Raw genomic sequence first — 144,179 nt, 5'->3', positions numbered from 1 at the left:
AGGCGGCCGCCTGTGCCGCCTTATGGACGCGCCGGCCCTGTGTGTGAGAGGCGGGGCTTCATTGGGGGGCAGGGCCTGTGCCGGGGAGCCTGTCAGTGCTGAACTGCACTGTCCTGCATTCCCTCGGGCTGTCACACACTGTTACAGCCCGAGGGAATATAATCTAAACACATGGCCAGCAGGTTGCTAGCATTTGAGGGGGCTCAAGGGGGGGCACAACATGATGTAGGGGGGGCCATGGCCCCCTCTGGCCCCCCCCTAGCGACGCCACTGTATTAAACACATGGCTAGTCTACAGCTAGGAGGAGCATAGCAAAGTCTCCCTCTTTGCTATGCTTCTCCTAGCTGTAAATACCTTCATATAACTGTTCAATCTCCATTGTATAATTTAATGTTTCTGACCAATATTTCATGTACAGTTATTAATATTTTGGGTGATAGAATTTGGTTGGTAAATTTTCCAATTATATTCAACACATGACGAGTCTTCCCCCCGCCCCCCTGTCTCCCTCTTTGCTATGCTTCTCCTGGCTGTAAATACCTTCATAAAACTGTTCAATCTCCATCTCTGTTCTTCAGTCCTCACTTCACATTCAAACTCAGTGAAGCTCTGCATTTTTTCTCACCACTTCTCAGAATCTAGAGCTGGTCTCGGCGGCAGGGTGCGGGGTGGTGGAGGAATAGATGGAAGTAAAAAAATCCAAACAAATTAGATAAACCATTTTATACCTATCATTAGTGTTCGAATGGTCTGGTGTATGATTATACACTGCCTGGCCAAAAAAGAAGTCGCCATCTGGATTTAACTAAGCAAATAGGTAAGAGCCTCCTATTGGATAGTTACTGCATGGACGATTATAGTTCAGCTGGCAACAAGTTATTTAACCCCAACTGATTCAATGAGTAGCTTCTCATTTCTTAAACAACCATGTCGAAAGACACATCCCGTGGTCATGGAAAAGATGTTAGTCTGTTTGAGAAGAGTCAAATCATTGGCATGCATCAAGCAGAGAAAACATCTAAGGAGATTGCAGAAACTACTAAAATTGGGTTAAGAACTGTCCAACGCATTATTAAAAACGGGAAGGATAGTGGGGAACCATCGTCTTCGAGGAAGAAATGTAGTCGGAAAAAAAATCCTGATTGATGGGGATCGGCAATCCCTTAAACGTTTGGTGAAATCAAATCGTAGAAAAACAACAGTGAAACTCAGGTCCATGTTTATTAGTGAAAGTGCATTTCCACACGCACAATGCGAAGGGAACTCAATGGATTGGGACTGAACAGCTATGTAGCCTTAAGAAAACCACTAATCAGTGAGGCTAATTATCACAGGTTATGTCAGATAGCCTAAAAAATAAAAAACAGGGTTATTCTCTGGTCTAAAGGATACATTATTGCATCAAGGAAGTTAAAATGCCAAGCCAAGATGAAACCATGAATTTGAGAATTTTTCCAATTTTACTATTTTGGTCTAACTTGTGATATTCCACAATCCACAGTTTTATGAAAAAAAAAATGCAATAATGGAAATAGGACAGTTGGCCAATATTATAAAATGATGACTGCTTATTTTTCATTTTCAAGAGCTGCCTGCCATATTCAGACACACAGTGTAATCACCTGACATATCTCACTGTGATGTCAGCCAGTGACATCATTATTACCTGTACAAACCCCATGCATGTTACCATCTGCACAGAGCTCAGATAGGCTTGTAATAGTGACCTGTGTTTGGCACTGTTCCTAACTGAAGTGACCATTTATTGATTTATTGACTGATTATGGACGGTGGGCAAAGGAGAAGAAGCCAAAGAGTCCGTAATAGACAGGAGGAAGCAGCTTCCCGATCAAGTAAGTGATAGCTCCACATTTGCACTATTCTTACACAGACACCAAATACACTACAAACAAAGCATACTATTCTTACACAGACACCAAATACACTACAAACAAAGCATACTATTCTTACACAGACACCAAATACACTACAAACAAAGCATACAAGCATTACACAGGCTCGCTTGAACACACCACACGGTATCATAATCACCAGACACATTTCATGTAAAAGGAACACAGGTGCTATAACTCTCTCCTATAGAGAACATTCTTAAGAGCACTACGAAGAAGACATGCAAAACCTTTGAACAATATTTCAGGAGAATGTGTTTCAGACTGATGTTAAACTCCGTGAAGTACATCCACACTTGTTTTCTCCCCTCAGAAAAGGTCATAAAATACCAATAAATAGAATATGCTCTTGAAAGTTAAGAAAAAAACAACTGACATAACTCCAAAACAATCTTGTCCCCTTTTAACCACAGCACAATCTTAAATTCATTAAAAATCCAACATTGTGCTGTGCTATAACAAAAATCTGAGGCTTTAAGATCAAATGTCATAACATGTCCTGTTTTCAAGTCATCAGCACATTGTAGGTCCATAGGATTGACATGGTTTGGCAGTAACTCTTTGATTATACTTTTTTCATTAGGGTCTCGGGGAAGGCAAGCTAATCAAAGAACAAACAGATCTCGAACGCCATTGGCAAGGCAAGAAACAAGGAGGGGTCGGAGAAGCCGGAGTCCTCATGTCCCGGAAAGACGCCCCACCAGAAATAACAGACAAAGTCAGGGAATAGGACGGGAACGCAGAGAAAGGCAAGAAAATTCCCCAACACAGGGAACTGAAAGAGTAACAGACAGAGCAAGAAGATGGTATTTAAGGACTCGCAGGCGCAGAGACAGATCGGAAAGTGAAGGAGAAGATAGGCAAAGACCAGGGAGAAGCAGATCTCCCTTAAATCGTGATGATGTGCCACCTCCTCCTATCAATTATATTGCTGGTGTACAGGACAATATAGGAAACCAGCCGGCTGAGAATAATGAAGAAAATCGCCAGCCTGTGCCTGTTCAAGAACCTTCTCAACCTGCTAATGCTCAAGATGTGGATAACAATGAGCCTCCTCTTGCTCAAAATGAGGACCCTCCCCAACGTAGTCAACAAAATGAGGACCCTCCTCAACATATTCCACAGGAAGCCCAGGGAGATGAGGACCAGGATGAATGCAGCATTTGCTTGAGTGCGTTTGACCCTGGAGAGGAAATCATGCTGTTGCACTGTGGTCACAAATTTCATATTGAGTGCATTCAGATGTGGCTGCAGGGACATTGCACCTGTCCCATGTGCAGGGCAGTAGTTATAATGTAAATGAAGTTCAGCAAAATGGCTGCTGGATCTGACTTCAACTTGCAAAAAAGGTATGGACCTTCTAGAATTATTCCTATACACTATTTACCTTCCAGAGGAAATAGAGAGAGTTATTGAAATAAATAAATCCATCATGATTTTATATAGGTTAATATATTACATGTTAAAAGGTATAGTGTTTGTCCACTTAGTTTAGTTTATTCAAATAATCCTAACCATTAAATATCAGATTGTGTTCCATTCTCAGTTCATACCGATATGGCTGGAGGAGATTTTAACCTATTTCAACTGCAGAGTGGAAATAATTATGGATTTCAAGCTGCAATAAAGGTATGTACCTCTAGAATTATACTATACCCTAAAGGAGAGACAGGGGCGTGGGTTGGAGAGAGATATAATTTCATAATTAAAGGACCACTATAGTGTCAGTCTCAGGGCCCCCCTCCCGCTGGGCTGAAAGGGTTAAAATCCATTCAGCCACTTACCTTTATCCAGCGCCGGGCTCCCTCGGCGCTGGTGACCTCTTCTCCCCCTACGACCAGTGGTGTATTTAGGATTTGGGCTGCCCTAGGCAGGACGGTGCTTGGGCACCCCCCCAATTTAAATTTCCCCACCCCTTCCTGTCAAGGCCGCACTTTGACAGACGCTCACTCACTGAAAGACGCACACTCACTGACAGACACATACATTCATTGACAGACACATGCTCTCATATAAACTGACATACAATGACATACACACACTATTACTTGGAAACACACTGACAGACGCACACACTGACAGACGCACGCACTCACTGACCGACACATACTCACTCACTGACCCACACAAACACATTCACTCACAGACACACACTGACAGCCAGACATACACACTGGCATACACATACTGACAGCCAGACACACAATCACTCAGATACACACTGACAGACATACATACACAATCACTCACATACAAACTGATAGACATACACACACTGACAGCCAGACACGCCACACTTACTCAGATATACACTGACAGACATACATACACAATCACTCAGATACACAGACAGCCAGACACACAGATGACATCATATTCCAGCTCCCGGCATCACTTTGCGGCGCGCGAGGGAGCTGAGCAGAGAGCTCACTAATCAGTGCTCCATCACCAGCGCCACCCGCAAGGATTCTTAGTTAGCTGCCTGCGTGCCAGGATTGTTTGTTAGCCGCCAGGCTAACAAGGTATTTGCCTGGATATTTGGGGGCGGAGTTTTTTGCCGCCCCCTTGAAATTGCCACCCAAGCAAAATGCCTAGTTTGCCTCGCAACTAATACGTCCCTGCCTCCCGAGTGGAGCCGAATGCGCATGCCCGGGCTGAGCCGCGCACGCATTCAAACTACCCATAGGAAAGCATTTCTCAATACTTTACTATGGACGTTCTGCGTGCTCAATGCGATTTTAGCTTTCAGCGTTGCAGAAGCGCCTTAGCAGCTGTCAGGAAGAGAGCCACTAGAGGCTGGATTAACCCTGCAATGTAAACATAGCAGTTTCTCTGAAACTGCTATGTTTACAGCTGCAGGGTTAAAACCTGGGGAACCTTGCACCCAGACCACTTCATTGAGCTGAAGTGGTCTGGGTGACTATAGTGGTCCTTTAATAACTAAAGTCTCAGACAGAACGCATTATTACTAAAACCGAAAAGAACATTCATTTCCCCATACACAAAGCAATCAGAAAATGTCACTTTTATATAATTATAGGATTCAGATTAAGTTAGAAAGCCATAATGTCTGTCCACTCAGTTTAGTTTATTCAAATAATCATTTAATTAAATATTTCATTCCATTTCATTCTCGTGGCTGCAGGAGAGTTTCATCTATCCCAACCGCAGAGCTGAAATAATTCTGGATTTCAAGCTGCAATAAAGGTATGTACCTCTAGAATTAGACTATACCTAAAGGAGAGACGGGGGGTGGGAGAGATATAATTTCATAATTAATAACTAGAGTCTCGGACTAGGACGCGTTATTCTCAAAACTGATAAGAACATAAATTCCCCCATACACAAAGCAATAATAAAATGTTACTTTTATATAAAAATAGGATTCAGGTTAAATTAGAAAGCTTTAATGTCTGTCCACTCAGTTTAGTTTATTCAAATAATCATTTAATTAAATATTTCATTCATAGGCGTGCACACGGGGTGTGCTGGGTGTGCATGGGCACACCCTAATCCCTGCGGCACGCCTGTGAGTCCTGCAGGAACGCGTGGGAACAATGTTCCCACTGTTCCTGCAGGCACTCTGCCGTCCCCAAATGCCCTCCTCATTCCCCCCGAGTTCCCCCTGCCATGGCTGGGGGGGCAAGAAGTAATGGACCCCCCCCCCCTTGCCGGTCTCCATCTCAGCTGCGGCGAGGGAGCTGTGTGCTCTCTGCTCCCTCTCGCCGCGCGCCGTTTGCTGATGCTGGAAACCGGAATATGACGTCATATTCCGTCTCCCAGCTACAGCAGACAGCCCGCTCGGCGAGAGGGAGCAGAGAGCACACAGCTCCCTCGCCGCGGCTGAGATGGAGACCGGCACCCGACCCACTGGACCCCAGGGACATGTCCACGCCAAGCTCTCCAAGTAGGGAGGCTGGGTGGACAATTTCTAATTGAAAAACAATAATTTGTGAGTGTCTGTGTGTGTGTCTGAGTATTTCTGTGTGTGTGTGTGTGTGAGTATTTGAGTGTGTGTGTGTGTCTGTAAGTGTGTGTGTGTATATGTGTCTGTGAATGTATGTGTGAGTGTGTGTGTGTCTGTAAGTGTGTGTGTTAGTGTGTGTGTCTGGGAGTGTATGTGTGTGTGTCTGTGAGTGTACGTGTGTGTGTCTGTGAATGTATGTGTGTGTGTGTGTGTATGTGGGTCTGTCTGTAAGTGTGTGTGTGTCAGAGTATGTGTGTGTCTGTGAGTGTGTGTGTGTGTGTGTGTCTGTGAGTGTATGTGTGTGTACGCATATATATATATATATGTGTGTGTCAGTGTGTGTGTGTGCACGTATATATACACAAGTGTATTTTTTTTGGGGGGGGGTGGGAGTCTTGGGAGAGTTCTTACACTTTATTCCCCAGGACTTGACCGCTGCTGGCAGATGAGATCTCCGGATCTCCCCTGTCGGCTCATGCAGAGCCGGCGCTATTTGAGTGCCGGCTCTGCTCTAAGCCTCCATGGGCCGGCGGGGAGATCAAAGATCTACCTCACCGGCCGAAAGCAGCATGGAGGGAGGCAGGAGAGGACCCTAGAACTCTAGACAGAAGCTCTGCCAGGTTCCTCTCGCGAGATCTGAGCGTTGCCGTGGCAACGCTCAGATCTCACGAGAGTTAACTCTAGCCCCGCAGGCTAGAGTTCCCTCTCCACTGGACCACCAGGCATGGCACATGGCAGCAAGGATCTCCCCTCCCAACATAAGGTAAGAAGGGAGGGGGATATTTACTAATCTGCCTCCACCTTCAGAATCCCTCCAAACATACAGCACACACACACATAAAGCACCCTCACACACACAGCACACAAACAGCACCCACACACATAGCACACATACAGCACCCTCTCACACATGCACCACAAACACAGCACACGTACAGCACCCTCACACACACACAGAACCCTCATAAACACACACACACAGCACCCTTACAAACACACAACACCCTCACACACAGCACACTAACAGCACCCTCACACAAACAGCACACTCACGAATACACAACACAAACAGCACCCTCACACACACAGAACCCTCACACAGCACACTAACAGAACCCTAACACACATACACAAACACCAGTGCCTCACACACAGCACACTAACAACACCCTCACCCACATAGCACACTACCAGCACACACACAAACAGCAGTGTATGTGTGTGTGTGTATGTATATATATATATATACATATATATATATATATATATATGTGTATATATATATATATATATATATATATATATATATACATACATACATACATACATGCAGCGTGTGTTTGTGCTTTAGGGTGCACACCCTAATGCAATAGACTGCGCACACCTATGATTTCATTCCATTTTATTCTTGTGGCTGCAGGAGAGTTTCATCTATCCCAACTCCAGAGCTGAAATAATTCTGGATTTCAAGCTGCAATAAAGGTATGTACCTCTAGAATTGTACTATACCCTAAAGGATAGACAGGGGCGTGGGTGGGAGAGAGATATAATTTCAGAATTAAAGGACCACTATAGTGTCAGGAAAACAAACTTGTTTTCCTGACACTATATAATCCTTAGGTCCCGCCCCCCCCCTCCCCCCCACCCTCAGCGCCCCCCTCCCGTTGGGCTGAAGGGAATAAAATCCCTTCTGCCACTTACCTTAATCCAGCGCCGGACTCTCTCGGCGTTGGTGACCTCTCCTCCGACATCAGCTCCCGGGTGGAGCCGAATGCGCATGCGCGGGCTGAGCCGCACATGCATTGAAACCGCCCATAGGAAAGCATTTCTCAATGCTTTCCTATGGACGTTCTGCGTGCTCAACGCGATTTTAGCATTAAGCGTCGCAGAAGCGCCTTAGCAGCTGTCAGGAAGACAGTCACTAGAGGCTGGATTAACCCTGTAATGTAAACATAGCAGTTTCTCTGAAACTGCTATGTCTACAGCTGCAGGGTTAAAACCTGGGGGACCTGGCACCCATACCACTTCATTGAGCTCAAGTATTCTGGGTGACTATAGTGGTCCTTTAATAACTAAAGTCTCAGACCAGAATGCATTATTACTAAAACCGAAAAGAACATTAATTTCCCCATACACAAAGCAATCAGAAAATGTCACTTTTATATAATTATAGGATTCAGATTAAGTTAGAAAGCCATAATGTCTGTCCACTCAATTTAGTTTATTCAAATAATCATTTAATTAAATATTGCATTCCATTTCATTCTCGTGGCTGCAGGAGAGTTCCTTAAATCCCAACCGCAGAGTGGAAATTAGTATGGATTTCAAGTTGCAATAAAGGTATGTACCTCTAGAATTATACTATACCCTAAACGAGAGACATGGGCGTGGGTGGGAGAGAGATATAATTTCATAATTAATAACTAGAGTCTCGGAGTAGGACGCGTTATTCTCAAAACTGATAAGAACAAAAATCCCCCCATACACAAAGCAATAATAAAATGTTACTTTTATATAAAAAATATGATTCAGATTAAATTAGAAAGCTATAATGTCTGTCCACTCAGTTCAGTTCATTCAAATAATCATTTAATTAAATATTTCATTCCATTTCATTTTCGTGGCTGCAGGAGAGTTCCATCTATCCCAAATCCAGAGCTGAAATAATTATGGATTTCAAGCTGCAATAAAGGTATGTACCTCTAGAATTATACTATACCCTAAAGGAGAGACAGGGGCGTGGGTTGGAGAGAGATATAATTTCATAATTAAAGCACCACTATAGTGTCAGTCTCAGGGCCCCCCTCCCGCTGGGCTGAAGGGGTTAAAATCCATTCAGCCACTTACCTTTATCGGCGCTCCACTCGGCGCTGGTGACCTCTTCTCCCCCTTCGACCAGTGGTGTATTTAGGATTTGGGCTGCCCTAGGCAGGACGGTGCTTGGGCACTCCCTCCCCAATTTAAATTTCCCCACCCCTTCCTGTCAAGGCCGCACTTTGACAGACGCTCACTCACTGACAGACGCATACACCCATTGACAGACACACACTCTCATATAAACTGACATACAATGACATACACACACACACTATTACTTGGACACACACTGGCAGACGCACACACACTGACAGACGCACGCACTCACTGACCGACACATACTCACTCACTGACCCACACAAACACATTCACTCACAGACACACACTGACAGCCAGACATACACAGTGACATACACACACTGACAGCTAGACACACAATCACTCAGATACACACTGACAGACATACACACTGACAGACATACACACACTGACAGCCAGACAAACACAATCACTCAGATACACACTGACAGACATACATACACAATCACTCACATACACACTGACAGACATACACACTTACGTACACACACTGACAGCCAGACAAACACAATCACTCAGATACACACTGACAGCCAGACACACACAATCACTCAGATACACACTGACAGACATACATACACAATCACTCAGATACACAGACAGCCAGACACACATATGACATCATATTGCAGCTCCCGGCATCACTCTGCGGCGCGCGAGGGAACTGAGCAGAGAGCTCACTAATCAGTGCTCCATCGCCATCGCGCCCGCAAGGATTCTGAGTTAGCCACCCACCTGCCTGGATTGTTTGTTAGCCGTCAGGCTAACAAGGTATTTGCCTGGGCATTTGGGGGTGGAGTTTTTTGCCGCCCCCTTGAATTTGCCACCCAAGGAAAATGCCTTGTTTGCCTCGCGGCTAATACGTCCCTGCCTACGACGTCAGCTCCCGAGTGGAGCCGAATGCGCATGCGCGGGCTGAGCCGCGCACGCATTCAAACCACCCATAGGAAAGCATTTCTCAATGCTTTCCTTTGGACGTTCTGCGTGCTCAATGCGATTTTAGCATTAAGCGTTGCAGAAGCGCCTTAGCAGCTGTCAGGAAGACAGTCACTAGAGGCTGGATTAACCCTGCAATGTAAACATAGCAGTTTCTCTGAAACTGCTATGTTTACAGCTGCAGGGTTAAAACCTGGGGAACCTGGCACCCAGACCACTTCATTGAGCTGAAGTGGTCTGGGTGACTATAGCGGTCCTTTAATAACTAAAGTCTCAGACTAGAACGCATTATTACTAAAACCGAAAAGAACATTAATTTCCCCATCTCAAAGCAATCAGAAAATTTTACTTTTATATAATTATAGGATTCAGATTAAATTAGAAAGCCATAATGTCTGTCCACTCAGTTTAGTTTATTCAAATAATCATTTAATTAAATATTGCATTCCATTTCATTCTCGTGGCTGCAGGAGAGTTCCATAAATCCCAACCGCAGAGCTGAAATAATTCTGGATTTCAAGCTGCAATAAAGGTATGTACATCTAGAATTATACTATATCCTAAAGGAGAGACGGGGGGTGGGAGAGATATAATTTCATAATTAATAACTAGAGTCTCGGACTAGGACGCGTTATTCTCAAAACTGATAAGAACATAAATTCCCCCATACACAAAGCAATCAGAAAATGTCACTTGTATATAATAATTCAGGTTGAATTAGAAAGCTATAATGTCTGTCCAGTAAGTTTAGTTTATTCAAATAATAATTTAATTAAATATTCCATTAGATTTTATTCTCATGGCTGCAGGAGAGTTCCATCTATCCCAACCGCAGAGCTGGAATAATTATGGATCTCAAGCTGCAATAAAGGTATGTACCTCTAGAATTATACTATATCCTAAAGGAGAGACAGGGGCGTGGGTGGGAGAGAGATATAATTTCAGAATAAAAGGGCCACTATAGTGTCAGGAAAAGAAACTTGTTTTCCTTACACTATATAACCCTTAGGTCTTTCCACCCTCAGGGCCCCCGTCCTGCTGGGCTGAAGGGATTAAAATCCCTTCAGCCACTTACCTTCTTCCAGCGCCGGGTTACCTCGTCGCTGGTGACCTCTCCTCCCCCTATGACGTCAGCACCCGAGTGTAGCCGAATGCACGCATTCAAACCTTCCATAGGAAACCATTTCTCAATGCTTTCCTATGGACGTTCTGCGTACTCAATGCGATTTTCTCATTAAGCGCCGCAGAAACACCTCTAGCGTTTTTTTTAGGAAGACAGTCAGTAGAGGCTGGATTAACCCTGCAATGTAAACACAGCAGTTTCTCTGAAATTGCTATGTTTTCTGCTGCAGGGTTAAAACCTGGGGGACATGGCACGAAGACCACTTCATTGAGCTGAAGTAGTCTGGGTGACTACAGTGGTCCTTTAATAACTAAAGTCTCAGACTAGAACGCATTTCTACTAGCATATGTCAATTAAGAATCTATCATTGATTAATTAACATTTACCAAACTTTACCAAAATTCTCTAATAAGACATTCAGGTGTTAACAAAACAAATTGCTTTCTCAACATTTCTCAATGTCAAAAAAACATTTTCTACTATTTGATTTCAGACAGCTACAAAATGGCAGTAACACAGTTTTTCTTAATTGTGAACTGCAGTGTGTGTAATACAATAATATTAATATTTTCTATCGTAATATGTCTGACACACCTGTGCCACCTAAGTCCTCCCTGCAGCCTCTTCTCACAGACATTCCTCCTCTTACAATAAGGGGGATTGACGTCATCGAGAGAGAACTTGTTCTCTGCAGCGGATAGAAAGGATAGTTTAGCCGTTAGTTCTTAAACAGTGTTTTTTGGTTGGAGTACCCTGTTAACATATTGTGTTTTTATTCTCATTTAATTTATTGATTTCCTGTTTCTTTTAGGATCTATCCCATGTGCACAGTTACATCATGCAACAGCGGCAAAACAAGATACGTTACAGGAGAAAATGATGTATATTAACATTGTATTACCGTATTTATCGGCGTATAACACACACTTTTTCTCCCTGAAAATAGGGGGAAAATCATGGGTGCGTATTATAAGCCGATATCCCATATTTACTTACCTGTCTTGAAGCGTGGGCCGGTGTTCAGCGCGCACCGCGGTACTGGAACTTAAATTTCAGGTTCCGGTTTCCGGCGGGACTGAAAGGAAGTGTGCACACTATTGTGTGCACACTTCCTTTCAGTCCCGCCGGTACTGGAAGTGTGCACACTTCTTTTCAGTCCCGCCGGAAACCGGAAGCTGAAATTTAAGTTCCAGTACCGCGGTGCGCGCTGTGAAGCCGGCCCACGCTTCAAGACAGGTAAGTAATTATGGGACAAGAGGGAAAGTGCACTAGGGGACACTATGGGAGGGGGAGGGGACACTATGGAAGGGGGGGAAAGAATACTATGGAAAGGGGGGAACACTATGGGAGGGGGGCAAGAATACTATGGGGGGGAAGAATACTATGGAAAGGGGGGGACACTATGGGGGGGGGGAGAATACCATGGAAAGGGGGGGAACACTATGGGATGAGGGGGGGACACTATGGGAGGGGGGGAAAATACTATGGGAGGGGAGAGAATACTATGGGAGGGGGGGAGAATACTATGGGAGGGGGTGAGAATACTATGGAAAGGGGGAGGAACACTATGGGATGAGGGGGGAACACTATGGGAGGGGAGAATACTATGGGAGGGGGGTAGAATACTATGGGAGGGGGGGAGAATACTATGGGGGGAGAATACTATGGGAGGGGGTGGAGAATACTATGGGAGGGGGTGGAGAATACTATGGAAAGGGGGGGAATACTATGGGATGTGGGGGAACACTATGGGATGTGGGGGGGGAATACTATGGGAGGGGTGGAAATTTCCTGGAATTTCCTTCTGAAAATGAGGTGCGTGTTATACGCAGATAAATACGGTACTTGTAAAAATTACTCACGTATTTTATCAAAGTATCGTTTTGTATTAAAATAAAAAAAATAAAAAAAACATATACCGGATATTATGCTATGTATTATTATTGTACAGTACATAAAAGACCATTCCATGCTCCAATTCGTTACAATTTACTGAAGTGTTGATGGTGCACTGTAAGAGCAGTCCCCATTTTATTTCTCAGGGGATTCAAATAATTTGTCAAAATACAGAACACTCCCTGCGCTATAAAGCTCAGCCTATCTGCAGCTCGCAACAGCATGCAGAACTTTCACTTTATCCATGTTACTGTTCAAGTTTATAAACCAATGACAAGCTTTGCTCAAATGCTGCAATGATTTTGTTAAGCTAGGTTAGTGCGTTTTGAGTTTCCATGCACAGCACAGGTATAATGCAAAGCTATACACTGAGGAAGACAAAACAAGTGGGATATAGAGTGAGAGAGCTCAGTGGGGTGACAGAGCAGGAGGAGTGAAATGGAAAGAGAGGGGTGTTTGGAGAGTAACAAATGTGGCAATTGGTAGACATGAATAAGGGGCAAAAAATATATAATTTTTTGCAGTAAAAAGTTTTGTTTTTTTTTCTAAAAAGATTTACAATAGAGGCAACAAAACACTAGAATGTGTGGCAATTCCATACAGTAATTGAAAATGGTGCATTGCAAAAACAAAGGCAAGAATAATAATATCAGTTACTTTTGAATATCATAAAGTTAGAGAGAAAATGATCTCTTATCCCTGCAGTTTGGGCAAAATCCTGGATTTGGATATGCAAGACTTTGGTCGCCGTTGTATATTCGTGTGGCCATTTTTTGGGGTCTACGAATGGATCGCCGTTATTGATGTTATTACTATGATGTTTTTAATTATGTTGTAATTGTGTTCTTTCCCTACTTCATGATCTGTCTGGGGAATGAATTCTATGGTTGGTCACTGGATTGTAAACCCAGAAGGCGTGACCTAATGGCTACCTATCATAGTCGCCATATATGATGCTGGCAGCCATTACCCTGGTGGGAGTCTGATTTCATACACACCTGATTTAGTTCAACCCATGTGTGGAATCCATGTGTACATTGATTGGTGGGGTTTATAAGTTTGAATTGTGGGGACTGTATCCAGCTCTACCTTGAAAAAGTCCTGAGGACGAAACCGGTCGGACACATTTGGAGCCTTCAGAATTTTCCACTCACTCCATTTGGATCATCTACATCCAGAACTCACTCTTCTATTACTCCTTGGGATCCGGAACCTTGGTGTTTCTAGGAGCTGACTGAGAACATCTTGGAGTCCCTCTGTGGCAGGTCTTTTGACCTACTGATGTGCCTTTCTGGCCACTATTAGTGGCGGATTGTTTGTGAGTGCAATAATTACCTTATCTTTTGTTATTGCATCTTATGGCTTTACACTATGTTTTGTTTTATATTTATGTTTTTAAAGTGATTAAATGCTGGAATTACTATTTCCTAACTGGAGTACTACCAGTATATTTCGGGAGACCTGTAACCAGTGTATGTATATTAATCGATTGGTGATCTTCACATATGTTTACATAGCACACCACACCATTCCTTTTGGGTTTGTTTTTTTATGGATTTGGATATACCTGGAAAAGCCTTAGTCAAAGTGCATTCATTTTTTTAGATTCGTAAAATTGACAACAGAACCATTTACTCAAAGATGAAGATCGGTTTAAACCCCTGCCTCCACAATTTTTTCAAATCTCTGGGTCGCATACCTGGTGGGAATAACCTATTGAGTCCAGTGGCGTCTCCAGGATTCATACTTAGGGGGGGCACATAAGGGGCCAGAGACAAAATAAGGGGGGCACATACATACACACACAGAGGGCTCGTCAAATTCCAGGTGCCAGGTCGCCATGACGACTAGACATTTCACCCTGGCACCTTGCATTTGTCAGCCCTTTGCTAAGCCGCGCAGGAAACATTAGAGCCGGCCGCCGCAGGGAGCATGGAGATGGTGCGTGAGGGAGCAGTAACCTTCCTGAAGTTCCTCTCTGCTCCCTTGTGCGCTGTTTAGTAACATGCCGTCACTCCGCCCCCAGCATCACTTCAGAGAGCGCGCAGAGGAGCAGAGAGAAACTGCAGGAAGACTGGGAGTAGACACACTGGACGCCAGGGAAAGATCCACTCAGCTCTCCCAAAGGCTGGGTGGATTTAAATTGAAACAAAAATATAAAATTGTGATTGTGTGAGAAAATATGTGTGTGTGTGTGCTGGAAGGGCCTGTAAAGTGTGTGCATGTGTGCATTATATGTGTATTGGGGTTGCACTGTGTGCTTATTAAGGAGTTGTTGTAGTTGTTGTTATTATATATATATTTAAAGGACCACTATAGTGCCAGGAAAACAAACTCGTTTTCCTGACACTATAGGGTCTTTAGGTCCCCCCCACCCTCAGGGTTCAAATTCCGCTGGGCTGAAGGGGTTAGAAACACTTACCTTTCTCCAGCGCTGGGCTCCCTCGGCGCTGGGAACTCTCTTCCTTCTGCCCATGTCAGCGCCAAATGCGCATTGTGGGGATATTTATGGGATAATAATTGTAAACAGAGAGAATTGCCCACGATTTCAATTCTCAGATCCCTAAGAACGTTTATCGTGTTAAATGAAAATGTAAAACCATATACCGGTAATTAAAAATCACAAATTGTTATAAAAATAGATATTTATTTCTTAACAATTTAAATAATAATGATGAGTAATATGCATGATAATAATCAATGGAATTTTAGTATAACATGAATATGCAATACAATATGGCAATAATAATTAATATGCAGTATAAAAACAATATGCAATACAATAGGCAATTTACTTCCTGGTTAGTACAGCATAGACTCCATTAGCTGTCAAGACTGATTTACGACCCTTTCTTTACAGCTAAGGAAACAAAGTTTTAAGGAGACAGAGCATTCCTTAGAGCTGCAGTAAAGCTTTCTGGCAGAAGTAACCCTTTCAATGCTGGTTAAACCTCTTCTAGGAATTTAAGATTTACTCCTATGTAATATTAAATAAATAACATTTAACCAGTCATCAACCATTTCCTTGATTTTATCCAATGAGAGAAATCTGCTATGTTATATTAGCTGATATTTTATTAATTTGTCTAAACAGATATTTTATCTTATTTTAGAGCCAATCAATACAGCTGGATAAATGGTCATGATATGCTAACGTGATATTAATCACACAAATACATTAATGATTATATTGATCCCAGCTGCAGATGGGATGCTATAACCATATATATATTCTTTAATAATTACGATTTCTAAATATGAAATCAAACATGATTTATCCAGTCATATATCATGCTATTAATTTTAATTAATTTTAATTAATTAATTAAATGTCTGTATATTTACCAGTTAAGTAGATATTTTCTCATCAGATATCCTCAGGTAGTTAAATGTCATAGATCTCTTTCTCTGCATGGAGTGTGAGAGTTTCTTGGTTACTCTGGTCGCCCGATTCTGCCTGGATCTCTCTGAATCTCCCGAGAGTGTTGTAATGTCTCTCTCTTCAATCTTTGAATCTCCTGAATTTTGAATTCCTGAATCTCTTCCCTTGTCTTAACTTTTTAAAGGGAAAAATTCCTTAGGTGATAGCCAATCACAAATGTGGGGTGTGGTTGCCTTCTAGGTAACCAATTTTATATTCAGACTCTAGATGGCAGTATTGTTCCACTAGACATACCTATCCAGGAAAGAGTTAACTTTTCCTGGTGGCTATTTTTGACGTCATTTACGTTATCTTTATGGTGGCTATAACTCATTTTTTTTCTGTCAGATCAAGAGAATTTCTTCAGACTATGCGTCTGCAAATTCTGCTATAATTCCTAAAATTGATAGTTTGTGAACTAAGTTTCACCTTAAACTATAATGGGACGTTGTACAATATCGAAAGTAAAATTTAATTATTTAATCCTCTGTCACCTAAGTCTGGGAATAGAATTTATTATATTCCATTAGTAATTAGACAGTCTGTCTACCCCCATTCTCAATGTCTTATCTATTTGGTTTGTTTATATACACATTCCATTCAGCTCTGGCTAAACGGTCAGCAATAGAGAAAGGAAAGAAATGTTGTGTCTTTGTTAACTTGAAGATACAAAATGGAGTCTGGTCTGTTCATTTTGACTTCAGAATATACACTTTGTATTTCTATCATAGCAGAAAATGTCTGCCGATATAAATACCCTGACAGCATGCTGGGCAAGACCCGCGGGCACATTCAAACCGCCAATAGGAAAGGATTTCTCAATGCTTTCCTATGGATGTCAGCGTCTTCTCACTGTGATTTTCACAGTGAGAAGAGCGGAAGCGCCTCTAGCGACTGTCTGAGACAGCCACTAGAGGCTGGATTAACCCTAGTGTAAACATAGCAGTTTCTCTGAAACTGCTATGTTTACAGCTGCAGGGTTAACACTAGAGTGGCCTGGCACCCAGACCACTTCATTGAGATGAAGTGGTGACGTTGTCTGCGTGCCTATAGTGGTCCTTTAATTAATATATATATCTATATATGAGATATGGTGTGTAATGGGGTAAAGCATGTATGTCTGTATGCATGTGTTTGTGGGGCTAAAGGTATTTGGGTGAAGAGATGATGTGTGAGGTGTGCACTGTGTGTGTATGCAAAGGTGTACTCTGTGTTGGTGGGAGTGTACTGTATGTGGGGGGGGGTTTCACTGTCTGTGAGGGTGTACTGTGTTCAGGGGGTGTAGAGAGTGGGACAGTGAACAGCTTTACAATTTTTACTTTAATAGTTGTTTACAAAAAAAAAAAAAAGAATACTGTATTCCCCTTTCCCTCATCTTACCTTGCAGGGAGGGGTGTCACAATCAGATCAATGGTGGTTGAGAAGGCTGCCTATCCATCGGGTACAGGGGGGGTCACGAGATGAGAGTTCTGTCTCTTGGAGCTCAAGCACTTACAGAGACTGACCCATACAAACCCACAAACTGACCCATACACATACACAGACAGACCCATACACAGACATACCCATACACAGACATACACATACACACACACTCTGCCCCCCACACACAGACTGTTCCCTTACACAGACTAACCCATACATACACAGACTGATGCCCCACACCCATATACAGACTGACCCATACACTCACAGACTGACCCATACATACACAGACTGACCTCCCCCCCCCCCCACACCCATACACTCACTGGCTGACCCATACACTCACAGACTGGCTCCCCCACACACAGACTGACCCCCCCTACACACAGACTTACCCCCCCACACATACACTAACTGACTGACCCATACACTCACAGGATGACCCCCTACACACAGACTGACCCCCCTACACACAGACTGACCCATACATGCACAGACTGATCCATACACACACAGACTGACCCCCCCTACACACAGACTGATCCATACACACTGACTGATCCATACGTACACAGACTGACCCCCCTACACACAGACTGACCTATACACACACACATACTGACCCCCCTACACACAGACTGACCCATACATACACAGACTAATCTATACACACACAGACTGACCCATACATACACAGACTGATCCATACATACACAGACTGACCCATACATACACAGACTGACCCATACACACAGACTGATCCATACACACAGACTGATCCATACATACACAGACTGACCCATACATACAGACTGATCCATACACACACAGACTGATCCATACATAGACAGACTGATCCATACATACACAGACTGATCCATACACACACAGACTGATCCATACACACATAGACTGATCCATACACACATAGACTGATCCATACACACAGACTGACCCACTCCCCACCCCACAGTCTGAGTAACACTTACCAGCAGCTGCCTGGATGCCTCTGTGCAGATCTTCTACCTCGTCTCTCCCCTGCGCTGCTCCCTGTGATCCTGGAGGAAGTCCTCCCAGCACACAGCGCCCCCTCTGGCCGCAGGCAGGAAAAGTCCACCAGTTACAGTGCTGCTGCAGCGTGAGAAGGGAGACGCTGAGCTCCCGACTTTAATTTGAATTGGGGGGGGCACAAGGGGGGGCACTGCGTAATGTAGGGGGGGCATGGCCCCCTCTGCCCCCCCCCCCCCCTAGTGACGCCACTGCTGTTACACCAGATATGAGTTACACTGGTGTGACACTGTGCCCTGGCAGGCCCTGAAACGCACACGCGTGAAGGAAACTGACTGCTATTATTTCACAGTCAAATTTCTAGTTTTTTTTTTTTTTTTTTTTAATGTACACTACTGTTACACCAGATATGAGTTGCACTGGTGTGACACTGTGCCCTGGCAGGTCCTGAAACGCACACGTGTGAAGGAAACTGACTGCTATTATTTCACAGTCAAAAAAGTGTTGTTTTTTTTAAATGTACACTACTGTTACACCAGATATGATTTGCACTAGCGTGACACTGTGCCCTGGCAGACCCTGAAACCCACACGTGTGAAGGAAACTGACTGCTATTATTTCACAGTCAAATTTCTAGTTTTTTTTTTTTAATGTACACTACTATTACACCAGATATGAGTTGCACTGGTGTGACACTGTGCCCTGGCAGGCCCTGAAACGCACACATGTAAAGGAAACTGACTGCTATTATTTCACAGTCAAATTTCTATTTTTTTTTTAATGTACACTACTGTTACACCAGATATGAGTTGCACTGGTGTGACACTGTGCCCTGGCAGGCCCTGAAACGCACACGTGTGAAGGAAACTGACTGCTGTTATATTACAGTCAAAAAAGTTTTTTGTTTTTTTAAATGCAAGCTATTGTGACACCAGATATGAGTGGTGGCACTGGGCAAGTTGGCACAGTATACGCTGTGAGCCTGACACACACGCTGGCAGGCAGGCAACTGCAATTAGATTACACAGGACTGTAGTGGACACTGAATACCCTAGCCTAGCTATCAATTTCCCTATCTAATCAGCAGCAGCTACACTTTCCCTCCTCTCACTAAGCATGCAGCTTCAGAATGATTCACTATTAATGACTAACCAAATGGCAAAGCATTCATCTTTTTTCATTTACAAACTGTTCCCTTTTTCTGGTCACAGCAGAAAGATCCCTCCACCACATGCATTTCCTGTAGCATCTCACACTTAAAGGCACTTTCTAAGAATCAAAACCACTACATCCTAGTGTACGGATTCTAGTACATAGACCCTGCCCTGTAGTCTGACCAGTGTAAACATTGCCGTTTGTGAGAAATTTCAGTTTTTAAATTTGTTAGACAGAATGTCTCTGGGGATTGTTAGTCAGACAACTATTAAAAGCACTTCCTCATGAAATTATTTAAAGTCTTCACTTTGCCAGCATTTGATTCACTGCTTTTCTTTAATAAGAATGTAGTAGGACCTGAGATCATTCCAGTCCCAGAAGAGGTAGAGTAGGTTCTGCCAAAATGGGCTACATTGGCGTTGTTCAATGTGTGATCATATACTGTAACTAAACCCCCATTGTTTTTTGCCTAGGTTAAAAAAAATATATTACATTCTGTGAGCTTTGAAATTGCTGTTTAGTGAATGAGTGAGTGTGCTTGATCTTGTATGATATGAATAGCCATAATCTAAAGTTCAGGAATACAAACATTTAAAAATTAATGTTTGACTCTTCTTTAACTCACAGGTAATGGTGATACTGCTTTTTATAGTACCCTAACTATGGTATATTAATATCTGCTCTGCATACTATCAGGGCCGGACTGGCCCACTGGGATACCGGGAAATTTCCCGGTGGGCCGTCGGCACAGGGAGAACTTGATTGGCGGCCGCAGGGGAAGCTCTTCTGGGCCGGCGGCCGGTGGGGGAGCAGGCTGTTCTGGGGGAGCAGGCTGTTCTGTCTCTGCTCCCCCTCCCTCGCGCGCAGCTTAATGAGACCGGAGCCGGAATATGACGGTCTCCGGTCTCTTTCTAGCCCGCGAGGGAGGGGGAGCAGAGACAGAACAGCCTGCTCCCCCAGAACAGCCTGCTCCCCCACCGGCGGCCGGCCCAGAAGAGCTTCCCCTGCGGCCGCCAATCAAGTTCTCCCTGCGGCCGCCAGCACAGCAGTCTGCCCACCCACAGGTACCAAAAAGTATGTATGTCAGTGTGTGTGTGTGTGTGTCTGTCATGCTGTGTGTCTGTCTGTGTCATGCTGTGTGTCTGTCTGTGTCATGCGGTGTGTCTGTCTGTGTCATGCAGTGTGTCTGTCTGTGTCATGCTGTGTGTCTGTCTGTGTCATGCTGTGTGTCTGTCTGTGTCATGCTGTGTGTGTGTGTCTGTCTGTGTCATGCTGTGTGTCTGTATCATGGTGTGTGTGTCTGTCATGGTGTGTGTGTGTGTGTGTGTGTGTCAGTCGTGGTGTCTGTGTGTGTTTTTAAAAATAATGTTTTACTCACCTTTTTTTTTTCCAACGTCGTGCTGGTCTCTGCCTCTATGACTGAGATCATCAAGCTTGATGATCTCAGCCAATCCGCACCGACACAGGAAGCGCCTCTAGTGACCGTCTGAGGTGTCTGTCAGAGGTGTCACTAGGAAGCAATGTAAACACTGCCTTTTCTCTGCAAAGTCAGTGTTTACATTCAAAAGCCTGCAGGGACAGGCTATAGACAACAGAAACACTACATTAAGCTGTGTGTGTGTGCGCCTGCTAGTGAGCTTGCTTGCTTGCGTGTGTGTGTGTGTGTGTGTGCCTGCTAGTGAGTGAGCTTGGGTTTTTATGTCAATGAGCTTATGTATATTAGTGAAATTGTTTGTCTATGAGGCTGTGTATCAATGAGCTTGTGTGTGTCAGTGAGATTGTCTGTGTCTGCATGTGAGTATGCTTACTGTATAATTAAATGTTTTACTCTGAAAGGACCAATATATTATATTAGAAAAAGCTATATATATATATATATATATATATATATATATATATATATATATAACATAACTCTATTATCTGGGGTGGCAAGACATAGCCTTACATATTACATGCGACAATATATGGCGCAATGACTTATGGGGCTGGCATAGATTTTTTTTTTCCAGGGCTGCTTTGTATCCCCAGTCCGGCCCTGCATACTATACCTACAGAGCCAGCATCTTGTCTGAGGCGGCCACACACTGTGAGAGCTTTGCGTTGTAGGCTCTGAAAGCTATTTTACAGCGGTTTACGAAGGCTCCCTTAACCATGTCAGTTTCCCGCAAAACCCAGACTGGATCCAGACTCTGGCTCCCCTGGCATAACATTGCCATTTGTGGAAAATGTCAATGCACTACTCTGGCAAATTCCAAGGCTTGCCCACAGTCTCTTCTGAGGACGACTGCGTAGAAGACAACACGGCACTTCATCCACCATAACGAGTTAGTGCAAATAGCAGATAACCAAAAGCAGATATTGAAACTTTAGGAAGAACAGGTTGAAAGCTGACATGGCAGTACCCACCCTACCAAGTTGCATTGCTGTGGATAGGATATAGGTATTTATAGAGTGGTATAGACTAGACTTGGGCATTTCAGAACTTTTCGTTTCGTACGAATGTATTCGTACGAAAAATAAAGTAGTTTAGTCAGAACCGAAATTCGTCAATTCTTTCATTCGTTTTCGTACGATATTCGTTACTATTTTCGTTTCGGATAAACTCGTTCGTTCATTCGGCTTGTTCATTTAATTGAACCAAATGAATTCATTCATATTCATAACACTATGTTCCCTAATCCCTAAATACCGAATAGCTTCAACCGAACTCAGTAAAACCATTCGTTTCAAATGTTGAACATTTCTCTAACAACATGGCATTGAATGCTGTATTTCGTAATTTCGTTTAATTTACGCCTAAAACTCCCGAATGTTCAAATGTACGAACGCTGCCATTCGCATGAAAATGAATTGGCTCTATTAGTAAACTACCGAACACCACTTACTATAGTCATTCGCATGGCGAATGACATTGCAAATGCAATGCATTGCTTTGCTTTTGCTTAGTTTTTCTTTTCAACGTGTATTTTATTGAGATTTTCAGTAGGGGGGTACAGAAGGGAAGAAGGAGGAAAAAAGGGGAACATACATTTCTCTAACAACATGGCATTGAATGCTGTATTTCGTAATTTCGTTTAATTTACGCCTAAAACTCCCGAATGTTCAAATGTACGAACGCTGCCATTCGCATGAAAATGAATTGGCTCTATTAGTAAACTACCGAACACCACTTACTATAGTCATTCGCATGGCGAATGACATTGCAAATGCAATGCATTGCTTTGCTTTTGCTTAGTTTTTTTTTTTCAACTTGTATTTTATCTAGATTTTCAGTAGGGGGGTACAGAAGGGAAGAAGGAGGAAAAAAGGGGAACATACATCAAATATATAATCCAGTACAGCATATACATCCAGTGTGATTGCGCAAGGAAACATATTCACAAAAACATAAGTTTACGGCTTTAGGTTCACAAGATCCTACCCTGTCAACTTTGTAATGGTTACAGATTATAGATTAGTTACACAACATGAGTGACTGACTACATATATATACCATGGAGGACACCATAGACATTTAGATGATCAGAGGATTATGTGGTTAGGTGGTGAGATGGGTGGACGAAGATTAGTAAAATTTTTGGAAGCGTTATGCGTTCAGGAAATAGAGACCGGTAACGGCCGGGGATGATATTCTGGTGTTTGCCGTCATCAACACTACGGCATATACTGAGTTAAGTTACTGAATTAAGCTCTACTAACTCTGTGTCGTTGGTTATATTATATTCTTTCAATATTGATTGTTAATGATTGTTAATAACCTGCATCAGTAATGCTTCATTGCTTAGCATAGGGATACCTACATCTTACTGTGTCAATAGGTCATCTAGTTCAACTATAGGGGTGTACTGTCTAGTGTCTAGGTTTTTTTTGGCTTCAGACATGAGTCATGCTTCCCTGACAGGTGGTACTGGCAACACAGTATCATTTTAGCAGAGAGTGGGAAAGTAGGAGCCAATTAAATGGGCTTTTACATACTGCCAGACAAAACTGTAAAAAATAAAAGTATCAACTTCAATGCAAAATCTATCCAGATTTTCTATAGGCCAGCCATTCAGCCATTTTGGAGCTCAGCCAGCCCACTACCCTGTGTCAGCCATTTTAGTCATTTTTATTGGGACCTTGCCAGAAGTGGTCATGTCCTCCTCCAGCTCCTCTAGTGATTCAGCCATGGATATAGTGGAGGGGGGCATTGGCCCTTCTGGCCAAGATCAAGGAGAAGCAAGTGGGAGAAGCAAGAAGAAGCAGAGAGAGCCAAGGATTTTAAAAGTAGCATGTCCTGGGAGGAAGAGTAAATATGCTGACAGCTTTGGTGCAGAGGAGAATAAAGTACTGGTAAACAAGCTTTGCCAGTACTACCAATGTATGTTTGGGGGAGCAGCCAAAAATACTTCTAGAGCAACAAAAAACAAAATGTGGAGGAAGATTGCGGCATCGGTGAACACTGTTGGAGGGAACAACCGCACCCAGGAGGTGGTGAAGAAACGGTAAGTGCACTTATATTCCTAAAAAATAATTTTCTTTGTGCCATGTTTTTTAAAACTTTTTTTTTCCTCCATGTGCTTTTGCTACACCCCCACCCCCACCAGTGGCAGCTATGCTTTTAAGTCTTTTAAAAGTGAGGGTTGGGTCACTTAAGCACATAGAGGGAAAAAAACATGAAAATGTTAGTACTCAGTCAGTGCAGGGATAATGGGAATGGTAGTACTTAGTCAGTGCAGGGATAATGGGAATGGTAGTACTTAAGTCAGTGCAGGGATAATGAGAATGACAGCACACAAAGTACTACCATTCTCATTATCCCTGCACTGACAGTCAGACTCAGCATACATCAAACATAAACACTTCCAAAAATCAGCCAAATCCCCCCAGTGGATCAAAAGTTAGCTGGAAGTCCTTTATGACCGACCGCAAGCACAATTTCCTGCCCAAAACAGTTCCATAGATTTGGGCTGTGCGGTCGGTCAATTTCATGCGAAAAAACGACTAAGTCCCATTTCGAACGGGACTTAGTCTCTGGAGCTGCAAGTTCCGTATGGGAGAAGGTAAGGGTCAGCGGTGTTCGGCAGAATGTGTAGCCGATTTTAGTTCCACAGAATCTTTAGCATACACCGCTGACCGCATTTGAGGAAACCAAGATGGCCGCCGCCACGTGCAATTAACCTGCAGTAACCTCACAGCCTGGGAGGTAAATTGCCTGCACACTTTAACTTCTGGGTGGTCCGCCTGTGTGGTACTTGGTTCAGTAAGCCCTATTTACTGAACCAAGTGGGAGAAAGCCAGGGGCAAGTTATTTTACAGGTCTGGGGACATAGTCTTAAAGGGACATTGTTCAGCAAAGTCACAATATGTCCCCCAGACGGTTCTTAAAGGGCCATACACACCCAATAAAAGTCCATAAGTTTTCAGGGGCACAATCTTCCAGGGGCCATAGTCATGAGGAAGGAGGCTGGCAAATAGGCTTCTACACAATCCAGGGAAGCAGGGCAATTTATCATTTAAAGGGCCAGTTACAAATAGCAATTTGTAACAGTATGACTTAGTGCAGGGATAATGAGAATGACAGCACACAAAGTACTAACATTCTCATTATCCCTGCACTGACTGAGTACTACCATCGTCAATATCCCTGCACTGACTGAGTACTACCATCCTCATTATCCCTGCACTGACAGTCAGTGCAGGAATAAATGAGAATGACAGAACGCAGTCAGTGCAGGGATAATGAGAATGACAGCACACAAAGTACTACCATTCTCATTATCCCTGCACTGACAGTCAGTGCAGGGATAATGAAAATGGTAGTACTCACTCAGTCAGTGCAGGGATAATGGGAATGGTAGTACTTAGTCAGTGCAGGGATAATGAGAATTACAGCACACAAAGTACTACCATTCTCATTATCCCTGCACTGACTGCGTTCTGTCATTCTCATTTATTCCTGCACTGACTGTCAGTGCAGGGATAATGAGGATGGTAGTACTCAGTCAGTGCAGGGATAATGAGGATGGTAGTACTCAGTCAGTGCAGGGATAATGAGAATGGTAGTACTCAGTCAGTGTAGGGATAATGAGAATGGTAGTACTCAGTCAGTGTAGGGATAATGAGAATGGTAGTACTTTGTGTGCTGCCATTCTCATTATCCCTGCACTGACTAAGTACTACCATTCCCATTATCCCTGCACTGACTGAGTACTACCATTTTCATTATCCATGCACTGACTGTCAGTGCAGGGATAATGAGAATGATAGTACTTTGTGTTCCTTCATTCTCATTATCCATGCACTGACTGTCAGTGCAGGGATAATGAGAATGGTAGTACTTTGTGTGCTGTCATTCTCATTATCCCTGCACTGACTTAAGTACTACCATTCTCATTATCCCTGCACTGACTGCGTTCTGTCATTCTCATTTATTCCTGCACTGACTGTCAGTGCAGGGATAATGAGGATGGTAGTACTTAGTCAGTGCAGGGATAATGAGGATGGTAGTACTTTGTGTGCTGCCATTCTCATTATCCCTGCACTGACTAAGTACTACCATTCCCATTATCCCTGCACTGACTGAGTACTACCATTTTCATTATCCATGCACTGACTGTCAGTGCAGGGATAATGAGAATGATAGTACTTTGTGTTCCTTCATTCTCATTATCCATGCACTGACTGTCAGTGCAGGGATAATGAGAATGGTAGTACTTTGTGTGCTGTCATTCTCATTATCCCTGCACTGACTTAAGTACTACCATTCTCATTATCCCTGCACTGACTGCGTTCTGTCATTCTCATTTATTCCTGCACTGACTGTCAGTGCAGGGATAATGAGGATGGTAGTACTTAGTCAGTGCAGGGATAATGAGGATGGTAGTACTTAGTCAGTGCAGGGATAATGAGAATGGTAGTACTGACAGTCAGTGCAGGGATAATGAAAATGGTAGTACTCACTCAGTCAGTGCAGGGATAATGGGAATGGTAGTACTTAGTCAGTGCAGGGATAATGGGAATGGTAGTACTTAAGTCAGTGCAGGGATAATGAGAATGACAGCACACAAAGTACTACCATTCTCATTATCCCTGCACTGACAGTCAGACTCAGCATACATCAAACATAAACACTTCCAAAAATCAGCCAAATCCCCCCAGTGGATCAAAAGTTAGCTGGAAGTCCTTTATGACCGACCGCAAGCACAATTTCCTGCCCAAAACAGTTCCATAGATTTGGGCTGTGCGGTCGGTCAATTTCATGCGAAAAAACGACTAAGTCCCATTTCGAACGGGACTTAGTCTCTGGAGCTGCAAGTTCAGTATGGGAGAAGGTAAGGGTCAGCGGTGTTCGGCAGAATGTGTAGCCGATTTCAGTTCCACAGAATCTTTAGCATACACCGCTGACCGCATTCGAGGAAACCAAGATGGCCGCCGCCACGTGCAATTAACCTGCAGTAACCTCACAGCCTGGGAGGTAAATTGCCTGCACACTTTAGCTTCTGGGTGGTCTGCCTGTGTAATACTTGGTTCAGTAAGCCCTATTTACTGAACCAAGTGGGGGAAAGCCAGGGGCAAGTTATTTTACAGGTCTGGGGACATAGTCTTAAAGGGACATTGTTCAGCAAAGTCACAATATGTACCCCAGACGGTTCTTAAAGGGCCATACACACCCAATAAAAGTCCATAAGTTTTCAGGGGCACAATCTTCCAGGGGCCATAGTCATGAGGAAGGAGGCTGGCAAATAGGCTTCTACACAATCCAGGGAAGCAGGGCAATTTATCATTTAAAGGGCCAGTTACAAATAGCAATTTGTAACAGTATGACTTAGTGCAGGGATAATGAGAATGACAGCACACAAAGTACTAACATTCTCATTATCCCTGCACTGACTGAGTACTACCATCGTCAATATCCCTGCACTGACTGAGTACTACCATCCTCATTATCCCTGCACTGACAGTCAGTGCAGGAATAAATGAGAATGACAGAACGCAGTCAGTGCAGGGATAATGAGAATGACAGCACACAAAGTACTACCATTCTCATTATCCCTGCACTGACAGTCAGTGCAGGGATAATGAAAATGGTAGTACTCACTCAGTCAGTGCAGGGATAATGGGAATGGTAGTACTTAGTCAGTGCAGGGATAATGAGAATTACAGCACACAAAGTACTACCATTCTCATTATCCCTGCACTGACTGCGTTCTGTCATTCTCATTTATTCCTGCACTGACTGTCAGTGCAGGGATAATGAGGATGGTAGTACTCAGTCAGTGCAGGGATATTGACGATGGTAGTACTCAGTCAGTGCAGGGATAATGAGAATGTTAGTACTTTGTGTGCTGTCATTCTCATTATCCCTGCACTAAGTCATACTGTTACAAATTGCTATTTGTAACTGGCCCTTTAAATGATAAATTGCCCTGCTTCCCTGGATTGTGTAGAAGCCTATTTGCCAGCCTCCTTCCTCATGACTATGGCCCCTGGAAGATTGTGCCCCTGAAAACTTATGGACTTTTATTGGGTGTGTATGGCCCTTTAAGAACCGTCTGGGGGACATATTGTGACTTTGCTGAACAATGTCCCTTTAAGACTATGTCCCCAGACCTGTAAAATAACTTGCCCCTGGCTTTCCCCCACTTGGTTCAGTAAATAGGGCTTACTGAACCAAGTATTACACAGGCAGACCACCCAGAAGCTAAAGTGTGCAGGCAATTTACCTCCCAGGCTGTGAGGTTACTGCAGGTTAATTGCACGTGGCGGCGGCCATCTTGGTTTCCTCGAATGCGGTCAGCGGTGTATGCTAAAGATTCTGTGGAACTGAAATCGGCTACACATTCTGCCGAACACCGCTGACCCTTACCTTCTCCCATACTGAACTTGCAGCTCCAGAGACTAAGTCCCGTTCGAAATGGGACTTAGTCGTTTTTTCGCATGAAATTGACCGACCGCACAGCCCAAATCTATGGAACTGTTTTGGGCAGGAAATTGTGCTTGCGGTCGGTCATAAAGGACTTCCAGCTAACTTTTGATCCACTGGGGGGATTTGGCTGATTTTTGGAAGTGTTTATGTTTGATGTATGCTGAGTCTGACTGTCAGTGCAGGGATAATGAGAATGGTAGTACTTTGTGTGCTGTCATTCTCATTATCCCTGCACTGACTTAAGTACTACCATTCCCATTATCCCTGCACTGACTAAGTACTACCATTCCCATTATCCCTGCACTGACTGAGTGAGTACTACCATTTTCATTATCCCTGCACTGACTGTCAGTACTACCATTCTCATTATCCCTGCACTGACTAAGTACTACCATCCTCATTATCCCTGCACTGACTAAGTACTACCATCCTCATTATCCCTGCACTGACAGTCAGTGCAGGAATAAATGAGAATGACAGAACGCAGTCAGTGCAGGGATAATGAGAATGGTAGTACTTAAGTCAGTGCAGGGATAATGAGAATGACAGCACACAAAGTACTACCATTCTCATTATCCCTGCACTGACAGTCAGTGCATGGATAATGAGAATGAAGGAACACAAAGTACTATCATTCTCATTATCCCTGCACTGACAGTCAGTGCATGGATAATGAAAATGGTAGTACTCAGTCAGTGCAGGGATAATGGGAATGGTAGTACTTAGTCAGTGCAGGGATAATGAGAATGGCAGCACACAAAGTACTACCATCCTCATTATCCCTGCACTGACTAAGTACTACCATCCTCATTATCCCTGCACTGACAGTCAGTGCAGGAATAAATGAGAATGACAGAACGCAGTCAGTGCAGGGATAATGAGAATGGTAGTACTTAAGTCAGTGCAGGGATAATGAGAATGACAGCACACAAAGTACTACCATTCTCATTATCCCTGCACTGACAGTCAGTGCATGGATAATGAGAATGAAGGAACACAAAGTACTATCATTCTCATTATCCCTGCACTGACAGTCAGTGCATGGATAATGAAAATGGTAGTACTCAGTCAGTGCAGGGATAATGGGAATGGTAGTACTTAGTCAGTGCAGGGATAATGAGAATGGCAGCACACAAAGTACTACCATTCTCATTATCCCTACACTGACTGAGTACTACCATTCTCATTATCCCTACACTGACTGAGTACTACCATTCTCATTATCCCTGCACTGACTGAGTACTACCATCCTCATTATCCCTGCACTGACTGAGTACTACCATCCTCATTATCCCTGCACTGACAGTCAGTGCAGGAATAAATGAGAATGACAGAACGCAGTCAGTGCAGGGATAATGAGAATGGTAGTACTTTGTGTGCTGTAATTCTCATTATCCCTGCACTGACTAAGTACTACCATTCCCATTATCCCTGCACTGACTGAGTGAGTACTACCATTTTCATTATCCCTGCACTGACTGTCAGTGCAGGGATAATGAGAATGGTAGTACTTTGTGTGCTGTCATTCTCATTATCCCTGCACTGACTGCGTTCTGTCATTCTCATTTATTCCTGCACTGACTGTCAGTGCAGGGATAATGAGGATGGTAGTACTCAGTCAGTGCAGGGATATTGACGATGGTAGTACTCAGTCAGTGCAGGGATAATGAGAATGTTAGTACTTTGTGTGCTGTCATTCTCATTATCCCTGCACTAAGTCATACTGTTACAAATTGCTATTTGTAACTGGCCCTTTAAATGATAAATTGCCCTGCTTCCCTGGATTGTGTAGAAGCCTATTTGCCAGCCTCCTTCCTCATGACTATGGCCCCTGGAAGATTGTGCCCCTGAAAACTTATGGACTTTTATTGGGTGTGTATGGCCCTTTAAGAACCGTCTGGGGGACATATTGTGACTTTGCTGAACAATGTCCCTTTAAGACTATGTCCCCAGACCTGTAAAATAACTTGCCCCTGGCTTTCTCCCACTTGGTTCAGTAAATAGGGCTTACTGAACCAAGTACCACACAGGCGGACCACCCAGAAGTTAAAGTGTGCAGGCAATTTACCTCCCAGGCTGTGAGGTTACTGCAGGTTAATTGCACGTGGCGGCGGCCATCTTGGTTTCCTCAAATGCGGTCAGCGGTGTATGCTAAAGATTCTGTGGAACTAAAATCGGCTACACATTCTGCCGAACACCGCTGACCCTTACCTTCTCCCATACGGAACTTGCAGCTCCAGAGACTAAGTCCCGTTCGAAATGGGACTTAGTCGTTTTTTCGCATGAAATTGACCGACCGCACAGCCCAAATCTATGGAACTGTTTTGGGCAGGAAATTGTGCTTGCGGTCGGTCATAAAGGACTTCCAGCTAACTTTTGATCCACTGGGGGGATTTGGCTGATTTTTGGAAGTGTTTATGTTTGATGTATGCTGAGTCTGACTGTCAGTGCAGGGATAATGAGAATGGTAGTACTTTGTGTGCTGTCATTCTCATTATCCCTGCACTGACTTAAGTACTACCATTCCCATTATCCCTGCACTGACTAAGTACTACCATTCCCATTATCCCTGCACTGACTGAGTACTAACATTTTCATGTTTTTTTCCCTCTATGTGCTTAAGTGACCCAACCCTCACTTTTAAAAGACTTAAAAGCATAGCTGCCACTGGTGGGGGTGGGGGTGTAGCAAAAGCACATGGAGGAAAAAAAAAGATTTAAAAAACATGGCACAAAGAAAATTATTTTTTAGGAATATAAGTGCACTTACCGTTTCTTCACCACCTCCTGGGTGCGGTTGTTCCCTCCAACAGTGTTCACCGATGCCGCAATCTTCCTCCACATTTTGTTTTTTGTTGCTCTAGAAGTATTTTTGGCTGCTCCCCCAAACATACATTGGTAGTACTGGCAAAGCTTGTTTACCAGTACTTTATTCTCCTCTGCACCAAAGCTGTCAGCATATTTACTCTTCCTCCCAGGACATGCTACTTTTAAAATCCTTGGCTCTCTCTGCTTCTTCTTGCTTCTCCCACTTGCTTCTCCTTGATCTTGGCCAGAAGGGCCAATGCCCCCCTCCACTATATCCATGGCTGAATCACTAGAGGAGCTGGAGGAGGACATGACCACTTCTGGCAAGGTCCCAATAAAAATGACTAAAATGGCTGACACAGGGTAGTGGGCTGGCTGAGCTCCAAAATGGCTGAATGGCTGGCCTATAGAAAATCTGGATAGATTTTGCATTGAAGTTGATACTTTTATTTTTTACAGTTTTGTCTGGCAGTATGTAAAAGCCCATTTAATTGGCTCCTACTTTCCCACTCTCTGCTAAAATGATACTGTGTTGCCAGTACCACCTGTCAGGGAAGCATGACTCATGTCTGAAGCCAAAAAAAACCTAGACACTAGACAGTACACCCCTATAGTTGAACTAGATGACCTATTGACACAGTAAGATGTAGGTATCCCTATGCTAAGCAATGAAGCATTACTGATGCAGGTTATTAACAATCATTAACAATCAATATTGAAAGAATATAATATAACCAACGACACAGAGTTAGTAGAGCTTAATTCAGTAACTTAACTCAGTATATGCCGTAGTGTTGATGACGGCAAACACCAGAATATCATCCCCGGCCGTTACCGGTCTCTATTTCCTGAACGCATAACGCTTCCAAAAATTTTACTAATCTTCGTCCACCCATCTCACCACCTAACCACATAATCCTCTGATCATCTAAATGTCTATGGTGTCCTCCATGGTATATATATGTAGTCAGTCACTCATGTTGTGTAACTAATCTATAATCTGTAACCATTACAAAGTTGACAGGGTAGGATCTTGTGAACCTAAAGCCGTAAACTTATGTTTTTGTGAATATGTTTCCTTGCGCAATCACACTGGATGTATATGCTGTACTGGATTATATATTTGATGTATGTTCCCCTTTTTTCCTCCTTCTTCCCTTCTGTACCCCCCTACTGAAAATCTAGATAAAATACAAGTTGAAAAAAAAAAACTAAGCAAAAGCAAAGCAATGCATTGCATTTGCAATGTCATTCGCCATGCGAATGACTATAGTAAGTGGTGTTCGGTAGTTTACTAATAGAGCCAATTCATTTTCATGCGAATGGCAGCGTTCGTACATTTGAACATTCGGGAGTTTTAGGCGTAAATTAAACGAAATTACGAAATACACTACAGCATTCAATGCCATGTTGTTAGAGAAATGTATGTTCCCCTTTTTTCCTCCTTCTTCCCTTCTGTACCCCCCTACTGAAAATCTCAATAAAATACACGTTGAAAAGAAAAACTAAGCAAAAGCAAAGCAATGCATTGCATTTGCAATGTCATTCGCCATGCGAATGACTATAGTAAGTGGTGTTCGGTAGTTTACTAATAGAGCCAATTCATTTTCATGCGAATGGCAGCGTTCGTACATTTGAACATTCGGGAGTTTTAGGCGTAAATTAAACGAAATTACGAAATACAGCATTCAATGCCATGTTGTTAGAGAAATGTATGTTCCCCTTTTTTCCTCCTTCTTCCCTTCTGTACCCCCCTACTGAAAATCTCAATAAAATACACGTTGAAAAAAAAAACTAAGCAAAAGCAAAGCAATGCATTGCATTGGCAATGTCATTCGCCATGCGAATGACTATAGTAAGTGGTGTTCGGTAGTTTACTAATAGAGCCAATTCATTTTCATGCGAATGGCAGCGTTCGTACATTTGAACATTCGGGAGTTTTAGGCGTAAATTAAACGAAATTACGAAATACAGCATTCAATGCCATGTTGTTAGAGAAATGTTCAACATTTGAAACGAATGGTTTTACTGAGTTCGGTTGAAGCTATTCGGTATTTAGGGATTAGGGAACATAGTGTTATGAATATGAATGAATTCATTTGGTTCAATTAAATGAACAAGCCGAATGAACGAACGAGTTTATCCGAAACGAAAATAGTAACGAATATCGTACGAAAACGAATGAAAGAATTGACGAATTTCGGTTCTGACTAAACTACTTTATTTTTCGTACGAATACATTCGTACGAAACGAAAAGTTCTGAAATGCCCAAGTCTATTAATAACTATATAAAGACCAATAGCTGCCACAACAAAGTTTGGCTCGATAACATACCGAAGAGCCAAATGTTAAGACTCAGAAGGAACTGCTCTGAGACACCGATTTTTAATAAACAAGCACATGCGCTAAAGAAAAGATTTATACAAAAAGGATACAAGGACACTAAAGTAGAAGAGACTATTAAAGAGACTTTGGTTTTAAATAGGAAAGAATTGGTGCACAAAAAGAAGAAAGACGCTAAACAAGAGTTCAAACTACCTATCGTAATGGATTTTAACAATAAAAACAAACAACTTAGATATATTTTAAATAAACACTGGCACCTTTTAAAAGAAGATGAGATATTAGGTAAAATTATATCTGACAAACCAAAAATAATCTTTAGAGGTGCCCCCAACCTAAAAATGCATATAACAAAAAATTTTACAAAAACAGACACAAAGAAAACAGATAATTTCATGACAGCAAGAAAAGGCTTTTTTAAATGTAATTGTTGTATAGCATGCAAGAAAACCAGGATAACACCCAAAGTAACCACCGATTTTAAGTCCAGTAATACTGGAAAAACTTACAACATTAAAAACATTATCACCTGCAATAGTAAAAATGTAATTTACCTGTTAGAATGCCCATGTGGGCTTCAATACATCGGTAGAACTATCAGACCTCTCAAAGTCAGAATAGCAGAACATTGCCGTAATATTGAAAAGGGCTTTGCCAACCACGCTGTCTCCTCCCACTTTTGCATGCACAACAATAACCCCAAATTACTTACTTTCACGGGTATTGCAACTGTTAACAAACACTGGAGAGGCGGCGATAACATTAAACAGATTGGCAAGATGGAGATGAAGTGGGTATACTATTTAGATACCCTGCACCCAAAAGGATTAAATATTGAATTTGATTTATATAATTTTTTATAAATCTTTTATAACTTCTACCTATTCCATTTTTATTATCCCTCTCTTTTTTCACTGCAAGTCATTTTTTACTCTAAGTCATTTAATCCCTTTTCCAATCATCTACTTTTTATCTATATTATTATTATTAACAATCCGTTTTTTATATATATATCCATTTTTTTATATATATATTAATTATTTACATCCAATTTTATACTTGTGCTCTTTTTAGCCTCCACCCTTTTTGTTTAATATATCTCCACCGCTCTTATTACAACATATCCATTTGCACTGTATATACGCTGCTATATTGTCCTTTTGATTATGGATATATGTTAAAAATGCCAGATTCTATTGCTAATAACCCCATTATATTTACTACTTATTTATATAATTTTATCCAATAGATATCTGAGCAAAGTGGTATGTTTATACATGATTCTCCCTAGACCATGTTTTTTGAATATGCTCCATATTGTTTTTATGTTAAAGTATGCCACAGGTTAACATATTTATACTGATTCCGTTTTTCTCTATTATCCCCCTATGTTTATATGTGGGAGATATAGGTCTTTTTACCCTTGGAACGCAACGCACGCCCTTTTTTCGTTGCGTGCGTTCCAAACAGAAGTCATGTGATCGCAAAGACTCTGACCACCCGCATCACTTCCGGTTGTGACGCGTGCGGTCCACAATGGAACGCAAATCAAAGCCAGCATCTATGGACTACATCACTTCCGGTACGCACCACGAGACCGGAAGAAAGACCCACCAGGTAGCGTTCTGCAATCAACTCACCCATATTTATACAGGACAGCGAGGAAACCACCCCACACTTTTGATAAAGCCTCTGGAGAGGCGAAACGCGTCAAGTGGGACCCCCTTATACTTTGGACATTTGTACCTATACTTTTATATGTGATATTTGATAATAAATAGTCTATTTTATACTTTTAGACATTTATTCTTTTATTATTTTATATATTATTCCTCTATGTCCTGTTCAACTACCTGGTGCCATCATATCCTTAGGTGGGGATAGTACCACCCATGCTGTGATAACTAGAGCAAGTCTTGCTCTAAAAATTGTAAGTACATTACTTTATCTTATCACCCTGATTTTATAGTACTTACTACACTATCAGAGCGTCTCTTTCTCTTTCATCCCCATTGTGCATTTGGAGGACCAGTACCATCTTCACCACCTTACATCCTTAGACGGGGATTATACCGTCCACGCTGAAAAAAGTAGAGCTCTTATATAGCTCTAATGTATGTGAGTGTTTTTCCTACAGTTACCTAGCACAAATATTTGCACTGTTATATACTGTATTGCACTATTATTTTTTTCTGTTTTATTATTCCGAGGTATTTTACCAACTTTTCCTCGCAGAGGTGTATGTACGTATAATATTTGGGCGCAGTATACGCCATATCCTATATTTTCTGTTTCACCAATACACAAGGTTTGGGAATCCTTGTATTGTATACAGCAGCCCCCATTGTTATCTTACGGTATAGTGAGCGCCTATAAACCCTGTTTTTTCATTAACCTCGTGTGGGACCTACCACACAAAACTGAACCCTCAGCCAAACCCGATTACTAAATTACCCAAAGGGTAGCAGAACTATAATTTTCTGGTTTCTAAACGAATGGACACAGTTCCCCAATTGATATACCTAACACTGACTCTGTTTGGGGATCATGTCCCTTTGTCCTAAAGGTTATTCTGTGGTGTCCTACTACTGTAGACACTCTCACACTGTGTAAACTGTACTCGGGGCATTCAGCCCATGCTATAGTTCTCCAACAATGTTCTGGACATGGACAAAACTGAGTGTGACTTGCCAGCGCAGCCAGTGTTTGGACACACTTAGTGACATACTCTTGCTAAGTGTGATGAAATTAGGGCATTTGTCCTGTAGAGTGTTTAAAAAATTTTTTAAATTTGACCTTGCTAGCTGTAACTGTGAAAGACGCCTCCAAACACGAACAAGGATCACCGACATATCCACAGACGGGGATTGTACCGTCCAGGTACATAAATCTGGAGCTGAATATAAGCTCCAGAAAATTATAAGTGCATTCAGTGTTCTCTACATTTACCAGGAATTTAAAATATACTACACTCTATTACATTCTCTACTGTTATCCCCTATTTTGCCTCTGATCTGAGAAATTTTTTATCAGCGCTGCTTCCCTGCACCTCCTTTGCATTTAGTCATTGGTGTTGACATAACACACTTTCTGGTCTCGCCACTCCTATTGGACTGTTCTGCCATCAGTCCAGCCATGGCCAGCACCCACTGTACCACAATGAAGCCGGGATGGTGGTTAAATATGTAAATAATACGCCGAAAACGCTTTTGACAGAGTCAGGTGGGACTTTCTTGATGCAGCATTATTTTCATTTGGCCTTACGGGGGATATTAGACGCTTTATTATGCCTTTATATTCTTTCCCCATGGCTAGGGTGGTAGGAGGTGGGTTTTCATCGGAGTGGTTCCAAGTAAATAATGGCACCAGACAGGGCTGCCCATTATCTCCCTCACTTGCAATAGCGATTAGAGCAACTGAACAAATTAAAGGCCTGCATATTTTTGAGGATAGCATTAAGCTAACAATGTATGCAGATGATATAGTCCTTACTCTTAGTGACCCAGTTAACTCTCTGAGACAACTTATTCCTGGTAGCGGTGCCATTTAACTTAACTCAGCAGGCGGTGGAGGGGCTAAAAAAGGACTTTGGGTTCGTTATTTCTAAATCATTTAACTGTCTGGGCATCGAAATAGCAGAAGACCCCTTTAAAATAATGGAACTTAACTTTTTATCATTAGTTAAAGAAACAAGCAGAAAGTTAAGGAAATGGAGAAACCTGGCGATTTCTTGGTGGGGGAGGATAAATACGGTAAAATCTTATATCCTTCCTAATTGGATCTATTTGTTCCGTATGGTTCCTTTAGCATGCCCAGACAGCTGGCTCCAGATTGCACAGACTCTTATCAACAAGTTTCTATGTGTCAGGGTACCTGAGGTCTCTACCTTTGAGAAGGGTAGAGACTTAGTTGTTTACCCCTCTAGACACGCCATATCTGCCGTTCCTCGCGGTCCTTCCAGTCATTCTAACGCTGGCCGCAAGGGATCCGCTTCCTTTTCTAACACAACGCTCGATACGTGACGTCTTCACGCTATCCCGAGCGACCTGCCACTCTATTGGCTTTATCCTATCAGCACCCAGCTGAGGCGTGTCTACTCTCCGGACTCAGGGTATTTAAGCTTGCTTCTCTCGTCAGCTCATTGCCCTGTCGTGGTTCTAGCTTGTCTAGTCACTCAGTGCTCTTGTATTCTAGTATTCTCTTTGGTTTTGACCCGGCTTGTTGTACTATTCTGCTTATCTCTGTTATCCCTCTGACCCGGCTTGTCTCTCGCTTACCTGTCTTCTCGTTCCCTCGACCTCGGCTTGTCTCTGACTATTCTCTGTTACTCTATGTACGTTAGTCCGGCCATTCTAAGGCCCGGTATACGTACCTTTCTACTGTTTGTACTCTGCGTGTTGGATCCCTGTCCCGATCCTGACACTATGGCAGGGTAAACAACCACGAATTAACCAAAAAAGACTGGCACTTAAAGTTAAGATGGGAGGATTGGGATTACCTCTCTTAAAAGATTACCAACAAGCTCCTAGCTTGTCATATGCTTTTATCACGCAATCAGAACTTGTTAAACAGCAAGCTTGGTATAAAATTTAACACTCTATGACTCCATTTTTGATTCACAACAAAGATATCGGTTTGCTATATTGGCAAGTTAGAAGAGATCAGAGGTGTGTTCCCAATGTGAAAACTGAAAGTAAAAAATTGCAAGATATATGGAAGCAGTGGAATTTTTTTTAAGAAAAACCAAAAAATTCATACTAGGTTGATCCAATGTCTTTCCCTAAATTATATTGACGCTAACATAGAGGATATAGTCCTAAAAAATTGGAAGGAGAGGGGCATCTCCATAATAGGAAACCTGATGAGGGATAACAATATTAAAGACTTCCATACATTGAACATGGAATATAGCTTAGGCTAAAATTAGGTTTTCAATTACTTAAGAATCAAAGGGTTTTTGATTAAATATCTTGCTCCAAACTCAGAAAGGGTGAAGGCTTTGGGACATTTTATGGAAAGAACATCTCTAAAGAGGCTGTGGTCAGTATAAAGTCTCGAACTGCTGGTATTTAGTTCCAGCTAGATTGTCTAAATTTTTTCCAGACAGCATTCAAACTTGTTGAAGATGTGGGGACCGGACAGGGGACTACTTACATATGTGGTGGAATTGCCCACCGATTTATAATTTTTGGAACATGATTAATAATAAGCTGTTAACTCTGACAAACAAGGTTGGTTGTTTCTCTCCAGATATCTTTTTATTACAAATTAAGGTAAAAAACTGTTGTTTGGTTTTGATACCCCTCTAGTAATACACTTACTGTTGGCCACAAAAATATCTATAGCGAGGAACTGGAAAGAGCCTAATACTCCAATATGGCTCACAGTGAAACAGCCTAAATTCCAATTAAAAATGGAAAGAGGTATATCAAAACAAACATACATGAAATGGAACTCCTGGTTACAGCAGATGGAAACCCTATAGGACCATAAAAGCCCCTGGCTTCCTTTGGTATTATTTTTCTTTTATTATATATATATATATATTTTTTTTTTGTGTGGGTCCAACAGGGGTCTGCCTGATTGCTAGTGCTCTCTCTCCCCCGGGTCTCTCTCTCTCAGAAGGAACCTGAAGAAAGGAAGAGGAAAAATAGGTTTTATATTCTGTATATAAATAGCTTAACTTTAAGGATTCTATATGGCTTTTTATTTGTTTGTATTTGTTTGTGACGTACATAACTTATGTTGGTCTGTTTGTCATTGTTCTTTATAATATTATATATTTATTAGGTGTAACCCTGTATACTTGTCTTGTATAGAGTGTTATGCTGTTTCTTTGTGTACAGGGGACTTTAAGATGAATTGCTTGATAAGAGCATAGCCTAATGGAGCATCAGGTGATAGGACCACTATAGGCACCCAGACCACTTCAGCTTAATGAAGTGGTATGGGTGCCAGGTCTATCTAGGATTAACCCTTTCTGCTGTAAACATAGCAGTTTCATAGAAACTGCTATGTTTACCTATGGGTTAATCCAGCCTCTAGTGGCTGTCTCATTGACAGCCGCTAGAGGCGCTTCTGCGCTTCTTACTGTGATTTTCACAGTGAAAAGACGCCAGCGTCCATAGGAAAGCAACACACACTTCAGCAACACAAAATTCCATACCACTGGTGCCCCCCCCCACACACTCCTTGTGCAGCAGGGTGAGACAACCCACCAAATTCATGAAGCACAGGACGGAGCGGAACTATTACAGGCCTTGGGCCTATCCCGGGAATCACCCCCTCCAGCGGGCCCCCGAGCCCCCACTACACCAGCCCACAGCTGGGACCCGGTGAATAGTTCTCCATTCATACCTCAAAACAACACACCGGTCACCTACGCAGTGGTCACCACCTAAGCGGAACTGAGGCGCTCGTGCTTCAGCCCCGTCATCACCGCCACTTCACTATGCCGGACGATTGCACCCGCCCTCTATGGATGTCCTGTGGCCCCCGGGAACCGGACAACCATCACATCACCCCCCGAAACGGACTCCTGCTCCCTCCGGACGTAAGAGGAACTAACTGACTCCGGAGCTTAGTCTCCCTCGTGGACAGTTACTCACTATGCTCTAGTCTAACCCAACCTCCGACACTATCCCTCAGATGACATCGACACTTAAGGACAACACTTGTTTTTCCGTTACAGTTGAAAGTAACACATAGTTTATCATTAATTACGTTACCATTTTATTTAAGTCTGTTATGTATTGCACCCGGAGCCAAAATCCTACAGGCTGCCAGCAGACACACTCTTGTATGACGCTTTATCCTAAAACATGTTTATACACATCAGATATAACAACACAGCTCGTGACATGTCGCCAATAGAATACCTATCACGGTATGTATTGTGGTGGAATCTCGGTAAAAATAAATTTAGTAGGCCGAGATTACCACGTGGCATGTGTACGTGCATATGCTGACGTATCGATCAGTTGGTTGCACGAGGCAAGATACGATCAATAGTGTACGGAGCATGTGCAAGAATACAGGATATAGTATTCCCCTCCTCCATTGTGCTGGACAGGCCATGCGGTCAAGCAGGAAGTTAATTCTTATTTGTATTGATTGGTCAAGAGAATGTGCGGGTGGAGCTTAATATGGGAGGAGTTATGTGCCTATATAAGGAGCCTGCACTATTGTCCGGGGCTCAGAACTTGCTGTATTTTGGTGACATTAGTCCCTCTGAGTCCCGATCGGTGATCCAATAAAGAATCTCTTCCTTCCTGAAGAAACCTGTGTCCATCTCTCTGTGCTTGGCTTCCGTCAGTTTCTCCGGTATCATTTGGTGCATTGGCCGGGAAGCTCATCGTTCAACGGTAGCTGAGAGGCAGAGGCGTGAGACGGTCTATCTTTGCCAACGTTCTCTACGGCTGCACCCCTGAACTTCTGCGTGGACCTCCCTTCGTCTCGGCGCCACTGGTCTGTTGTCCAGGAGATCATCGGCCTCTACGTAAGAAGTGCTGGGGTGTCCCCGTCGATGAGTGTGAACTCAGGTTCAGGAACGAGGAGGTAAGACGACTGCTGTTTTAGACGGCAGACCCACTAGGGGTATACCGATTGTGCGGTAGGCCCAAAAGGGGTTTAAATCTGTGTATGGAATCTGCCCCCTCTGTCGGAGGGAAGGAGCGAAGGCGCACCGCTCAATCGAACGCTCTTTAGTAAGACCGTTTGATTTGGTTAGTCAGGCGGGGTTCTGGTGTAAATAGCCCTAGCCGGACACTGGTGTCTTGTCTAGACTAGCGTTCTAGGGTGTATATTACGTTCGCTAGGTCGGAGGGACCGGGAGACTAAGCGGCGCCTGTGTAAATTCGGTTCGCTAGCTCTCAACCTATCTTGGCTAAGTGGGAAGGCGTGTAAATTTGGAACCCACTAGATTTTTGATAGTAATCGACTAAGAGGCGCCTGTGTAAATTCGGTCCTCTAGCTCGCTATATGTGGTGCTTGGGCAGTGTGGCTAACCAAAACGGGTGTACATAGTTTTAGGTAGTCCATTCAAGGTACTGGCCAATAGTTTAGTTGGGAATTGTAAATGTGTTAAAGATTGTTAGTAAAGTGTATATCTTGTTAGATAGCGCGAGCTCAGCCGTCTAGCGAGAGTGTTAATAGTGTGTTGCTGTATCATAGTGCGCGGTACCATAACCCTGTATATTTACTGACACTGTATATAAGTACTAATCATTGTCGTCTATTGCATGTTTAACACCATAACCACTAATAATTGTATTGTGACCTTAAATTGTGCTTTGACCTATGCTAACCGTACTGTAACCGCTATTTGTAAAAGACGATGTTACTGGGGTGTGTTATAGACGGGTAATTCATATATAGAGAATTATAGCATGGGTGACTGTATAGTTTCGCCAAAGGGCATAATATTGCTTATCTCGTGACTGGTGTAACAGCTGTGTGTGCACCGGAATTCCCTGAGTGTTTATTGTGTTATTGTGTACGTTTCACTTGGTAACCGTACCACGTGGTGCTGTTGCCAGAGGAAACGGGTGTGACTGTTGAATAGAACGTGTGCATAGTATTCGTTGTCAACGACGTTCCATTGATAAGTATGGGCGCGTCGGAGTCAACGATTCCGGATCCCTTAGGTTGTATGGTAAAGAATTTTAAAAAGGGATTCAAAACATGTGATTTTGGGGTTAAAATGTCTCCTGTACGTTTGGTTACTTTGTGCACTAGGGAGTGGCCTACTAGTTTGGATCCAACCCTGATACAGCGTGTACACGTGGCTGTGTCAGGTAGGCCTGAACTTTACGGACAGTTTCCATATATTGATTGTTGGAGACAGGCCGTAAACGACTCGCCAAAATGGATTCAGATATGCCACGAGGAGTAATGTCGCCTCATGGTGGCCAGGACTTGTTTGTCCACTAGGACTGGTGTTAGGCCCATTTTGGACACGCCCCCTGAGTCCGAGATCCCTTTGCCGCCCCCTTACTTCCCTACAGGAAGAGGTAACGCGAATGCAGGAAGTTCTATACCCCTCCCCTCATTGCCCTCATCCACTTCCGCTTCCTCCTCTAGTACAGAATCCACCCCCCCTCGTATTAAACCTCCCCTTCCGGAACCAGAACCAACCCCCGTTAGATCTAAATATCCTGATTTGGCGCCACTTCAAACTTCCGGTCAAGCTTCTTCTAGCTCGGCTGGGAGTATTCTATTTACCAGCTTTTCCCAAAATCAAGCTCCCACATCCTCATGCCCTATTTCCCCCCGACTGGAACCCATAACTGACGCCCCTCCACGTAGCCCCATACTAACCCGACAACTGACCGGTACCCAACAATTAAAACATTATCAGATGCCTCTTCGTCTGAATCCTGGGTCAGCCTATATCGATGCCGCAGGTCAAATGGCACATGCTGACCCAGTCTTCGTATATGTCCCGTTCACGACTACCGATCTCTTGAATTGGAAGACCCACAATTCCTCGTACACTGAGAAACCACAAGCTATGACCGATCTGTTCACCTCGATAGTTCAGACACATAACCCGACATGGGCTGATTGCCAGCAGTTATTAATGACATTATTTAATAATGAGGAAAGGACAAGGATTAATCAAGCGGCCATTAAAGCGCTAGAGGATAGAGCCCGTGCTTTGAATCAAGCCAATCCGTCAGCATGGGCCGCAACACATTATCCTAATACCGATCCCGACTGGAATGTAAATGGCGCAGATATGGTTCAACTCAGAGCCTATAGAGACGCTATAATTGCTGGCATGAAAGCCGGAGGAAAGAAAGCCATTAATATGTCGAAGACAGTTGAGGTGATTCAGAAAAAGTGATGAAGCGCCCAGTGTCTTTTATGACCGATTATTGGAGGCATACCGCTTGTATACCCCCTTTAATCCGGAAGACGCTGATAATTCCCGAATGGTAAACTCCGCCTTTGTCAGCCAAGCTTACGGAGATATTAAGCGCAAGCTACAGAAATTAGAAGGGTTTGCAGGTATGTCTATCACCCAACTAATGGAGGTAGCGAATAAAGTGTACATGAACAGGGAAACAGAAAGTAAGAAAGAGGAAGAGCGCAAGATGCGTAAAAAGGCAGATATGCTAGCGGTAGCGATCGCAGGCGTAGATAGACGGGGCCCAGATAGAGGCGATAGTAGATGGAATAGGGAGCCTTTGAGTAGGAATCAGTGCGCGTATTGCAAGGAAGAAGGGCATTGGAGGAACGAGTGTCCGCAAAGAGAGCAGTACGAGAGAGACCAACCCAGGGCAGGTAACGGAAACTTTAGAGGCAGAGCGAGAAGTAGAGGAGGCCCCGGAGGGAGTAATGGTAATAGAGGGAGCAATGGGAACAGAGGAAGTGTAAGGGAAGATAGGTACTATCCAGCAGCGCAAAGGTCCCGCGATAGAGAAGGTAGGGACTTTGTAGGATTGGCTGACACGGTCATGGAGGACTATTGATACCGACCGGGCTCCATCCCCCTTAGTCGAGCGGAGCCTATGGTCGATGTATCAATAGGGGGAAAAAGGAGTGCGTTCATGATCGACACTGGTGCTGAACATTCGGTGGTGACTAATCTAGTTGCTCCTCCATCTGGAAGAACTATTACTGTAATAGGAGCAACTGGGAGAAGTGCTGCAAAACCGGTTCTTAAAAGTCGACTCTGTACATTGGGAGGCCACGTAGTAAAACATCAATTCCTTTATATGCCTGAATGTCCAGTCCAATTGCTGGGACGTGATATGCTATCTAAGTTACAAGCGCAGATTACGTTCCTACCAAATGGAACAACATCCTTAAAGTTTAATGGACCTTCAGGTATTATGACATTATCCGTACCTAAGGAAGAAGAGTGGCGACTTTATACAGCGTTGACTAGCCAAAACCCTAGGAGTGATGAACCCTTATTCAACATACCAGGAGTTTGGGCAGAGAACAACCCACCAGGACTGGCCCGCAATATTCCACCTATTAAAATCGAACTAAAACTTGGGGTTTATCCAGTAAGCCTAAGACAATATCACATCCCGCAGAAGGCTAAGAAGAACATCCAATCTTATCTGGATAAGTTCATACGGTATGGTATCCTAAAATTCTGTACTTCCCCCTGGAACACCCCATTGCTGCCTGTTCAAAAGCCCGGTACAGATGAGTATCGACCTGTACAGGACTTGAGAGCAGTCAATGATGCGGTTGTTAGTATACATCCAGTTGTGCCCAATCCATATAACCTGCTTGCTTTAATTCCGGGCGGGGCTACCTACTTTACAGTCTTAGATCTCAAAAATGCCTTCTTTTGCCTCCGAATTGCCGCAGAAAGTCAATGTATCTTCGCTTTCCAATGGGAAAACGCTGTGACGGGCTCAAAACGCCAAATGACCTGGACAAGACTGCCCCAAGGGTTTAAAAATTCACCTACCCTATTTGGTTCAGCTCTAAGTCAAGATCTATTGGATTTCGAGTCTATCCCAGGAGAGTGTGTATTGTTACAATATGTAGATGACTTGTTGATAGCAGCAGTTACAAAGGAAATATGTCAGCAAGCAACGCACGATCTGCTACACATTCTCTGGAAGGCAGGATACAAGGTGTCTAGAAAGAAGGCTCAGTTGTGTTTGCCAACTGTCAAATATCTGGGATTCCATATCTCTGAAGGTCAAAGAATTATGGGGCCAGAGAGAAAAGAAGCTGTGTGCCAAATACCGATACCCAAGAATAGAAGACAAGTGCGAGAATTCTTGGGGGCAGCAGGCTTCTGTAGGATATGGATTCCCAGCTACGCGATACTGGCAAAACCTCTGTATGCAGCTATCAAAGGTACAGAGCACGACCCCTTCTTATGGACTCAAGAACAGCAAACAGCATTTGAAGATGTGAAGAATCAAAGGGTTTTTGATTAAATATCTTGCTCCAAACTCAGAAAGGGTGAAGGCTTTGGGACATTTTATGGAAAGAACATCTCTAAAGAGGCTGTGGTCAGTATAAAGTCTCGAACTGCTGGTATTTAGTTCCAGCTAGATTGTCTAAATTTTTTCCAGACAGCATTCAAACTTGTTGGAGATGTGGGGACCGGACAGGGGACTACTTACATATGTGGTGGAATTGCCCACCGATTTATAATTTTTGGAACATGATTAATAATAAGCTGTTAACTCTGACAAACAAGGTTGGTTGTTTCTCTCCAGATATCTTTTTATTACAAATTAAGGTAAAAAACAGTTGTTTGGTTTTGATACCCCTCTAGTAATACACTTACTGTTGGCCACAAAAATATCTATAGCGAGGAACTGGAAAGAGCCTAATACTCCAATATGGCTCACAGTGAAACAGCCTAAATTCCAATTAAAAATGGAAAGAGGTATATCAAAACAAACATACATGAAATGGAACTCCTGGTTACAGCAGATGGAAACCCTATAGGACCATAAAAGCCCCTGGCTTCCTTTGGTATTATTTTTCTTTTATTATATATATATATATATATTTTTTTTGTGTGGGTCCAACAGGGGTCTGCCTGATTGCTAGTGCTCTCTCTCCCGGGTCTCTCTCTCTCAGAAGGAACCTGAAGAAAGGAAGAGGAAAAATAGGTTTTATATTCTGTATATAAATAGCTTAACTTTAAGGATTCTATATGGCTTTTTATTTGTTTGTGACGTACATAACTTATGTTGGTCTGTTTGTCATTGTTCTTTATAATATTATATATTTATTAGGTGTAACCCTGTATACTTGTCTTGTATAGAGTGTTATGCTGTTTCTTTGTGTACAGGGGACTTTAAGATGAATTGCTTGATAAGAGCATAGCCTAATGGAGCATCAGGTGATAGGACCACTATAGGCACCCAGACCACTTCAGCTTAATGAAGTGGTATGGGTGCCAGGTCCATCTAGGATTAACCCTTTCTGCTGTAAACATAGCAGTTTCATAGAAACTGCTATGTTTACCTATGGGTTAATCCAGCCTCTAGTGGCTGTCTCATTGACAGCCGCTAGAGGCGCTTCTGCGCTTCTTACTGTGATTTTCACAGTGAAAAGACGCCAGCGTCCATAGGAAAGCAACACACACTTCAGCAACACAAAATTCCATACCACTGGTGCCCCCCCCCACACACTCCTTGTGCAGCAGGGTGAGACAACCCACCAAATTCATGAAGCACAGGACGGAGCGGAACTATTACAGGCCTTGGGCCTATCCCGGGAATCACCCCCTCCAGCGGGCCCCCGAGCCCCCACTACACCAGCCCACAGCTGGGACCCGGTGAATAGTTCTCCATTCATACCTCAAAACAACACACCGGTCACCTACGCAGTGGTCACCACCTAAGCGGAACTGAGGCGCTCGTGCTTCAGCCCCGTCATCACCGCCACTTCACTATGCCGGACGATTGCACCCGCCCTCTCTGGATGTCCTGTGGCCCCCGGGAACCGGACAACCATCACATCACCCCCCGAAACGGACTCCTGCTCCCTCCGGACGTAAGAGGAACTAACTGACTCCGGAGCTTAGTCTCCCTCGTGGACAGTTACTCACTATGCTCTAGTCTAACCCAACCTCCGACACTATCCCTCAGATGACATCGACACTTAAGGACAACACTTGTTTTTCCGTTACAGTTGAAAGTAACACATAGTTTATCATTAATTACGTTACCATTTTATTTAAGTCTGTTATGTATTGCACCCGGAGCCAAAATCCTACAGGCTGCCAGCAGACACACTCTTGTATGACGCTTTATCCTAAAACATGTTCATACACATCAGATATAACAACACAGCTCGTGACATGTCGCCAATAGAATACCTATCACGGTATGTATTGTGGTGGAATCTCGGTAAAAATAAATTTAGTAGGCCGAGATTACCACGTGGCATGTGTACGTGCATATGCTGACGTATCGATCAGTTGGTTGCACGAGGCAAGATACGATCAATAGTGTACGGAGCATGTGCAAGAATACAGGATATAGTATTCCCCTCCTCCATTGTGCTGGACAGGCCATGCGGTCAAGCAGGAAGTTAATTCTTATTTGTATTGATTGGTCAAGAGAATGTGCGGGTGGAGCTTAATATGGGAGGAGTTATGTGCCTATATAAGGAGCCTGCACTATTGTCCGGGGCTCAGAACTTGCTGTATTTTGGTGACATTAGTCCCTCTGAGTCCCGATCGGTGATCCAATAAAGAATCTCTTCCTTCCTGAATAAACCTGTGTCCATCTCTCTGTGCTTGGCTTCCGTCAGTTTCTCCGGTATCATTTGGTGCATTGGCCGGGAAGCTCATCGTTCAACGGTAGCTGAGAGGCAGAGGCGTGAGACGGTCTATCTTTGCCAACGTTCTCTACGGCTGCACCCCTGAACTTCTGCGTGGACCTCCCTTCGTCTCGGCGCCACTGGTCTGTTGTCCAGGAGATCATCGGCCTCTACGTAAGAAGTGCTGGGGTGTCCCCGTCGATGAGTGTGAACTCAGGTTCAGGAACGAGGAGGTAAGACGACTGCTGTTTTAGACGGCAGACCCACTAGGGGTATACCGATTGTGCGGTAGGCCCAAAAGGGGTTTAAATCTGTGTATGGAATCTGCCCCCTCTGTCGGAGGGAAGGAGCGAAGGCGCACCGCTCAATCGAACGCGCTTTAGTAAGACCGTTTGATTTGGTTAGTCAGGCGGGGTTCTGGTGTAAATAGCCCTAGCCGGACACCGGTGTCTTGTCTAGACTAGCGTTCTAGGGTGTATATTACGTTCGCTAGGTCGGAGGGACCGGGAGACTAAGCGGCGCCTGTGTAAATTCGGTTCGCTAGCTCTCAACCTATCTTGGCTAAGTGGGAAGGCGTGTAAATTTGGAACCCACTAGATTTTTGATAGTAATCGACTAAGAGGCGCCTGTGTAAATTCGGTCCTCTAGCTCGCTATATGTGGTGCTTGGGCAGTGTGGCTAACCAAAACGGGTGTACATAGTTTTAGGTAGTCCATTCAAGGTACTGGCCAATAGTTTAGTTGGGAATTGTAAATGTGTTAAAGATTGTTAGTAAAGTGTATATCTTGTTAGATAGCGCGAGCTCAGCCGTCTAGCGAGAGTGTTAATAGTGTGTTGCTGTATCATAGTGCGCGGTACCATAACCCTGTATATTTACTGACACTGTATATAAGTACTAATCATTGTCGTCTATTGCATGTTTAACACCATAACCACTAATAATTGTATTGTGACCTTAAATTGTGCTTTGACCTATGCTAACCGTACTGTAACCGCTATTTGTAAAAGACGATGTTACTGGGGTGTGTTATAGACGGGTAATTCATATATAGAGAATTATAGCATGGGTGACTGTATAGTTTCGCCAAAGGGCATAATATTGATTATCTCGTGACTGGTGTAACAGCTGTGTGTGCACGGGAATTCCCTGAGTGTTTATTGTGTTATTGTGTACGTTTCACTTGGTAACCGTACCACGTGGTGCTGTTGCCAGAGGAAACGGGTGTGACTGTTGAATAGAACGTGTGCATAGTATTCGTTGTCAACGACGTTCCATTGATAAGTATGGGCGCGTCGGAGTCAACGATTCCGGATCCCTTAGGTTGTATGGTAAAGAATTTTAAAAAGGGATTCAAAACATGTGATTTTGGGGTTAAAATGTCTCCTGTACGTTTGGTTACTTTGTGCACTAGGGAGTGGCCTACTAGTTTGGATCCAACCCTGATACAGCGTGTACACGTGGCTGTGTCAGGTAGGCCTGAACTTTACGGACAGTTTCCATATATTGATTGTTGGAGACAGGCCGTAAACGACTCGCCAAAATGGATTCAGATATGCCACGAGGAGTAATGTCGCCTCATGGTGGCCAGGACTTGTTTGTCCACTAGGACTGGTGTTAGGCCCATTTTGGACACGCCCCCTGAGTCCGAGATCCCTTTGCCGCCCCCTTACTTCCCTACAGGAAGAGGTAACGCGAATGCAGGAAGTTCTATACCCCTCCCCTCATTGCCCTCATCCACTTCCGCTTCCTCCTCTAGTACAGAATCCACCCCCCCTCGTATTAAACCTCCCCTTCCGGAACCAGAACCAACCCCCGTTAGATCTAAATATCCTGATTTGGCGCCACTTCAAACTTCCGGTCAAGCTTCTTCTAGCTCGGCTGGGAGTATTCTATTTACCAGCTTTTCCCAAAATCAAGCTCCCACATCCTCATGCCCTATTTCCCCCCGACTGGAACCCATAACTGACGCCCCTCCACGTAGCCCCATACTAACCCGACAACTGACCGGTACCCAACAATTAAAACATTATCAGATGCCTCTTCGTCTGAATCCTGGGTCAGCCTATATCGATGCCGCAGGTCAAATGGCACATGCTGACCCAGTCTTCGTATATGTCCCGTTCACGACTACCGATCTCTTGAATTGGAAGACCCACAATTCCTCGTACACTGAGAAACCACAAGCTATGACCGATCTGTTCACCTCGATAGTTCAGACACATAACCCGACATGGGCTGATTGCCAGCAGTTATTAATGACATTATTTAATAATGAGGAAAGGACAAGGATTAATCAAGCGGCCATTAAAGCGCTAGAGGATAGAGCCCGTGCTTTGAATCAAGCCAATCCGTCAGCATGGGCCGCAACACATTATCCTAATACCGATCCCGACTGGAATGTAAATGGCGCAGATATGGTTCAACTCAGAGCCTATAGAGACGCTATAATTGCTGGCATGAAAGCCGGAGGAAAGAAAGCCATTAATATGTCGAAGACAGTTGAGGTGATTCAGAAAAAGTGATGAAGCGCCCAGTGTCTTTTATGACCGATTATTGGAGGCATACCGCTTGTATACCCCCTTTAATCCGGAAGACGCTGATAATTCCCGAATGGTAAACTCCGCCTTTGTCAGCCAAGCTTACGGAGATATTAAGCGCAAGCTACAGAAATTAGAAGGGTTTGCAGGTATGTCTATCACCCAACTAATGGAGGTAGCGAATAAAGTGTACATGAACAGGGAAACAGAAAGTAAGAAAGAGGAAGAGCGCAAGATGCGTAAAAAGGCAGATATGCTAGCGGTAGCGATCGCAGGCGTAGATAGACGGGGCCCAGATAGAGGCGATAGTAGATGGAATAGGGAGCCTTTGAGTAGGAATCAGTGCGCGTATTGCAAGGAAGAAGGGCATTGGAGGAACGAGTGTCCGCAAAGAGAGCAGTACGAGAGAGACCAACCCAGGGCAGGTAACGGAAACTTTAGAGGCAGAGCGAGAAGTAGAGGAGGCCCCGGAGGGAGTAATGGTAATAGAGGGAGCAATGGGAACAGAGGAAGTGTAAGGGAAGATAGGTACTATCCAGCAGCGCAAAGGTCCCGCGATAGAGAAGGTAGGGACTTTGTAGGATTGGCTGACACGGTCATGGAGGACTATTGATACCGACCGGGCTCCATCCCCCTTAGTCGAGCGGAGCCTATGGTCGATGTATCAATAGGGGGAAAAAGGAGTGCGTTCATGATCGACACTGGTGCTGAACATTCGGTGGTGACTAATCTAGTTGCTCCTCCATCTGGAAGAACTATTACTGTAATAGGAGCAACTGGGAGAAGTGCTGCAAAACCGGTTCTTAAAAGTCGACTCTGTACATTGGGAGGCCACGTAGTAAAACATCAATTCCTTTATATGCCTGAATGTCCAGTCCAATTGCTGGGACGTGATATGCTATCTAAGTTACAAGCGCAGATTACGTTCCTACCAAATGGAACAACATCCTTAAAGTTTAATGGACCTTCAGGTATTATGACATTATCCGTACCTAAGGAAGAAGAGTGGCGACTTTATACAGCGTTGACTAGCCAAAACCCTAGGAGTGATGAACCCTTATTCAACATACCAGGAGTTTGGGCAGAGAACAACCCACCAGGACTGGCCCGCAATATTCCACCTATTAAAATCGAACTAAAACTTGGGGTTTATCCAGTAAGCCTAAGACAATATCACATCCCGCAGAAGGCTAAGAAGAACATCCAATCTTATCTGGATAAGTTCATACGGTATGGTATCCTAAAATTCTGTACTTCCCCCTGGAACACCCCATTGCTGCCTGTTCAAAAGCCCGGTACAGATGAGTATCGACCTGTACAGGACTTGAGAGCAGTCAATGATGCGGTTGTTAGTATACATCCAGTTGTGCCCAATCCATATAACCTGCTTGCTTTAATTCCGGGCGGGGCTACCTACTTTACAGTCTTAGATCTCAAAGATGCCTTCTTTTGCCTCCGAATTGCCGCAGAAAGTCAATGTATCTTCGCTTTCCAATGGGAAAACGCTGTGACGGGCTCAAAACGCCAAATGACCTGGACAAGACTGCCCCAAGGGTTTAAAAATTCACCTACCCTATTTGGTTCAGCTCTAAGTCAAGATCTATTGGATTTCGAGTCTATCCCAGGAGAGTGTGTATTGTTACAATATGTAGATGACTTGTTGATAGCAGCAGTTACAAAGGAAATATGTCAGCAAGCAACGCACGATCTGCTACACATTCTCTGGAAGGCAGGATACAAGGTGTCTAGAAAGAAGGCTCAGTTGTGTTTGCCAACTGTCAAATATCTGGGATTCCATATCTCTGAAGGTCAAAGAATTATGGGGCCAGAGAGAAAAGAAGCTGTGTGCCAAATACCGATACCCAAGAATAGAAGACAAGTGCGAGAATTCTTGGGGGCAGCAGGCTTCTGTAGGATATGGATTCCCAGCTACGCGATACTGGCAAAACCTCTGTATGCAGCTATCAAAGGTACAGAGCACGACCCCTTCTTATGGACTCAAGAACAGCAAACAGCATTTGAAGATGTGAAGAAGGCTTTGATGAGTGCCCCAGCATTAGGTCTACCCGATCACACATGACCATTCTACCTGTATGTACATGAGCAAAGAAGAATGGCTGTGGGAGTATTGACACAGTACTTGGGATCATGGCAAAGACCTGTTGCCTACATGTCTAAGCAACTGGATGCAGTGGCCAGCGGACTTCCACCTTGTCTAAGAGCCGTAGCTGCAGCCGCCCTGCTAGTAGCTGAAGCCGATAAACTCACTCTGGGTCAAGAACTTTATGTACGAGTCCCACATGCAGTACAGACGTTGTTGGATTACAAAGGAAATCATTGGTTTAGTAATAGCCGTATGACCAAGTATCAAGCAATGTTGTGTGAAAACCCAAGAGTGCATTTAGAGACTGTAAATACCTTAAATCCAGCTACCCTTTTGCCACAACCTATTGAAAGTCAACATGATTGTTTGGAAGTGATGGATGAAGTATTTTCAAGTAGACCAGATCTTCGTGATTTTCCCATCCAGAACCCCGATGTTCAATATTACACCGACGGAAGTAGTTATGTGAAAGAAGGGATCCGCTATGCAGGATATGCAGTAACAACGATAGACAAGGTGATAGAAGCTCGGCCACTGGCAAAAGGAACATCAGCACAAAAGGCAGAATTGATAGCACTGACACAAGCGTTACAATTGGCTGAAGGTTTAAGAGTAAACATCTACACGGACTCCAAGTATGCGTTTTTAACCACTCATGCCCACGGAGCTTTGTATAAAGAAAGAGGACTATTGAATTCAGAAGGCAAAGAAATCAAGTACGCAGCTGAAATCCTACAACTATTGGAAGCAGTGTGGGAGCCGAAAGAAGTCGGTATTATACATTGTCGAGCGCATCTGAGAGGAGATGGTGATGTAACCAAAGGAAATCGGATGGCAGACAGTACAGCTAAGCGTGCCGCTGAATCGGGAAGACAGGAGTATGTGGGGCATATAGCTGCTCTTATACCAACTCCACTGTCTCAATGGACTCCAGTTTATACAGCTCAAGAAGAGGAGTGGTTAAAGACTGAACCTGGAAAGTATTTGGAGAACAAATGGTATCAGTTAGAAGATGGAAGAATAGTCATTCCAGCATCACTAGCGGTAGAAATTGTCCAGAACTATCACAACGGGACACATTCTGGGAGAGATAGTACAGAAGAATCTCTCAGAAAACATTTCTACATACCAAGATTGTCCAACTTGACTCAGGCCATTGTACGAAGATGTGTAACGTGTGCTAAAAATAATGCAAGGCAAGGACCAGTAAAGCCACCAGGAGTCCAGTTTATGGGGGGACTCCCCATGTCCGATTTACAAATTGACTATACAGTAATGCCTAAATCGGGTGGACATCGTTACCTACTGGTAGTTGTGTGCACCTATTCAGGCTGGGTAGAAGCATGTCCTACTCGTACAGAGAAAGCAGGAGAAGTTGTGAGATTTCTGCTACGAGAAATAATACCCCGATATGGACTACCCTGCTCTATAGGATCGGACAGTGGTCCAGCTTTTGTTCATCAGTGCCTACAACAACTGACTCATATGCTTGGTATAAAGTGCAGGCTTCATACGGCATATAGACCCCAGAGTTCTGGTAAGGTAGAGAGAATGAATAAAACTATTAAGAATCAGTTGGCTAAAATGTGTCAGGAAACCCAACTTAAGTGGAACGTTCTCTTACCCATAGCTCTATTGCGAATCCGCAGTACACCTACCAGAAGGATGGGCCTCTCTCCTTTTGAAATCATGTATGGGCGACCACCTCCCGTACTTGGTAACTTAAGGGGGGATTTGAGTCAGTTGGGAGAAGGAATTACCCGGCAGCAGGTTGTAGAGTTGGGTAAGACTATGGAGGAGGTACAGAAATGGGTACAAGATAGATTACCTGTGAATATTTATCCCCCAGTTCATAGTTACCATCCAGGAGACCAAGTGTGGATTAAAGAGTGGAATAATGTACCGTTAGGGCCCAAGTGGAGAGGTCCTTATGTTGTTCTTTTGTCTACCCCTACAGCGATAAAAGTAGCCGAAGTGACTCCGTGGATACATCACTCCAGGGTTAAACCAGCAGCAGTCGATTCTTGGCAAGCTACAGCAGATCCAGAGAATCCCTGCAAGATCCGGTTAAAGCGCACGACTCAGTCGGAGTGACGAGGAACCTTGTGGATTACAAATTTTATTGTTTCAGAGATTTGGTAAAGTGAGTGTTTAGACGGCCATAATAAAGCCTGTCCGCTCACCGACGTATAGTATATAAGCCAGGAAAAGTCTCGAAGGGACCCCTGTGAAGACGAGCAGAACTCCATTCCCTGCAGCCCTTACATCCTGGAAGCTGAGGTGCCTTCGCACGGACGAAGACTGAGGATGACGACGAAAGATGTATTCTTAATAATGTTTTTATATGTGTATTTTTAAAATTCAGGAAGGTAGAGGTACCGACACTCCTAGCTGTGAGGTATGCATTAAGACTACAAGAACAGGTAACCATATTTCCCAAACCCTAATTTGGCATTCACAATACGAGTGTAAAGGAGATGTATCAAGATGTAGATACCTAAATATAGAATATAGTGTGTGCCATTTAGGAGTAGGAGAACCTAAGTGCTTCAGTCCAGAGTATCAACCTCGTACAATTTGGTTGACTCTCAGGAATGGAGATCCTCAGGGGACCCTAATTAATAAGACGGTATTAGAATCCGTACATTCTTCGGGTGTTCTGCTATTTGATGCGTGTAAGGCGATATCAAGTGGTAGAAAGCCGTGGAATGTATGTGGGGATCTTAGATGGGAGAGGACGTATGGGTCTAACAATAAATATATTTGTCCCAGTAGTAAAAATAAATATGTGAGTCCTAGATGCCCAAATAGAGATTATAACTTTTGCCCATATTGGTCTTGTGTGGGGTGGGCAACTTGGGGACAGACAGTAGACAAGGACATGATTGTGACTAAGTTGCCTACCAGCCCATATTGTAAGTCTATGGAATGCAATCCAGTCCATATACTTATAAATAACCCCGACAAGTTCTTAGATAAATATGGTAATTTATTTGGGTTTCAAATATATGGGACGGGTTTAGATCCTGGGACAGTATTGTTTATAGGGATAGAGACTGATACGGTATCCTCCCAAACTCATCAAGTATACCATTCCTTTTATGAAGAGATGAGCATAGATAATAAGATTCCCCATAATGCTAAAAACCTGTTTATTGATTTAGCGGTAGTCTTAATGTTACCAACTGCTATGTGTGTGGAGGTACTAACATGGGAGACCAATGGCCTTGGGAAGCAAAGGAGGTAATGTTCTGAGGCAGTTGACCAATTAATATCTACACAAGCCGATTATCAGATGAGTGTTAGAGGTAAATCTGAGTGGAGATTAAAGACCTCCATCATAGGTTATGTTTGCATAGCAAGGAAAGCAATGATGTATAATACTTCTGTAGGAGAGTTAACTTGTCTAGGGCAAAAAGCTTATGATGATGATACAAAGAATACAACTTGGTGGTCGGCTTCAAATGTCTCAGAACCATCTAACCCGTTTGCTAGATACGCTAATTTAAAGGATGTGTGGTTTGACCTATCCATCACATCTACCTGGAGAGCCCCAGCAAATTTGTACTGGATCTGTGGTAAGAAAGCCTATTCGGAGTTGCCACAGGACTGGGAAGGGGCATGTGTGTTGGGTATGCTCAAACCATCCTTCTTCTTGTTACCTATCGAAACAGGTGAGACTTTAGGTGTTAAAGTGTATGATGTGAATCATAGGAAGAAAAGGGGACCCATAGAGATAGGCGCCTGGGAAGATAATGAATGGCCTCCCCAGCGTATTATAGATTACTATGGGCCAGCCACGTGGGCAGAGGACGGTACCTTTGGTTATAGAACCCCAATTTATATGCTCAACCGTATTATAAGATTACAGGCGGTGGTTGAGATCATTACTAACGAGACATCACAAGCGCTCAATCTTCTAGCGAAGCATAATACCAGGATGAGGACAGCAGTATACCAAAATAGATTAGCCTTGGATTACCTTTTGGCAGTAGAGGGAGGTGTATGTGGGAAGTTTAACCTGAGCAATTGCTGTCTTCAAATAGATGACGAAGGGCAAGCGATAGCTGAGCTTACTAGCCATATGGTTAAACTAGCGCATGTGCCTACTCAGGTATGGAAAGGGTATAATCCAAGCAGTTGGTTTGGTAGCTGGTATGAGTGGTTTGGAGGGCTTAAGGCAGTGGTAGGTGGAGTCCTACTGATTTTAATGTTGTGTCTACTCCTGCCGTGTCTTATACCCTTAGTAGTTAGGTCTGTGCAAAGCCTGATAGAAAATATAGCAGAGAGGAAGGCTGCTGCACAGATAATGGCAATTTATAAATATAAGGCTCTAGATCAGGGAGAACCAATGCAGGAAGATGAGTGTTGAAGATTCACATCATAAGATAAGTCTGGTCTGGTTCAAGGTAACTTGCGGTGTATGCAAACTAAGGTTAAGTGATGCCTCAAGTAATTGTGAAATATCAAGAGGCATCAAAGGGGGGAATGTGGTGGAATCTCGGTAAAAATAAATTTAGTAGGCCGAGATTACCACGTGGCATGTGTACGTGCATATGCTGACGTACAGGATATAGTATTCCTCTCCTCCATTGTGCTGGACAGGCCATGCGGTCAAGCAGGAAGTTAATTCTTATTTGTATTGATTGGTCAAGAGAATGTGCGGGTGGAGCTTAATATGGGAGGAGTTATGTGCCTATATAAGGAGCCTGCACTATTGTCCGGGGCTCAGAACTTGCTGTATTTTGGTGACATTAGTCCCTCTGAGTCCCGATCGGTGATCCAATAAAGAATCTCTTCCTTCCTGAAGAAACCTGTGTCCATCTCTCTGTGCTTGGCTTCCGTCAGTTTCTCCGGTATCAGTATAACAGAGGCACAACACTGTTATGGGCAAATGCAAATATTACAAGTTTTAGAATGAAATGTTGTATTTCTTAAACTGTGTACTTTGTCTTTAAGAGATATTGCAAACTGACAAGGTGTTAGAAATGGAACATATTGTTTTTCATAGATGTTTCTTTAAGCAATAACCTCGGTGCATAATATGTTTGCGCCATTTTGTCCCAGACGAATTACAATAACAATAATGCATAAACAAGCTTCAAGGCTATTCTACGACTCTTTCAGTACACAATATACTGTGGTAACCCAAAGTTAATGGAACTTCCCCAAATCCGGGAATCTCCCACGACTGTGCACTTACGTCTTAGTATAAACAACAGATAAGCTATTCAGACTTTAAGATGCCATCTTGAACTAAGTCAGGAAAATTTCCATGACGTATGCACCCTTTAGTTATTGCCTTGTATCTTTGCCAAATTAAGAGAGGTCCTAAATTGATTTAAAGTAGACAAGTTACTTTTTCATATATGAACTATGGTGACTCTAAAATGATGACACTTAAGGTATAAATAAGTGTACTTTTAAATGTTAAGACACAGAGGAGAGACTTGGAGACAGACGCTGCTCCATCTTAAAATGACTGAGAGGCTGACATGATGACATGTTCAGAAGGGTATGTTAACCTATTAATGATATTTGCAAGCATTTAATTTCATCTTATAAACTCTGCTATAATGGATTTGATATGTCTATATTTATATTTTTATATAATAAATATCTAAAAGACAAAATCTATGGCTTCCAAGACAATCCTTATTTTATATTGTATTCTCAATTATTTACATATGTTAAATAGAGGATCTCTTACTAACTATATAACATTATGGCTAAGATATCTGTATGGTGAGCCCTGCTAAGTTCTATGCTTTAAGACATTATAGAGGTAAATAAGGGAACCGCCCACGGTTACAACACTACACACGCATTGGCACATAGCTTCACAAGCCTATCAAGCCCTCAGAAACTCCACACAACAGCGATACAGACTCAACACGCACCCCGTTGTAACGGACATGTCTACACTATTAGGAATCCCAAGTGCGGGACACTCCCTAAGCACTTCCATATCACCCCGTATTGCTATTAGAAGCAATCAACCCCAAGCATACGCGCACACTCTACAATAAGTTTAATACGACTAACAATACTACTAGCTAGAGAAATCAGGAAAGGCCTACATATAACCGCTTAGAGCAGAACTCATCTTACATGCAACCCTGTTTTACTTTGATTATCATTACGCTAAACGAATCATTAATATGTCGGAATGCTTAATAAATAAAAAAGGAGGTCGACACTCACAGGAGATATTACACAGTGTTAGCATGTACCCAATCTGTACAAACACTATTTATCCCCCCTTCTTCATTCTGTAATCCCATTACTGCTTGCCTCAATAAAAGAAAGATTGACAAAAAAAAAAAAAATTGCGTGCATGTGCTCTGAGCTGGCAAAATGGTTCAAGAAATGTAGCCCATGCAACAGTAAAGCAGTGGAATAGGGTCTTGAGGAGGGGGCCGTGGAGGGGAGAGGCAATGGGTAGGAGGGGTTTTCAGCTGGTATTTAACAAAGCCATTTTGTGAGAGCTGGCCTTTTGTTAACTTACACCACAGATCCTTTGTTGTCCCACCCTCCCTTCCAATTTTAGCCAGACATAGTTCTTCTCCTGTTTGGTCACAGCGGCGGGGGGTTAAATGAGAAAAATGTGGTGAACGGGGTTATCTGGGATGGGAAATAACTGTTTTGTTACTGAGTAGTATTATGTGTGTTATTGCTAGGTCCAAGTCCACGAGTTATTGCTTGTCAGTGGCTCTGAACCTGGGGTGTAGGGGTATCCCGGTATACCCCTACGGTTTGGATCTGTGTGGAAAATGGTGCCTTCTTACACTGTTTTTATATGTCTATGGTTATACAGTGAAGTACGTTGTGGGGTCATTGTCAAGGGGTAAATGGGGGATGGATGGAGTTTAAGGGGTTTTGTTTCGGGATGTTTGACAATGACCTTATTTGTGAATGTTATGAATTTTTTATTAAAGCTGTGGAAAATGTAATCCAACACTAAGTTGTCCGTGTCTTGCTGGGGAGGGTACAATAAAGGGGGTGTTAGCCACCTATGCCTAAAAAGGACGACTATGCACATGTCAAGGCTTTTCTATAAGAATCCTTTGATTAGGCTGCTCATGGCCCTAGTTCAAGGGTCAGCAACCTATGGCAGGTGTGCCATGCATGGAATTTAGCGACGCTGGACATCCTCACGCTATGTGAGGACCTCCAGCGTTGCTAAATTCCCCATAGGAAAGCACTGAAAGCATTTTCAATGCTTTCCTATGGGGAGGTCTCCTGCATGCGCATTAGGTCTTCCCTGTTGCCGGCCACGCATGCACAATAGGTCTCCCCCGCCGGCTGACGTCGGTGGGGGAGGAGCATGGGCGGACCCTGAACTAGCGCCGAGGGACATTGGCGCTGGATACAGGTAGGTCAATGAAGGGGTTTAAACCCCTTCAGCAACTTGGGATGGGGGGTGGGAGGGAAAGGGGACCTGCAGTGCCAGGAAAACGGTTTGTTTTCCTGGCACTGGAGAGTCCCTTTAAGTCTCTTAACCCTTACTGAACAGTTCTTCAGAAATCGCAAAACACCATTTATGCCTGTATAGTCAGACTTTACTGTATCTGACAACATATCTCTCTGTACAAGTTATCTTTATGACACACACAGAGATACCCAGTTTGTGAAGAACTATATTGCTCATTGATTTCAGTTTCAAATCACAGTGTAGTTAGGCATCCCTTCCTTTATTTGTATTTAGCACTTTACTGCACTTTAACTTCTCAAACCCTATTATTTTTCTGTTATACTGTATTGCACTTTGTATTTCTGATACCTTATCTATTTTTACGGCTAACACTTCTTTTGCATGTGTCTCAATCCGGTTTTTAGCTCTTTCTATGGGTTTATTCATTAAACACCAAATTGTTATGCGCTGCAAACCAGTTTGGGAAATTAAGGCAGTAAGTGCTAAATTATAAAAAAAATTCCAACTCCATTATAGTCACAGATTCACTATTTTACCCTAATTTCTTCAACTGGGTTTTCAGTTTACTACAGTATACATGACAGGTGTATAGTCGCCATTTGGGCAGTCGGAATCCAGGACAAACCAAACCCATATCCTAACCCAATAACACGCAGACACTAAGGAATATGGGAAAATTTGTCCACAGCTTTATTAACCAATAATAATAATAATAATAATAATAATAATAATAATAATAATAATAATAATAAGTTAACAGGTAAACATGGGTCATTGCCCCCCATACTCCGCCCTCGCATCCTGTTCCTTCTGCTACCATACAAAAGGCAATGACCCCCATATAAATAACACATATACATACATATAACATACACCAACATTCCAATCCACCAATTGTAAAAGTGCCAACCATCCATTAACCACGGCAGGGATATACCCGGATACCCCTGCCCCACCAGGTTCTGAGCCACCGACAGGACTCGAAACCTATCAACCACCGATGACCACAACTTGTTTGTTCCACCTCACGTTCATCCTGGGGAGCCTATTTCCTCTCCTTCGGCTCCCCGTCCCGCCGCTGTGAAAGAAACTGGATAAATTGACACATAACAAACATAGGGAGGGTGGGTGGGACAAACTCAACCAGGTAGAAAGTTAGAATGATTCACCTAAAATGGCTGCCTATTTAAATAGCCAAACCTACTTACCCATAACTCCAATCCTTGCTTACTTCCTCCTAAGCCCGCCTCCTAACCCCTGTCAAGGCCTTTTTCCGCTTAGCTGCACTCTAGCTACATGGGGCTACATGACAGGTGTATAGTCGCCATTTGGGCAGTCGGAATCCAGGACAAACCAAACCCATATCCTAACCCAATAACACGCAGACACTAAGGAATATGGGAAAATTTGTCCACAGCTTTATTAACCAATAATAATAATAATAATAATAATAATAATAATAATAAGTTAACAGGTAAACATGGGTCATTGCCCCCCATACTCCGCCCTCGCATCCTGTTCCTTCTGCTACCATACAAAAGGCAATGACCCCATATAAATAACACATATACATACATATAACATACACCAACATTCCAATCCACCAATTGTAAAAGTGCCAACCATCCATTAACCACGGCAGGGGTATACCCGGATACCCCTGCCCCACCAGGTTCTGAGCCACCGACAGGACTCGAAACCTATCAACCACCGATGACCACAACTTGTTTGTTCCACCTCACGTTCATCCTGGGGAGCCTATTTCCTCTCCTTCGGCTCCCCGTCCCGCCACAAGCTCAGACCTTGACCCCTTAAGCTGTCTGAGCTCCGCCACCCCGAAGAAACAGCGCCATCTGAATACCATCCTGCCAACCCAAGTTGAGCAGATCCAGACCCACATCCGAGAGATGAACACCATCCGAGCGGTAGTATCCTGGCAACCCTTCCTCCAACTCATGGTGCCTCACTACCACACCCCCCACCTTCCTGACAAAGCTTGCCATCAAGCTGTTCACCTTCTTCCTGCACTTATCGACAGCCACCGGATCCCAAGCGTGCTGCCACCGGCGCCGTGGGACAATTTCTGACCAAACTAACATAACACCCGGAAGCAGATCCCTCAATGTCCTGCTTCATCCACTTCACCAGCCGGCGTTGTGGCGTAAGACCCAGGTAATTACCCCCCACATGCAGGACCAGCAGGTCCGGCCTGTGCCCACCCGCCAGCATCCTAAACAACGCCCCACAAACATCCCCCCAGCAAAACCCCCGATACCCAAACCATCGAACCGCCAACTGGCCCCCCGGAAAACCCAGCTGCTGGCCTTGTGCTCGAGCTGCGGCCCTCCTTTTGGCCCAGAAGACAAAGGAATGGCCCACGATCCATGCAACATGGGGAGGAGAGAACAAACGGTGAGGGAATTCCGAGAGAGACCCCCACCCCAAACCAAAACATTACAGTGTTCCTTTGCATATATATATATATATATATATATATATATATATATATATTTTTTTTTTTATTAATTACCCCAACTTCCTTAATCCAATAAACCCAACCGTACATAGGAACGGAATCTTACCGATTCCCATCTCCCTATCCGTTTCACGACCTCATCCCCCAGTCCCAACCGCGCGGCCTCCGTGGCCGCCCCAATACGGAATGAGTGCGTTCCAAAACGTTCAGCCCGAAGCCCCAACTTATCCAGACCAAACCGAAAAACCTTCGTAAACTGGAACCGAGAAAGGGACGATCCATCAGCATGTACCAGCAAGGAACCCCTTACCACCGGCCTCCGTGCCAGGTACTCCGCCGTAGCGGCCAATGGGCACAATGCCGATCCCGGCAAGGCCCAGAGTGTTACGTCCCGGCCCACGCCGCGGACATCCGTTTTGGATCTGCCAAGGTGCACCACAACCTTCCTATCCAAAATACGAACCCCCGAAAATTGCAGGCCCCCCTGCACCACCTTATTAGCACTCACTAACTCCCCAATGCGGAACGCCCCAAAAAACGCCAAGAGAAACGCCGTTTTGAACAGAGAGACCTCGAACCCATCGAAACAGACCTCAGGCAACAGACCCACCAGATCCCCCAACACCCTAACTGACACCGGGCGCCTGGTATCCGGCGACCTGCGTCCCTTGCGATAACCTTTCAGGGCTTGCCTGATAACGAAGGTCTTGGTAAAGTCCTCCTTCCCGCGCCACCGAAACCAAAACGCCATCGCCGCCATGGACCTGTCAACCACGGCAGGGGACGCCCCCTTTGCCAGCAACTGACAGGTGTACCACAGGAAAGCACCCCGCAGCGCATCCCCATTATCCACGGCCAACCCGTCCAGCGACCGCTCCCAAGAGTCCCAAACCTTACTGTATGAGGCCCAGGTGGCCGGCGCCAGAGAAGCCTTCACAAGTCCTCCAAGCAGGATGCTCCCAGCTGCCATATCTCGTCCGGGCAAGCCTGCCCTTCTTTCGACGCCCCCAGCGCCACCAGCCAAAATCGGGACCACTGAAAACGAGACAGAGCATCAGCCACCTCGTTCAAATACCCAGGAACATGGCGCGCGCGGAAGACAACATTCCTAGACATGCACAACAATACAAAATGCCTAAGCAGCTTAACCACCGGCTTCGAAGCCGCGGACTGACGATTTACTGCGTGTACCACTGCCATGTTGTCCGAGAAAAAGACCACCTTCCGATCGCACAACCCGTCGCCCCACAGCGCCATTGCGACGACCAACGGGAACAATTCAAGGAAGGCCAGGTTGCGCATAAGTGGGCTCGACCCCCAAGACTCCGGCCACCGCTCCGCGCACCAATACCCGCCGAAATATGCCCCAAAACCCACACTGCCCGACGCATCTGTGAACAGCTCCAGCTCAGCTGCCGACTGTCCCTCCTGCCGGAAGAACACCGTCCCATTAAAATCCTGCAAGAAGGCATCCCAGATGCCCAAGTCCACCCTCATGGCCGCCGACACCCGGATGAAGTGGTGCGGGGACCGCACCCCCGCGGTAGCAGCCGACAGGCTGCGACTGAAGACCCTCCCCATTGGAATGACCCGGCACACAAAATTTAGCATCCCAATCAAAGACTGCAGCTGCCGCAGGGTCACCTTGCGCGCCCCAGCCACAGCAGCCACCACCCCTCTGAGCCTGTCCAGCTTATCCCGAGGCAGCCGGCATTCGCCCAACACCGAGTCGACCTCCAGTCCCAGGAAACTCAAGCACGTCACCGGGCCCTCCGTCTTATCCGCAGCTAGTGGAACCCCGAAGTGGCCCGCCACCCACTCAATCGTCCGCAGCAGGCGCAGGCATTCCAAGGAATCAGCCGGCCCCACACACAGGAAATCATCCAAGTAGTGAACGACGGAACGGTTCCCTGCCTCCACCCGTACCACCCATTCGAGAAAAGTGCAAAATTTCTCAAAATAGGAGCACGAAATGGAACAGCCCATGGGTAGGCACAAGTCCACGAAATAGGCCCCCTCGAAGAAACAACCCAGTAGGTGATGACAGTCCGGGTGGACCGGCAGCAGTCGAAAAGCCGCCTCAATGTCCACTTTAGCCATCAGAGCCCCACGCCCGGCCCGCTTGACCAGCTCGACCGCCCGGTCGAATGATGCATACGAAACCGAGCATAAGTCCCTACTAATACCATCATTCACCGACTCCCCTTTTGGGTACGAGAGATGGTGAATGAGTCTGAACTTCCCCGGCTCCTTCTTGGGAACCACCCCGAGGGGGGAAACCCGTAGGCCCGCTCCCAAAACCCACCCGGAGCACAGCAGCATCAGCTCTGTTACTGTAGCGGCTTAGCCACGGTTCCATCGCGCCTAGCCTCACCGGGGTTAGGCCCCACGGTAGCGGAAGCGCCCCCCCCCCCAGCCGCGACAGCTGTTCTGGCGTTTCCAGACTTACCCTTCTTGAAGCAGCGGTTGAGTCCATGAGCACCCCCGCAGCCGGAGCACTCGTGCTTGAATCGACAGGTGGCCCCCCATTTGCACTGGCCCTCATTATAGAGCCAGCATAAGCCCTTTTGTAAGGCGGCCGACGAGGCGGACTGCCCCCTTGTGCTGGCCGAGTGTTGAAAGGGCTGCGCCTTCTGCGCCATCATTAGCCTCATCCAGAGAGGCAGATCCATCTGATCCCACCTCATACGCGGATTAGCCGACAGCCGTTGCCTGAACTGCTCGTCATACCGCCACCAAGCCAACCCCCCATATGTACGGTATGCCTCCCAAATGCCATCCAAATAGCAAAACAGAGACGAGCACAACCCCGGCTATTTTTCGCCGAGCACGCTGGCCAGCACGCAAAAGGCCCTCAACCAGTTCCCAAAGGATTTCGGAATCTTGCGATACCGCTTCCTTTTCTCTTCCTCCTCCTTCTTCTCATCCCTTTTATCCTCCTCCTTGAGGTCAATAAAATCCTCCAAGGGGAGAAGGGAAAAAATCTAGCAAAACTCACCCCTCCAGATCTTCTCCTTCACGTCCTGTTTCAGGTGAACCCCCAGTGGGCCCGCGAAGGAGACATACGCGTGCTGCCTAGCCGCGTCGGGAATACCCCCTGTCAACTCAGCCCGCTCACTCCCAGCCTCCACTACCTCCTGCGTCACCACCGTGTCCCCGCCCGAACTAGGCCCTGCAGAAATCCCGACCCGAGAACCTGTAACCCCAGCCCCTGGGGCCCACACCTGACCAATGCCACCCCCTATGTCACCCCCCGCCCCCAATGAGTGGAGTAGTGCCTGAAGTGTGGTAACTAAAGCGCTGGAGTGTAATGACCCACTGGACTCACCGGCCAAGCCCCCCGACACTAGAGAGGTAGGGGCTGCATTGTCGATCGGCCGACGTCCAGGAAGAGACACTTCCGCCACAGCCTCGCCAACCGGGGAGCCCACCCGGTGTCTCACCTGCGAGGGGAGAGAACGGCTCCGAGATCTGGAAAAAGGAGAAGAAGTCCTGGGTAGGGTGTAACGAGTATCCACTCCCCTCCCGTCCCGACCCTGGGAGCGCCTGCCCCTCACCAAAGCCTCCCGCTGAGCGCTGCGTACACGTGGCACATGGGAACCCCTGGGACTACGACTCCTCCCGCCCCTACACGGGGACCGCCCCCGCCGACCACACCTGGGGCCGCCTCCCCATCATCTGCTGAGCTGCCGGAGGGGGAGCGATGCCGTCTGGACCTACCCCTTCTACCTCTGGGCCCTGAGAATCTGACCGGCGAGGGGCTGCCACTACTACCCCCAGAACCCGATCCCCCCCTAAGGCCGAAGCCCCCCGACCGCCCACCCCCTTCGGAAGGACCTAACCCCCCATCTACCCCGACCCCCTGCCCAGCCACTCCCTGAACCCCTCTCTCTGCACTGACCGCCTCAGCCCCCTATCCCTCCTGCCGTGCCTATCCGACCCAGACTGCCCAGGCCTACCCTCACAACCCCTAAAGGACCCACTCCCTACACCAGCAGAACCCACTAACCCCCCACCATCCCTAGTCCCCACTCCCCCTAAGCCACACTGTCTCTTAGGAGCCCCTGAGCCCCCCCCCTTTCTACTAAGTCCCGACCGCCCCCCACTGATCCCCCCTCCTAGCAGAGCTCTCCCCAGCGTCCTTCCCGCCAAGAGGGCCCCGGCCGGAGCCCCCTGCACTTGCCTGCTGCCTCAGTGGCCGGCCATGCGTCCTCCCGGATCCGGCCCCGTCATCCCCGAGCTCCGGCTGGGCGGAGGCCCTCCTGGACCGCACCTCCATGGTTCCCGGTCCTCCGGGGGGCCGCCCGATCACCTCCGCACCGGGAGCCGCAGCGCCCCCGTCCCCGATATCCTTCCGCCGCCGGGCACTCATCCGAGGCTCCGGCCGCACGCGGGGAGGCTGAGCCTCGACCACGCGGCTACCGGGCCTGCTGCCGCCCGCAATTGGAACTCCACTGCCACCAGGGATATCTTCACCGTGCCCCATGCCCGGGCTTAGCCTCCTCGGGGGCCTCCTAGCCCGAACCGGTCTGCCACCGCCACCGTCCCGTTCCGACGCCTCCGCCAGGGCAGGGCCTAGCTGGGCCGCAGCCAGTCTGCGCCCTGATGCCGCGCCGCCGACCTGATCCCCTCCAGTAAACGCTCAACGTCGTCCATTGGCCCTGCAGAGGAGACAAAAAGAAAATACCACCAAGCAAAGTCTGCGCACACCGGGGTGAACACAAACTCAACCAGGTAGAAAGTTAGAATGATTCACCTAAAATGGTTGCCTATTTAAATAGCCAAACCTACTTACACATAACTCCAATCCTTGCTTACTTCCTCCTAAGCCCGCCTCCTAACCCCTGTCAAGGCCTTTTTCCGCTTAGCTGCGCTCTAGCTACATGGGGCTACATTTTAGTAAAGACACCCTCTAGCCTCTCAATGACCCTGCTTTCACTCCCTTTTTAACCCTCCTTCTACCAACTCAAACAAATGAATTTCAAATTGGTTAATAAGCAAATGATTGGAAGAGAGAGATGGACCTAAAGATAGTGACAATGCTAATGAATGATTTAATTTTATAGACGGTGAGTGCAAGAAATGATTTGGTGAAAGAAAGTGGATGATTTCTTGAGAGTACACAACTGGCATTTTAGAGAGAGGGCTACTGATGTCAGGAAAACGTGACCTTGTTACAATGCCACTGCCACTCAAGACCGCAGGACAGAGCTCACTGCAGAAATACTGTGAATGAAAAGTAAGGTGACAAGTAACTTTTAGTCCTGGCTTGTATCTATAGATCTGATATTTTGTATCTAAAGTCCTGATATTATAAACCTTGTATACAATATATAGTTATTATTACATATACACAACCCCCACATTCAGTAACACTGCGCTAACCTGTAATGCCTTAACTATGGTATCCTCTTACTTCCTGGTTCCACGGAGCCTAGCCACACCCCTGTATGACACGGTCTGCCTATTTAATCTGACTGCACCAGCTGATCAAGGCTGGATTATTGAACTACGTTCCGTACTCACGAACCGGCTACAACTTCGTTGTGAAAACCTCTGTTACCAGACCGGACTGAAAGACTCTGCAAGTTCCCTTCACCTCTCCTCATCCACAACTAAAAGCTTAACACTCTCCATCCAGGATAAACGCCTCTGAGGAGATCTCGGGAACCAGTGTTCTATGTGCCGGAAGCTAAGTAAAACCTCTGTGATAAGCATTGCATCTCAAGCTGTTATTTCCTGTCTCCAAAATCCTTCGATAATACAAAACCGTTACAGCTAACTTCAACTCATACTTTATCTCAGTTAGCTGCATCTGTCTTGCTTCGGTTAAAGTCTATGGAACAGCTATTGTGACTGCTTATCACCTAAACCGTTGATTCTACTAAGAGACTCTTTATTGATTCAGTGTCTGCAATTTACTATCGTTTACTCCTTAAAGCTACAGTGCCTGTAATTGTGGACTTCAGTTATCATTTACTACTTAAAGCTACAGTGCCTGTAATTGTGGACTTCAGTTATCGTTTATTACTTAAAACTACAGTACCTGTAAATTGGAATTAAAGTCAATACCTTTTACTTTTTATAATAAATATTCAAACTATACGAAATCTGCAGTTGTGTTCCTTCATAACAAATGTTTAGACGTGACAGAATAATCCAGCCATTGTAATGGATCCAGCAGATTTCGATTCTACTATAGCTACGCTGAATCAAAGAGTTAATGCACTAGCCCAAAGTGTGCAAGACCTGCAAGTTACTAATGAAAGACTTCTCACGTATATCAGAGATTTACAAACTCATACTCCTCATACTACTCTGCACTCGGCTAGTGATCCTGCTGTGTGTAACCCTGAAAAGTTCTATGGAGATCGTTCCAGATACATGGGAAAACTCCTCTGTTGTTCATGCTAATAAATTGATTTCCAAATTTCACAAGCATAACCCTTCTAAGCCAACTCAATAGCACCCAGAGGTTGCTCATTAGAGAGGGGGTACTGTAATGCCTTAACTATGGTATCCTCTTACTTCCTGGTTCCACGGAGCCTAGCCACACCCCTGTATGACACGGTCTGCCTATTTAATCTGACTGCACCAGCTGATCAAGGCTGGATTATTGAACTACGTTCCGTACTCACGAACCGGCTACAACTTCGTTGTGAAAACCTCTGTTACCAGACCGGACTGAAAGACTCTGCAAGTTCCCTTCACCTCTCCTCATCCACAACTAAAAGCTTAACACTCTCCATCCAGGATAAACGCCTCTGAGGAGATCTCGGGAACCAGTGTTCTATGTGCCGGAAGCTAAGTAAAACCTCTGTGATAAGCATTGCATCTCAAGCTGTTATTTCCTGTCTCCAAAATCCTTCGATAATACAAAACCGTTACAGCTAACTTCAACTCATACTTTATCTCAGTTAGCTGCATCTGTCTTGCTTCGGTTAAAGTCTATGGAACAGCTATTGTGACTGCTTATCACCTAAACCGTTGATTCTACTAAGAGACTCTTTATTGATTCAGTGTCTGCAATTTACTATCGTTTACTCCTTAAAGCTACAGTGCCTGTAATTGTGGACTTCAGTTATCATTTACTACTTAAAGCTACAGTGCCTGTAATTGTGGACTTCAGTTATCGTTTATTACTTAAAACTACAGTACCTGTAAATTGGAATTAAAGTCAATACCTTTTACTTTTTATAATAAATATTCAAACTATACGAAATCTGCAGTTGTGTTCCTTCATAACAAATGTTTAGACGTGACATAACCCCACACACAATGAGCCAGTACTCTTACATTCTATTACCTCTACAATTACATATCACACTCAAATACACAAAGCCCTACGCTCAAACTCTCATTGTTCCTAAGTGGCAGCGATGGCTTCAGTTTACATTAGCCCAAATAGATAGAGAAAGAGCAAAAAATAGAGGTGAAAAACAAATAATGACATACAAAATAGTTTTAACAGAGACAGTAGGTGAAGGCGGCCCTACTCAATCAAGATTACGTAATATGTGTAGAAAACAATTCGGTTTGGCGCTTATTGAACAACTTACTTTTTTAAAACTTATATTATAATGTGTTATTTATTATGTTAGTTGTTGCACACTTGTGTATTTCACCCAACCCAAAATAATAACTTATACACACAAATAAACATATATACGTTCGAAAAATAGGAGCGCTCTGTTGTACTAATAAATCTCAACAAATTATACCAATCACGTAAATTTGTATCATCGTAAATTCTTCAGTTTGTGAGCTTACCTCTATATTAGTGATGGCGAACCTATAGCATGCTTGCCACAGGTGCCCTCTCTGTGAGCACGCAACCATAGGTCGCCGGGGATGGGGGGCGCTGGCGCCGGTCGGCAGCAATGCAGAGTAGGCACCTGACTGCCCAAAACGGCAAGACCTGGTCCTCCTCCCGCAAGCAGGCTGTGTGAAGCGTGGCCGCTCCCATGGCAATGCTCCACACAGCATTGCGCGGGAGGACAGGAGAGCTGCAGTCAGACACATATTTACCACCACTGGACTAAAGGTAAGAAGAAGGGGGGGGATAAAAATTGAATATATAGGTCTGGATTACTAAAAACAACAACACATTTGTTACCTGCAGCACTGCACCCCACCCTCACACACAGCACCCCTCCCCCCCACACACAGCACCTTCCCCCAAACACACAGCATCCCCCACACACACATCACTCCTTCCCCCACACAGCACCCCCACACACAGCACACTCCTCCCCCACACAGCACCCCCACACACAGCACACAGCACACCACACATGCATAGCACTCCTCCCCCACACAGTACCCCTCCCCCCACACACACAGCATCCCTACCCAGGGACGTATGAGCCGCGAGGCAAACAAGGCATTTGCCTTGGGCGGCATTTTCCAGGGGGCGGAAAAAAAAGCCACCCCAAATTGCCCAGGGCAAACGCTTTTTAAAAGAAAAAGTGAGTCTGTTAATGTGCGCGTGTGTGTATTAGTGAGTGTGTGTGACTGTGTGTGTGTTTGACTGTTAGTGTGTGTGTGTATTAGTGAGTGTGTGTGACTGTTAGTGTGTGTGTCGGTGTGTGTATGTATTCAGCAGTCGGTGTGTGAATGTGTTCTGCAGTCTGTGACTGTATTCAGCAGTCTGTGTGTATGTATTGTATGTATGTATTGCATTTGTTGGGTATACTAATAAAAATAAGCTTCATTTTATCTATAATTTATATAATTATTTTTCATTTGTATCGTTGAACTCTCTGTTGTGTTCTTTTTTTAAAACAAAAGTTGTTAATTAGTTCGGACAACTGTACAAGTTGTTTTTTCTAAACTTAAACTTCAGTATTCAGGTTTAGTCGGCAATGTGAGGAAAAAAAAGTTGGCATGTATTGCGGTTTGGGCCCTCGGGATCAAAAAGATTTGCCATCACTGCTCTATATGCTCCCATATATGTGAGTAGGATCATCACAATTTTTAATGAGAAACAATTTATAAAGCAATATAACACTATATTTCTACTGTGTTTTGTTGCCTTAGATGTATACCTGTAGAGCATATTTAAAGAAGCACACTCTACAGTGATTGGTATATTTGTTTAGATTTATTAATTAGTACAAAATAACTATCCACTTTTTATCATGTTTATAATCTAATATGTGTGTTGTACATACATTTTATGTTGCCTTTTTGATGAATCTACATCAATACATAGCGCTGGAGATGCATGGGTCAGGCATCAGCAATTCGATGTCTTGGTGGTCATGTTCCCAATGATTATTTTAAGTACTGGGAACAAACTCTACCGGAGCAAGTAACTAGCTCTATAATGTGAGGAGGCTGTGTCATCAAGTTAAACATTTCAAGGTAATATACACTGGCTGATAACAAGTGTAGGTTCATAGTTCATTAATAAGTGGTAGTAAATATACACAGTGAAAGCACAGAAAAAAATTCTAATAGCAAATATTTAAAATGCATTGTAAAATTATTTACATTTATGTTTTTTGTGGGGGTTTTTCTTTTGACTTGTAGATAAAATATACAGACGTTATTTATTTTAACTCAAAATTAGGAGGAGGTGATAAGGATGCAATCATATGCTGTATATAAAGTACACACCCTGAAAGATATCAGCTCACTCACGAGAAAGAAACTGTCATAAAGACAACAAATACTAAAGCTGACTGTTCTTCTGGCCTGTCTCAACATGAAATCCTTGATCTTTCTACTTTTTGCACTTTGTAAAGGATTTAGTTCTGCAGAGAGAGGTACTTCTCACCAAAATCAAGTATAAGTTATACAGTTGTAGAAAAAAATGTGTAATATTTGTATATTTGCTTCCTTATCGTTATTAGGTTATTTTTGGCATCTGACGGATTTGCATTTGGACCCTAACTACACTGTCACCTCAGATCCAAAGAGAGTGTGTCCCTCAGCAGGTGACCAGTTGGTGACAGATGCAGGGAAATGGGGAAATTATCTCTGTGACTCCCCTCTTGCTCTCATCAACTCATCTATACTAGCCATGAGGAATATTCAGCCAGATCCTGACTTCATACTGTGGACTGGGTGAGAAAACAATGTTATGTCAAGTGGGGGAAGGGGGGTGAATTTAATCAGGGACGGGTCAGTAACTTATTTATTTTCTGCATCCTTCTGCCAATTTATGTTCATACTCTACAGTTTCTTTCTTTGCAGAGCACTACTTGCTATCACCCGGAATGGGAAGCTATTAGTATGTATTCATTTTGAAAAATAACTTGTTGAAAGCACAGAAATTTATATTTCTCAATTCTCTTAACCCCTTAAGGACACATGACGTGTGTGACACGTCATGATTCCATTTTATTCCAGAAGTTTGGTCCTTAAGGGGTTAAATAAAGTAGTGGTGATTAGTCATGCAATCTCATGTTGTGTAAAAATGCTCAAAGCTTTTGTCACCTGCACTGCCAACCACTAATTTACTGACTACGATAAATGATTCACCCGTCATTAATATGAAAGCATATTGCAATGTGCACTGTGAACTATGATGGTCTATGCATGAGACAAAGTCTAAACCTTAAGATGGTGGTGACACTGGCATTAAAATGCAGAAACATTCCATGCACTTGGAAAAATATAGTATACAGTATAGTAAAACTAAAATGTGACCTCATGCTTCATGGGATTTGTTGGTTTTAGGAAAGAAGAAAGGCAGCAACACTCTGCTTTTCACAGTGGCATTGACATAGGCATGTGCAGCACATTGCATTAGGATATGCATCCATCCAAACTTTACTAAAATACTTATTTTAAAATGTTGCCATTACCTTAAATCCTACTCCCCTTAGAATGTAAGCTCGTTTGAGCAGGGTCACCACTCTTCTTGTATATCCCACTTGTCTTGTTGCAAATACTTGTATGTAGTGATGTCGCGAATGCGAATTTCCGCAAATGTTCGTGAACCGGGCGAACCGGGCGAACCGCCATAGACTTCAATAGGCAGGCAAATTTTAAAACCCACAGGGACTCTTTCTGGCCACAATAGTGATTGAAGGGGGGGGGGAGACCTACTCTTTCCCCCCCCGGCCATAATGATAATGAGGGGGGGACCTACTGTTCTCCCCCCGGCCCCCACCCCTGGGCGGCGGGTGGGGGCCATAAAGATAATGAGGGGGGGATCTACTGTCCTCCCCCTCTCCGGCCCCCACCCTTGGGCGGCGGGTGAGGGCCATAATGATAATGAGGGGGGGACCTACTGTCCTCCCCCCCCCGGCCCTCACCCCTGGGCGGCGGGTGGGGGCCATAAAGATAATGAGGGGGGGATCTACTGTCCTCCCCCTCTCCGGCCCCCACCCTTGGGCGGCGGGTGAGGGCCATAATGATAATGAGGGGGGGACCTACTGTCCTCCCCCCCCGGCCCCCACCCCTGGGCGGCGGGTGGGGGCCATAAAGATAATGAGGGGGGGACCTACTGTCCTCCCCCTCTCCGGCCCCCACCCCTGTGCGACGGGTGGGGGCCCTAAAAAAACAATAAGGGGGGGACCTACTGTCTCCCCTCGGCCCCCACCCCTGAGCGGTGGGTGGGGGCCCTAAATACTAATAAGGGGGGAGACCTAATGTCCTCCCACCTGGCCCCCACCCCTGAGCGGCGGGTTGGGGCCCTAAATACAAATGGGGGGGACCCTAGTCACCCCCTCCACCTCAAAAAAATTTTTTATCCCCCTACCTACCCCCCTCACCCTAAAAATAATGAGGGGGGGACCTTTAACTAAGAACCTGTAAAAAAAATTAGAAAAAAACAACTTACCATTCAATGTTTTCTTTCTTCTAAAATCTTCTTTTTTGAGCCCCAAAAAAGGCCAAATAGAAAACCATAATAACTGACACAATAAAAAAAATAATAAAAAACGAGCGCAAAAAAAAATAATCCATCTTCACCCATGGAGGGCTCCGCGCAGACTGAGCTCTGCAGGGCGGGGGAAGGCTTATAAAGCCTTGCCACGCCCTGCAATTAGGCTAAGAACACTATGATTGGCTGGTTTAAGCCAATCAGAGTGCTCTTTGTCATTTTACACAGCGTGGGAAAAAAAGACCCCCTGGGCAGAAGCTTTACTTTGAAAACCTAACAAGTAAGTGATTAGGACTTCTGTTATTTTATCCCTTTTGTTTTTATCTGTTGTTGGTGTAATTAATTTGATTGTCATCTTTTGTTTTGTATGCACCGTGACAATTTTTTGCTCATAATAAATATTCCTTTATTATATTCTGCCTTTGTCTGGTAAAGAATCGCATTACCTGAAGAGACTAATTAAGTATTTTGCAATTACATAGATATTGTGCTAAGTTACATTTGGTGGGTTTTTATTATTAAGTTACCTGGGGGACCAAGGCACCCCATTTATAAATTGTCTTGGTGGTGGCAGCGTTAAGAAAGTAATATTTGTATTATTATGCTTAAGTGTGGGTGGTGTTAAGGGGGATTTTATCATTATTTCCAGTCTAGTGCAGCAAATAGGGAACTTTAACCCTTTCACCACCACTACAACATCACGCACACTCTTGAAGTAGGGTGCGTTCGTGACATCATTCATAGATGCAGTTTAGCTGTTTAGCTTAACAGAAAACAAAAATAATAATAATAATAATGAAGTGGCAGGTATTAAAACTAATTTGTTAGGTAGTACCAGTCACTTTGGTTTATATAAAGATACTATTGTGCAGTTATTAAATGTATAGTTATTTGCAGATATTTAAACTTCAAATTACTTATAATTTTCTGTAAATAATCAGTTCAAGAGAGGGAGCAATATCATGCTATGGGATCTACAAATCCAAAATTTGATTTTTGCACCTGACATATATTTTCTCTCTGTTATTACTTTAGAGATGATACCCCACACGTTTCAGATGAAAACCTTGGTGAAGATGCAGTGCTGAAAATTGTAGAACAGTTGACAAAAGTAATCCAAGAGGTATTTCCAAGTAAGGGTGATACTGCTCTCTTAACTTTAACAAGTACCTGGCGTGCCATTTATCACTTATGTTCTTTTTAAAGAGCATGTAACGAACCCTGAAGTGGTAGCTATGGGTTCGTATGATTTGAGCCGAACGGCTGAGAGCCAGGGTGATTATAGCTCGCCGTTCGGTACTTCTGGTCAGTAGTTAAATTCCCAAGAAACGAAATCCTCTAGTACAGCTTTCCCTAAGTAGCAATCAGGTACCCAAACACCAGCCGAAACATGATGAAGGGTGTAACAAGACTGAAGTTTAATGAGACCACACAGGCTTTTTTGGATTTCCCCTTGCAGGAGGACCTCCCACAGTACACAAATCAAATAGCCAATCATAAGGTATAGTTACACTTAAACACTCCCTGTCTCCGCCTGTGAGATAATGAGATAAGTTAAGGAATAACCCAATTATCTCCAGGCGAAGTGCACACAATTTCCCCAAAACTCAGAACACCCCTTTATGCTTAAGGTATCCCCACAAATGTCACATCCCCTGATAGCCCTGATCTGGGGGAGCAACATATTCAAATTTCACTCAGATCGGTTCAGAGGTTTTAAAAAAGTGTGGAACTCTTAAGTTACCGACCGCAAACGAAGCTCTTGCCCAAAATAATTCCACGAATTCAGCGTGTGCGGTCGGTCAATTCTGAAAATGTTAAATAACTCTAAAATCCACGAATGGAGCCTCCTGGCTCATAGGAGCGATTGTTCCCCTCCTGTGAATACATCAAAGTGCCGAAAAGCGCTCTCCTAGCTGTCCGGGAAATACAGTTCCATCGTTCGTATGCTTGAGATCGGTGTTCAGGAAGTCAAGTGTCCGATTTTAGTTCCAGACACTCAACGACCAAGTCCCGCTGCCTTTGTCCCGAACAAACAAGATGGCCGCTGTTTTCTCCGCCACGTGGCATTGCGGCCACCCTGAGAGAGCGCTTAATTGACGGGCTCTTTTGAAGTCAATGAGCCAGGAGGGTGGTCTGTGTTCGGTAGTTTCAATCTACCGAACCAACGTGGCATAAACTAACCGAATGCTAAGCAGATGCATGTTCAGAGAAAACCCCGATCTCCCAGTGGGTTTTCTCACACTGCTCCCCCTTAGTCCATGGGTCGGCATACCCGCCTAGACCCTGCCGGGTTGGCTAGGGGATGACCGGGAGACGCAAAGGTCCATCTCTGTTTGGCGTGATAAACCGTCTGCATTTCCATTCTGTTTGCCGGGCCTGTACTGCATAGTGAAGTTGTACAGTTGTAGGGCCAGGCTGCAGAGTAATAGTCTAGGATTGTCTCCGGCTACTCGATTTATCCACACTAGGGGGTTGTGGTCAGTCATTAAAGTAAATGGGCGGCCATACAGGTAGGGTTGGAGCTTCTTGAGGGCCCATACCAAGGCTAAGCATTCTCTCTCCACGGTGGCGTAACTGACCTCCCGAGCTAGTAGTTTGCGACTAAGGTACGCCACCGGGTGCTAAATCCTATCATCCTCCACTTGACTTAGTACGGCTCCCAGCCCAAACATGGAGACATCTGTGTGTACAAGAAACAGTTTGTTATAGTCTGGGGCGGCCAACACAGGTGCCTCGCTGAGTGCTGCCTTTAGTTTCTGAAATGCTTCTGCACACTCCGGGGACCAAACTACTTGCTTTGGAAGGGCTTTCTTGGTTAGGTCCGTGAGGGGTTTGGCCAGGGCACTGTACTCGGGGACAAATTTCCGGTAATACCCTGCCGTCCCTAAAAACGCAAGCACTTGGGTTTTGGTGTGCGGTTGGGGCCAATTGGCGATAGCTTCTACTTTGGCGGGTTCAGGCTTTGGCGGGTTTTTGGCGGGTTTGGCGGGTTTGCCTGAACCCACACGATGCCTGAGGTACTGAACCTCCGCCCTTCCGACATAGCATTTGTCGGGCTTAAGCATAAACCCTGCTGCCTGAATTCTCTCTAGTACCCTGGAGACATGTTCGAGGTGAGACTCCCATGTACCACTGTAGATGACTATGTCATCTAGATAGGCGCATGCGAAGTCCTGAAATCCCTCTAGGAGTCGGTCAGCCATCAGCTGAAATGTAGCCGGGGCATTTTTCATCCCAAAGGGCATAACCTTGAACTGGTATAGCCCAAATGGAGTGATGAATGCTGACTTGGGTATGGCCGCGGGCTCCAGAGGGATCTGCCAGTATCCCTTACATAAATCCAGGGTTGTGAGATAATTTCCTCCAGCCATTCTATCTACGAGTTCATCTATTCTGGGCATGGGGTAGGCATCCGTTATGGTTCGGTCATTGAGCTTCCGGTAGTCGACACAGAAGCGAGTCGTGCCGTCTCGCTTCGGTACCAGTACCACCGGGAAGGCCCAAGGACTCTGGGAGGGTTCTATAACCCCTAGTTGGAGCATCTCCTGTATCTCAGAGAGCATATTGTCTCTAACGGCAGCAGGAATACGGTAGGGCTGCTGCCTTAGTGGGGTCTCTCCCTGGGTCTCCACGCAATGGACTGCAGCTGAGGTGTACTCAGGTAAGGCAGAAAACATGGCCCGGTATTCCTGAAGCAGCTGAGAGGCTTCGCCCTTTTCTCGGGGGTTTAACGTCTCGCCCAGCTGTACCTGATCTATGGCGTTGGGGCTATGAGCTAGTAAGTCTGGTAATGGTAGCCCCTCGCTGTCCTCACAGGCAGGGGCGCATACGGCTGCCACATCTACTGTCCGTTCAAAATAAGGTTTCAGCATGTTCACATGAAAGGCTCTTCTGATCCTTTCATCTGAACACTTGCTGACTATGTACGTGGTGTCACTAATTTTCTCCACCACCTTAAAAGGCCCCTGCCATGCGGCCTGAAGTTTGTCCTTTTTAGAGGGCTTCAGAGCCAGCACTCGCTGCCCTATTTCCAAGACTCTATCTCGAGCCCCCTTATCATACCATCACTTCTGGCGGCTCTGGGCCGCTTGCAGGTGCTCCCGGACTAATTCAGTGAGTGCCTGCAAGCGATCCCGGAACTCCAGAACGTACTGCATGATAGGGACTCCCTCCTCACCTGTATTGCCCTCCCAGTGTTCTCGAATAAGGTCTAAGGGTCCCCGGACTTTTCTCCAGTAGAGAAGTTCAAAGGGAGAGAACCCTGTAGAGTCCTGCTGCACCTCACGGTAGGCAAACAGGAGGTGAGGGAGAAACCTTTCCCAGTTTGAATAGAACGCTGTGAACGTTCTAAGCATATGTTTAAGGGTACCATTGAAACGCTCACATAGCCCGTTCATCTGGGGATGGTACGGAGAGCTGAACAGGGGTTTGACACCACAACTTTGCCATAACTGCTGGGTCACAGTTGCGGTAAACTGGGTTCCCTGATCAGATAAGATTTCCCTGGGGAAGCCCACCAAAGTAAAAATCTTGATTAATGCCTCAGCTACGGTCTCCACCTCGATGTTGGACAGGGCCTCTGGGTACCGGGTAGCATAGTCTACCACGGTGAGGATGTAGCGCTTCCCGGAGGTGCTGGGCTTGCTAAGTGGGCATATAAGGTCTATAGCTACTCTGTGAAAGGGTTCCTCAATGATGGGTAACGGGTGAAGCTTGGCCCTTTGGCGATCTCCCTTCCTCCCTGTCCTTTGACACACATCACAGGTCCTGCAATAAATTTTGATATCTTGGGATATCCCTGGCCAGAAAAAGGTTTGGGTCAACCTATCTCTGGATTTGGTAACCCCTAAATGGCCAGCTAAGGGGATATCATGGCTCAACTTAAGTAATTCTACCCTGAACTTCCAGGGTACCACTAACTGCCGTTTAGAGACTTGGGTGTCCCCGCTCCCCCTGTGACCTGGTATAAGAAGCCCTTATCCCATGCAAAACGCTCCTGACTCTGATCAACCTGAGGTTTGTCGGCCTCCCTCCGGTACCTTTGCTCTTGTTCAAAACCTGCAGGGGTATCCCAGTATGGGGTGGGGGTATGGGAAGGGACTGAGGGTCCTACCTGAAGTTCCTCGAAGTGTGCTGGTTCTTCTCTGCGTGCTTGAGCCCTGGTAGTCACGGGAAACGACTCAATCATTGAGCTGCGAGTGAGCGAGTGATGCACCCCACATCGTTGCCTAGTAATACATCCGCAGGAAGGTCTTTCATAAGGCCAACATCCAGATGCCTGTTTCCCAAGCCCCAATCCAGGTGGACTCGGGCCATGGGGAGCTTGTGTATGGCTCCCCCTGCAACTTTGACAGCCACTGTTTTAGGGATCCGGGCTTGAGCCCGCACTATGTGGGGTTGTATCAGTGTGAGTGTGGCTCCAGTGTCTCTCATAGCCCGGACATCGACGCCATCTAGGGTAACCCACTGCTGGTGATGATCTCTGTTGTCGTTGGCTGCTTGTGCCGGGTTCGCCTCATGGAGTGTAGTCCACTGTTCCTCTTGGTGCCCAGAGCCCGTGAATTCCTCGGGTTGGTAACAATGGGCCACGGCTCGATTATGCTGGGGTGCAGGCCGGTCCCAATTCCCTCGGGACCAGTTGGGGCAGTGTTGTTTGATGTGTCCGGGTTGCTTACACAAAAAACAGGTCACCGGGCCACGGGGTTGGGTGGTTGGTTCCGGTGTGTAAGCTGTCGGTCTGGTATGTGGTGGAACCGCTGATGCTGGGTAAGCGACTCTAGGGGCCGGTCGCCCCCCCGTTAGGATCCAGTCGTCGGCCATCCTGGTGCTCATCCGCCAACTTGGCAGCCTCCTCTACGGTCTTAGGCTTTCGATCTCGCACCCATTCATTGACTTCTGTGGGTGTATGATCATAGAACTGTTCCAGTGCTATAATCTGGATGGCATCCTCTAATGAAGTGGCCTGGCATCCATGCATCCAGCATTGGGCTGCCCGGCGTATCCGAAATGCCCATTCTGTGAACGAATCTCTGCCTCCTTTTCTGAGTGCCCGAAACTTCCTCCGATATGCCTCCGGGGTGACTGCAAAACGGGCTAGTAGAATTTCTTTGATTTTATCATAGTTCTGGATATCCTCGTCAGGTACGGCCCGGTAAGCCTCCATTGCCCGCCCTGAGAGCTTGCTGCTGAGCACCGCAGCCCAGTTCTCTACTTCCAGCCCCTCCAATATACATTGCCTTTCAAAATCTTGCAGGTTATTGTCAATGTCTGTTTCCCCATCCACAAAAGCTTTAAAGGCTGCATAATTAATTTTCTTTGAGCGGCCATTTATATATCCCGAGGGAGAAAGGGAATCCCCCTGCGACGACCCTGCTCTTGAGTCCCGAGCATGCTGGGAATCTTTGGCATGAGTGATGATTTGTACCACCGCCTCTTGTGATGGATTGGGCCCCAGTAGACTGATCATCCATCTCACCTCTCTCTGGAACTCGAATTCCTCTGGCTGCTCTCCTTCCATGCTGCTGGCTCTGTCACTCTGCCTTAGTTCTGCAATTAGCGTGGCTTTGTTCTTGTTGCTTGCCACTATGCCCCGAGCTTCCAGCAAATCTTTTAGTGTTGTCCTCTTTAGTGGCTCATACTGCTGAACCATTCAGTATATTCCAGTTCGGGACGTCCATTCGAGCTGCGAATCCCGCCGCTTGCCACCAGTTGTAACGAACTCTGAAGTGGTAGCTATGGATTCGGTACTTCTGGTCAGTAGTTAAATTCCCAAGAAACGAAATCCTCCAGTACAGCTTTCCCCAAGTAGCAATCAGGTACCCAAACACCAGTCGAAACATGATGAAGGGTGTAACAAGACTGAAGTTTAATGAGACCACACAGGCTTTTATGGAGGTCCTCTTGCAGGAGGACCTCCCACAGTACACAAATCAAATAGCCAATCATAAGGTATAGTTACACTTAAACACTCCCTGTCTCCGCCTGTGAGATAATGAGATAAGTTAAGGAATAACCCAATTATCTCTAGGCGAAGTGCACACAATTTCCCCAAAACTCAGAACACCCCGTTATGCTTAAGGTATCCCCACAAATGTCACATCCCCTGATAGCCCTGATCTGGGGGAGCAACATATTCAAATTTCACCCAGATCGGTTCAGGGGTTTTAAAAAAGTGTGGAAGTCTTAAGTTACCGACCGCACACGAAGCTCTTGCCCAAAATAGTTCCACGAATTCAGCGTGTGCGGTCGGTCAATTCTGAAAATGTTAAATAACTCTAAAATCCACGAATGGAGCCTCCTGGCTCATAGGATAGATTGTTCCCCTCCTGTGAATACATCATAAGTACCGAAAAGCGCTCTCCTTGCTGTTCGGGAAATACAGTTCCATCGTTCGTATGCTTGAGACCGATGTTCGGGAAGTCGAGTGTCCGATTTTAGTTCCAGACACTCGACGACCAAGTCTCGCTGCCTTTGTCCTGAACAAACAAGATGGCCGCCGTTTTCTCCGCTGCGTGGCATTCGTATATACGAATTGCGGCCACCCTGAGAGAGCGCTTAATTGACGGGCTCTTTTGAAGTCAATGAGCCAGGAGGGTGGTCTGTGTTCGGTAGTTTCAATCTACCGAACCAACGTGGCATAAACTAACCGAATGCTAAGCAGAAGCATGTTCAGAGAAAACCCCGATCTCCCGGTGGGTTTTCTCACAGAGCATATAGTTCAATCTGTACATTGTGCTAGCAGATTTGCAAATGAATAGATTGGGATATAAACCTATTTTAAAAAATGACTTTTTATACTTTGGCAATCATTGCTCCACCATAGACTCTCTGCTGAGGAATTAAGTGACAACAAGAGCAGGAAACACCTCCCACAGACAGTCTTTTAACTCTTCATGTATAGCACCCACAGCGCATGTACTCTTAATATTTCTTTCCCCTTTTCTTTTATATCAAAATGTTATATTAATTTTCAAAAAAGGGTATAAGGAAATAAAAGAAAGACAAAATAGGTACACAATAACTCTCAGATATCAGGGTTGTTAGGAAGACAAACAGGTCTCTAAATGATTTACATTTGTTCAGGCATGCAGGGTCTCAAATCAAGCTTGATTTCAAAATAAGCTTGCCACGCAATGGTCTCTGCTCCCGGATGGGAACTCCATGGCACCCCAGACACTGTGTGCCCCACCTCCTACAGTCCACATCTATCTATAGTGCAAGAAGGAGAAAAAAAAATCATTGGGAGTGCCACCCACAGTGTCCGGAGAGATGACTACCAGTCGTCTTTAAGGCTCTGTCTAAGGTGAGCACAACCATTATCACCTGTATTATATTTACTTTTCATACAATACCACCTATTTGGTTTATTTCTTTCTGTTTGCTCTATATACCCGGAAGAACACCGTTTGGGACAAAGGGGTGTGTTGCTGCCTCAAAAGCAAAAAGGAGCTATTTACGGAGCCAATAGCATATAGGCTCCAACCCATGTGAGTGGTTTAAGCCATTTGTCATCACTATTCACTTTTATTTCTGTAAACCATCTGCACTATATTTTCTTTTTTGCTGTTTTTGTTTTGTATGTACATTTTGTTTTGTATGTACATTTTCAAGACTGTCACTGTACTGGAAGGGTGAGTGTACCCCCTTACTACTTATATTTAGTATAGCGCGCCACTTGTTGGTATATAGTCTATACCTCTCTCTTTTTTTATTTTGCATCTTAGGACGATTGGATTCTTGAGTAATTAGAGGATAGATCTGTTCATCATGGGTTCTTATCATATAGTTTTAATTAGCCTTGGTTTTGTTTTCAGTAATATCACGAAACATCAGCCTCATTAACATGCAGTCTCCTATCAGACTCTGTTGTGTGCCTACCATTGGATGTGGTCCATGATCTATGGTTCCCGACCATGCCCCTGTGTGTCAACTCTCCTCTCCCAGCCGCTCACTCCCTACAGGTCTCCCCATATCCTGCCTCTAATAGAAATTTACTCAGGGTGTTATATCCCTGAAATAACTAGTTAAGGTATTGAAAGAACCAATAAGAACAGATAATTATAAAAAAGTTGAACAAAAGGTTAAAGAGAAAAGATGAGAAGACGCCCAGATCGCCCACTGACGCCCTCTCAAGTGATGGCATGCGTGTCCCCCAATGAGAGTACCTTGTGCTAAATATGCGAACCAAGGGTGTCATTATTCAGTATATTTCTCCCTACGTTCTAATAAGTCTGCCTGAACAGATTCTGATTTTCCCTACCCATATGAGCCATTGTTCTATGGTCGATGCCCATGTTTCTTCCAGAGGACAGGTATCAACGATTTAGCAGCGTCAAGCAGGTGTCATAAAATAGATTTTTTTATATTTCGATTTTTTTCCAAATGGGTCTGATGCCAAGGCTGTCCCACCAAATATGCTGTATGGATCCTGTTTCTAACTCACACCTACAACAGGTATCTAATATTGTCGGAAAGATTCTGTTTAGCAAGACGGAGGTACGATACCAATGAGATATTAATTTTTAAAAATGTGTTTCTTGAATATTTGTACTAACCGAGCTCTTATGTTGCAGTATGAGGATTTTTCTCCATTGCATCTGAAAAAGTTGAATCTGTGAGAAGTTCCCACCTTGATTTAAATAAGTTTCTCGTCTTCAAGTTTCCTACCAATAGATGTTGATAGAGGTCCGATATCCGCTCGCCAGAGTTCATGTACCCCATGCATAAATGTTCAAACCACTTTAGATCTCAATGTATTAGTAATATGGGGTAAATTGTGGTAAAAATGCTTTGATTGGGTATATCTAAATACCTGCATGCATTGCCTAGTACTTTCCTTAATGGAGCCCCTCCACTATATCCAACTTAAATGTTAGTGGGATGAGTGGGCTTTGGTTTAGGGGACAGATGTTTTCCCTCACGTATAAAATCCCATGTTCTTAGCATTTGGAGGATCGGAAAATCATTGTCCTGTGGAGTCGATACACCCTGTACCCCGTGCCACACTCTGGCTATAGTAGCCTCTGTTTATCCAACGGCACCAATAATTTATCCGTGGGAGCTGTATTCCATTCCATTCCTTTGTAGAGCTGTGGCCATATGATACTTGCGGAAGCCAGGAAGTGCTAAGCATCCCCAAGACTTTGGCAGGCACAGTATCTCATGTTGCAGTTTCACCCTCTCTTCCTGCCATATATAACGCAACACTGCTGTCCGCAGTATTGTAAAAAAAATCCCGGGGTAAAGCTAGACCAAATATAGAATTCTAGGCAGAATGTTAATTTTTATGACCGCTATTTTCCCTTGCCAGAATATATGTGAATGATTCCGTAGTTGAAGGTCTCCTCTAATCCTGTTTAATAGAGGGACAAAGTTGCCATGGTGCAGTTCTGTAAAATTATAGGAGATCCCAATACCAAGATCTCATTTGGTCGTCACACCACCGAAAGGGAAACTGAGTTTTGATTTGGGAATTCTCTGCCGCTGAAGTGTGGATATTTATAATTTCACATTTGTTAAGATTCAGTTTTAGACCTGATAGGTCTCCATATAGTTTGAATTCCTTAGGCAAAGCTGGGAGGGTGGGTGGTCAGCGGTTCTTCGACGAAAAAGATCATGTTGTCTGTCATGCCTAGAGCGCATAATTTGTTATTGCACTATGGAATTTTATCCTTTAATGTAATTTGGGTAGTGCCTGGTAGAGATGGAATATTGTCAAGGTCAAAAGGGGTTAATTTTATTGTATGAAAGATCAGATGATAGAAGGGATAATGTAAATTGCATAGGAATGTGAAAAGGGTATTTTCCTATGAATGGATCCTGTGATTACTCAAAGGCTCTGCAAGGTGTGGGATTCTACACTGGATAAGCCTGAATGTCTGGCTCAGCCATATGGCCTGTATTTCTTTATTGATGGATCAATCTCTTTGATATGTAAATGGCCATTAGCCTTGTTCCGGTATCATATCCAAAAGGAAAAACATTAATATTTACCCACAGAATAATAATTAAGCCTCATTTTTGTTATATTTAGATTGGCAAGCCTCATCTTCTAAAAAAGCCCAAACATAATTGGCATAACAAAACAATAGGGGATGGAATTGTGATACCAGCCATGTTGGGTCACAAGTACGGCATGCAACATATCTATATAATGGGAAAATAATAATAAATTCGTAGATGCAGTTATTTATTCTGTGGCAAGTACATAAGAGAAGATAGAACCAATTGTTTCCATTTGGATTGATGTTGGTCTGGAACACAAGGTGGTGGTCACTCGTTATCTCTATAGATACCTTAACTCCACCTCTAGACCAGGCGTGGTAATCCACAGGGTATATATCCAATGATACTGAAATGTCTGTGTACTTGCTTGGGGCCAGAATCTAATTCCAAGTGAGTCACCATCTTTCCTACCAGAGACCCTCTGGGGCAGAAGTATTTACTTTGAAGAGCTGAGTAAGTGATTAGGGCTTTCTGTGTTTTATTTTTATCTGTTGTTGGTGTAAATAATTTTGATTGTCATCTATATTTTTGTATGCACTGTGACTACTTTTTGCTCATAATAAATACTCCTTTATTAAGTTCTGCCTTTGTCTGGTAAAGCATCACGTTACCTGAAGAGACTAATTAGTATTTTTGCATTTCCTTAAATATTGTACTAAGTTGTTTTTGGTGGGTTTTTATTATTGATTTACCTGTGGGCCCAAGGCACCCCATTTATAAATTGTCTTGGTGGTGGCAGCGTTAAAATAGTAATAGTTATTTTATTATGTTTAAGGGTGGGTGATGTTAAGGGGGATTTTGTCATTATTTTCGATCTAGTGCAGACAACTAGTGAACTTTAACCCCTTTATCACCTCAACTACTTTACGCACACTCTTGAAGTAGGGTGCGTTTGTGACATTGTCCGTGTAGGCAGCTATTTTATGATCCAGTCCTCCGCTGCGCATCCCTTTGATGTTCGAGTTTTGGCGCACCGTGTTCAAGAGTGGTTCTAACGTTAGAGCAAAAAGCAGGGGTGATAACGGACATACCTGCCTAGTTCCATTAATGATAGGGAAACTGTCAGTTAGGGCTCAATTGATTCTAACTTTCACATTCAGAGGGGCTCTCATGAGCCAGAGCGGTGAAACACGCATCTGGGGAACACACTGGCGCTATCCACAAGTAACTGCACCAACAGTGACCTTAATCATATGCTCTAATTCACAGCAATTTTATGCTCCTCGCTCTAGGCTAGGTACCAGCCGACGCACTATCTATTGTGGCTTAGCCTGTAGGAGTGGGTTGAAACCTCTGATACCTTTTATTGGCATGAACACCACCTGAGCGTTTTCTGGCAGCAGCGATTAAAACCTCACTTTGTTTTCTGTGCAGGGTCCTGGCAGGAGGTACTCTCTATTTAGCGTGAGGGTCTGTGTAGGTGTTTACTTAAAGGGTACCCTCAAAGGCACAAGTACTTAGGGTAGTTGGGAGATAGGATATTTTAATCCCTTCCTTTTGACCCAGGCTTAGCTTCGGTATTATACCTTCCAGGCAGAATACTTAGAAACTGCCACCTGTCAACATATCACGTTCTCTGACTCTAATCGCTTTGACTATAGAACTGTATCAGCCACCCCATCTAGACCTACTTTTTCACTATCAATTTAGCAGACACATTATTTTTATATATAGTGCTGATTGTCCCTATACCCATAACTAGTAACTCTGTCTTGTACAGCCACTATTTACTATCATTGTGACTAACTACTTAGGCAATAACTCCCATATTCATGGGATACATGTTATCAGACATTATATTTAGATTATGTTTTGTGATCAAGTGTACTTATACGATTATATAAAAATTTGCAGCTAGCCGAGACTCTGCTTGAATATCTAAAGGAACTATCACTGTGGCCAATATACACAGTTAAGACACTCATTTATCTGCTATAACTTAATTGTTTCTGTATACCGCGCAACCCCAGCACGATATATCAGACGACAGAAACGGATCAGTTTGGGTGACCGTTCTACTTTAGAGACTTTATTTTGTTGCAGCCAGCTGAGACTCTACTTCTACCCGATAAGTCTAGTTACTGTAACCATATTACACAACTTCGATAGTTAACCATTTGTTACAATCATATACTTTGCTACAGCTCCTGGTCTCAGTTAGGTACTATCTCCACTCATTTATACCGATACACTGTATCAGAGTGAGCTTCTGCATATATAATCTATTCAGACTATCCAGTCTCAGACTGATTTGGTGGGCGGTTGTATTCACCCACGCTTATTTATTGGTTTTATATATTTTGTGTCTCTCTAGGTTTGTTTCATCTCATTTATATTTTTCCCAATAAAAGTTGTTTTATTTTTTTGAGGTTTCACCCTGTATATATATTTTTCTTCCCCCCACCCACCCCCCCCCCCTCTTTTTCGGAATATTTCCCCCTTTACGGAATTAGCAGGGATACTCATTCTCCAGGATATTCTACCAAAATCCGATTTTTCTCCTGTTTCCCCTTTAGCTTTTTACGTTCTTGGTGAAACTCCTTGCACCAGGGGTTAACCCCCATTCAGGAGATTGTTTACATTTTACACTTTTCTCCTTTTTGCTTTGTAGTACTTTGAATTGATTCCTGTAGGATACAGAAGGCCAATGTAAGGACTGACAGAGAGGATAGGTGTGAGAGGAGCGGCGGGAGAGGAAAATCAGTCTGGCCCCATCATTCATTACAGACTATAGCGGGGCAGTACATCTACTGGGAAGACCAATTAGGAGAGAGTTACAATAATCCATGTGAGAGATTACTAGAGCATGCACAAACTCGTTAGTAGCATCTTGCGTAAGAAAGGGTCGGATGCAGGCAATGTTTTTAATGTTTTTAATCAGCAGGATTTGACAAGGGACTGGCTGTGAGACTCAAAGGTGAAGCCAGAATCAAATATAACACTCAGACAACATGCTTGTAAGGATGGGCTGATGTGGGTACCACCAACTTGAAGGGAGAGCGAGAGAGGAGGATCAGTATTAGGAGGAGGAAAGACAAGAAGTTCAGTTTTAGAGAGATTGAGTTTCAGAAAGCTGGAGGACATCCAATCAGAGATGGAAGAAAGGCAAGAGGTGACGTTGCAGGATGGCAGGAGGAGTAAAGACATGTATATATCATTACCTATATTACATTATATGTATAATGTAAGGGTTACTCCAAGCTCCTTGACCACTTCACTGATTTGAAGTGGTCATGGTTCCAGGACTCTGTATGTGCAGCATTTTGCTGTGAAACCCTGCACATTTGGAGTATAATACCTCTGTGGCTGGAGTTGTAACTCCATCTTAGGACGTAATTCACCAGCCCAGGACAATAGTTGCGAATGGCTAATGTTAATCCTAATCAAATTTGGCACAGACAGCCAATTGAAGCATGCGCTCACCCTAGCTAACCTTTCTCCCCCTTTAAGCTTGACCTCTGGTCTGGAATGAGGTGAGTTTGTAAGGCAAGGGTTACTATAACCAATATCAGTGTTTTATGAAAACACTACTTTTTGGATGGAGTAACCCGCTTAAAAATAGCAGGTCATTTTTTCCTTTCAGTTTTCCTTTGCATATACTGCTTTGTTGGGTATGAATAACTGACATTCTACTATTTATTTTCTAGCAACCAAAGTTTATTCAGCATTAGGAAACCACGATTTTCATCCTAAAAATCAACTACCACCACAGAATAATTCTATTTACACTAGGATTGCACAATTTTGGAGCCCATGGCTAAACAACGAATCTATACCAAGTTTCCAAAAAGGTAAATGTGATGGTTTGTTAATTTTGTATTTGGCTGAGACATTTCTATTTGCTTATTGATCTAAGCATAGAATCTGATCAAACCTTAGGAACGCAGGGTCTATATTAAAGTTAATAAAATTACTACTTTAACAATATGTAAAGCTCATTATGTATTGTTATTTTAACATATGGTAGGAAAACTAGTTGACCACCAATGCTAGCCAAAAAAACTTTAAGGTTATCATTATCTGATAGTCTGTTTGTTCAACAGGAGTAAAGGTTAAAATAATATGCTTATGCAATCGTATCCCACTCTGGGAGCCTATATTAATTAGTTAAAGTGTACAAGCAGCCCCATTCACTGACCGCTATTCACTGCTACTTAAATTAATAGCCTAATGCACTCATTTTGGCCAAATATGAGACTCCCTTGCTGAGCAGCAATAAGAAAATATGGATTGGGCACATAATGTTGTCCCTTACATGTGTATCCTGTTTGTGCATTGCGCACTGGTTGTAATAGCAGTGCGCAGGTACCCACACTTTATGTTGTCAAACTGTTTTATAATCGCTTTATTTGTTACCTGGGGTAAATGAGGTGTAACCCATGCCCCTTCAATTCTGGTCCCAAGAGCCAGTAGCTCCTAGCAAAGGGGTACTGATAGCCCTTCTAAGCTAAGCTCTCATTGATTAAGGGAGTGGCACCCAGCAAACCCTGGACAAGAAGTCAAACCATTAGTGATTGTGGTGCTGGGGTGTTCCTTTAACTTTAACATTGATTTTGGTTTAGATTATAGTTCTATCAAGATTACAATAAATGTTTAATGTCATTTTATGACCTGATCTTAAAACCAGGACCCCAACAGTGCCCTAATAAAAATCTATTATTAATTATTTTTAACAGTTTACAAGAACACTTCCATGTACTTCTCCCCCCATAATGACTTCACACCGATGACTTTGTTATAGAGTGGGAGTTTTTACAAATTTTCAACCAAATTTGCTTAAGTAATGATGAGTATTTTTTTTCTCCCTCCTTTTCCTTAGGAGCATTTTATAGAGAAGATATAGTGAATATAAGTGCCGGCCGTGTGATTGTTCTAAATACCAATCTATATTATGACTCCAACAGAGATACAGCCAATTTGGATGATCCAGGGGATCAGTTAAAGTGGTTAGAAGATGAATTAACAAGTGCTTCTCAACAACTAAAAAAGGTATATAAATGATATATTTTTTTTCAAATTACTATTATTAAAGGTCAGTTAAAAGAGAATGGGGACTGAACAGCCATTAATTATTGGGTTATCCAAAGTGTATGAGTAAGTTAGTAAGCCAGCCAATAGGGGCTAATACACTAAATGTTATAATATCCTTCTTTGTACTTAACAATTTACCATTTTAATGAATATACATACCCCCAACTGTCTATGAGCTGCTTGAGAGGAGTGTATATAGTTTTAGCATTTTCGTTCACATGATAATGTTTGGGGATGAAAGAACTCCCCGTTAGTGATACCATATCAACCTGTGGCTAATTCAATTGATAGGACATGATTTTGGAAAAGCACACATATATCCAAATAAAGGTCACACAGGTATAAATGCATTTCAGCGCAAAAGCCAGGAAGTCAAAGGAACTGCTTACCCAACAGGATTGTGTTGAGGCTAGAAAAACAAATTTAAAATAATCAGCTGCATTGAAGGCTTCCAAGAGTACAATGACCTCCATCATTCTTAAATGGAAGAAGTTTGCAAGACACGTGAAAGCCTGCAAAAACCTAAAGATTGTACTGTTAGTAGCAAAGAGCTGTAACATAAAAATTGTGGGGAAAAAAGAGGTCTGAATACAATAGATAATTAAGTGAATTGGCTTAAGGGCAAATCAGTTTGTACTTTTCCAAAACCAGCAGATTAGCATTGATGGTAACCTATGATAAACTACTTTGGTGGTTTACAAACAGGTATTTTAAAATGATTACTGGTACACAGAGATAAGACACTGTTATATTCAATGGACAATTTAGATTGTAATGCACACTTACCTTCATAAAATTCTTCAATCTATATATCTATCTATCACAAATATCATAACATGACCATTTTTCAGGTTTATTTAGTTGGTCATGTGCCGCCTGGATACTTTGAAAAGAAAAGAGGGAAACCTTGGTTTAGAGAAAACTTCAACAAACGTTATGTGGAGATCATACAGAAACACCACAATGTAATACAAGGCCAGTTTTTTGGGCATCATCACACAGACTCCTTCCGAATGTTCTACAGCAACTCAGGTAAGCAAAATGTACAGAACAAAAAGGTACACTTACCACACTCAGTAAAAGTTGTTCACCATGCAAAATTTCCAAAATGTAAAGTTTAAAGGGACTCTATAGTCACCTGAACAACTTCAGCTTAATGAGGTTGTTCAGGTGAGAACTATAGCTCCCTGCAGCCTTTCTCATGTAAACACTGTATTGTGACGGTACACTCCGTTACTCCGTCAAGTATTCCCTTCTTCCCATAAAATAAAATCACCCAATACTCCAAGAGTAGAAATATCCCTGGAATCGACGAATAATCCACACATGAGCCAAAGCTTAATGCTGGAACAAGACTGATTTACTGGCACACAGAACTCACAATTTATGCAACATAAAACTCCTCCTCTGGGCCAGGCTAGATAATTGAGTTTTAACAATACACACAGCTCAATTATCTGCTGGCCAGAACATTTACAGTTTTTAACAATTTCAGAAAAGTACTTTTTATACAACATACAAACATAATTTCAACATCCCTGGGTAGCTGAGGATACTGGTGGTCATATATCCAAATTTCACAAATTTCCATTCGGTAGTTTCCATGTCGCATCGTGTGGAAGTTTGACTGGCTTGCCATGTGGAGGTATCCGATCTAGAGTTCCATAGAATCAGTAGCAAGAGCCGGTCTCCGTTCGCATCTAACTACACGAAAACCACCGTTCGTATGGTGCAGCTGGTTACATGTGAATGTTCCCCTCATTCGGTAGATTCTATCTACTGAACGCCAGTTTGATTCGTGGAGGGGAATGTATTCATCCAGGACTTCCATGGGGACCGGGCGTTCGCATGGTTGCCATGCCGAAATTAGTTCCAGGCAATCCCTGCATAAGTCCCGCTGACCGCGTTCGTGAGTTCTAAGATGGCTGCCATCCTTTGTTCTCGCCACGTGTTCGTATGTCGAATGGCGGCCACCTAGTAGCAGTTAAGTTGCGGTTTCTCTGTGTTCTAATGCTGATTGCTACCCAGGGTGTGTGGTCTCTGTTCGGTAAACGAATACATTTCTTTTATACATATTGAACCGAACGGATACAGGCATTACTGAGGGCCCACAGGCAAGTACATGGAAAATCCTTCACAATGGCCCCCCTTTTTCTCCCTGCTCCGGCAACTCGGTTGGACCTTTCCTGGTCCAATAGGGTTGACGGGACTTTCCAAAGTTTCTAATCTGTTGCCAAGTCCGTTTGGCGCGACAGTCCATCGGCATTCCTGTTTTGCTTGCCTGGGCGATAATGAATAGTAAAGTCATAGGGCTGTAACGCCAGGCTCCAGCGCAGCAAACGGGCGTTATCCCCTGAGACCCGGTTGAGCCAAACTAGGGGATTGTGATCCGTGATGAGGGTGAAGGCCCGGCCATAGAGATAGGGTGTGAGCTTTTTGAGTGCCCATACCAAGGCCAAACACTCCTTTTCAATAGTGGCATAACTGACCTTCCTTGGCAACAGCTTCCGACTCAGGTATACCACTGGTTTCAGGGTCAGCCCGGCCCCCTTATCCTATCTAATACTACCCCTACGTGTTCTAGGTGTGCTTCCCACGTATCGCTATGGATGGCGATTTCATCCAGGTAGGCGCATGCGTAGTCCTGGAGACCTCCCAGTAATTGGTCCACCATCCCGAATGGCATAACCCGGAATTGGTATAGGCCGAACGGGGTGATGAAGGCAGACTTGGGTATGGCATCTTCTGCTAGGGGGATCTGCCAATATCCCTTACATAGGTCAATTGTGGTCAGATACTTCCCTGCAGAGATACGGTCGAATAGTTCGTCCATCCGTGGCATTGGATAGGCGTCAGAAACTGTCTTGTCGTTGAGTCGCCGGTAATCCACGCAGAAGCGGGTTGTCCCGTCATTCTTTGGTACTAGGACTACCGGTGAGGCCCAAGGACTTTCTGAGTGTTCTATTACCCCTAGCCGAAGCATCTCATCGATTTCCTTCCACATCCCTTCTCGGGCTGCTTCCAGGATACGGTAAGGGGGCTGCCTCAGGGGTGCTTGCCCTGGAGTCTCCACCTTGTGGACGGCTAGGAGTGTGTACCCAGGCTCCTGAGAGAATGTGGCCTGTTTGGTTTCTAGTTAGCGGACAGCTTGAACCCTCTCTTGTGGTCCCAGTTGTTCGCCTAGCTGGACTTTCTCTATCTGGGTCCTCCCTTCGTTGCTGCCCAATAGGTCGGGAAGAGGTAGGGTCTCTGTGTCTTCCCCTGCTGGTGCACAGATAGTGGTCACTTCCTCTGCCCGTTCCTGATAGGCCTTAAGCATGTTGATGTGAAAGGTTCGTTTCACATCCTCATCCTCGCAGCTATGGTGTATGTGGTGTCGCATATCTGCCCTATAACTTTATAGGGGCCCTGTCAGGCGGCCTGGAGCTTGTCTGTTCAGACCGGTCATAGCACCATGACTTTTTGGCCGATCTGAAAGCTCCGGTGCCTAGCCTGTCGGTCATACCATACCTTCTGACGCTGCTGGGCCGCCTGGAGGTTTCCCTGCACCGCCTGGGCTAGTTCCTCCATGCGGTCCCGCAGCTCCAGCACATAAGGTACGACCGGGGTCCCCTCGATCTCTGTCTGCCCCTCCCAGTGGTCCTTGATAAGATCTAAAGGCCCCCTCACCCGCCTCCCATATAGGAGCTCGAAGGGCGAGAATCCGGTTGATTCCTGCAGCATCTCTCGGTAGGCAAAGAGAAGGTGTGGCAGGAACCGCTCCCAATCCTTGTACGCCCCCGTGAACGACTTCAACATTGCTTTAGCGTCCCGTTGAAGCATTCACACAGGCCATTAGTTTGGGGGTGGTATGGGGAACTAGTCATGGATTTAACTCCACAGACTTTCCATATCTGCTGGGTTACCTCGGCCGTGAACTGTGTACCTTGGTCGGACAGTACTTCCTTGGGAAAGCCCACTCGGGAGAATATCCTGACTAGGGCATCTGCCACCGTCTCAGCCTGTATGTTAGAAAAGGGCCACCGCTTCGGGGTAACGGGTGGCGTAATCTACCACTGTGAGGATATAGCGTTTGCCGGAACGGCTAGGTTGGGCCAAGGGTCCTATGATGTCCACGGCTACCCTCGTGAACGGTTCTTCAATTATGGGCATGGAGACCAGTTTAGCCTTTGGGTGGTCTCCCTTCTTACCTATGCGCTGACATATCTCGCACGTCTGGCAATACGCCCGGACGTCATCGGATACCCCAGGCCAGAAAAGGTTCTGGGTTACCCGATATCCTGTCCTGCGTATTCCCAAGTGTCCTGCCAGAGGAACGTTGTGCCCAATCCTCAATAACTCCCGCCGGTATTTCCGTAGAACTACCAGCTGGCGTTTTTGTTTAGGCCCAGGTGCGTTAACCCGTGTCTCGGTGAGTCTGTACAAGCGGCCTTTTTCCCAGATAAACTGTTCCTTCTCTAACCCCCCCCCATTTCCCTCCTGGCCTTCTCTCGATACTTTCTGAGGGAAGGGTCTCCGGTCACCTCCCGCCCAAAGTCTTCTGGGGTGTCCCAGGGAAAGGGTTGACCAGTTGGCAATGATGTTTCCGATTGTCCGTGACGGTGGATTGCACCATGAGGGCCTCGTAAAGAGTGCCCAATGGTTCTTCCTGACCCAGCTCCTTGGGATCCCAAGTTGAATCTACACAATGGGCTGCTGCTGGTGGCTGCTGGTACCCAGGTCGAGACCAATTTGACCTGGTGTGGTTGTCCATGGGGCAATTCTGTCGGATGTGACCCAGTTGTTGGCATCGGAAGCAACGTAGCTCACTGACATCCTGTCGTGGGTAACGAGGGTTAGAAGTCCCTGGTCGGTTAGGGGGTTGGTATCGGGCTGCTGCTGGGTGTGATGGTACTGAAGGTTTTGGAGGCTGTACCCGTGGCGCGACTGGGTTAGTTTTGCGAGTATCCGCATACTCATCCGCCAACTTGGCGGCCTCTGGTAGAGACAGGGGCCTGCGGTCTCTCACCCAATCTTTGACATCCGCCTGGATATGGTTGTAAAACTGTTCCAGGAGTATCAGTTGCAAAATTTCCTCTGCGGTAGTGGCCTGGCTACTGTTAATCCAGTTCGAGGCCGACAGGGATAACTGGCATGCCCATTCCACGTAGGAATCTTTAGCGGTTTTGCGTGAGTCCCTGAACTTTTGTCGGTAGGACTCTGGGGTTACTGCATAACGGGCCAGGAGCGCTTCTTTAACCCTGGCGTAGCTATGGATCTCCTGTTCTGGTACAGCCCGGAAAGCATCAGAGGCTTTGCCTGACAGCTTTCCTGACAATATTGAAACCCATTCTTCCTTAGCTATCCGGTGTAGGTGACATTGTCGCTCAAAATCCGCTAAATAGTTATCAATCTCACAGTCTTTTTCGTCAAAAGCGCCGAACGGAATTTTCTTTGTATCTGCTGTGTTGTACTCACTGTTTGGGGAGTGGGCTGCTGCCTGCTGGACCGCTGCCAGCTTTAATTGCAGCTCTGCGTCTCTTTTTTGTTTAGCCTCCTCTGCTAAAAGGGTCATTACTTTTAGAATAACGTCAGCCGTTGGGTTCGGACCGAACCATGCTAGTTTCTCCCTCATTTCTTCGTTGGCTGGGGATTCCTCCTCCTGAATCACTGGTGTCTCCATCTCTTGTACAGCTGGCATTGCTGCAACCAAGTTCTCTTGCTCTAGCTCCATTAACTCTGCTATAATGACCCGTTTGGTTTTGTTGCTAGCAATCCTTCCATGAGCTTCCAGTAGCTCTTTCAGTGTATTTCTTTTAAGCAGGGTGTACCAGCCTTCCATTCACTGTTCCCAGTGTCTGCTTGGAATCCTAGTGTACGGAAGTAGAAGGGAAAATCCCGCCGCTGCCAACCAGTTGTGACGGTACAATCCGTTACTCCGTCAAGTAATCCCTTCTTCCCATAAAAGAAAATCACCCAATACTCCACGAGTAGAAATATCCCTGGAATCGCCGAATAATCCACACATGAGCCAAAGCTTAATGCTGGAACGAGACTGATTTACTGGCACACAGAACTCACAATTTATGCAACATAAAACTCCTCCTCTGGGCCAGGCTAGATAATTGAGTTTTAACAATACACACAGCTCAATTATCTGCTGGCCAGAACATTTACAGTTTTTTTTTTTTTCAATTTGACAATTTTTATTATTTTCTTAGCATATTGCTTAAGTATTTCAGGGGTACAGAAGAAAAAAAGGGGAGGGACACAAATTCTTGAGTGCTTACATTCGTAACATAATTCCATGAACACGTAAACAAGTTATACATTGCATTATACAGTGCATTATACGTATACAATATCCACAACCTGGAAGGCAGGGGGGATGGTTGCCGATCACAGAAGGTTCTCTACCCTCTGAGACTTCCCTTGGAAGGATGCCCGTACCTACCCGGAGGTGCCTCGTACGAATGTGTTTCGTACCTCCGTGGTGAATGGGAAGGGGGGGGGGGGGTTAATGGGGATGTGTAGGGGAGGGGTCGGGGTGTAACTTATATACAAGTGGGTATATATCAAAACTGCACTACATTATTATCAGCACGATGTTACGAGTGCTACAGGTACCGTCTATATTTCCAGTCCACCGTGTGACACGGTGACTGTGGGTGGAAGGAGAAGGAACAATTTTGACCTCAGCCCATAGGTCCTTTGGTCCCGCTAAGCATGTTTCAACACTTGGTATCTTTGTATCCTTTTACATCACTTTATATCACCCATCTCCCGGTGTTCCCATCCACTCTGATGTTCACTCTTCCCCATCTATCGTACATCCCGTCTTTTTCCAGTAGCTATCCCATATGCAGCGCGCCTCCGCTGTTGCCCCCGTTATCCCCATTTGACGATAGGCCATTGATTCATAATCCCAGTTTGTCTGGATTTGCCTAAGTAGTGCAGATTTCGTGGGGGTCGTTTGTGTTTTCCATGTTCTAGCTATGAGGAGGCAGGCGGCCACTATTGTATGAAATAATAGTTTTGTGTGTACCCTGGTAAGACCTTCTGGCCATATGTACAGGAGGCAGATTTCTGGTGTTAGTCTCATAGATGCAGGCAATAGGTGCTTAATGATTTCGCTCACCATGGCCCAATAGGGTTGGATACGTGGGCAGGACCACCATATGTGAAGTAGGGAGCCCCTGTCTGCCTCGCATCTCCAACAGCGAGAGGAGGTGCCCGGGTATACGTGTGCCAGTCTCGTTGGTACTAAGTACCAGCGGTACTGTAGTTTCCGTACCTGTTCGAAGTGTGTGATACAGGAGGTGTTACCCTTATGGACCGTGAAAGCCTGAGCCCATTGGTCCTCGGTGAAGGTGCATCCTAAATCTGCGTGCCATGCGTGTTTGAAATTGTCTACCGTAAGTTTTTTACTTTCCAGCAGTGTTGCGTACACTAAGCTAAACATTTTTTTGTGTGGTGCCCCCTTGAAGCACCAGGCGTCGAATCTGGACATTGTTGGCGCCTGGAGGCTGGCTGTGGTCGTTTGCAAAAGAGATTTAAGCTGTAAATACGGGAAGATTGCTCTATTTGGTAAATTGAACTGCTCCTGTAGGTCTGGGAATTGTTTTAGAGACGTTCCGTTATAGAGGTGGTATACATGTGTGCATCCCGCTTTCTCCCATATGTTGTGATCAAATGTCTGGTTTCTCAAATGGATGCTATACATCGTTGTGGCTAGCGAAGTGGTCAGAGGGCCGCTTAGTTGGACTTGATGTGTATCCCATGTATTTAATAACAACTTGGTCTGTTCTAAGATGTATGGTGTATCAGGCCGTAGCCTTTTCGGTACCCAGAATAGGTGGTGTAGCCCCACTTTGCCCGCCCAATAGGATTCTATAGCTACCCATTGGGGTATTGAATCCGTCCTATGTGTGGTTGCGACTGTGGAGAGGAGTGCGGCCTTGTAGTATAAATTTATGTCAGGGAGATTCATTCCCCCTTGTTGTATTGGTTTCTTGAGTACTTGGAGTGCCACTCTGGGTTTTTTGTTTGCCCAAACGAAACGTGTAACTTGTTTCTGTAGAGCTAGTGTATATTGTGTGGGGATGGGAATCTGTAGTGTACGAAACAGATATTGCAATTTGGGGAGTAGTGACATTTTGAATGCCGCTATGCGCCCGTGCCAGGAGTGGAAGTCACTTTCCCACTGGTGAAGTATTTGTATTAGTTCACTGGACAGCTTTTCATAATTATACTTAAACATTAAGTGTGTCGACCTAGCCACCTTAATACCTAGAAAGGTTAGGTAATCATCCCTCCAGTCAAAGTTGAAGGAGTTTTTCAGGGTACGCAAGAGTTGACCCGGTAGATCAATGCCCAACGCCTGCGTTTTCGTTAAGTTAAGTTTATAGTAAGATACTTTATTATAATCCTGTATACACTTTAACAAGTTTGGTAAAGAAATTTGTGGTTGCGTCAACGTTAGAAGTATGTCGTCCGCAAAGAGGTTTAGGGTATATTCCTTGTCGCCTACTTGTACTCCATTAATGGATGGGTGTGCCCTTATGACCGCCGCCAAGGGTTCCAGCGCCATCACATACAACAGCGGCGAGAGGGGGCACCCCTGCCGTGTCCCATTAGTTATCCTGATTTTGTCAGATACAAACCCCGAGTTTAGGACTTGGGCCACTGGTGCTGAATATAAGGCCCTGACCGCCGAGATGAAGCCCCCCGGGAGCCCGAACCTTCTCAGGGTCGCCTGCCGGTCAAAGGCCTTCTCCGCATCTAAGGACAGCAATACTCCCCCCCCGGATCTCGCTGCCCTGAGGCTGTACATGAGGCTAAGGACTTTCCTTGTATTGTCTGCTCCCTGTCGGCCTCTCACAAACCCCACCTGGTCGTCATGTATAATATGGGGGAGCATGTGTCCCAGTCTCAGTGCAAATAGTTTAGCGAGGAGTTTGACGTCCGTATTGAGGAGCGAAATTGGTCTGAAGTTCTGTGGGCATGTCGGTTGTTTACCTGGTTTGGGGAGAGTGATAATATGGGCAACCTGCATCTCTCCAGGTAGTGTCCCCGTGTGTACCGCTTCATTGAACACTGCCGCTAAGTGTGGCGCTAGAACCTCCCCAAATTTGTGATAGTAGGAATTTGCGAAGCCGTCTGGGCCCGGGGCTTTAGCTTTCGGTAGGGTTTTAATTGTGTCTCTAACCTCCTCTGCGGTGATTGGTCTCGCCAATGTGTCTTGTTGTGCAACCGTCAGGGTGCGGAGCTCTACGCTATCTAAATAAGCAGCAATCTCTGTATCCAGTGGCTTGTGTGTTGTCGGATCGTGTTTGAGATTATAGAGGCCTGAGTAGTATTGTGCAAACTCATTGCTAATGTCTATGGGGGTTAGAACCTTCCCTCCTGCACTGGTGCTTAAGTACGCTATTTTTTGTGCCTGTTGTTGTTTTTTTAACCTCGACGCCAGTAGTTTCCCTGCTCTATTCCCCTGAGAGTATTGTGTTGCCTTCATTCTTTTCAAATTGTATCCCACTTTGTCAAGCGCATTTTGGCGCAGGTCGTGTCGTATTTGGGATATTTGATTTTTCCTCTGTGTTGTCGGGTTAATCTGGTTTTGGGCCGTCAGGGAGTATAGCTCTTTTTGCCACCCTAGCACTTTAGCATGTGTTTTGCGTTTTATATGTGATGCTTGTTTTATGAGTATTCCCCTTGCTACCGCTTTATGAGCTTGCCATATTGTGTGATGTGACAGCGAGGGGCTTGCGTTTTCCCTAAAATAGGTTTTAAGAGAGTCGTTCAATGAGGTTGAGAAGGTGGTATCGGTAAGGAGGGTCTCGTTTAGGCGCCAGGGGCTTTTATGCTTAAAATCGTATTTGTCTTTTAGAGTTAATTCCACGGGGGCATGGTCTGACCATACTATCTGTCCCACCTTGCTGTCTATTATCTGCTCCAAGTCCGCCCCCCCCACCAGAAACCCATCTATTCTGGAGTAAGTATTATGGACTGACGAATGATAGGTGTATTCTCTGTCTTCGGCGTGTGTTACTCGCCATGCATCGTAATAGTGGTGCAGGGTCAATAGTTTCATCATGGCTGCACATTGTCGTTTTAGTGGCCTATATCTAGGGCTGTGCTGGGATAGTGTAGTGTCGAGAGTTGGGTTCAGAACGTGGTTTAAGTCCCCACAGATAATCGTCATTCCTTGCTGTATATTCGTTACCCTGCCTATTATTTTATGGAGAAAGTTTCTCTGATTGGTGTTGGGGGCGTATATATTGGCTATCGTGTATAAAACATGGTTTATGCGGCCTACTATAATGGCATATCTGCCGTCTGTGTCTATGTCTTCCATAATTAGATCAAAGGCTACTTTTCTGCTTATGTAGGTGGATACTCCTCTAGATTTGGTAGCCGCTGTGGAATGGAACTGGTGTGGATATAAGGAGGTCAGGGGACGTGGGTGTGTTGTTCCCCTAAAGTGCGTCTCTTGTAAACACACTATGTCTGCGTCCTGTGCCCTGATGTCCCTCTCCAGGAGATGCCTTTGCACTGGGAGGTTGAGTCCCCTCACGTTATGACTATACAACTTTAGGGTGTCATATAAGGGAAGTGTCTGTATATTGCAAATGGAAGTAGTTCTAAACGAGGGCTCTGCCTTCCCCAGCCATGTCGAGCCAGGCAGATCCCCTCCTGCATTCTCCTTTGGGCACCTGTCTTGCAGCCCATTCCGGAGTCCAGCTCCAGGTTTGGGAGTGCAGCATATCTGTTATCATATAAGACAACTAAAATGGTTGGGCCACCCACTAGGCCCGTGCGAGGGTTGGTGAGGGATAGGTAAGGTGACATAACAGTGAAAAAACAAATGACATAACAATTAACAACACAACTTTGCCATACAATTACAAGTGAGAACAATATTGCCAAATTATTGGCTAGGTTCCCGTAGGGGGAACCTTGGGGGTCGGAGCTAAAAGCTTCGATCCTGGTTGATGGTGCTACCGCGAGGCTGGCCCTCGCTGACTCAATGACATTGTTATAGACCCTATACATACTTGTCTATTCAATACATTTACCCGCAAGCTAACTAGTCTCCGCAAACATGGGGAATTTCTCGTGAGGCCATGTGGGCGGTGTGCCTGGGGGTTTAACCTTCCCCACGCTGGATAAAGTTGGCACTTTCTACTACTGCCATTGGGGTCGATTGGCGTTGGACGGCATCGTGCCCCCACCCGGGTGGTATCTGGACCTTTGTCAGTGATTCCCATCTACCGCCCCCCTCACCCCCATGTTTCCAAATTTGCATGTCACACGGTTTGCTAGGCTAATCCAAAGCCTCCATTAAGGTAGTTAACACTAAACACAATCAATACTCATAAACTATGTATAAAGCGGTGTCATCTGATACTTGCGGACTTGGGAAAGTTCTTGGCATTATGGTGTTATTTATTTCCTCGCTTTCATCCATGTTGAAGGCAAGCGGTTGTCCTGAGTCTGTTTTGCTTGAGAGGCAGGCAGGTCAATACCCCAGTCTTTTAGGATTTGTAGGCCGTTTTCCGGGCTTATGATAGCTGTGAGACTCCCGTTGCGGTGAACCAGCAGCTTGGTCGGGTATCCCCACCTGTATGCGATGCTATTCGATCTGAGAACTTCCGTGATCATGCTGAAGGATTTTCTCGTCTTGAGTGTCATGGCGGAGATGTCTGCGAAAATCTTGATTTTCTGATAGTCTAAAGGCAAGTCCGTGCGTGTGCGGCTGGCCTTGAGGACCGCTTCCTTGGCGTGAAAATAATGCATTTTGAGCACTACATCCCTTGGGATGTCTGCAGGCAAGTATTGTGGTTTTGCGACTCTGTGAATACGGTCCATCAGCAGGACGTCTTGCGGGAGGTCCGGTACTAAGAGGCGGAACAGCCCAGTTGCAAAGGCCTGTAGATCTTGCGGGCCTACTTGTTCCGGTATATTCCTCAGCCTTAAATTGCTTCGTCTTGCGCGATCTTCCATATCGGCAAGTTTCGCCTCGTATTGATTTAATCTGTCCCATGCTTCCTCCAATCTGTCAGTTAGGCGGTTGTGTGCCTCTGTTTGTGCTTCCACGATGTTTTCCAGTTCCGAGGTACGGGACCCCCGTTTTTGAATGTCTGTGCGGATGTTTGTGAATGATCTCTGCAGTGTGCCTTGCAGCTTAGCTTCCATGCTGTCGAACATAGCCTGCAGGCTTTCTGCTGTCAGCACGGGGCCTGCAGTCTCCACATGTATTCCGTGCTCGTTATCCGACTCGGCGCCATCTTGCGAGTCTTCCGGTATCAGGGCCCCTTTCGGTTGCCCCTGTTTGTTGCCGAAAAAATTCAGTTTGTCTTGCTTGTCTGATCCCCTTTTGCTTCTGTGATGAGACATGGTATAAGAGTTCCCCGATTTTGTAATTTTCCGTCGATTTGGGTCTTTCTAAGTTATATGAGGGCCTAAATAGCCGCGGAGCTAGCAAACCATGCGACTGCTCGCGTTCAGATCCAGGCCACGCCCCCCCATAACATTTACAGTTTTTAACAATTTCAGAAAAGTACTTTTTATACAACATACAAACATAATTTCAACATCCCTGGGAACATCCATTCGGTAGTTTCTGTGTCGCATCGTGTGGAAGTTTGACCGGTTTGCCATGTGGAGGTATCCGATCTAGAGTTCCATAGAATCAGTAGCAAGAGCCGGTCTCCGTTCGCATCTAACTACACGAAAACCACCGTTTGTATGGTGCAGCTGGTTACATGTGAATGTTCCCCTCATTCGGTAGATTCTATCTACTGAACGCCAGTTTGATTCGTGGAGCGGAACGTATTCATCCAGGACTTCCATGGGGACCGGGCGTTTGCATGGTTGCCGTGCCGAAATTAGTTCCAGGCAATCCCTGCATAAGTCCCGCTGACCGCGTTCGTGAGTTCTAAGATGGCCGCCATCCTTTGTTCTCGCCACGTGTTCGTATGTCGAATGGCGGCCACCTAGTAGCAGTTAAGTTGCGGTTTCTCTGTGTTCTAATGCTGATTGCTACCCAGGGTGTGTGGTCTCTGTTCGGTAAACGAATACATTTCTTTTATACATATTGAACTGAACGGATACAGGCATTAAAACAGCAGGGAGAGGGTTTAACTGAGGGCCCACAGGCAAGTACATGGAAAATCCTTCACATGTATTTTCTAAGAAAATACAGTGTTTACATTGAAAGCTAGGAACACCTCCAGTTGCAGTCACTCAGAGTGAACCAGAGGGACTTCGGAGTTGATGGAGGCATAATATGCCTCCATCCACTCAGATCTGCTGTGCACGAGCATCCTGTGATTCAGTATCTCCTCCCACTGCATGCAGACACTGAACTTTCCTCATAGAGATTCATTGATCCAATTCATCTCTATGAGGAGATGCTAATTGGCCAGGGCTGGGTTTGAATCATGCTGGCTCTGCCCTTGATCTGCCTCTTTGTCAGTCTTAGCCAATCCTATGGGGAAGCACTGTGATTGGATCAGGCTATCACATGTCAGCAGATTGCTTGTTTTTCCTAACAGCATGCAGATTTACAGCTTCTGGCTTGAATACAGTAAGATTTTTACTATATTTATGGAGACATGAGGGGCCCAGGGGGGCTAGATGGTCGTGTTAACACTATAGGGTCAGGAATACATGTAGTTGCGCTGGTGACTATAGTGTCCCTTTAAATAACACATCTGGTAAGAGGGGAAAAAATCACTTCATCATTTGGTGCAGTTTTGCATATTAGGACCCCAGTCGTGTAAACCATCCATAGGTTTCGTGTACTGTTAGCAAACCTCTTCTTTCAAACTCCTATTCCATTCTCCCCAGCTCAGTTTCTCACATTTCTCTCCTTATACCCCAGGTTTTCCCCTTTCTATTTAACTCTCTCTTTTTTTTCTCCAGCTTTTTTTTTTTTTTTTCAGCATTTTATTTATTATTCTGACATTTCTTTTTTTTCACTTGAGACCTGCATCATAACTCTTCATGTGCAACCAGAAAAAAGAGTGTGTGTTGGAGGCAGAGTGTAGTAGTTACTGTCAATTTGATGCAGAAAGGAGCACTGAACGTGTTATTTTCTTTGGTTTCTTAGCTTCAACACTCCTCTAACATGACATCACACATATGCAAACATGAAGACATTTTTACACTAATTTATAGTAGTTTATTTTCCATAATTTCTGTTTCTGTATATTTGTGGTGTTGTACAGAAGATGATGTTGGACCTGTCAGATACAAAGGTTGATTTCTACATAAAATTTTATTATTAATGCCTCACAAATACATATTTGGTAAATATGTATAATCTTAATTATACACTGGCTATAAATATTTTAGGGTGTGTATGTATATAATTAATAGACATGTGCAATTCGTTTCGGTCCGAATCTGAATTTGGACGAATTTCGGACAAGTCGGACATTCGGGTACTTCCGAATGTCCGAATTGCCGAGGTCCCGAAGTTCTGAAATTACCGAATATCCGAAGTGTCGAAGTGCTGAAGTTCCGAAGTACCAAAGCACATAGGTCCCCCCCTTATTAGTATTTAGGGCCCCCACCCGCCACTGAGGGGTGGGGGCCAGGGGGGAGGACACTAGGTCCCCCCCTTATCCTTGTTTAGGGCCCCCACCCACTGCTCAGGGGTGGGGGCCAGGGGGAGGACATTACGTCCCCCTTATTACTATTTAGGGCCCCCACACGCCGCTCAGGGGTGGGAGCCAGGGGGGAGGACGACCTTAGGGCCCCCACCCGCCGCTCGGGGGGGGGGCACTTTTTTTTTTAAACAGTGAGCAGTCACAGGCTGCTCACTGTTTACTAGATATGCCCCTACTCGCGGTATAGCGAGTAGGGGCAAAATGTACTAATACTAAGTAATTTTTACTTAGTGTTAGTAAATTTGGCTGAAAGACCAATTTAGGTATTTCAGCCTTTTGGTAGATAACTCCCTAATACCGTGGGAATTAGGGAGTTATCTACCAAGCGGCTGCAAGAGAAGACCCCAGTTGCGAAAGTCCCGAAATTTTGAAGTTCCGAAATTCCAATGTGTCGAAGTGCCGAAGTTCCGAAGTTGCCGAATTTCCGAAGTCTTGAAGTGCCGAATTGTGAAAATCCCGATTTTCGGAATGCCGAACCGAACCGAAAATTTTCCCCATGCACATGCCTAATAATTAAAAGTCCTGAGAAGTGAGTGTTCCCTTTTAAAAGCACATAACTGAAACACATTATCATCAATTGCTCTCTTCTAGTGACATCTAGTGGTGCAGCTTATTAGTGAACGTTATACTAAAATTAGCCTACATGTGATGCTATTTCTATGGCATATAATTCATAGAATTTTATCCTGAGCCAGGGCCGGACTGGGAATTAAAAGCAGCCCTGGAAAAAAATTATTTACCAGCCCCATAAAGCGTCGCGCCAGCATAGTGTGGAGATACAGAGTTAGAAAAGATAACTTAAAATAAAAAATTATTACTCCAACTTGAAAAAAGCACATATAGGCTTAATAAAAATGAGTGCAGATTTATTTTAAGCAGGCGTGCCTTTGCATATAACCAATGTTTCAGTCCAACTACCATGACATATTAAGGAACGCTTGGTAATGGGACTGAAATGGTGAATGTATGTAGGGCACAACTGTAACAAATTAAGTTATCGTGTTTATTTTGAGGTCCTGTGGGTGCACTCTTCACTTTAAATATGTTATTGTGCTGGAGTATGCACCTAGCAACAATACTGGGCCACTATCTGCTTATTACATATGGTACATATCCATGACATTTCTTTGTGTATTATGCATATATAAATGTACATTAATATATGTGTAAATATAATATATATATATATATATATATATAATAAATACACAAGATCCAGCGCACTCTCCTATCTACTAAACAGCAACTTCAATGTCGACAGACTTTATTAAGCCTGCCACAACGTCAATGTACCCCATCTTTGGCAGGTCCTACTCTCACAGTCTAATGTCTGCTCTTATGAGATTAACCACTTAACCATTAACCACACGTTGTGGCAGGCTTATGCAATGTATGATCATATAATGTAACTAAATCCCCATTTTTTTGCCTAGATTAGGTGTTTTTTAAAAAACTTTTACAGACTAATAAAGTCTGTCGACATTGAAGTTGCTGTTTAGTAGATAGGAGAGTGCGCTGGATCTTGTGTATTTATTGTATAATATGGCCCCCAGCAGCACCCCATTTAAGCATGTTTAGGTGAGTGCAACCATCCCCCCATGTTTCCTATATATATTTGGGAGTCTAGCCAACTCCTTGGTTCTGCACCCCTCCCTGTTACAGGTGCCTCATCTCAGGTCCCTATTTAGCCTTGTACTGCAGAGAGCCTCAGATGGAATTTTTTCCCAAGTAAGTGGTTAATCTCATAAGAGCAGACATTAGACTGTGAGAGTAGGACCTGCCAAAGATGGGGTACATTGACGTTGTGGCAGGCTTATGCAATGTATGATCATATAATGTAACTAAATCCCCATTTTTTTGCCTAGATTAGGTGTTTTTTAAAAAACTTTTACAGACTAATAAAGTCTGTCGACATTGAAGTTGCTGTTTAGTAGATAGGAGAGTGCGCTGGATCTTGTGTATTTATTGTATAATATGGCCCCCAGCAGCACCCCATTTAAGCATGTTTAGGTGAGTGCAACCATCCCCCCATGTTTCCTATATATATATATATATAAATAAATAATCAGTGGCGGATCCAGAGCCTGATCTCAGGAGGGGCACCTATAGATTATTTAAAGAAATAATCCATGCACAATAACCACTACTGCTCTGTGTAGTGGTTATGGTGCCAGGAGTGCCAGGCCCTGCTCCCAGAGTAAGTAGTCAAACCGTTTAAGAACAGTTTGACAACTTATCTGGGGTCTGCAGTCGGGTATAGAAGCAGTGGTGCAATGTGTGAGGGGTGCAATGCGTGTGAAAGGTTCAGTGTGTGGGGCAATGTGTGTATGGGTGGCTGTGTGTGTAGGGCAATGTGTGTATGGGGGTCTGTGTGTGTGTATGGGGGGGCAGTGTGTGAATGTGTATGGTGTGTGTGTGTGGGCAGTGTATGTATGGGGCTAGAGTTCACTCTTACCACTGGGACCACCAGGAATCCCTGGTGGTTGCAGTGGTGAGAGTGAATTCTAGCCCGTAGCTCCAGGGCTAGAGTTCACTCTCACGAGAGCCAGAGCGTTGCCGCTGTAACCGCGGCAATGCTCTGTACTCGCGCAATTAGGACCCGGAGGAGCTGCAGGCTGAGCTCCCGGGTCCTCTCTTCCTCCCCTGCCGGCTGCCTGCATAGTGCCTGTGGAACGGGGAGGGAGATCTCTGATCTCCCCTCTGGTCCGTGAAGGCACATGGCGCTTGGACAGTGCCAGCCCTGCACTGGCCAGCAGGGGAGAGCCTCTGGGGGGGGGGCAATTGCCCGTTGCCCCCCCCCTGGATTCACCAGTGATATATACAGCCCCTCTGTGTGCCTTTTTGCCTCCCCCCAGTCCCTCTGTATGTTTCTTTCTCCCCCTCATTGCTCCTCTGTGTCCATGTCTCCCCTCTCCTTCCCAGTCTCTCTCTTCGCTCTCTGCCTCTTTCTCCCCCTCCCCTTGTGTGTCTCTCTCCTTTCTCCCTCTGTTTCTCCCTCCAGTACGTTATGGCGGTTCCCCTGAGAAGTGTCGTGGCTTTTTGAACCAGATCAGCATCCATTTCGAATTACAACCCCGCTCCTATCCTACAGATAGAGCGAAGGTTGGATTTATTGTTACGTTACTCATTGAGAAAGCTCTGAGATGGGCCAATCCTTTATGGGAGAATGATAACCCGTTAGTCTATAATTATAATGCCTTTGTAGCTGCTTTTAGAAGAACTTTTGACCCCCCTGGTAGAAAGGTCAATGCAGCTAGATTACTGTTGCGCCTTAGACAGGAAAATCGAACACTTGTGGATTATGCATTAGAGTTCAGGTCCTTGGCGGCAGAAGTTAAGTGGAACGAACAGGCTTATATAGATGTATTTTTGAATGGGTTATCAGATGTAATCCTTGACGAGGTCGCTACTAGAGAGCTCCCTGAGAATTTGGAGGATTTAATTTCTTTTATCTCTCGCATTGATGAACGCTTAAGAGAGAGGCAGAACACTCGAGATAGGACCCGTAGACCCTCCTTTAAACTAGCTCCTGCATTTCAAAATTCTGAGATCGAAACCTTACGTTTTCCAGAGCCTATGCAGATAGGTAATACTCACCTCACAGAGGAGGAGAGACAGTACAGGAGAAGGGAGGGTTTATGTATGTACTGTGGAGTCAGAGGTCACTTACGCCTAAATTGTCCTAATCGTTCGGGAAACGCTCGCACCTAAGTTTCTCTAGAGGACAGGCCTTGGGTGTATCTATTTTGTCCTCTATTCACAATTATAAAGATCACAGGCTTCTTGTAACGGATCACCTGGCACCCCGACCGGGCACCTCCGTTAATGGATGCTCCTAGTGCTTCCTGAAGACTCCAAGCACTCTGGCAGACACCATAATCACCGAATCCGAGAAACCTTTAAATTCTCCCAAGCGTATGAATGCTGTAGACCATTGAATAGGAACCATACGAATAGGCTTACACTCCTAGCAGTCAACTGGAATAGCATACAATAAATCCTTCCCCCAATAATGAGACGACACTTCACTTTGAGGGTAAAACAGGAACTCTGGACTGGCTCATCCAGCCTGGCTTTTATTTCCAACTCACACATACAGGCCACACCCAGGGGGAGGCATAAAAGAACCAATGACATAGATGTTACCTCCCACACATCCCCTCCCCTTAGTGTGACACATAATCCCATTATGCATACAGTGTAAAATATACTTTTACACAACTTTCATAACTTTAAAACCATACATCACATTCACATAAAAATACATATCCACAATCAATCCATTCAGGGGAACAACATATTAAAAAATGGCATGAATCCGACCAGGGGTTCAAAAGTTACTAAAATTATCTTTTGTTCCTTTCTGGCTGGCAGAAAAACATCCCCACAATGCACCCTGGTTTCCTCCCTTCTGCCCTGGAGTTAATTGGAGAAGTAATCCAATTACCCAGGACTAAAGGCAGACTCCATTAACCACATGGTTGCAAAACGACATAAAACACTTTAAAATACATAAAGTCACATTTACACATAACACACAGACATTTCACCTATCCCCAGATAGCTGGGATCTGCACGCACAAAACTACCGAATAGCGCGCAGATCCTACTCACACAGTACAATTGCCATGGAGCTAAAGTCTTTCCCATAGTCTTTCATTATATGAATAGGCTCCATGGTATGGCTATCTGGGGTATCACATTCCCATAAAGTCTGGTCCATAGTCCAAAGGCAAGAGGCGGGCAATCAGCCCCCTCCAAGGACACGTGGCGAGGTCGGTTTCGCCACACTTCTGTTACCCGTTTCTTTGACTTGGGAGAAGGGAGTATTAAAAACCATGGCTTTGATCGATTCTGGAGCTGCTGAGAGCTTTATCGACCAAGTTTTTGTTACCAAGCATGCTATCCCATCCCAGTTAAGGGAGACACCCCTGGCCGTTGAGGCCATAGATGGTAGACCTTTACTTGAGCCTGTTATTTTCCGTGAGACCATACCTGTTAATTTAACTGTTGGTATCTTACATGAGGAAGACCTATCTCTATTGATTATTTCCTCTCCCTCTATTCCCATAGTCCTGGGGTACTCCTGGTTAAAGAGACATAACCCTATCATTGATTGGGAGTTAGGGGAGATAGTCTCATGGGGTCAGAATTGTCAAGAGAAATGTTTGCGGAGGGTCTCGCCTCTTTGCCTAGCTAACACGTCGGCTAATTCCTCCAACCCTACAGAGACACAAATACCGCCTCAGTACCTGGATTTAAAGGCAGTATTTGATAAAAAGAGAGCCAATACCTTACCTCCACACAGGTCCTTTGATTGCAAGATTAACCTACTCCCTGGTACCATGCCTCCCAGGGGTCATGTATACCCGTTATCTACTAAAGAGAACTCAGTTCTAGAGGAGTATATTCACCAGAATTTAGACAAGGGATTCATTAGGAGATCCTCCTCTCCTGCCGGGGCTGGATTTTTTTTTGTTAAAAAGAAGGATGGTACACTAAGACCTTGTATTGATTATCGAGGTTTGAACAAGATAACCATTAGGAATGCTTATCCCATCCCTTTGATTACCGAACTCTTTGATCGTTTAAAGGGTTCTAAAATTTTCACCAAGTTAGATCTCAGAGGGGCATATAACTTGGTGAGAATCCAGCAGGGACACGAGTGGATGACGGCGTTCAATACTCGATATGGTCACTATGAATATACAGTAATGCCTTTTGGGTTATGTAATGCACCGGCTGTATTCCAGGATCTGATAAATGAGGTTCTTAGGGAATTTCAGCATGATTGTGTTATTGTATACCTGGATGATATACTCATACATTCTAGAGAGATTGAGACTCACCACAAACAAGTCAGAAGGGTTTTGCACAAACTTCTTCAACATGGCCTGTACTGCAAATTGGAGAAATGTAGCTTCGATCAATCCCAAGTAAACTTCCTTGGTTATGTGATCTCTGGGGAGGGATTTAAGATGGACCCGGATAAACTCCAGTCCATTCTAGATTGGCCTTTACCAAAGGGTCTCAAGGCCGTTCAGAGATTTATTGGATTCTCCAATTATTATAGGCGCTTTATTAAGGGATATTCTTCTATTATTGCGCCTATCACCAATATGACCAAACAGGGGGCTGATACTAAGAATTGGTCTACGGAAGCTCTCCTTGCTTTCAAAACTCTCAAGGAGCTTTTTGCTTCCGCTCCAATTTTAGTTCACCCTGATACTACGCTGCCTTTCCTACTTGAGGTAGACGCCTCAGAGACTGGTATAGGTGCTATCCTATCTCAAAGGTTAGGTGTGGATAAACCGTTACATCCATGTGGATTTTTTTCTAAAAAATTATCTGGTGCTGAGAGCAGATATGACATTGGTGACAGAGAACTACTAGCTGTTATCAAGGCTTTAAAAGAATGGAGACATTTATTGGAAGGGACATTACATCCTGTTACTATTTTAACGGACCACAAGAACTTGTCCTATATTGGAGAGGCCAAGCGATTGTCTTCCAGGCAAGCTCGTTGGTCGTTATTCCTCACCCATTTCAATTACGTTCTCACTTATAGGCCTGGTTCGAAGAATTCTAAAGCCGATGCCCTATCTCGCCAATATGAACCTTCTGCTTCATCTGAACCGGTTCTGTCCTCTATAGTACCTAAATGCAATATTATTGCTAACACAAGTCTCAAAATCCATTCTCCGTTGCTTGCCCAGATCATGAAGTCACAACATCTGGCACCTGGACAGACTCCTGAGGGAAGAAACTTTGTTCCTCCTGAACTCCAACTGGAGCTCTTACAGTGTTTCCACGAAAGTAAGGTGGCTGGTCATCCTGGCATTCGCAAGACATATTCCCTGATCTCCAAGGATTTCTGGTGGCCTTCCTTACGAAAGGATATTAAGGAGTTCATCGGAGCTTGTGAGATTTGTACCAAGACTAAACAGCCTCATACATCTCCATGTGGTCTATTACACCCCTTGGACATTCCAGAGAAACCATGGTCCTGTTTGGCCATGGACTTTATTGTGGATTTACCTGCTTCCAAGAGACAGACTGTTATTCTCACGGTGGTTGATAGATTCACTAAGATGGCTCATTTCGTGCCGTTACCTAAACTCCCGACTTCTCCTGAATTGGCGGAGATTTTCGCGAGAGAGGTTTTTCGCTTACATGGGATACCTTCTGAAATTGTTTCTGATAGAGGCTCTCAATTTGTCTCACGATTCTGGAGATCCTTCTGTTCTCAATTAGGCATCAAATTGAACTTTTCCTCTGCCTATCACCCTCAGTCTAACGGAGCTGCTGAACGTACCAATCAAAAGATTGAACAATATCTGCGCTGCTTTGTTTCCGAACACCAGGACGATTGGGTCGGTTTGATTCCTTGGGCGGAGTTCGCACACAATAATCTCGTTTGTGATTCTACTCGTTCTAGCCCCTTCTTCATGAACTATGGCTTTCATCCTTCCATTTTTCCTTCGGTCTCTTCTTCCCAAGGAGTACCGTCGGTTGATGATCATGTCGCCAATCTGAAGAAGTTGTGGGATCAGACTCGTCAAATTCTCCTAAATAATTCTATGTTGTTCAAAAAACACGCTGATAAGCACAGAAGGGCGGCTCCAGTTTTTGTCCCTGGGGATAGAGTATGGCTGAGTACTAAGAACATTCGTTTAAAAGTTCCCTCTATGAAATTTGCTCCTCGTTACATAGGTCCTTACAGGGTTCTGACTCGTATCAACCCGGTTGCGTATCGCCTAGCTCTGCCATCTGCCTTACGCATCCCCAACTCCTTTCATGTGTCTTTGCTGAAACCGCTAATTTGCAACAGATTTTCCTCTACGGTTTCCTCACCTCGTTCGGTTCAGGTGGAGGGTCAGGAGGAATACGAGGTCAACTCCATTATCGATTCCCGATTCTCCCGGGGGAAGCTACAATATCTGGTCAACTGGAAGGGATATGGTCCTGAGGAGAGGAGTTGGGTACCTCAAGAGGATGTTCATGCCCCTCGCCTCCGCAGGGCGTTTCACTCCCGCTTCCCATCTCGTCCCGGTTCCTTCCGCCCGGTGGGCGTATCTGAGGGGGGGGTACTGTCAGGGTACCTGAAGTCTCTACCTCTGAGAGAGGTAGAGACTTAGACGTTTATCCGTCTAGACGAGCCGTTTCCTCCGTTCCTCGCGGTCCATCCGGTCACTTAAACGCTGTCCGCGAGGGATCCGCTTCCTTTTCTAACATGACGCTCGGTACGTGACGTCATGACGCCAATCCCGAGCGACCTGTCACTCAATTGTCCGATATCTAATCAGGACTCGTCGGAGGCGTGTCTACTCTCCGGAGTCAGGATATTTAAGCTTGCTTCTCTCATCAGCTCATTGCCCTGTCGTGGTTCTAGCTTGTCTAGTCACTCAGTGCTCTTGTATTCTAGTATTCTCTTTGGTTCTGACCCGGCTTGTTGTACTACTCTGCTTATCTCTGTTATCCCTTTGACCCGGCTTGTCTCTCGCTTACCTGTCTTCTCGTTCCCTCGACCTCGGCTTGTCTCTGACCATTCTCTATTATTCTCTGTACGTTAGTCCGGCCATTCTAAGGTCCGGTATACGTACCTTTCTACTGTTTGTACTCTGCGTGTTGGATCCCTGTCCCGATCCTGACACCCCCATCCCCTCCACCCACCTGAGAGGAGTCAGGGCGGCCAGCCTTCCACGCTGCAGCCTCGCCGGTCCGGCGGCACTCCTAATGCTGAGGGCTGAAGGAGGAGGGAGCATGTCTCCCTCGCGGTTCCCACAATTCACAGCACGGATGCTCCCTCCTCCTTCAGCCCTCAGCATTAGGAGTGCCGCCGGACCGGCGAGGCTGCCATCCGGCCCGGCGGCATCAGCCTGGAACACTGCTGCCGGCCGGCCCCCTCTGAGTGTGCCACCAGACCGGCCACCCGGTGGCACATACCTGCGCAGCCAGGGCCGGCCTTAGGCCTTTGGGCGCCCTGTGCGAGAAATCTTCACAGCGCCCCCCCCTCCCCCACTCCTTCCCCCCTCCCCCACTCCTTCCCCCCTCCTTACTCCTTCCCACACACACAAACACACGCAGGCAGTCACACACAGACAGCCACACACAAACACACACACAGACATAAAATGTGACGGCAGATAAGAACAATTCGGCCCATCTAGTCTGCCCAGTCAGTCACACATAGGCAGTCACACACACACACACAGGCAGACAGCCACACACACACAAGCACACAGGCAGACAGCCACACACACACAAGCACACAGGCAGACAGCCACACACACACAAGCACACAGGCAGACAGCCACACACACACAAGCACACAGGAAGACAGCCACACACACACAGGCAGACAGCCACACACACACGCACACACACAGGCAGACAGTCACAGACAGTCACACACAGAGGCAGACAGTCACACACACACACACAGTCACACACACACACAGACAGGCAGACAGTCACACACACAGACAGTCACACACACACACACACACAGACAGTCACACACATACACACAGACAGTCACACACACACACAGTCTCACACACACACACACAGTCACACACACAGGCAGACAGTCACACACACACACAGACAGTCACACACACACAGTCACACACACACAGACACACAGTCACACACACAGACACACAGGCAGACAGTCAAACACACAGACACACAAACACACACACACACACAAGCAGACAATCACATAGTTACCTCTGTTCCTTGTGGAGGCAGACAGGCAGTGCAGCTCCTGGATTCTGGTTGTTGGGGGAAGCAGGGACTCCTTCCTGCTTCCCCTGCAGCAGTTAGACGGCATTTTAGCTCCGCCCCGCCGCACGCTAAGCCCCACCCCCGCCGCACGCTAAGCCCCACCCCCGCCGCACGCTAAGCCCCGCCGCACATTTTTTATTTTTTTTTATCCCGGTCATGTGTGAGCTGTGTGGCCACAGGGCGCCCCCTGCTCCATGGCGCCCTGTGCGGCCGCACAGCTCGCACACCCCTAAGGCCGGCCCTGTGCGCAGCCCCCAGATGCCACGGCCCACCGGGAAATTTCCCGGTATCCCGGTGGGCCAGTCCGGCCCTGATCCTGAGTATTACTTTTAATAGGTATGGACCTAGAATATTTAAACCTGTAACAAGTATGTGTTGTTTAAACATCCCAGGACAAAACAAAATTGAGGGTGGTGGAGTTGGAAAGCAAAAACATAATTTTGAATTTTTTATTTTTTGCTGTGCAGTGAGATACATCCATGCTAGACATGCCCCAACAGCGGTTGTCAAACAAATCCAAATACAAATTACAAAGCTTTTTGTGTTGGATAACATATAGGTAAATTATGCACAATTTTGGTATATAGTAATCAGGCTAGGTGAGTAAATATGTTGAGTAAACAATGAAAACTTGAACAGACTCAGTATATATGAGAAAGCGATGCTAATGTTAGCAGGTCAGCCCCCTTCCCCCCCGCCACCAGAAATTTTGGGGCCCTTAACTCAGCTCACGGTCTGGGCCCCCTGGGGCCCGCCTCCAATCCCGCCCACAGGGTCCGCCTTCAAATCCCGCCCACAGGAATACACACACACACAGACACAAAAACACACACTGATACAAAAGGACACAGATACACACACACACACACACATACACAAAGATACATACTAACAGACACACATACTGAAACAGACATACCCGCATATAGACATACGTACTGACACACACATTCTGAGACATACATACATATACAGACACACAGGCATACATAGTGACATATAGACACATACTAACATACATACAGACACACATGCATGAGGACATACACATACATACACCGACATACATACACACAGACATTCATTCATACTGGCATACATACATATATATATATACTTACATACAGACATACTGACAAACATACATTCATACAGACACTGACATCCATACACACATACATACACAGACATACATTTGTAATGGCATACATTCATACTGGCATACACGCAAATATACAGTCATACTGACAGACATACATACATACATTCATATATACTGACATCCATACACAAAGACATACGTTCATAATGACATGCAGACATACATTCATACTGACATACATGCATAGATACAGACATACATTCATAATGACATGCATACATAATGACAGGGGTCCTCAAACTTTTTAAACAAGGGGCCAGTTCACGGTCCCTCAGACACTGTTGGGGGCCGGACAATAAACAATATGAACAAATTTCTATGCACACTGCACACACACGCATAAGGACATAAATACTCACACACACACACATACTGACATACATACATATATAAACAGACAGACACAGACATATACATACATATTGAAATACATACACACAGACAGACATGCATACATACACATACTGACTTACACACATAGACATACATACTGGCATACATACACACAGACACACATACATTCTGACATACATACATACAGACATACTGACATACATACTGACATAGATACATACTAACATACACAAATACTGCTAATTTTTCTTACCTTTTTTTGCAGGTGGAAGGCTGTGGGTGATGGGAGTCGGCGTGGCTCCCGCGGCCTGGCTTTCTTACCTCCCGCGCGGTGCTGAGGGAGCTGGGCGGAAGTGACGGCCACTTCCTCCTAGCAGTGCTTTGCGGCTGAGGGGCCCGGTCGCGCTATTGCACGGCCGCAGTGCTGACCAGGTCCCTGAAGATATAGGGCCCATCTGGGCTACACGTGGGGCCCGGGCGGCTGGGCCTCCCAGGCCCGCCGGGCCCGTGACAACCGTTATGGTTGTCACCCCCTGATGGCGGCCCTGCCCCCCATGAATGAGTAGATAAATAAAAGGCATTAGAGGCAAGAGGGCAGCTATGAAAATTATAATCTAGATAGACAAATTCAACTAGACAACTTAAACAAATTGCTCTTCAGCTAGACAAGAGACTGGGTGACAATGAGAGACCAATTGAGGAGGTCCCCCAGCTATCTATGTATGAGTCCCACATTGTAAAACAAAAAAAAAAAGAAAATCAAAAACAATATCAAAAAGTTATTTCCCCTGCAACTTATTGTGGTAATGATTTCTGTGCCAGAGACAGTATCTTTTCCTCACCAAGGTCAGACAATGCCCCACTGGGGTAGTGCATAGCCCAGTTGCAGGAGTCTTAGTGTCGGGCCCAGCGGTCTGTGTGACTGGAGACGTTCAGTGGAGTGTTTAGTGCTGAGTGAGGCCCTCTGGATTTTCCTCAATGGCATTAGGATACAGCGTGGGTAGGGATGCAGGCACGTTAGGAACCTCATGTCTGGCCGCTGGTCACAGATGTAGTTGTCAGTTTCTTGCGTTGAGGTATAGCCGCGGATTTGTATGCAGGTATAAAAAGTCACTGTTTGCGGTGCCATTTTCATGCTCTCTTTGTTCGAGATGGTTGGCGTCTGTGATGGGAGAGTGTAGGCAGCATCCTGGGTGAGTACTCATCTGGATTGTGTGCATTATCCTGCCCCTTTCCAAGAGCCAGTTTCCTCCAGAAAGCAGTGGATATGTTATCCAGCTTTGCTAGAATATCAGACGTCTCCGCTGTGTCAGAAGGCCCAGTGGCGTTCGCCACCATTGCAGGGTTAGTAACCCTCACTTGGTATTACTGCCATGGGGCATGGCTTCCCTAGGTCCTGGATAACCCCCACCAGTCCATCTGGGGTGGAGGTGTGTTTAAGCCATTTGTGGCGGCAGGGGAGTGGCCGCCTCCCCCACGCCGACAATGCTTGTAGGCCGCAAATCTCGCTCTGGTGATTCCCGCTGGGCAAGCTGCTTATTTGGTATCGCCTCTCGCTTGGTGGTCCATTAGTGTCATATGTAGGCTGATTATGACAGTAGTCAGCAATATTTGTCCAAAAGAGCAGGAACAGCTCTATCTTGCGTCCGCTCAACTCCGCGGTCAGACTCCGTCCCCCGCAAAAACATTATCTACCACATATTAAAACCGAAATTAATGGACATTAAGGGAGACATCAAAAGGTTTACAGACTTCTTGAAGTAAGAACTATTGGACCTAGGCTCCAGGACAAACAAACAATCTGGAAGGCCTTATCCACGACACTATTGTGCATGGAAAAAAACATAGCCGATCAGCAGCAAGTACAGCTGTAAGAGGTTAGGATGCTTAAATTACAGCTTATTTATTTGGAGGACAGGTTTCACCAAAATAATCTTCTGAATAGAGGTATCTCAGAAGATGTTACATCAGTGGGCATGGTACAATGTGTCCAAAATTTATTAACGGCACACCTGCATGAATGTCTGGAAAATTGTCCTCTGCATCGTACCCAACAATTTGCCAAATCTCCTAAACAACCAAAAGATACTTTCTCATGATGTCATCACTAGGGCACATTTACATAATGTAAAAAACACCATCATTAAAAGAGTTAAGGCCCAGAGGAACTATCCGTAACAATTCTCCCAAAATTTTCAGATCTCTAACTCTTTACCATTCAACTGGGAAGAGAGATTTCAATTACACCTAATATACCCTACAAGTGGAGCTTACCTATCAGATTTGTAATATTTTGCAATGACATTAACTCTAATGTTAACACATCCTAAGATTAGGTTTCTCAAACAATAGGATTTTCTTGTTTAAATTCTTTATTTTTGAAGGGCAAAGATGAATGTACAAGTAGAAACTGACAGTAATGCTTTTCCAGCTATGTCATACATGACATGAGGAGAACAGTAACCTCACATGATCGTTTGGCCCTCTTTTGGGCGTCATCAGTGAGGTGTAGCTGTTACCCATCTAGGCACAATGAGCACAGGGGTCACATCTGGATCACCTTTTTTGCTTTAGGAGAGTCCTATGAAATTGCATTGCAACAAAAACAGAGAATATGGTAATATAGATGTAAATGCTTTAAGGTTTTGGAGCATCCCTTTAAGCAATTTGAACTCCTCCTAATGTTTAATTCTGCTCTAAAAATCATTTACACTAACCCATCTCATCCGTACAACATTTGGAATCAACAGTGGCTCTAGGCTAAGGTTGTTCCCTACCCCCCTGATTTCATGATATTGCTTTAGAACCCCTAGCTATCGCTATCAAAAGCAACCTGTACATTAATGGATATCCTTTTTCCTCTACCATGTTTGCTACCTCGCATTTCTGTAATGTAGAAAACACCATCATGAAGAGAGTTGTGGCCCCGGGGAACTTTCCGTAACAATGCTCCCAAAGTTTTTTTCAGATCTCACTCTTTACCATTCAAAAAGAGTTTTCAGTTTTCACCGCAGTGCTGTGAACTCCTAATTTACCCTACAAGTGGAGCTTTCCTGTCAAATTTGTAATGTCTCGCAATGACATTAACATTTTGTTTGAATCCTTTATTTTTGAAGTGCAAAGTGCAAAGATAAAGACATAGTAACAAAAATAGAAACTGACAGTAATTCTTTTCAGGCTATGTCATACAGGAATGTCACTTTTTTTGTTTGTTTATAAAACATGCAGAATAAACAAAATAAACATCATATCTGAGAGCATGAAGGTTACAATATCAGATGCTTGGAATGACAATTAAATGCCAGGGACATAGTGAGAGAAAGTGCACAAGCATAATACACACTTGCAGGCTAATTTTATAAGTAATACTTGTGCCCACCAATGAGGCCCTGCTATAGTCTAGTAGTGGTCTAGTCGCAAGGAGAACACCAGGAGGATTAGGAATTAGGCAGTTAAACTGCTAAAACATACTAAAATGATACTGACATAAAAAAATGAATAGATGCTCTGCTATAGGGATAGACAATATGAATGAGTCCTGAAATCAGCCTATTCCCTCCTAGGGCATTCCCCTTTCACCCCTGGACCATACATGCAGTCTAGAAAGTTGTGACTATACATGGTGGTGAGGTATGCCCAGTGGTTTCAGAAAGGCGCCTTCCGATACTACAGGCACCAGAACCAATCCCATGTAATGAACCTAAGGACTCTAACTCGAATATTGGCTGGATGTATCATCTTCCGTCCAGGGAGATGCGTGGTTCCACTGCCATTGCAAGGCACGCTTGAGCTACAGCCTTCGACTCCTATCTGCTATCTAGCTAAGTACTTTGTATAGTAGAGCTTTAATGGCTAGAACTCACTGGCAGGGCCTTCTTTACCTTTTGTTTTGGTCTGTGTAAATTGTACTGTTTTTTTCCCCCTAATGTAAAGTGGTGGGAAATATGTTAAATATGGCTTTATAAATGCCAGCAGTAATACAAGTAATAATAAGTGGGAAATACTTTCCAATGAATAGAATGGTAGTTTGATATGAATTGTACGATAAGTAATGGCATCCATCCATGTAACATTATTTTTCTATATTCCTCTTTCAGACAAATAAGATGTCAATTATAAATCTCGCACACTGCATAACTTATTCTCTATGTGTGTTTTAATTTACAAAGACATTATCAGCCTTTACAAAATGTAAAGGTCTATAAAATGTTTAAAGTTTCTGTAATTACATTTCCATTTTTACATTTCTATTCAGACAACATAATGCTCCTATATGATTCCCCTAAGGCACATCTGGAGAGCTGAAGGTTGCCTATCCGTGCAGCCTAAGCAACAAATCTTTAAATTTTTCGCTTATTGCTTAGAGACCTTATAATCATCAGGATATGCAAATCTGTTAAGCAATCTAAAATATCTGTGGTTAAAGGGCCTTTAAAATGTATTTCTTTCTTTATTTCCTTCATGAACATTTAAGAATGCAGCAAAACAACCCTATTATTGAATCTTTCTCCAAAAAGGTAATCCGATCAGTACCATGTTTATTGCACCCGGTGTATCTCCTTGGAAAACTACATTACCTGGAGTGGACAATGGAGCCAATAACCCTGGAATAAGACTTTTTGAATATGACAGAAATAGTCTTCAGGTTTTGGTAAGTTGCAGTTTTGTGATTTTCAGAATCAGAATCTTTATTTACATAGTAACAGAAAACAGAAAGGCGTCCATCAAGTTCAGCCTTTCTCACATTTGTTTTTGCTGTTGATCCAAAAGAAGGCAAAAAACTAGTTGGAAGCTTTTTACAACAAACTAGGGTAAAAAAATCCTTCTTGACCCCAGAATGGCAGTTAGATATCATCTTGGATGAAGTAGCTATTACCCCAGTAATTCAAAAATGATATCCCTGAATATAATGTCTGTGCCAGTATTTATCCAACTGCTTGTAGAGAAAAAGATGAAAAAAACTGTGTATAAAAGGCGCTTATAAAATATTGAAAAACGTGTAGATGCTACAACACTCTTGTGGGGGTTCCTCACACCCACCTCAAATTGTAGAAACTAGAAGAAAGGTAGAAAAGTCAGAGGCAGTTCACCTATATGAGTGGAGCATACAGTGATAATAATGGATACCTATAACAAGGGTCGTCTAGTCCTGATATTGTAGCAGTATCACTCACCGATTGAGAAAGCCCTCAAGTAGGGTGAAACGCGTCTCGGAAGTGAAGGATATTTATGGGACATTTTTTTATTCTGTTTTATTTGTTTGTATTTTACTGCCTGCTGGCAAAATACATTTTTATTTTTAAATCAAGTCTCCTCTGATCTTCACCAAACCTGCTCCAAGAAGGGAAAGTGTCTCCCTTATTGACACTCAAGCTGGTAAACTCAGAGCCATGTGTAGCGGAATGGTACTGGGCTGTCCTACAACATGCATGGGAATAATTGTATTCGTTTATATTGCTAGTTTAATGTGTGTGAACTACTGTATTCCTCTGGTTGTTCGGTAGAAACATTCGAATAAAACAAGGGAATGAAACTACCGAACAACCAGACCACCCTGTGTAACGTGTGCCTTCAATTACCGTTTGCAACAATGTTGCAAACGGGTAATTACCTATTCGTACAGTGTGGTCTTTGTTCTCGGGGTGGCCGCCATTCGGGATACGAACACGTGGCGGCGGCCATCTTAAACTGCCGAACAGCAGTGTTTTGCCGTCGAGTGTCTGGAACCGAAATCGGACACTTGACTAGGCACCCACCGCTGAGACCTCCAGACTCCCAATACTTCGTGGGGAAACTACCGAACGGCCCGCCATTCGGTAGAAAGAACCCCACGAACTAGTGGATTCATCCGAATCCTCGTCAGGCTACTTAACAGCAATAATTCACCTGTTTGTATTCGCCTGTTTGTGACCGACCGCAGGGCCAAAATACATGGAACTGTTTTCGGACACTTTGTCCCAGCGGTCGGTCAAAACTACACCTTGCTATAACTCCCGAACCCCTGGTCCGATCTGGGTGATTTTTGAGTATGTTGCTCACCCAGATCAGGGCTACCAGGGGATACCATTCTTAAAGGGGTACCCCTATGTTTAGGGGTACATCCAGAAACTGTGGAAATTCATGTACATGATAAGGGGATTATGATGCTAGAGGAGGGGAGGAGATGTGTGGGAGGTTACTGTTCACAGATTGGACAATGTATTAAGTGATAGAACCTCCTCCCTTGCATGGGAGAGGGCTTTATAAGGCACTGTGGAATAAAGCTTGTCAGTTCTGCTCCTGAAACTGTGTGTCGTCCAGTTATTGGGATTGCGTTGTGATACTACTGTATTATTTTACCTGCTGGAAACCTTGCCTGTGGATTTATCATCACCTTGTTCCTGAGCCTCACTGGGATCTCTAGTGTAGAATAGCTGTGAAAGATCGGCTCTCCGCTACACCAAGTACCTGGCTCTGAATAAGGTGAGCACCTATTTAAAGATACAGTATACTCACCTTGATAACCTAAGTTACTACACTATATTATCTCCTATTACGTTTTCCTTGTATCTCTTATCTCTGAGGGATTCCACCAACGCTTCAAAAAAGGGGACAAGTACCACCAGACGGTACTAAAGCGCAAGTGATTTGAGCCTATCCCATCTTAGGCTCTAAAAAATGTGAGTTAGCATTCTGTTTTGATCACTGCACAACGGTTAATTACCATACAGATTTGCACTATTATTTCCCTGTATATGTTTTTCTTTCTATGTATATATACGCTGAATTTAAAGTGATACTGCTACAATATCAGGACTAGACGACCCTTGTTATAAGGTAGTTATCCATTATTATCACTGTATGCTCCACTCATATAGGTGAACTGCCTATGGCTTTTCTACCTTTCTTCTATTTATCCAACTGCTGTTTAATCATCTTTATAGACTGTGATAAAATCACCTCTTCAGACAGAGATTTCTACATTCTTATTGTTTTGACTATAAAAAAAAAACCTTTGCCGTAGACCATGGGTGTCTAACCCGCAGCCGCATGCGGCCCGGGACCACTAGCAGTGCGGCCCAGTTGCTATCTGTACTGTCGGGCAGAGAGTGAGGCAGGGAGCCTATTACATTCTGTTCTCTTCCTGCACAGCTTCTTCACTGTCATCCCGGCATCACTGCTGGGCGAGCGAGGGACCTGTGTAGGAAGAGCACAGAGGTCACAGGCTCCAGCCCAGCAGCAACCACTGGCCACAAGGGAGAGAGGATCCTTTCCAGCACTTCCAGAGCAAGTTAGGGAGGTTGGATGAACCTCTTTAGTACTAAATGTGTTTGCATGTGATGTGATTTTTGTGTATGTTTTGTCAGTGATTGGCTGTGTGTGTGTGGGGGGGTGGGGGGTCTGTGATTGTGTGTGTAAGTTTGTGATTATGTGTGTGGGTCTGTGATTGTGTGTGTGTAAGTTTGTGATTATGTGTGTGGGTCTGTGATTGTGTGTGTGTATATCTGTGATCAAGTGATTGTGTGTATAGGTCTGTGATTTTATATGTGTGTATCTGTGATTATGTTTGTGTATGTATGCGATTGTGTGTATAGGTATGTGATTGTGTGTGGATCTGATTGTATGTGTGTATATGTATGTATGTGATTGTGTGTATAGGTCTGTGATTGTGTGTATATGTCTGATTTTATGTGTGTGGGGGTCTGTGATTGTGTGTGTATATGTGATTATGTGTATAATTGTATGTATGTATGTGCTTGTGTGTATAGGTCTGTAAGTGTGTGTGTGTGTGTGTAGAGGTGGTCTGTGAATGATTGTATGTGTGTGTGGGTCTGTGATTGTGTGTGTACATTTGTGATTATGTGTGTATGTATGTGACTGTGTGTATAGGTGTGTGAGTGTGTGTGTGTGTGGGTCTGATTGTATGTGTGTGTAAGTTTAGTTCTGTGATTGTGTGTATATGTCTGATTTTGTGTGTGTGTGTGTGGTTATGTGTGCATATGTATATACATGTGTATGCATTTAGTAGATGGCTCCTTAATTTGATATCCTTAAATATGCCAATCATACATAAAGATAACAAATGAGGGAGCAATGTACTAAACAATTGAAATATCAAAATTAAGAAAAGGGCTTTTAAAGATATATTACTTATATACATTATATATATCAGAGGTAGGCAAACATCGGCCATCTGGCAACCTTTGGGCCCCTGCTAGACAAGCGGCAGCTTGTTTTGCGGTCGGGCCGCGAGGGAGTGCTGTAGTCTGAGCTCTTCCTGCTCAGCTCCCTCACGCACCGCTTAGTGATGACGGGAGCCAGAACATGATGTAAGTTCGGCTCCCAGCATCACTAAGCGGCGCCTGAGGGAGCTGAGCAGGAAGATCAAAGCTCCCTCGCCACCTACTTTGCTAGTGCACCCCCTGCCTGCACGCACATTTGCCCAGCAGCACAAACAGTCCCATCCGCCAGCCCTGCAGCCCCACTGGACCCCAGGTAAGGAATCAACTCCAGCTCTCCCAGGGAGGATTCAAAAATAATATTAATATGTGAGTGTTATGGCAAATGTGTATGAGTGTGTGTGTGTGTGTGTGTCTGTCAGTTAATGTGTGTGTATGTCTGTCAGTGAGTGAGTGTGTCTGTGAGTGTGTGTCTGCCTGTCAGTGTGTGTCTGTCAGTGATTGTGTGTCTGTCAGTGTCTGAGTGTGTGTGTGTGTGTCTGTCAGTGAATGTATGTGTCTGTCTGTCTGTCAGTAAGTGTATGTGTCTGTATGTCAGTGAGTGTATGTGTCTGCCAGTCAGCATGTATGTCTGTCTGTCAGTGAGTTTGCGTTAGTGTTTGTCAGTCTGTCAGTGTGTCTGTCAGTGAGTGTGGGCGTCTGTCAGTGAGTGTCCGACAGTTAATGTTTGTTTGTCTGTGAGTGAGTGTCTGTCTGTCATTTAATGTATGTGTCTTTATGTCAGTGAGTGTGTGTCTGTCAGTGAGTGTGTGTCTGTCAGTGAATGTGTGTGACTGTAAATGAGTGTGTGTCTGTCAGTTAATGTGTGTATGTCTGTGAGTGAATGTGTCTGTGTCAGGGTACCTGTAGTCTCTACCTCAGAGGAGGTGAGACACCTGACGTCCGTCCTCTCAGGGGGGCTGACTCACCCGATCCTCGCAGTCCTCCCGGCCGTTTACACGCCGGCCGCGATAGCTCCGTCCCTTTTAAGACGCGGCGCTCAGTAGCCGACGTCATGACGGCAATCACGTTCCGACCTGTCAATTAAGTCCCGAGCAACGAATCAGGACTTGTCGGGGGCGGGGTCATCAATTAAAGAACCAAGGTATAAAATAGGGTTGTGTGTAATGGTTCATTGTCTTTTTGGTTCTGACTCGGCTTTGTATTTTCGACCCTGCTTACCTCTCTTATCCTTTGGACTCGGCTTGTCTCTCGCCTACCTGTTTTCTCGTTCCCTCGACCTCGGCTTGTCTCTGACCATTCTTTGTTTTCTCCTTACGTTAGTCCGGCCATTCTAAGGTCCGGTATACGTACCTAGCCCCTGTTTGTATTCTGCGTGTTGGATCCCTGTCCCGATCCTGACATTACGACAGGGCCAATGGATCCTGCAGGTACAAACGATCAGGTCGGTTCTCCTGACTCTAGATTTGAGGCCATGGACCATAGAATGGACCAGATGGCTCTAGCGCTGCAAGCATTGCTATCTCATCCTAGTAATCAATCAGAGGAGATGCGTACTCCATCCATCTCTCCTGTAAGTACAGGCCTAGAGGTATCCACAGTGGGTGCTTCTTCCCATGTTACTTCCCCTTTACGCTATGGCGGCTCTCCAGATACTTGTCGAGGTTTTTTAAACCAGATAGGTATCCATTTTGAGTTACAACCCCGTGCCTACCCTACAGACAGGGCGAAGGTTGGATTTATAATCACGCTACTCATTGACAAAGCTCTTAGATGGACTAACCCTCTGTGGGAAAATGATAATCCGTTAGTCAATAACTATAGTGCCTTTTTCGCTGCTTTTAGGAGGACTTTTGACCCCCCAGGAAGAAAGGCCAATGCAGCTAGACTACTGTTACGTCTTAGGCAGCATAACCGAACCCTTGTGGATTATGCGTTAGAGTTCAGATCCTTGGCGGCAGAAGTCAAGTGGAATGAACAGGCTTATATGGACGTATTTCTGAACGGATTATCAGATGAGATTCTAGATGAGGTTGCCACAAGAGAACTTCCTGAAAATTTGGAAGATTTAATTTCATTTATTTCTTGAATAGATGAACGCATGAGACAGAGGCAGAACACTCGAGATAGAACCCGGAGAACTTCCTTAAGACTAGCTCCCTCATTTCAGAATTCTGAATCTACAACTTTAGCTCTCCCAGAACCTATGCAAATAGGTAACACTCGTCTCTCAGAAGATGAAAGACAGTACAGGAGAAGGGAGGGGCTGTGTATGTATTGTGGAGTAAGAGGTCACCTACGCCTAAATTGCCCTAACCGTCCGGGAAACGCTCGCACCTAAGTTTCTCAAGAGGACAGGCCTTGGGTGTTTCTATCTTGTCCTCTATATATGATTATAAAGATCATAGGCTTCTGTTACCTGTTTCTTTAGCTTGGGAGAAGGGAGTACTTAATGCTATGGCATTGATAGATTCCGGAGCAGCTGAAAGCTTTATTGACCAAGCCTTTGTCACTAACCACTCTATCCCATCTCAGCTAAGGGATACACCCTTGGCCGTTGAGGCCATAGATGGTAGACCATTATCAGAACCTGTTATTTTTCGTGAAACCATACCAGTTAAGTTAACCATTGGTATTCTACACGAGGAAGGCATATCCTTCAGTTCCCATAGTCTTGGGGTATCCCTGGCTTAAGAAGCATAACCCTATTATTGACTGGGAACTGGGTGAGATAGTCTCCTGGGGTCAGGGTTGCCAGAGAGGATGTTTACAGAAAATCTCACCGGTTTGCGTAGTTGACGCCCCGATTAATTCTCCCCAATCTACAGATTTACAGATACCGTCTCAGTACCTGGATTTAAAGGCAGTCTTTGACAAAAAGAAGGCTGATACTTTACCTCCACATAGGTCCTTTGACTGTAAGATTAGTCTCCTGCCTGGTACTATGCCTCCGAGGGGTACGGTATATCCTTTATCCACTAAGGAGAACTTAGTCCTAGAGGAGTACATACGTGAGAACCTAGAGAAGGGATTTTTTAGGAGATCCTCTTCTCCAGCCGGGGCCGGTTTCCTTTTTGTGGATAAGAAAGACGGCACTCTACGGCCTTGCATTGATTATCGGGGCTTGAATAAGATAACTATTAGAAATGCTTATCCTATTCCCTTGATTACTGAGCTCTTTGATCGACTGAAAGGCTCCAAGATTTTTACCAAGTTAGATCTGAGGGGAGCTTATAACTTGGTGAGAATTCAGCAGGGAGACGAATGGAAAACAGCTTTCAATACCCGTTATGGCCACTATGAGTACACGGTAATGCCCTTCGGGCTTTGCAATGCACCTGCAGTATTCCAGGACCTAATTAATGAGGTTCTTAGGGAATTTCAACATGAATGCGTTATTGTATATTTGGACGATATACTAATACACTCTAAAGAGATTGAGACTCACCACAGACAAGTCAGAAGGGTATTGCGCAAACTTCTACAACATGGATTGTACTGCAAATTGGAAAAGTGTAGCTTTGACCAATCTCAGATAAACTTTCTTGGCTACGTTATTTCTGGAGACGGGTTTAGGATGGACCCGGTTAAACTCCAATCAATTTTAGATTGGCCATTGCCCAGGGGACTCAAGGCCATTCAGAGGTTTATCGGATTCTCCAATTATTATAGGCGCTTCATTAAGGGGTATTCTTCTATTATTGCTCCTATTATCAATATGACTAGACAGGGTGCTGTCACCAAGACTTGGTCTACTGAGGCTCTCGTTGCTTTCAGAACACTCAAGGAACATTTCGCCTCAGCACCGATATTAGTTCATCCTGACACCTCTTTGCCTTTTCTACTCGAGGTAGACGCCTCGGAGACAGGTATAGGCGCTATCTTGTCCCAAAGGCTAGGTTTGGATAAACCGTTGCATCCATGTGGGTTTTTTTCCAAGAAATTATCTGGGTCTGAAAGCAGATATGACATTGGTGGCAGGGAACTATTAGCGGTCATTATGGCTTTAAAGGAATGGAGACATTTGTTGGAAGGGACTTTACACCTGGTTACTATTTTGACGGATCACAAGAACTTGTCCTATATAGGGGAGGCCAAGCGCTTGTCCGCCAGGCAAGCTCGTTGGTCCTTGTTCCTCACTCATTTCAATTACGTGCTCACTTATAGACCTGGTTCTAAGAACTCTAAGGCCGATGCATTGTCCCGCCAACATGAACCTTCTACTATGTCTGATGCGGTTTTGTCTTCTGTAGTTCCCAAGTGTAATATTATTGCCAACACGAGTGTCAGGATACACTCCCCGTTGCTTGCCGAGATCAAGAAGGTACAACATCTGGCTCCCAGACATGTTCCTGGGGCTCGGTACTTCGTTCCTCCTGAACTCCAAGTGGAACTGCTGCATTGCTTTCATGACAGTAAAGTTGCTGGGCACCCTGGCATACGCAAAACGTTTTCCCTGATTTCCAAAGATTTCTGGTGGCCTTCGTTTCGTAAGGATATTAGGGATTTCGTCGGGGCATGTGATGTCTGTATGAAGACTAAGCAACCTCATACGCTCCCATGTGGGCTTTTGCACCCCCTAGAAATTCCCGAGAAACCATGGTCCTGTTTGGCTATGGACTTCATTGTCGATTTGCCTGTTTCTAAAAAACATACTGTTATTCTCACGGTGATTGACAGGTTTACTAAAATGGCTCATTTCGTGCCCTTGCCTAAACTGCCCTCTTCTCCCGAATTGGCTGAGATATTCGCGAAAGAGATTTTTCTTTACATGGTATTCCCTCTGAAATTGTCTCTGATAGAGGTTCCCAATTTGTTTCCCGGTTTTGGAAGTCCTTCTGTTCTCAATTGGGCATCAAATTGAATTTCTCTTCTGTCTATCATCCCCAGTCCAACGGAGCTGCCGAACGCACCAACCAAAAGGTTGAACAATATTTGCGTTGTTTTGTTTCCGAACACCAGGACGATTGGGTCAGTCTGATTCCTTGGGCGGAGTTTGCGCACAACAATCTCGTTTGCGATTCTACTCGTTCTAGACCCTTTTTCATCCTACCATTCTTCCGTCAGTTTCCCCTTCCCAAGGGGTACCGTCGGTTGATGTTCATGTTGCCAATCTGAGGAAGTTGTGGGATCAGACTCGACGAATTCTTCTTCATAATTCCACGGTGTTCAAACGACATGCTGACAAACGTAGATGGGTGGCTCCGGTTTTTGCCCCGGGTGATAGGGTGTGGTTGAGTACCAGAAACATCCGCTTGAAGGTTCCTTCCATGAAATTTGCTCCTCGTTACATAGGTCCTTACAAGGTTCTGTCTCGAATTAACCCGGTTGCGTATTGTCTTGCCCTTCCACCCGCCCTACGCATCCCTAACTCTTTTCATGTTTCCTTGTTGAAGCCTTTGGTTTGTAACAGATTTTCCCCCGCTGTGTCCTCCCCTCGTTCTGTTCAGGTTGAGGGTCAGGAGGAGTATGAAATCAAATTTATTCTCGATTCTCGTGTTTCTCGGGGGAAGTTGCAATATCTTGTTGACTGGAAAGGGTATGGGCCTGAAGAAAGGTCTTGGGTGGTCCGTGAAGATGTGCATGCCCCTCGTCTCCTGCGGGCATTTCATGCTCGTTTTCCGTCTCGCCCCGGTTCTTTCCGCCCGGTGGGCGTTTCTGAGAGGGGGGGTACTGTCAGGGTACCTGTAGTCTCTACCTCGGAGGAGGTGAGACACTTAGACGTCCGTCCTCTCAGGGGGGCTGACTCACCCGATCCTCGCAGTCCTCCCGGCCGTTTACACGCCGGCCGCGATAGCTCCGCCTCCTTTTATGACGCGGCGCTCAGTAGCCGACGTCATGACGGCAATCACGTTCCGACTTGTCAATCAAGTCCCGAGCAACGAATCAGGACTCGTCGGGTGCGGGGTCATCAATTAAAGAACCAAGGTATGAAATAGGGTTGTGTGTAATGGTTCATTGCCAGTATACGTACCTAGCCCCTGTTTGTATTCTGCGTGTTGGATCCCTGTCCCGATCCTGACAGTCTGTAAATAAGTGTGTGCATCTGCCAGTGTGTGTCTGTGTAATAGTGTGTGTGTATCAGTGAGTGTATGTGTTTGTAAATGAGTACGTGTCTGTCAGTGAGTGTATCTGTCAATGAGTGTGTGTGTCTGTCAGTGAGTGTGTGCGTCTATCAGTGTGTGTGTGTGTGTGTGCGTCTGTCAGTGTGTTTTTTTAGAGTTTGTCAAATCAGTGAGTGTGTGTATGTCATTGTGTGTCAGTGTATCTTAGTGTGTGTGTGTGTGTCTGTCAGTGAAAGTGTATGTGTGTGTTTGCTAAACAGTGTGTGTGCGCCAATGACTGTATCTTTCAGTGAGTGTATGTCAGTGCATGCATCAGTGAGAGTGTGTGTGTCATAAAAAAGTGTGTGCGGTCTTGACAGGAAGGGGTGAGGAAAATTTCAATTAGAGGGGGGAAGGGGAGTTTCTTCATGCCTAGGGCAGCATAAATTCAAAATACACCACTGACCTTACTAGCCTTAGCAACATTGAAAGCATGTTATAAGAGAACATCCAGGCTTAGAAGTGTAAAATCATTTTTTACATGAATTCCTCATGTGCAACAATAGTATCTATAATGGCAAAAACAAAAGATATCATCTGGCCTATAAAAGATGATCTTTACTTGCTACTTGTTTAACTGGGCTTCTACTTTGATTTAAAAAAAAGCCTATTGACATTATACAGAATATGAATCAAGTCATATGCGTGCGCAGCCTATTGCATAAGGGTGTGTGCCCTAAAGCACAAACACACACGCCGCGTGTATATGTATGTGTGAATGCAGGGACATTTTAGCCGCGAGGCAAACAAGGCATTTGCATTGGGCGGCATTTTCCAGGGGACGGCAAAAAGTGACGCCCCCAAACGCCCAGGGCAAATGTCTTGTTAGCCTTGCGGCTAACTGACATGCCGGCCGGGCGTGCAAGCTGCTGTCTGCTGGGCAGTACGGGCGGGCGGCTGGCGATGGAGCACTTCCTCTGAGCTCTCTGCTCAGCTCCCTGGCGCGTCACAGAGTGAGGCTGGGAGCCGGAATATGACGTCATCTTCTGGCTCCCAGCCTCACTCTGAGGAGCGCGAGGGAGCTGAGCAGAGTGCTCAGAGGAAGTGCTCCCTCGCCAGCCGCCCGCCCAGCACCGCCTGCCCGCCCAGCAGCCACTGGACCACCAGGGAGAAAGATAACCCCCCCCAGCATTCCCAAAGGTAAGGAGGCTGGGGGGTTTAAATTTAAAAAAAAAAAAGTTAAATATGTGAGTGAGTGTGTGTGTTTGTCTGTTAGTGTGTGTGTGTGTCTGTGTGTATGTCTGTTAGTGTGTGTCTGTTAGTGTGTGTGTATGTCTGTTAGTGTGTCTGTGTGTCTGTTAGTGTGTGTGTGTCTGTTAGTGTGTGTGTGTGTATGTCTGTTAGTGTGTGCGTGTGTCTGTGTGTATGTCTGTTAGTGTGTGTCTGTTAGTGTGTGTGTATGTCTGTTAGTGTGTCTGTGTGTCTGTTAGTGTGTGTGTGTCTGTTAGTGTGTGTGTGTGTATGTCTGTTAGTGTGTGTGTGTATGTCTGTTAGTGTGTCTGTGTGTCTGTTAGTGTGTGTGTGTATGTCTGTTAGTGTGTCTGTGTGTGTGTGTGTGTATGTCTGTTAGTGTGTCTGTGTGTGTGTGTGTGTGTGTCTGTTAGTGTGTGTCTGTATGTCTGTTAGTGTGTCTGTTAGTGTGTGTATGTCTGTGTGTGTATCTGTTATTGTGTGTGTCTGTTAGTGCCTGGGTGGGGGTGGCGCGGGCGGGAGGGGGCGCCTGAGTTTTGTCCAGGGCAGCACAAAACCAGGATACACCACTGTGTGAATGTATATATGTATACACACACACACACACACACATACAAACATACACTGCTGTAAGTGTGCTGTGTGTGAGGGTGCTATTAGTGTGCTGTGTGTGTGTGTGTGTGTGTGTGTGTGTGTGTGTGTGTGTGTGTGTGTGTAAGGGTGCTCTGTGTGTGTGAGGGTGCTGTGTATGTGAATTTGCTTGGAGGGATTGTGTGTGGGGGTAGAGATTGAGATTAGTAAGGTAAGATCCTCCTTCTTACCTTTTGCCTGGGAGGGGGGATTCTTGCTGCCATCCCTGATCATTGGTGGTCATAGTGTGAGTGAACTCTACCCTGCAGGGCTAGAGTTCACTCTCACGAGATCTGAGCGTTGCCATGGCAACGCTCACACCTCGCGAGAGGAACCCCGCAGAGCTGCTAGCAAGAGCTCCCCGGGTCCTCTCCTGCCTCCCTCCCTGCCTGTGGGCCGGCGAGGGAGATCTTTGATCTCCCTCACCGCCCATGGAGGCACACAGTGCGAGCCGCGGGGATTAGGGTGTGCCCAGGCACACCCGGCACACTCCATGCGCACGCCTATTAATCAAGTATTTTCAATACAATATGGAAAATACAACATTAAGATCATATATTTTCAATACTGTAGTCTGTCAGCATTTCCATCTGGATTCCATCTCCACCAAGTGCCTTATAAACAGTTTTCTGTTGAATCATTCTTTATTTTTGTGTTTGCAGGACATGGTCACTTATTACTTGAACCTTACTTTTGCCAATAACGTGGCCCCAAGGTGGGAGAAAGAGTATCGTCTTACTGAAGCATTCCAAGTTTCTGATGGATCTGCACAGTCTATGAACAATGTCCTTAAGAAGATAGCTGATGACCCCTGTTACCTACAGAAATATTATGAGTACAATTCAGTCAGTTATGATAGGAACACGTGTGAGGACAACTGTAGGGTTGATCATGTTTGTGCCATACGTGAAGTAGACTTCACCAAATATGATGAGTGTTTAAAAACCGAAAGCTCCTCTTCAATGATCTTAGTTCAAAAGACATTGATATCACTTCTGTTATCTATTTATGTGTTTTTGTTCTGAAATTTAAAAATATGAGTACTATTATTTAATTTACTATTTTGTCATATCACACTGATCACAAAAACATAAGTTTCTTTTTCTGTACACATGACTTGTGTGCTTCTGCTTGAACTCTCAAATTACCTGAATCTTGGATCCTTTTCTTAAATGAAGATTCAGAGATAATAATAATCATTTATTTACAGCGTAATGAGCTGTTAAACATCATAGCCACCTATTGTTTCACAATATAATAAAGTGACACTAATTAGGGATTTACAGTGAAGGAAAAAAAGTATTTGATCCCCTGCTGATTTTGAACGTTTGACCACTGACAAATAAATGATCAGTGTATAATTTTAATTGTAGGTGTATTTTAACAGTGAGAGACTGAATAACAAAAATTTCCAAACTAAAGAGATTTAAGTTTTTTAACCTTTCTTCATAACTAAAATGCTCCATTCCTTTTATCAATTTTTTAGCTCGTCTCTGCACTTTTTCTAGTGCCATTATATCCTCCTTTAGAACAGGTGCCCAAAATTGCACAGCATATTCAAGGTGTGGTCTTACCAGCGATTTATAAAGAGGCAAAATTATATTTTCATCCCGAGAATTTATGCCCCTATTTATACATGACAAAACCTTACTGGCCTTAGCAACTGCAGATTGACATTGCATATTGCTGCCTAATTTGTTGTCTATAACAATTCCCAAATCCTTCTCGTGTGTGGTTATCCCTAATTCACTACCATTAATGGTGTAAGTTGCTTGTGCATTCTTGCCCCTGAAGTGCATAACTTTGCATTTCTCTTCGTTAAATTTCATCTGCCATTTTAGTGCCCAATACCCCAATCTGTCCAAATCCCTCTGCAGCAAAGCAATATCCTGCTCACATTTTATTACTTTACAGATTTTCATTACTGTTAAACCTATTTTCGAGAATAGCGCCCTTGAATTAGAATTAGAATTTTGCAGTATGCCTCCCAGTGGGAAAGGCAATCGGAGGATGACCTTGTTTTTTGTAACACAAATAGACATAAGGGAGTTGGGAAAGTCCTTTTGAGCTCCCCCTCTCATAGCGTCATGTATGTGTGTTTAGTGGCAAGATCTGCCTAGTTGGGTGCAGAATAACACAGAGAAAGTGTTTTTTTGTTAGTACATTTGCGTTTGCAGTATTGGTCAAAAGCCGTTAGTTGTGATTCTTCACAGTGCCGTATTTGGTATGCTGTTGTGTAATATGCTTGGGTCTTATGTAGGTGAAGGTGTCCCAAGATGATAGAATTAATAACTTTCTTTACATGCGTTTTTCTGGAATTTTTTTTTTTGGTTATTCTGTCTCTTACTGTTAAAATACACCTACCATTAAAATTATAGACGGATCATTTCTTTGTCAGTGGGCAAACGTTAAAAATTAGCAGGGCACCAAATACTTTTTTCTCTCACTGTAGAAGAATTTGCTAAACTTGATTAAAACAATTCTGAATATTATATAATGGGTCTGATGTGTTATAATAGATTATAAAATAGAAAGGATTATTACATTAATTTATTATCATTTATCTCATTGGTGTTTCTGCTAAATCATTCATCTTATGTTAGTTTTTTAATATAACATAAAAAAACACAAATAAAGAGTTACTTGCGTACTATCGCTATGCATATTTAAATAACTGGAGGTTTTTAGTATCACTTAAATGGCCTTTAGGTGTAAGCTCACCTGCCACGTCAAGGCAAACCTCTTAGGTGAGTCCTATTCTACTTATATTATAAAGTATGTATATTATATTGTTTGTAAGCTAAATACATAAATAAGTATATAAATATAAAATTAACCCCTTCAGGACCTGACTGTTTTGGCCATGTTGTATATTAAGGACCAGAGCTGTTTTAAAACTTTTGTGGTGTTTGTGTTTAACTGTAATTTTCCTCTCTCTCGTTTACTGTTCCCATACAAATTATATATTGGGGGGTTTTTCAGGACAAAAAGGGCTTTCTTTACATACCATTATTTCTATCATGCCATATAATTTAATTAAAAAATAATAATAAAATATGGTGAAAATTGAAAAAATACATGTTTTTTTTACTTTTACTTGAAAAATCTTTTACTCATCTACAAAAGCTCATAAAAAACTGCTAAATAGATTCAAAATGTTGTCCTGAGTTTAAAAACACCTAGTTTTTACATGCTTTTTTGCTTTTTTTTGCAATTTATAGAGCATGGTACAAGTAGAATATTGCTGTTTCAAAACATACATTTTTTTAAATTTATCAATAGTGACATTGCAGCCATTTTACCACCAGTCTTTGCCAAACTTCGCATAGGTAGTTTATTTTTATTTTTTAACATATATTGCAATTTAAATGGTGGCATTTTAACACTTTTCATGCATTGCATTTACCACCAGCCTTTATCAAACTTTTAGGTAGTAATTTGTTTTGTGTTTTTTCCCACACACATTGTACTTTAGGCATACATTAACAGATCCTGTTATGTGTCAAGGCCAAACAACACCCCAATATGTGTTTAGCAACATCTCCTGAGTACAGTGATACCGCCCATGAATAGGCTTGTCGGGTTGTTTGGGGGCTAAAAGGCCACATTTGGCAGGTGCGCATATCCGATTTCCAACTTGGAATTTTGAAATGTAGTCAACCTGCGCCCATGTCCTATTTGGGATCTCTGGGGTGACAGATGGGGGTATTTAACTCCCATCAAACCATATATTTTTGAAAAGTAGACAACCCAGGGTATTTTAACTGGTGGTATTTTTACACTTTTCATGCACTGAATTCTACCACCAGCCTTTGTCACACTTTTGGGTACTAATTTTTGTTTGTGTTTTTTTACACACATATTGTACTTTAGGCATGAATTAACAGATTTTGTTATGTATCACTGCCAAACAATACCCCAATATGTGTTCAGCAATGTTACGGGCGCTCTACAGATCGTTACTGGATTACCCTGTTTTATTTTACCGTATACTCCGTTTCGGTAGTATTACTGTATAAACACATTACACTAACAGTCAGGACTATGTATTTGTGCATACGAACAAAGACCACCTGGCCCTTGGCGTGTGCCGCCACTTAACCTCTTTCACCTCTGAAACAACCGAACAGCCGACCACCTTACAAACGGAGTGTGCTTCCAATTGACCACCGAAAAGCTGCGGTCTGCGGCTAACCACAAGCCTAATTGACTGCCTCAGGGTGGCCTTGTTCGGATAATAATTCACCGAACTGAAACTCCCAAAAGACTCCCGAATGAGGACCTAATTGGGGCGTGTGGACCCAATTAGAACGCTGGGTCTGCGGTTAACCGCAAGCTAAGTACCCCTCTTCATGGCGGTCTCTGTTCAGCTCACGAAGGGCTGGGACAACCATCCACTGAGCGGTATTCGCGCAACTGTTTATCCGTTACTCACTCCAGGGGTTTTAGGGCCAGGTCCTGCTCTCTATTCACCTGCCAGAAAACATGGCCGCCATCTCGTGTTCGGGACAAAAAGGCACGAAAGGACTTTGTATGGAAAAGACTGGCTATGCCGTTCGTGAGATGTGAGCGCTATTTGCCTACCTGCTGCGCTCAGATCTGGGCTATCCAACGAATGGTAGAATATAAAATGTGTCTATTAAAATATTACAATTATGTATTTTTATACTGTTTTACCTGCTATAATAACACGTGGGATTTTGGGCGCTTGGAGATAATTAAATTGCCATACCCGTTAGAGTCATTATCTCCAAGCTGGGCGGTGACCATTTCAAACGATACACTATAATGCCATTGGTCAACTGTTTGTATTATCCCTGTATCCCATCAGGTCCAGAGGGGGCTGTCCCTGGACCTGGGGTTTTGCATAAATAGCGATGTCTGTGTACCATTAAACCCAGTTCGTTTTGACCCACAAATCGCAGCCTCGACTCGTTTTGTGGGAACAAGGGTATCCTAGCTGTACTATAGCTAGTGGGATTGCTTTATATTCACAGATTCATATGTTATGCTGAACGGAATGGCGCTTCCCTCTCTCCACACTCGGGAACCAGGATGTTAAGACACAAACAGCTTAAATGGATGAAACCGCCGTTTAGCCGATATTCCCCCTTTCCAGAGACACAGGCTCTATACAGAAGACCGCCAAACTCCCGAACGGAGTGCAAGGGAATGCGGTAAATCCACGAACACAGAATCAGCCGCACTCCTTCCACGGCTAAAACAGGCAAAATAAATACTTCTAAGTAGCAATCCCCCCAAACACGAGACCAAGCTCCGTCTTGAGGGTAAAACAGGAATCTGTTTAATGAGGGCTACCTGCCCGGTATTTATGCAGGTCTCCCACCTGGGAAGTTATAAGGTTGTAGGGCTAAACTCCACCGCAGCAGTCTACCATTGTCTCCTGAGACCCGGTTAAGCCAGACAAGGGGATTGTAGTCTGTTATAAGGGAAAATTCCTGTCCGTATAAATAGGGGCTCAACTTCTTTAATGCCCAGACCAGGGTAATAACTTTCTGCTGAGATATGCGACAGGGTGCTCTCCTCCATCTTCCCCGACCTGGCTCAGCACAGCCCCCAGTCCATACATGGAAGCATCTGTATGAAAAAGAAAGCGTTTGTAGACAACCCGAGGTATTGCAAGTGGGGTATGTCCAGTCTTTCTTAGTAGCCACTTAGTCACAAACACTGGCCAAATATTAGTTTTTTGCTTTTTTCACACAAAAACAAATATGAACGCTAATTTTGGCCAGTGTTTGTGACTAAGTGGCTACTAAAAAAGACTAAACATACCCCACTTTCAATACCTTGGCTTGTCTAATTTTTCAAATGGTATGCCATTATGGGGGTAATTCTCTTTCCTGGGCTACCACACCGTCTCAAAGGTAACATTACTAATCTGGAAAATTTCAATTTGAAAATGGAACGTTCTATATTTGACCCTGTAACTTTCCAAAACACCATAAAACCTGTTAATACCTGTTGTACTCGTGAGACATCGCTGATTACAAATATGCGCATTTTTTTGCAGTAAAACCTAACAGTATTATGACATTCACAGCTAAAATGGCAGACGGAAATACAAATTTAAAAAAAAATCTTATTTTCTCACCTTTTTTTTTATTTTATTCATAATAAATTATGTTCCATATATGAATAGTTAATGATAGATTAAAGCCCTGTTTCTCCTGAACAAAATGATATATAATAAGTGTGGGTGCATATAATTTGAAAGAGGGGAACTACGGTTGAACAGACATATAGCGCAAATTCCAGTTTTTGTTTACATTTTGTTTTGATCAGAACGTGCACTATTGACTCCGTCCTGAAGGGGTTAAGGACTGAGCCAAATGTACACGTTGTGAACAAAACAAAACGTAAACAAAACCTGGCATTTGCGCTACATGTCTGTCAACCGTAATTCACCTCTTTCATATTAAATGCACCCACCCTTATTATATATCATTTTATTCAGGGGAAACAGGGCTTTCATTTAATATCAAATATTTAGCTATGAAACATAATTTAATATGAAAAAAATGGGAGAAAATAAGAAAATGTGTTATTTTTTTTAGTTCTACATGATATTTTAACTGTCAATGTCATAATACTGTTTACTTTTACTGCAATAAAATACACATATTTGTATTCAGCAAAGTCTCACGTGTACAACAGTACCCCCTATGTACAGGTTTTATGGTATTTTGGGAAGTTACAGGGTCAAATATAGCATGTTACATTTGAATTTGAAATTCGCCAGATGTTGCCTTTGAGACTGTATAGTATCCCAGGAATGAAATATACACCCATAATGGCATACCATTTGCAATAGTAGACAACACAATGTATTGCAAATGGGGTATGTCCAGTCTTTTTTAGTAGCCATTTGGTCACAAACACTGGCCAAAGTTAGCGTTAATATTTGTTTGTGTGTGAAAAATTCAAATAACGCCAATTTTGGCCAGTGTTTGTGACCAAATGGCTACTAAAAAAGACTGGACATACCTCATTTGCAATACCTTGGGTTGTCTACTATTGCAAATGGTATGCCATTATGGGTGTATATTGCATATCCACGATAGAAGATACCTCATACTCCTCCTGACCACCCACCACCACCGGAGGGGGAGGAACACAAGGAACAGTATATCTATTGGAGACAAGAGGTTTGAGTAAGGACACATGAAAAGTGTTGGGAATCCCTAAAGATGCAGGAAGAGCCAGAGAGTAAGACACTGGATTGATCCTATGAAGCACTCTATAGGGACCAAGGAATCTGGGGGCAAACGTCATGCTAGGGACCTTAAGCTTGATGTTGCGAGATGACAACCAAACCCGGTCCCCCACTTGGTACACCGGGTTGGCACTCCTACGCTTGAAGCGTTCAGCAGCAGCCCCTAGAGCTGTTTGAACCTTAACCCAGGTATCCCGAATGGAGGCCAGACGCTCATCCAGAGCAGGAATGGCAGTATCAGAAAATACCGCAGGGGGAACCGTAGGATGCCTACCATTGTTGACAAAAAATGGACTGTGCCCAGAGGAGTCATGAACAGCATTGTTTCTAGCGAACTCGGCCCGCGGGAGTAGTTCGGACCAATTGTCCTGTGTGCTATTAATAAAACAACGCAAATAAACTTCTAATGACTGGTAAGCCCTCTCAGCTGTACCATTGGTCTGTGGATGGTAGGAGGAGGAGAAGGAGAGATCAATCCCCAATTGTTTACTGAACGCCCTCCAGAACCTGGACACAAACTGAGAGCCCCTATCAGACACAATATTGTAAAGGGATGCCATGCAAACGGACAATTTCACGTGTGAAAATTAGGACCAATTCTTGCGAAGATGGCAACTTCTTGAGAGGAATGAAGTGAGCCATCTTAGAAAATCGGTCTACAACCATGAGAATAGTAGTGAACCCAGCAGAGCTAGGAAGCTCAACAATAAAGTCCATGGATAAGTGGGACCATGGAATCTCAGGAACAGGAAGAGGCTGCAACAGGCCACAAGGAAGTGCATGAGTCACCTTAGAAACTGCACACACAGAACATGCCTGCAAATACTCCTTTACATCTTTCCTGAGTGAATCCCACCAAAATGATCTAGTGATCGCGGCAGTGGACTTATTGATGCCCGGGTGTCCAGCAGTTATATTGTCATGGAACACTTTCATGATATTAACCCTTTCACATAGGGGAACGAACAGTTTATCCCACGGTTTACCACTGGGCGCCTGAGGCTGGGCCTCCGGTATGGTGCCAAGCAGTGGAGAAGACAGTGAGAGGACAGTAGTAGCAATAATACACTCTGGTGGAATAATAGGAGATGTCACTTGTTCCGGAGCTGACTCATTATCAAATTGCCTGGACAAGGCATCAGCCTTGGTATTTTTAGAACCAGGTCTATAAGTAATGAGGAAGCTAAAACGTGAAAGGAACAGTGACCATCTAGCCTGTCTGGAAGACAAACGTTTGGCATCCCCTATATATGCCAGATTTTTGTGGTCGGTTATGATCAACAGGGGGTCCTTGGAACCCTCCAAAAGATGTCGCCACTCCTTGAGGGCAAGAATAATGGCCAACAGTTCTCTATTGCTAATATCGTATTTGCGCTCAGCAGGAGACATCTTTCTGGAGAAGTAGCCACAAGGATGCAATGGTGTTCCCTGGCTTTCTCTCTGAGAGAGAACAGCCCCTACCCCTGTCTCTGATGCATCAACCTCCAATATAAAAGGTTTACTGGTGTTGGGATGTTTTAGTATGTCCGCAGAGGCAAATCTTTGTTTAAGAGTCTCAAAAGCATTCACAGCCTCTTTGGACCATACCGTGCTACTAACCCCTTTGCGAGTCATATTAGTGATGGGGGCTATAACAGAAGAAAATCCCTTGATGAATCTTCTGTAATAGTTGGCAAAACCAATAAACCTTTGAATGGCTTTTAAACCAGAGGGTAATGGGCAGTGTAGTACAGCATCTAGTTTTTTAGGATCCATTTGAAATCCCGATGCAGAGATGTTGTAACCCAAAAAGTGGACTTCAGGCTGGTCAAATATGCACTTTTCTAATTTACAATAAAGTTTTTTTTTTCAACAACGTCTGCAGAACCTGTTTCACATGTGAGTGGTGAGTTTGAAGTTCAGGGGAATACACCAAAATATCGTCCAAATAAACCAAGACAAATGAGTAAATGAATTCCCTGAGTACATCATTTATAAAGTCTTGGAATACGGCTGGGGCGTTGCATAACCCAAATGGCATAACCAGATATTCATAGTGTCCACTACGGGTATTAAATGCCGTCTTCCACTCATGATTCTCTTTAATTCTAACCAAATTGTAAGTGCTCCTAAGGTCAAGCTTAGTAAATACTTTAGCTCCCTGAAGTCTATCGAACAATTCGGAAATGAGTGGGATAGGGTATGCATTTTTTTTTATTTTTTTTTATTATTTATTTTTGGTGCAAAAGATTTTACAGGCAGGCCCGTGTAGCCACGACAGCAGACACAGGCAGGTTCATGCATACATGTCCGTGACATTTTACATTTGCACATTTTTTGTTGATAGTGAGTATAACAGGCTAGTAAACATTGCTTATATGGTATAATATGCTGAAGTATTCAGGCATAGTAATGGTAAAACGAAAGATTGATAATCCACTTTGTCTATTTGGTATGATTCTAACAGGCTAATAATACAAGTCGAGTGCTCATTAAAGGTTAAACAGGCTTATTGGTTAATTGTAAAATTACAGGCTTTGTCACATTAGTAGTCGTGTTAAACATTCTACGCTAGACATGCCTATATAAGATGACACGTCTTTCTGAGTATAGATACAGAAATGAGTTAAGTGACTGGAATCAAGCCTACTTAGATGCTAAACGGTCTATTAAAGGATTAACAGTAGACTGTGCAATATCATAGACACGCATCAAGTAAGTAAAGTGTGTGTCAGGCTGAAGTCGTAACAGAAAGGTTAATGAAAATTGTTAATAACATATGAGCTTTTTCTAGATGAAATGCTTGATAGGGAGCGTTGTGAAGTGAAAGTCAGGGCTTAGACATAGTAGCACTTTATAGTTTAAGCTGATAACAGAGTTCTTGTAAACTTTGCTTATCTGCAGGGGAGAGAATCCTCGGCAGTCCAGGGTTAGGCATGACATCTGCGTGGGTAGAAGTGACAGGCGTCCCGGGGAAGTGTAACAGTGATTAGAGAGAGGCAGCAGGTCAGCAATGGTTCGTCGACTGAGAGTTTGTGTCGGAGCACAGAGAACTGTCCCCGGTGTGCAGGTGAGGATCTTTTGGTCTCAGTCCTTAGAGTGTCTTATGGTTAACCGACGCCGTTCTGTCGATCCGGGTCTCTTCTGAGGCCCGTATGGATTGTTCGCCGCTCCAGCTGTTCATACCTTTCTGAGCGTGTGCTTGGGAGGTGGTGAGGTCCGCCTGAAGGACGGAGGTTTTGAGTGTCGTCGGGCGGTAAGTGAGTTGGGTGAGTTGGGCGGTCTCCCATTGATGTGTGTGAGAGCGAGTATTGGTGCCCGGGGGGTATAGCCGAGTTTTCCACCATCTGGGTCTGCAGTATCGCCTCCGTCGGGAGGTCGCTCTGGAGGCTCTGGGCGGGAGCCAGCATAATTGGCGCCGTGTTGTAGGGCGGATCCATGCCGCTGCTCGTTTCATCGCTATTTGAAAGGCCAGGCCTTTGGCTTTGAGTTCTGACCAGAGGCTTGTGCCGAGTCGGTCGAAGAACTCTAAAGCATGCTTGGGGGGTTTGATGTGAAGTCGCTCAGCCGTGGGCCGCATCTGTGCCGCCATCTTGGTCGGGCCCTGGCACTTGTGCTTGGTTACAGGCTTCGTCGCTTGATTGGGGGTAATCGTCCCCAGTGAGGACCGGGATAAGCCCCGCCGGTCCAGGGGGGGGGGAGGGGTAGCAGGGTAGTGTGTGTTTCCCATTTGCGTGCGGGTCCCATGCCAGGAGATCGTCCGCCTCTCCCAGGCTTCAGGCTCCGCTCCGGTTTAGGCCGCATGGCCGGTTCAGCCTCTCGTGATGTGGTTCGGCGCAGGACAGGCATCGTTCTGTTCCTTGCGAGGTTCTGTGTCACCTTATGCTGCTGGCTTCTGTAGTTTGGTCAATATTAGTGTTTTTGCAGCTGCTGGTGCTGGAGCTATCAGAGAGCACGTCTAGCCATCTTGGCTGTCAGGCCCCACCCGCGGGTATGCATTTTTTACAGTGATTTTATTAAGTGCTCTGTAGTCTATGCAAGGGCATAAGTGACCACCCTTTTTCTCAACAAATAAGAATCCTGCACCAGCTGGTGAGGATGACTTTCTTATGTGCCCTTTGCTCAAGGATTCTTTGATGTATTCCTCCATTATTTTACTCTCCTGGGGAGATAATGCATAAACTGCCCCCTTAGGTGGCATAGCGCCTGGAAACAGGTTAATGGCACAGTCATATGCTCTGTAGGGAGGCAATACATTGGATTGAGCCTTGTTAAACACCTCCTGAAATTCTCGGTATTGTATGGGAACTCCATGAGTTTGGGGAGTGGTAATGGGAAGGTCAATAGTATCCAATCTCTTTAGTACTGGTTTTATATATCTCCCCATACACTCTTTACCCCATTCTAA

General features: G+C 44.6%; 2 protein-coding genes across 2 annotated transcripts; both read left to right on the top strand.

The window, feature by feature from the left end:
• The first annotated feature begins 1,784 nt into the window (after window positions 1-1,784).
• Window positions 1,785-3,213, top strand: LOC134609059 (uncharacterized). The gene is made up of 2 exons (XM_063452476.1): window positions 1,785-1,854; window positions 2,498-3,213. Exons 1-2 carry the CDS (start codon window positions 1,785-1,787, stop codon window positions 3,211-3,213), a joined length of 786 nt encoding a protein of 261 aa, XP_063308546.1.
• A 69,086-nt stretch (window positions 3,214-72,299) lies between these two features.
• On the top strand, window positions 72,300-133,623 carry SMPDL3B (sphingomyelin phosphodiesterase acid like 3B). The gene is made up of 8 exons (XM_063454090.1): window positions 72,300-72,408; window positions 72,496-72,709; window positions 75,510-75,607; window positions 89,129-89,272; window positions 90,301-90,470; window positions 91,364-91,544; window positions 120,992-121,125; window positions 133,221-133,623. Exons 1-8 carry the CDS (start codon window positions 72,348-72,350, stop codon window positions 133,581-133,583), a joined length of 1,365 nt encoding a protein of 454 aa, XP_063310160.1. The 5' UTR covers window positions 72,300-72,347; the 3' UTR covers window positions 133,584-133,623.
• The last annotated feature ends 10,556 nt before the right edge of the window (window positions 133,624-144,179 follow it).

Source organism: Pelobates fuscus, chromosome 1 (assembly GCF_036172605.1).
Source record: "Pelobates fuscus isolate aPelFus1 chromosome 1, aPelFus1.pri, whole genome shotgun sequence".
In the NCBI taxonomy this organism is placed as follows: domain Eukaryota; kingdom Metazoa; phylum Chordata; class Amphibia; order Anura; family Pelobatidae; genus Pelobates; species Pelobates fuscus.
The sequence above is the reverse complement of the archived record's forward strand: the minus strand, read 5'-3'. Positions and strand labels throughout refer to the sequence as shown.

Excerpts from the sequence above, each read along its gene's own strand:
- LOC134609059 (XM_063452476.1), top strand. The coding sequence starts at position 1,785 with ATGGACGGTGGGCAAAGGAGAAGAAGCCAAAGAGTCCGTAATAGACAG. Across the intron at positions 1,855-2,497 it reads GGAAGCAGCTTCCCGATCAA|GGTCTCGGGGAAGGCAAGCT; the intron begins GTAAGTGATAGC and ends TTTTTTCATTAG.
- SMPDL3B (XM_063454090.1), top strand. The coding sequence starts at position 72,348 with ATGAAATCCTTGATCTTTCTACTTTTTGCACTTTGTAAAGGATTTAGT. Across the intron at positions 72,409-72,495 it reads ATTTAGTTCTGCAGAGAGAG|GTTATTTTTGGCATCTGACG; the intron begins GTACTTCTCACC and ends TATCGTTATTAG. Across the intron at positions 121,126-133,220 it reads GAAATAGTCTTCAGGTTTTG|GACATGGTCACTTATTACTT; the intron begins GTAAGTTGCAGT and ends TTGTGTTTGCAG.